Source organism: Protopterus annectens, chromosome 4.part0 (assembly GCF_019279795.1).
Source record: "Protopterus annectens isolate FY-2018-M chromosome 4.part0, PAN1.0, whole genome shotgun sequence".
NCBI classification, from domain to species: domain Eukaryota; kingdom Metazoa; phylum Chordata; order Ceratodontiformes; family Protopteridae; genus Protopterus; species Protopterus annectens.
The window spans coordinates 1,250,235,894-1,250,380,072 of record NC_056733.1 but is presented as its reverse complement, the minus strand read 5'-3'; the positions used below and the strand labels follow the sequence as shown (position 1 = coordinate 1,250,380,072).

At 43.0% G+C, this 144,179-nt stretch overlaps 1 protein-coding gene across 1 annotated transcript; it reads right to left on the bottom strand.

Annotated features, from left to right (window-relative positions):
* Positions 1–60,178: 60,178 nt before the first annotated feature.
* On the bottom strand, positions 60,179–102,581 carry LOC122800433 (sericin-2-like). Its single transcript, XM_044069878.1, has 4 exons — positions 102,564–102,581; positions 101,733–101,773; positions 81,109–81,734; positions 60,179–60,195 (listed from the first exon to the last, which is right to left on the bottom strand). Exons 1-4 carry the CDS (start codon positions 102,579–102,581, stop codon positions 60,179–60,181), a joined length of 702 nt encoding a protein of 233 aa, XP_043925813.1.
* Between the last annotated feature and the right edge of the window lie 41,598 nt (positions 102,582–144,179).

Here is a 144,179-nt window from a genome sequence, read left to right as displayed (position 1 = left end):
TCTGAGCTGGGAATTTCTGGTTAAAGGCTTATAGTGCATGCATATCTGAACTGTTTCTTACTGAAGTTGGTGCGCCTTGTTTGCTGTGGCATAGACTGGATTTGGGCCTGCTGGATCTAGCTTTGTTTGTGTAACTTGAGCACTAATCCAGACATTCTCTAAAGTATTCAATGGTATTTATTACTGCTTGGTTGTAACTTGATTAAAGTGTAGCTATCATTCAAGTCTTTTGGATTAAGCACTTGGGCTTCAGACCAGTTGTTTTACATTAGGAAGGTTTGTGGCAAGCACTGTGGTGGCAGGACAGGTAGCTTTCATCCTTCTAAGTTGGGAACTGCTGATTGAGAGCCCAGTGTCCAAGTGTATTAGTTCTGGTTTAGGCACTTGGGCTTCAGGCCAGTTATTTTACATTAAGAAGGTTCGTGGACTGCACTCTTGTGGGAGAAGAGGCTGGACTCTGCCCTTCTGAGCTGGGAATTTTCTGGTTAAAGGTTTATAGTGCCTGAATATTTGAACTGTATCTTACTGAAATTGGTTCACCTTGTTTGCTCTAGCATAGACTAAATCCAGGCCTACTGAATCTAGCTTTGTTTATATACTTGTTGTTTGTTTGCTTGTTATTTCCCTGGAAGCTAATTCACCTAATCGCAACTTCTCAGCGCTTCTGTGGATCACTAGTGATATCTGCATTGCTTACTGTACTTATTTCCTTGTTTCACTTGAAAGAAAGTTACTGTTTGTCGTTTTTGCATTTAGTTACTTGTATCACATTGCACTCAAGTTACCTGGCACTTGCTCACTAAAGCAATTATATAAGTCAGCACTAATAATTAAAAGCACTACACCCTCACTCCCCACTGGCCCTTGTTTTCAATTAAGGATTTCCCAATATTATTCTAGCATGTCCAAAGGTCAGTTGTCAATCTCCTCTCCGGTCCAGCTGGTGAATCTGGGAATCTTGAGGCAATGTTATAACTGCCTCATGTACACAGACAACCCTCTCCTCCTCCCACATAACACAAATACTTGAGAGATGCAGCTATTTAGCCAAACTGGAGGCTGAGCTCTCTCAACTCAGGACTGGCAAGACCAGACAGGAGGAGAAGGCAACTACACACACCACAAAACCAGCCTCACATAATGCTACCACTCCACTGAATCAAACACATAAACACACAAAGACATACTGGAGGCTCTGAGTAAAATTTACCTAAACAGCAGAGGCCTCCAAAGCAGACACCCAAACAACTGCTACCTCAAGACACCCCACAAGCAACACATAAACCACAAAAGCAGTGTGCAAAGCAGTCACAGCCCTTAAGGCCAAATACAACACCAAACATACTTGTCATAGGTGACTCCATAGTCAGACACACTGACGTCCCACTCACCAGGCTGAACAAGGAGAGGGTCACAGTAAGCTGCCTATCGGCTAGAATCCGCCACATAACACAAGCACTCGGGTCACTCCACAGCAAGTACAAATATGACACAGTCATTGTCCATGCTGGTGTGAACGACCTGAAACGTACCTCCCTGGACTGCATGAAAAGAGACATAGAGGAGCTCTCTGATTATGTAGCCCAGGCAGGTATGACCCTAACCCTGAGCAGTATCCTTCCTTCACCAAGAATGATGCCACAATATAGAGACAAGATGATCAGCTTTAACAATTGGCTTAATGTCTGGTGTCATTCAAAGGGGATCCAGTGTCTGTCTGCCTGGGATGACATGCTTGACAAGCCACGCTGCAAGGGACGGCTTGCACCTGTCACCCTGGGATTCGGATATTGGCTAAGGCTCTTGCCACCCCATAGTGCCTTTTTAGGCAAGGCTCAAATTCTAAACCTACCACCCTAGAAAACAAAAATGGGAAGAAATTGAGGGTAATGCTGCTCAATGCCAGAAGTCTAAATCTCAAAATGCACGCACTTGAGGCCCTTCTCAGTATGGAGAACATCGATGTCTGTGCTGTAACTGAAACCTGGTTCAAGGCTCCTGAGAGCACCCGGCACTATTAGGTTTTACCTCATATCATGCGTTCGGCCCCAAAACCGGACCACTCCACAAAAGGAGGGGTGTATCCATATTCATAAAGGATACTCACACCTCCAGGTTGGTGGCAGCATGAAGCTTCGAAACCATCCAGGTGCAACTAACAATAGGCAAAACTGCTCTACAAATTGTAGCATGCTACAGGCCACCCTCTCAAACTCAGGAACCCCACACAGCCTTCCTGAAGACACTGGAGGGTATAAATGTATCTCCAAACACCATCATATTGGGTGACTTCAACTACCCGAATATAGACTGGGAACATTACTCAAGCCCTAACTTTCTAGCCCAACGGTTCCTGGAGTTCATAAATTCAAATGCCATGGAACAGCTAGTCACTGTTCCCACGAGAGGAGAAAATATACTAGATCTCATTGTCACAAACATGGGGACAAAATGCTCCACACGAAGTATATCCCTCATTGGTGAGATCTGATCATAAACTAATCTCACTGGAAATCCACATCCGCCCCCACCCCAAACAAAAAGACCATAGTGAAGAACTTCTCTAAAGCAAACTTCACACTACTCAAGACTGGTGTGGTATCCTTCAAGGCCCCTGAGTCAGAGGAAACCACAACCCAAGCTCGGAAGCCCTTACAAATGCCTTCTATGAACACCTCCAGGACTGCATGGATCAGGCAATCCCAAATAAAACCAAGACTCTTTCCACAAAGGGCAAACGTCCAGTCTGGTGGACCCCAGCCATTAACAAACTTTACAATAAGAGGAGAAAGCTATTACATGATAGAACAAAATCCATAAAAGGGAAGTCACCCTGATCATTATTAGTAAAAAATACGAGCACTCATAAAATCAACTAAGGCCAATTTTGAGAGAAAAATTGCCATGGATTCAAGGACAATCATAAGGCCTTTTCAGCTATGTTAGGAACCTGGGTGGAAACTCACAGATATGCTCAGAATTAGTCCAAAATGATACAAAAATCACTGAACCCACAGACATTGCCAACATACTGGCAGACAGGTTCAGTGCAAACTCACCCCTCTCCCCTAAAGGAGAGATAACTATCCCAGCCGAGTGTAGCCTCCCGGACATCTCAAATGCAGGTGAAAGCTGCTCTCTCTAAAGCTAAAAACACAGCATCAATGGGACGGATGGTGTCCCGGCTGTGTGCTACCGAGCTAAATGAGGAATTAAACCCGCATAAGGCAGCTGTTTAATCTCAGCCTTACCACAGGATACGTGCCCAAGGAGTGGCGTCACGGCAACTGTGGTCCCACAAAGGTGGCCTCTCGGACCCTGGTAATTACCGCCCATAAGCTTAACAAGTCTAGTCTGCAAAGCTATGGAGAGGATCATAATGGAGCTCATAAACAAAGATATAGGGACTTGCAGACATTGGATCCGACCCAGTTTGGCTTTGTCAAGGGAAGATCATGCCTTTTGAACTTGGTCAACTTCTTGAAATAGTCACCAAGGCCATTGATGAGGAAAGGCAGTCCATACAGCCTACCTTGACCTTGCAAAGGCTTTCGACACAATACCCCACTTTCGGTATTGTAGAAAAACTTACCAGCTTAAATGTAAACCCATATGTCACAAGATGGGTTGCAAACTGGCTTAAGGACAGAACCCACAGGGTTAGAGTTGCTGGCTGTGTCAGACTCCAAGCCGGTCACAAGTGGTGTCCCACAGGCACGGTCCTTGGCCCCTATTGTTTGGCATCTACTTCTCAGAAGTACAGGCCAACATGGGAGGACTTTGGCTGACAAAGTTTGCAGATGACTGCAAACTGGCCATAGTGGAAAGTGCATCGGACACTGATATCCTTCAGAAGGGACTCACAGAAACAGATAGCTGGTGCCAGAGCCATGGCCTGAAGTTAACGCCAAAAATGTATAGTCATACCCTTGGGAAAAACAAGGTAACCCCAAGCTACCATATAGGTGGCAATCCACTAAGCACAGAAGAGGTTATCAGGGACCTGGGGACCCAGGTTGACAGTGGCCTTTCTTTTGACACTCACATTGCTAAAGTGGTTAGAAAGACCTTCTACATTGCCCACCTGATCATCATGAAGGGATTCACATCCAGATCTAGTGAGGTCATTGTTCCCTGTACTCTTCACTTATCAGACCAATGATGAGTACAATGCCCCATTAGGATGTATCTCACCCGACATCTGCAGCAATTGGAGAGACCCCAAAAGTTCCTCACCAAAAGGATAAAGGGACTCCAAAATCTGTCATATGCTGCCAGATTGAAGAAACTCCAGCTCTATTCAGTCGCATACCGTCTGCTCAGAGGTGACATGTGCCTGACATACAAGGCCATGTCCAACCCGGAATTAAAGGACATGCTCCACCTCAAAAAATCCAAATCCACCAAAACCACTAGAGCAAGCGACTTAAACCTTAGCGGATATAAATAGGACGTGCTGGAGGGATAGATTTATCACTCAGAGACTCCCTATGCTGTGGAATAAAATCCCGGTCCATGTGAGGCAGAGCACCTCGCTGACTCTGTTCAAGAGAAATCTAGACCTGTGGATGGGAGATCGTAGGTTTACCCCGGGAATCATCTCTGGGTCACTGCTGGACAGAGGCACAACAAACTAATGGGCACAGTATTTTTTCATATAAGGGGTGGCGTAAGCCACAATAATTTGGGCTAGGCTTATAAATGCCTTAGGGCAGATAGCCTAGTATAAACCTATGAACCTATGAACCTATAACTGCAAACCCGGTGGAATTACACAGCTGCAGTAAGGCATAACACAGGAAATACAGTTGGGAACTACAGTGGACACTCCCCATACAAAGTCAGACCACCGTGCGAATACCGGCGTACACAGCACTCAATCTGCCAGCAACAAAATGGGGATTACTCGCTGCCATGCTGCGGAACAAATGGGCGACCTGTGGAACACATACTAATGGCACACCAACAACGTCAACTAGGATATGTAAACTATGGTGTTCCCAACTTCCCACTTATAAAGAAAACATGCTTCAATGAATACATAGGGGATCTACATGTTCTGGTGGTGTTATGTTGACAATACAGTGACGGATATTTCCTACTGGGACGTCTGAGGTTTATTTAAAGCAGTTGCAAACCTGCATCTTTGGATGTACACCATTTGTTCTCAGTTCTAAAACACCTGGTTTATGTAGCACCACGTAATATGGGTAGTCAAACAGACATCCGCAATTGGGGAACATACAGCAGCAGTCAAAACCACTGGCCAGTTGGACACAGTCCAGCAACATCTAACTTTACATATGCACATTGGTGTCCATTGTAGGACCCAAAAATTTATCTTAACAGAATTCCATCCAGCCGTTACCGTCCACCAGATGACGCAATAGCCGTGAGTACGGCACAGCGAGACATATGCACCACCAGCGTGTTTAAGGTTGATGACAAGTGTCCATGAAATGCAGGACATATGAACAGAAATCCCCAGATCGACGTGTCCACAGATGTGCATCCACATCCCAGTCCCGCACACATGAAGGATGTCTAATGGGTACTGTCGAGGGTTGCAGCCATGGGAACCTGGGTATGCAGAAATGGGGCTCGGTGTTATTTGGCAGATAATCCGTTGTCCCGCCCCGTGGGAGGGATATGGGTGTAGCACATGACCTACTCCCCACTAATAATGCAAAGCATCCACCGGATAATGCTAAATGCAGGTGTGAAATGTGTACAGCTCATACCAGTGTCCAGTAGGCAATTCCCATGGATGGACAAGCCTACGACCAAGATGGCACCCATACCTGCAAGCCCGGTGGAATTACACAGCTGCAGTAAGGCATAACACAGGAAATACAGATGGGAACTACAGTAGACACTCCCCATAGAAATCCAGACCGCGTCGCGAATCCCGCCGTACACAGCAAGCAATCTGCTAGCAAGAATATGGGGATCAGTCGCTTCCATACCGCGGAACATATGGGCGACCTGTGGAACACATATTAATGGCACACCAACAACGTCAACTAGGAAGGTCATAGGATGGTTAAACTATGGCGTTCCCACTTATAAAGAACATCCTTCAATGAATTAGTAGGGTCTACATGTTTTGGTGGTGTTAGTTTTGACAATACAGAGGCGGATATCTCACATTGGGACTTCCGAGGTTCATTTAAACCAGTTGCTAACCTGCATCATCGGATTTACACCATTTGGGTTCAGTTCAGAATAAACTGGTTGTCGGAGCACTACATAATATGTGTAGTCAAACAGTCATCCGCGATTGGGTAACATACAGCAGCAGTTAAACCCACTGGCCAGATGGACACAGTCCAACAAGTTCTACACTTTACATATGCACATCAGTGTCCATTGTAGGACCCCAAAAATTAATCCGTATGCCACATCTACCAGCTGCGATCGAGAGACCTGAAAGGAGTGAATAGCCGTGACTACGGCACAGCTAGACATAATGCACCACCAGCGTGTTTAAGGTTGATGACAAGTGTCCATGAAATGCAGGACATATGAACAGACATTCCCAGATTGTCGAGACCATAGAAGTGTGTCCACATCCCAGTCCCGCACACATGAAGGACGTGTAATGGGTACCATCGAGGGTTGCAGCCATGGGATCCTGGGTATGCAGAAATGGGGCTCGGTGTTGTTTGGCAGATAAGCCGTTGTCCCGCCCCATGGGAGGGATGTGGGTATAGCACATGCCTTACCCCCCACCACTAATGCAAATCATCCACTGGAGAATGCTAAATGCAGCTGTGAAATGTGTACAGCCCTACACCGGTGTCCAGTAGGCAATTCCCATGGATGGACAAACGTACAACCAAGATGGCACCCATAACTGCAAACCCGGTGGAATTACACAGCTGCAGTAAGACATAACACAGGAAATACAGATGGGAACGACAGTAGACACTCCCCATACAAAGTCAGACCGCCGTGCGAATACCGGCGTACACAGCACTCAATCTGCCAGCAACAACATGGGGATTACTCGCTGCCATACTGCGGAACAAATGGGAGACCTGTGGAACACATACTAATGGCACACCAAAAGCGTCAACTAGGAAGGTCATAGGATGTTTAAACTATGGCGTTCCCACTTATAAAGAACATCCTTCAATGAATTAATAGGTTCTACATGTTCCGGCTGTGTTATATTGACAATACAGTGGTGGATATTTCATAATGGGACTTCTGAGGATTAGTTAAAGCAGTTGCTATCCTGCAGCATTAGATTAACACCATTTGGGTTAATTGTAGAAAGACATGGGTTTCGTAGCACTACATAATATGGGTAGTCAAACAGACATCCGCGATTGGGGAACATACAGCAGCAGTCAAAACCACTGGCCAGATGGACACAGTCCAACATGTTCTACACTTTACATATGCACATTGTTGTCCATTGTAGGACCCCAAAAATTTATCCCTATGCAATGTCAACCGGCTGTGATCGAGAGACCCAGAAGAGGTGACAGCCATGACTACGGCACAGCTAGATATATGCACCACCAGCGTGTTCAAGGTTGATGACAAGTGTCCATGAAATGCAGGCCATATGAACAGAAATCCCCAGATTGTCGAGTCCATAGAAGTGCGTCCACATCCCATTCCCGCACACATGAAGGATGTGCAATGAGTACCGTCGAGGGTTGCAGCCATGGGATCGTGGGTATGCATAAATGGGGCTCCGTGTTGATTGGCAGATGATCCGTTGTCCCGCCCTGTGGGAGGGATGTGGGTATAGCACATGCGTTACTCCGCACTAATAATGCAAATCATCCACCGGAGAATGCTAAATGCAGCTGTGAAATGTGTACAGCCCTATACCAGTGTCCAGTAGGCAATTCCCATGGATGGACAAACGTACGACCAAGATGGCACCCAGAACTGCAAACCTGGTGGAATTACACAGCTGCAGTAAGGCATAACACAGGGAATACAGATAGGGACTACAGTAGAGACTCCACATACAAGGTCAAGTGCCGTGTGAATACCGGTGTACACAGCACTCAATCTGCCAGCAGGAAAATGGGGATCACTCGCTTCCATACCGCGGTACAAATGGCCGACCTGCGGAACACATACTAATGGCACACCAACAACGTCCACTAGGAAGGTCATAGGATGTTTAAACTATGGCATTCCCACTTATGAAGAACAACCTTCAATGAATTAATAGGATCTACATGTTTTGGTTGTGTTATTTTGACAATACAGAGACGGGAATGTCCTAATGGGACATCTGCGGATTAGTTAAAGCAATTGTTAGCCTGCATCATTGGATTCACACCAGTTGGGTTCAGTGTAGAAAATCCCCGGTTTACGTAGCACTACATAATATGGGTAGTCAAACAGACATCCGTGATTGGGGAACATACAGCAGCGGTCAAACCCACTGGCCAGATGGACACAGTCCAACAAGCTCTACACTTATATATGCACATTGGTGTCCATTGTAGGACCCCAAAAATTATCCGTACGCAATGTCAACCGGCTGCGATCAAAAGACCCAGAAGAACTGACAGCCATGACTATGGCACAGCTAGATATATGCACCACCAGCGTGTTCAAGGTTGATGACAAGTGTCCATGAAATGCAGGACATATGAACAGAAATCCCCAGATTGCCGAGTCCATAGACGTGCGTCCACATCCCATTCCCGCACACATGAAGGATGTGCAATGGGTACCATCGAGGGTTGCAGCCATGGGATGGTGGGTATGCAGAAATGGGGTTCGGTGTTGATTGGCAGATAATCCGTTGTCCCGCCCCATGGGAGGGATGCGGGTATAGCACATGTGTTACTCCCCACTAATAATGCAAATCATCCACCGGAGAATGCTAAGTGCAGCTGTGAAATGTGTACAGCCCTATACCAGTGTCCAGTAGGCAATTCCCATGGACGGACAAACGTACGACCAAGATGGCACCCATAACTGCAAACCCGGTGTAATTCCACAGCTGCAGTAAGGCATAACACAGGAAATACAGATAGGGACCACAGTACACACCCCCCATACAAAGGCAGACCGGCGTGCGAATACCGGCGTACACAGCACTCAGTCTGTCAGCAAGAAAATGGGGATCACTCGCTTCCATACTGCGGAACAAATGGGCGACCTGCGGAACACATACTAATGGCACACCAACAACATCAACTAGGAAGGTTATAGGATGGTTAAGCTATGGCGTACCCACATATAAAGAACATCCTTCAATGAATTAATAGGATCTACATGTTATGGTGGTGTTATTCTGACAATACAGTGGCGGATATTTCCTACTGTGACTTCTGAGGATTATGTAAAGCAGTTGCTAACTTGCATCCTTGGATGCACACCATTTGGTTTCAGGTTAGAAAAACCTGGATGTCATAGCACTACATAATATGTGTAGTCAAACAGACATCCACGATCAGGGAACATACAGCAGCAGTCAAACCCACTGGCCAGATGGACACAGTCCAACAGTTTCTACACTTTACAAATGCACATCGGTGTCCATTGTAGGACCCAAAAATTTAACCCTATGCAATATAAACGTGATGGAGGGAGCGACGCTGAAGGCGTAACAGCCGTGACTATGGCACAGTTAGACATATGCACCACCAGCGTGTTTAAGGTTGATGACAGGTGTCCATGAAATGCAGGACATATGAGCAGAAATACCCATATGGCCGAGTCCATAGAAGTGCGTCCACATCCCAGTCCCGCACACATGAATAGTGTGTAATGGGTACCATCGAGGGCTGCAGCCATGGGATCGTGGGTATGCAGAAATGGGGCTCAGTGTTGTTTGGCAGATAATCCGTTGTCCCGCCCCGTGGGGGGGATGTGGGTATAGCACATGCCTTACCCCCCACCAATAATGCAAATCATCCACCGGAGAATGATAAATGCAGCTGTGAAATGGGTACAGCTGTGTACCAGTGTCCTGTAGGCAATTCCCATGGATGGATAAACGTATGACCAAGATGACACCCATAACTGCAAACCTGGTGGAATTACACAGCTGCAGTAAGGCATAACACAGGAAATGCAGATAGGGACTACAGTACACACTCCCCATACAAAGTCAGACCACCGTGCGTATACCGGCGTACACAGCACTCAATCTGCCAGCAAGAAAATGGGGATCACTCGCTACCATACTGCAGAACAAATGTGCGACCTGCGGAACACATACTAATGGCACACTAGCAACGTCAACTAGGAAGGTCATAGGATCTCTGAACTATGGCGTTCACGCTTATAAAGAACATCCTTCAATGAATTAATAGGATCTACATGTTTTGGTTGTGTTATTTTGACAATACAGTGGCGGAAATTCCCTAATGGGACATCTGAGGATTAGTTAAAGCATTTCCTAGCCTGCATCATTGGATTTACACCATCTGGGTTCAGTTTGGAATAACCTGGTTAATGTAGCACTACATAATATGGGTAGCAAGCAGACATCCGCGATTGGGGAACATACAGCAACAGTCAAACCCACTGGCCAGATGGACACAGTCCAACAAGTTCTACACTTTACATATGCACAGTGGTGTTCATAGTAGGACCCCAAAGATTCATCTGTACGCAATGTCAACCAGCTGCGATCGAGAGACCCAGAAGAACTGACAGCCGTGACTACGGTACAGCCAGACATATGCACCTCCAGCGTGTTCAAGGTTGATGACAACTGTCCATGAAATGCAGGACATATGAACAGAAATTCCCAGATTGTAGAGTCCATAGAGGTGCATCCACATCCCATTCACACACACATGACGGATGTGTAATGGGTACCGTCGAGGGTTGCAGCCATGGGATCCTGGATATGCAGAAACGGGGCTCGGTGTTGTTTGGCAGATAATACGTTGTCCCGCACCGTGGGAGGGATGTGGGAGTAGCACATGCCTTACTCCCCACTAATTGTGCAAAGCATCCACTGGATAATGCTAAATGCAGGTGTGAAATGTGTACTGCTCTATACCAGTGTCCAGTAGGCAATCGGCATGGATGGACAAGCGTAGGACCAAGATGTCACCCATAACTGCAAACCTGGTGGAATCACACAGCTGCAGTGAGGCATAACACAGGAAATACAGATAGGGACTACAGTAGACACTCCCCATACAAAGCCAGACCGCCCGTGCGAATACCGGCGTACACAGCACTCAATCTGCCAGCACCATAATGGGGATCACTCGCTTCCATACCGCGGAAGAAATGGGCGACCTGTGGAACACATACCAATGGCACAAAAACAACGTCAGCTAGGAAGGTCATAGGATGGTCAAACTATGGCGTTCACACTTATGGAGAACATCCTTCAGTGAATTAATAGGATTAATGTCAATTGACCATGGAATACACCTAATCAACATCAAAGAACCGCTGGCACCTTATGGCACACAATCCAAAACACACATAGGTAGATGAAACAGTCAACGTAGACATTGTCCACGACAGGTCACAAATGGTATACAAAGGTTACTTCATGGACATGTAAGCGCTTTCACCCGTAGGCTCCGTCAGACTTACACATGACATAGAAGCATCCAGGCTTTAAATATCCCCCCTTACACTTTCATTGGTTAATTTCTCAGCAAACAATGAACATGTAACCACAGCATAGAAAGCACAGACGCAATGTTAACTACACACACATATATTAACATCTCAGAAAACATCCTAGTAACACATGTATTATATGATATTGTACTATGCCTAATACTCATCAATCAAAGATCAAACAATATATATAGAAGATATGCATATCATATCAATGGAATACAGTGGTACACAACTGAAAGAGTGGACTAATGTGTGTTAACTGTATATCTGTACCTAAACTACATTCCTGTCTCGGGGGTTTAAGCCACCTGCTTCTCAAAAGAGGCTTCATCAGTGTTTCACCGGTCAGCCCTGGTGTGTGGTCAACCCTCCACCTAATAATCCGTCTAAATCCGCATTCTAAAGCATAGTTGATGAGGTCCCCCTTCTGGTATTATAACCTAGCTGTCGTAAAACACCGAATGTAGACGTATGCCGTGTGATGTGCTCATAGCCGGCTGTAGGCATACGCCAATCCTGCGGCTGCCCAGGGCGCCGCACTAGTAGGGCCACCTGTCTAGTAGGTGTGTCATGTAGGTATACCAGGATGGGGGCACCATGTGTTGTGGTGGTGTGTGCCATGGAGCCCTACAGCCTAGGGCAGCAGTCGATCTAAGGCCGCTGCCGTAGGAGGGGTAGTACGGTCTGCAGGTATGTGCAGAAGTGCACATGAAACAGCGGTCCACAAGGATTACCCATAGTGGTGACACCTGCACAGATGGCTATAGCGGGACACACACACGACCATGCTTACAGCACAGTTAGACATACACACACCATAAATAGTCAATTACACACAAGGTTTATGGCGTGTACGGGTACAGTGTCAGTACAGCACGGATAGCTGTCTGCCACGATATCCAGCAGATGTCTCTAGGGTGTTCTGGAATACGGACGGTGCATGGACAATGAGTGGATATGCATCGTACCACAGCTCTATGTGTCAGCCGTGCAAATATGCGATACATGGGACAGACAGCTGTCCATGCAAGAGCAGCAGTACGGGCATAACATAGGTACGTAGATATACAATGACAGAGATACAGAAGGACACATGTGGCAAGCCCGTGCGTGTAACGTACACAGCACCACCCCACCACACCATAGCAGGGTGCACGTGGAGAACACGCTACGGAGGTCGCCAAACACAGCAGGCACACAAGCAGTCCACGAGCTGCGTCTCACCATCCACAAACACAGGGATGGTGGCAGGATATGAGTGTTCTGCGGAAACCTCAAAGCCATACCCTATGAACCCATGCAGCTGGGAGCATGGACACACACACACATGTGGCAGGCATGGTGATTGACCACACCCCCACATACCCAACCGCACAACAGTATGACACAGGTATGGAACGCGCTACGTGGACCAGCGAACACACCACCGTCAGAGGCACATGTACAGGTGGGTGACAACATCCGTAAAGGAATGGCCACCGATAGCCAAGGTATGTGTTGCCAAGCGTCTAAAATAACATTTTACAGAAGCATTTACAGAACGCGCTACTGAGATTACTGAGCACAGTGCTGTCAGAGGCATGCTTCTAGGTGGGTGACATCACCCGTAAGGGAATAGCTGGCAATAGCCAAGGTATGTGTTGCAAAGCGTCTAAAAGCATGTTCATCTGCAGAGGTAGCTGGAAACACACACACACGCAGGGAAGGGCCGAGAGTCGAACCTACGCCTACCTACATGAACTCACTACAGCATGAAGCATTTACAGAACGAGCTACTGAGATTACTGAGCACAGTGCTGTCAGAGGCATACTTCTAGGTGGGTGACATCACCCGTAAGGGAATAGGTGGCAATAGCCAAGGTATGTGTTGCGAAGCATCTAAAAGCATGTTCATCTGCAGAGGCAGCTGGAAACACACACACACACACAGGGAAGGGCCGAGAGTCAAACCTACGCCTACCTACATGAACTCACTACAGCATGAAGCATTTACAGAACACGCTACTGAGATTACTGAGCACAGCACTGTCAGAGGCATACTTCTAGGTGAGTGACATCACCCATAAGGGAATAGCTGGCAATAGCCAAGGTATGTGTTGCGAAGGTCTAAAAGCATGTTCATCTGCAGAGGCAGCTGTAAACACACACACACACACACACACAGGGAAGGGCCGAGTCAGACCTACGCCTACCTACATGAACTCACTACAGCATGAAGCATTTACAGAACGCGCTACTGGGATTACTGAGCACAGCGCTGTCAGAGGCATACTTCTAGGCGGGTGACATCACCCGTAAGGGAATAGCTGGCAATAGCCAAGGTATGTGTTGCGAAGCGTCTCAAAGCATGTTCATCTGCAGAGGCAGCTGGAAACACACACACACACACACACACACACACACACACACACACACACACACACACACACACAGGGAAGGGCCGAGAGTCGAACCTACGCCTACCTACATGAACTCACTACAGCATGAAGCATTTACAGAATGCGCTACTGAGAGTACTGAGCACAGCGCTGTCAGAGGCATACTTCTAGGTGGGTGACATCACCCGTAAGGGAATAGCTGGCAATAGCCAAGGTATGTGTTGTGAAGCGTCTAAAAGCATGTTCATCTGCAGAGGCAGCTGGAAACACACACACACACACACACACACACACACACAGGGAAGGGCCGAGAGTCAAACCTACGCCTACCTACATGAACTCACTACAGCATGAAGCATTTACAGAACGCGCTACTGAGATTACTGAGCACAGCGCTGTCAGAGGCATACTTCTAGGCGGGTGACATCACCCGTAAGGGAATAGCTGGCAATAGCCAAGGTATGTGTTGCGAAGCATCTAAAAGCATGTTCATCTGCAGAGGCAGCTGGAAACACACACAGGGAAGGACAGAGAGTCGAACCTACACCTACCTACATGAACTCACTACAGCATGAAGCATTTACAGGACGCGCTACTGAGATTACTGAGCACAGCGCTGTCAGAGGCATACTTCTAGGCGGGTGACATCACCCATAAGGGAATAGCTGGCAAAAGCCAAGGTATGTGTTGCGAAGCATCTAAAAGCATGTTCATCTGCAGAGGCAGCTGGAAACACACACACACACACACACACACACACACACACACAGGGAAGGGCTGAGAGTCGAACCTATGCCTACCTACATGAACTCACTACAGCATGAAGCATTTACAGAACGTGCTACTGAGATTACTGAGCACAGCGCTGTCAGAGGCATACTTCTAGGCGGGTGACATCACCCGTAAGGGAATAGCTGGCAATAGCCAAGGTATGTGTTGCGAAGTGTCTAAAAGCATGTTCATCTGCAGAGGCAGCTGGAAACACACACACACACACACACACACACACAGGGAAGGGCCGAGAGTCGAACCTACGCCTACCTACATGAACTCACTACAGCATGAAGCATTTACAGAATGCGCTACTGAGATTACTGAGCACAGCGCTGTCAGAGGCATACTTCTAGGCGGGTGACATCACCCGTAAGGGAATAGCTGGCAATAGCCAAGGTATGTGTTGGCGTCTAAAAGCATGTACATCTGCAGAGGCAGCTGGAAACACACACACACACAGGGAAGGGCGAGTCGAGACCTACGCCTACCTACATGAACTCACTACAGCATGAAGCATTTACAGAACGAGCTACTGAGATTACTGAGCACAGCGCTGTCAGAGGCATACTTCTAGGTGGGTGACATCACCCGTAAGGGAATAGCTGGCAATAGCCAAGGTATGTGTTGTGAAGCGTCTAAAAGCATGTTCATCTGCAGAGGCAGCGGGAAACACACACACACACACACACACACACACACACACACACACACACACACACACACACACACGGAAGGGCCGAGAGTCGAACCTACGCCTACCTACATGAACTCACTACAGCATGAAGCATTTACAGAACGCGCTAACGAGATTACTGAGCACAGCACTGTCAGGAGGCATACCCCTAGGTGGGTGGTATCATCTGCAGAGGCAATGCGGCCGATAGGGAATGAAGACAGAGTGCGCAGTCACACAGCCTGTTACCATCCCAAGGTGGCCGTACAGTAAAACGGTAGTGCTGCGGTCAGGAATACCAACTAACTACGGAGCAGTACATCACAACATGAATACGGGATGCACCACATTACAGTATACCCTATGAGAGGGCATCCGGCGTGCAGGATGTAGGCAGCCAATGTGGCATGACAGCCACATATGAGTCACCTGGATGGTCACCATGGCTATGCAGGATGTCAATGGCCATGGCTACACGCCTAGTAGCAGACATCAGTGCCAACCATCATGTGTACTGGCCATGCCTCTCACACCTAGTGGTTGCGAAGGGGAGACAGACATGCTCACGGGGTATCAACGCAGTCGGCCGCGGTGTGCACTGTACTGTGTGTCCATCTACACAGCTGCTTACTGGGCATGCTCAGACACTTAGAATCGGCACAGTGCAGACAGGCATACACATGGGGCGACAGAATGGGAGGCAGAATGTGGACCGGCGTGTGTGTCCAGCCACACAACAGCAACCCGGCCATGCCACAGACGTGGCAGTTGTGGAGGGGAAACAGGCATGCACCCGGGGTATCAATGCAGACGGTAGCGGTGTGCACTGTACTGTGTGTCCATCTACACAGCTGCTTACTGGGCATGCTCAGACACTTAGAATCGGCACAGTGCAGACAGGCATACACATGGGCGATGGCATGGGAGGCAGAATGTGGACCCGGTGTGTCCAGCCACACAACAACCCGGCCATGCCACAGGCGTGGCAGTTGCGGAGGAAGCAGGCATGCACCGGGGTATCAATGCAGACGGGCGCGGTGTGCACTGTACTGTGTGTCCATCTACACAGCTGCTTACTAGGCATGCTCAGACACTTAGAATTGGCACAGTGCAGACTGGCATACACATGGGGCGACGGCATGGGAGGCAGAATGTGGACTGGCGTGTGTCCAGCCACACAACAGCAACCCGGCCATGCCACAGGCGTGGCAGTTGCAGGGAAACAGGCATGCACCCGGGTATCAATGCAGGCGGCGATGTGCACTGTACTGTGTGTCCATCTACACAGCTGCTTACTGGGCATGCTCAGACACTTAGAATCGGCACAGTGCAGACAGGCATACACATGGGGCGACGGCATGGGAGGCAGAATGTGGACCGGCGTGTGTGTCCACCCACACCACAGCGACCCGGCCATGCTCACACACGTAGTATGTGCTACGCACCGTCCGGCATGCAGACGGAGTGCACACACTGCAAGTCACGGCCAGGTAAACCCGTACACACGAGCAGGGTGGACACACATGCAGTCACACGTACACACACAGATGACAGCACAGGTGTCACGAGTGCAGGCTGAACATGTACACACCGTAGTGTACACTGTAGCTGCTATGCCAGCACCATGTCATCAGTGCAGCAGTATGCCTCACGGTCCAGAAACTGCATGTGACATATGTCCAGAAGACTATGTGGCGGTGTACGTCCGTTGTGCAGAGTACACATGTACTATCAATGATCCCACAGGTATGATGTAGTCCACCCGTACTGGTATACATGGACAGGCGTGCTCCACACATACCATGGGCCTGACACAGGTATGACACATGACTACAGCTGTACCACAGTGAAACAATGTCCGGATATGTGACATATGTGATTTCCTGGCTGTGTGCATGGACTGCACGCAGGACACATACGAAGCCTGTGATGTACCACATGCATGAGACAGGCGTACGCGGTAGTACACACACGAAGGGAAGGCAGATACATGTCTATGGTATGCACCCCCCTACAGGGTGTAGCAGTGTTCACAGGGACACATACCCTTGTACAGTTTGCCTGTGACAGCTGTGATACCAAACCACAGTCCATGTTCCATGTATGTTGACACACATGTCACAACGTAGCAATGCATACACACATGGCAACAGGGGATACATGTGACACGTGTACTGTGCACAGTGCAGCCGTGCAGGGGCGGTGTCTGGTGTCCGTAACACAGTTGCAACCCCCTCCCACATGCACACCCATCATGGGGGCTGTCATATGGTGGCATAGTAACAGCACGCATAGCAGTCTGTGTGTACACCATTTGTTTAAACACCTGTCCACATGCATGTGTGCAGGTGCTGGTCTACGTGTGTCACACACCATCCTACCCTGCCATGTGCATACAGTCTGCTATGTCGCCTTTACATGACAGCGCTGCCATGATGCATATCCATCAGCCATGCAGAATCGACCATATGTCACATTGCCACTGTAACCCCTACCACCTCCCACGTGCAGATATTGGCACAGCTGCCAGATACAGTGGTAGTACGCACGATGCACCACATACCACTGCACGCCTGCACAAATCCCATGTAGCGGGTGTGGCATTCCTAGCACCAACATGTGTGCAGGAATGTGTGCTCATGTATGCCACAGATCGGGGGGACTATGTGCCACGTGCCACACATCACTGTACACCATGGTGGAGATCTGTACCTACCTCAGTGTGGGGTGCATCGATGTGGATGGTGTAGTACATGCAACACGTCATCCCTCCGTGTAGACATGTGTGGCCACCACCATGTCAGTGTGTCAACGTGTGTATGTCTGCTGCCTGTTGAGAGGGTGTATGCAGATATCGTGTTGTGACTGGACACTGACCACACAGGGTGACCATCCCGTAGTGGTGCTGCATTGTACAGCCCTATCATTGCCATACCTGTGAGCCTTACTGGCCACTTGTGCAAGACCACTCCCTGTGACATGGCGGCGTTGGTGCATTGTCTTGTGAGGGTGCCGACCACACAGACAGGTGTCCCCATCTGCACACAATGGTGTGTGTGCCATAGAGGTGTATGCCCCGCGAATACGGGAATATTCCTGTACCGGTACAGCATCCGACTGTCGAACACTGTGCACCACAGCTGACAGGTGACACCTGCGGTCAGTAGCCAGCACACTGCGTACGACACCTGCAGAATATCACCATACCTGTACTGTGTCATGCCATGTATGTGATATCCCTGTCCACCGTAGTCTGTGGCACCGACCACAGGCGTCAGGTGCAGTATCTGTGTGGACATGTGCGTCATGTACCATGTAAGCAACGTTACAATGTATCCAGCTCCGTGCTCCGCAGGTTTATGTGTATGACCTCTGTTCTTGCAATCCCGACTGTCTGTTCTCTATATCACAAAAGCTCTGCACCTGCTCCCATAGTATTCCTACATAGATAAAGTACATGTATACTAAATGGAGTACTACACTGGCCTAGAGTCCCCTTGTGTGCCCACTTCCCTATAGGTGCCTTCTGAACTGGTTACACAGCAAATGCATTCACATTCTCTGGCATGTCGAAGGGTCAATTGCTAGCGACCTCTCCTGTTCAGATGGTGAATCTGGGCATCCTGGTCACTGTTACAGGTGCTTCATGGACACGGACAAGCTGCACCTCTCCCAATGAACATAATACATGTGACAGACGCAACTATATAGCCAGACAGGGGGCTGTGCTCTCTCAAACCATGACCGGCAAGACCACGCGGGAGGGGAAGGACACCATGCACACCACATACCCAGTGTCACATGTGACTATCGCAAATGCTAATCAAACACATGAACACACTAAGACATACCTGGAGGCACTGTAAGACATGTCACGAACCTAACGAGCACTCTGAAGCAGACACACAAGCTACTGCCTCCACAAGACATAGGACATGCAACACATAGCTGTCAACGTCTGTGTCCTAAACTGTCGAACCCCAAAGGCGACACACACACTGCCAGACACACCTGTAATGGGTGACGCCACTGCCAGACACACCGACGTCCCACCCACCACACTGAACAAGGGAATGATCACAGTATGCTGCCTGCCAGGCACTGGAATACGCCACATAACACACACACTCAGGTCACTCCGCAGCATGTACAGGTAAGACGCGGTCATTGCCCATGCTGGTGTCAACGACTGGTGTCATACCACCCTGGGATACAGTACAGGAGACATAGAGGCCACTCAGATTGTGTAGCCCAGGCCGGCATGTCCCTGACCCTGGGCAGTATCCCACCCTCATCAAGTATGATGCCACTATACTGGCTCAATGTGGTCACCCTTGATAATGTGCCTGGTTACCGGTGTCAGTCTGAGGGGATCCAGATTCCTCATACCTGGGATGACATGCTTGTCACACCACGCCCCTTCGCATGGTATGGCTGGCAGCTGTCGCCCCTGGTCTTCAAGTGTTTGGCGAAGGCACCTGCCACCCCCACAGTGCTCACTGCAGGCACGGCTGGAATGATAAACCTACCACCCTACACTACAAACCTGGAGAACACACAGGATAATACTGCTCACTGCCAGTGGTCTACGGCCAAGCTGCACACCCTCAAATGCCCTCCTCAGTATGGAGGACATCGATGTCAGTGCTATGACTGAAACATTGGTCAGGGTTGCTGAGAGCACACCAGCACTATCGGGTCATACCCCATATCACGCGTTCAGGACCATAACCCGGACCTAACACAGAAGGAGGAGGAGACACCATTTCCATGAAGGATACACACACCTGCATGTTGGCAGAGATGCATGTAGCAGCGGGGAATATCCAGGTGCAATTAACCATGGTTAGGACTGCCCTACAGTTTGTTGCATGCTACAGACCACCCTCCCAAACCCAGGATACCTGCACAGCCTTCCTGAAGACACTGGTGAGTGTGAATGCTCTCACAACACCGTCATATTGGGTGACATCAACCACCCATACATAGACCGGGAACATTACCCAGGACACAACACCCTACGCCAAAGGTCACAGGTGTTCATACACCTGACTGCTGTGGAACAACCATGCACCATACCCACAAGGGGGGGCATATACCAGTTCTGATCATCACACATGGGGACGATATGCTCCACACAGGATGTACATCCCTCGATGGTGATGTCAGACCGTATAGTGAATCCACTGGTGATCCGTGATCCTGCACCCAACACCGGCATGGGAGACCACAGTGACGACCTCTCCACAGCGAACCACACACGTCATACGACCGGTGTGGTACCCTACAAGGCCTCCATGCCAGTGGTAAACACAGGCCACACTGCTGAAACCCTTACAAATGCCTTCTATGAGCACCCCAGGGATGTCTGCACCAAGCGATCCTGATAACATCAGGACCTTGTCCACTGAAGGCAGGCACATGGTCTGGTGGACCCCACCATTGACAAACTGTACAACAAGGGTTGGAGCTAATACATGACAGAGCAATATCAGTACCAGGAAAGGCATCACAGATTAACACCGGCGTTAACATACGATCACACATACAATCATCCAAGGCCGCTTGTGGGAGTGGTACTGCAGAGGACACATAAGACAACCATAGGGCCTTCCTTAGCTGTGGTAGGGACATGGGTGGGAGCACACAGTCATGCCCGGAATTACTCCAGAATGGTACAATGATCACTGCACCCACAGACATTGTCAACAAACCAGCGGACATGTTCCATGCATGCATCTACCCTCCCCCCCCCAAGAGGGGACGTATCCATCCCACCAGAGTCTAACCTCCCAAACATCCCGTATGCCCAGGAGAGATCTGATATCTGTTAAGCGGTGAACACAGCACCAATTGGACCAGATGGTGTCCCTGGCTGTGTGCTACACAACCTCATTGAGGCCCTCGCCCCGCACATAAGGCCGCTGTGTCATCTTAGGCTTACTACGGGCTAGGTCCCCGCTGGATGGCATACGGCAACTGTGGTCCCACTACACCAGGGTAGTGCTCTTATGGACTGTAGACATCCCTGCCCTATCAGCTTGACAAGCCTTGTCTGCAAAGCTGTGGGGAGGTCCTATCTGGAGCCCATAAATACAGACAGTGGTGTACAGCCAATGCGGAACATACCCACATCGACTTAGTCAAGGGCAGATCCGCCTCCCAAACCTGCTCGACCTGTCTGGAGGGTCACTAAGGCCATTGATGGGGAGTGCGTCGGTTTGCACAGACTACCATGACCTGGCGGGGCGTTCAAACAACACTTTTTCCAAAGGTGGGGCCCCCCCCGGGGGGGATGGAAACTCCCCCCCAAGGGCTTTGGGGGGCTCCCCCCCGGGCAAGGTATGTGTTGCGAAGCATCTAAAGCATGTTCATCTGCGGAGGCACCTGGAAACACACACACACACACACACACACACACACACAGGGAAGGGCTGAGAGTCGAACCTATGCCTACCTACATGAACTCACTACAGCATGAAGCATTTACAGAACGTGCTACTGAGATTACTGAGCACAGCGCTGTCAGAGGCATACTTCTAGGCGGGTGACATCACCCGTAAGGGAATAGCTGGCAATAGCCAAGGTATGTGTTGCGAAGCGTCTAAAAGCATGTTCATCTGCAGAGGCAGCTGGAAACACACACACACACACACACACACACACACACACAGGGAAGGGCCGAGTCGAGACCTACGCCTACCTACATGAACTCACTACAGCATGAAGCATTTACAGAATGCGCTACCGGGATTACTGAGCACAGCGCTGTCAGAGGCATACTTCTAGGCGGGTGACATCACCCGTGAGAATAGCTGGCAATAGCAAAGGTATGTGTTGCGAAGCGTCTAAAGGCATGTTCATCTGCGGAGGCAGTTGGAAACACACACACACACACAGGGAAGGGCCGAGAGTCGAACCTATGCCTACCCACATGAACTCACTACAGCATGAAGCATTTACAGAACGCGCTACTGAGATTACTGAGCACAGCGCTGTCAGAGGCATACTTCTAGGTGGGTGACATCACCCGTAAGGGAATAGCTGGCAATAGCCAAGGTATGTGTTGCGGCGTCTAAAGCATGTTCATCTGCAGAGGCAGCGGAACACACACACACACACACACACACACACACACACACACACACACACACACACACACACACACACACACACACACACACACGGAAGGGCCGAGAGTCGAACCTACGCCTACCTACATGAACTCACTACAGCATGAAGCATTTACAGAGCAGCATACGAGATTACTGGAGCACAGCACTGTCAGGAGGCATACCCTAGGTGGGTGGTATCATCTGCAGAGGCAATGCGGCCGATAGGGAATGAAGACAGAGTCGCGCAGTCACACAGCCTGTTACCATCCCAAGGTGGCCGTACAGTAAAACGGTAGTGCTGCGGTCAGGAATACCAACTAACTACGGAGCAGTACATCACAACATGAATACGGGATGCACCACATTACAGTATACCCTATGAGAGGGCATCCGGCGTGCAGGATGTAGGCAGCCAATGTGGCATGACAGCCACATATGAGTCACCTGGATGGTCACCATGGCTATGCAGGATGTCAATGGCCATGGCTACACGCCTAGTAGCAGACATCAGTGCCAACCGTCATGTGTACTGGCCATGCCTCTCACACCTAGTGGTTGCGAAGGGGAGACAGACATGCTCACGGGGTATCAACGCAGTCGGCCGCGGTGTGCACTGTACTGTGTGTCCATCTACACAGCTGCTTACTGGGCATGCTCAGACACTTAGAATCGGCACAGTGCAGACAGGCATACACATGGGGCGACAGAATGGGAGGCAGAATGTGGACCGGCGTGTGTCCAGCCACACAACAGCAACCCGGCCATGCCACAGACGTGGCAGTTGTGGAGGGGAAACAGGCATGCACCCGGGGTATCAATGCAGACGGGCGCGGTGTGCACTGTACTGTGTGTCCATCTACACAGCTGCTTACTGGGCATGCTCAGACACTTAGAATCGGCACAGTGCAGACAGGCATACACATGGGGCGATGGCATGGGAGGCAGAATGTGGACCGTGTGTGTCCAGCCACACAACAGCAACCGGCCATGCCACAGGCGTGGCAGTTGCGGAGGAAGCAGGCATGCACCCGGGTATCAATGCAGGCGGAGCGGTGTGCACTGTACTGTGTGTCCATCTACACAGCTGCTTACTAGGCATGCTCAGACACTTAGAATTGGCACAGTGCAGACTGGCATACACATGGGGCGACGGCATGGGAGGCAGAATGTGGACGCGTGTGTGTCCAGCCACACAACAGCAACCCGGCCATGCCACAGGCGTGGCAGTTGCAGAGGGAAACAGGCATGCACCGGGGTATCAATGCAGGCGGGGCGATGTGCACTGTACTGTGTGTCCATCTACACAGCTGCTTACTGGGCATGCTCAGACACTTAGAATCGGCACAGTGCAGACAGGCATACACATGGGGCGGCGGCATGGGAGGCAGAATGTGGACCCGGTGTGTGTCCACCCACACCACAGCGACCGGCCATGCTCACACGTAGTATGTGCTTTCACGCCGTCCGGCATGCAGGCAGTGCACACACCGCAAGTCACGGCCAGGTAAACCCGTACACACGTGCAGGGTGGACACACATGCAGTCACACGTACACACACAGATGACAGCACAGGTGTCACGAGTGCAGGCTGAACATGTACACACCGTAGTGTACACTGTAGCTGCTATGCCAGCACCATGTCATCAGTGCAGCAGTATGCCTCACGGTCCAGAAACTGCATGTGACATATGTCCAGAAGACTATGTGGCGGTGTACGTCCGTTGTGCAGAGTACACATGTACTATCAATGATCCCACAGGTATGATGTAGTCCACCCGTACTGGTATACATGGACAGGCGTGCTCCACACATACCATGGGCCTGACACAGGTATGACACATGACTGCAGCTGTACCACAGTGAAACAATGTCCGGATATGTGACATATGTGATTTCCTGGCTGTGTGCATGGACTGCACGCAGGACACATACGAAGCTTGTGATGTACCACATGCATGAGACAGGCGTCTGTGGTAGTACACACGAAGGAAGGCAGATACATGTCTATGGTATGCACCCCCCTACAGGGTGTAGCAGTGTTCACAGGGACACATACCCTTGTACAGTTTGCCTGTGACAGCTGTGATACCAAACCACAGTCCATGTTCCATGTATGTTGACACACATGTCACAACGTAGCAATGCATACACACATGGCAACAGGGGATACATGTGACACGTGTACTGTGCACAGTGCAGCCGTGCAGGGGCGGTGTCTGGTGTCCGTAACACAGTTGCAACCCCCTCCCACATGCACACCCATCATGGGGGCTGTCATATGGTGGCATAGTAACAGCACGCATAGCAGTCTGTGTGTACACCATTTGTTTAAACACCTGTCCACATGCATGTGTGCAGGTGCTGGTCACACGTGTGTCACACACCATCCTACCCTGCCATGTGCATACAGTCTGCTATGTCGCCTTTACATGACAGCGCTGCCATGATGCATATCCATCAGCCATGCAGAATCGACCATATGTCACATTGCCACTGTAACCCCTACCACCTCCCACGTGCAGATATTGGCACAGCTGCCAGATACAGTGGTAGTGCGCGGGATGCACCACATACCACTGCACGCCTGCACAAATCCCATGTAGCGGGTGTGGCATTCCTAGCACCAACATGTGTGCAGGAATGTGTGCTCATGTATGCCACAGATCGGGGGGACTATGTGCCACGTGCCACACATCACTGTACACCATGGTGGAGATCTGTACCTACCTCAGTGTGGGGTGCATCGATGTGGATGGTGTAGTACATGCAACACGTCATCCCTCCGTGTAGACATGTGTGGCCACCACCATGTCAGTGTGTCAACGTGTGTATGTCTGCTGCCTGTTGAGAGGGTGTATGCAGATATCGTGTTGTGACTGGACACTGACCACACAGGGTGACCATCCCGTAGTGGTGCTGCATTGTACAGCCCTATCATTGCCATACCTGTGAGCCTTACTGGCCACTTGTGCAAGACCACCCCCTGTGACATGGCGCGTTGGTGCATTGTCTTGTGAGGGTGCCGACCACACAGACAGGTGTCCCCATCTGCACACAATGGTGTGTGTGCCATAGAGGTGTACGACCCACGAATACGGGAATATTCCTGTACCGGTACAGCATCCGACTGTCGAACACTGTGCACCACAGCTGACAGGTGACACCTGCGGTCAGTAGCCAGCACACTGCGTACGACACCTGCAGAATATCACCATACCTGTACTGTGTCATGCCATGTATGTGATATCCCTGTCCACCGTAGTCTGTGGCACCGACCACAGGCGTCAGGTGCAGTATCTGTGTGGACATGTGCGTCATGTACCGTGTAAGCAACGTTACAATGTATCCAGCTCCGTGCTCCGCAGGTTTATGTGTATGACCTCTGTTCTTGCAATCCCGACTGTCTGTTCTCTATATCACAAAAGCTCTGCACCTGCTCCCATAGTATTCCTACATAGATAAAGTACATGTATACTAAATGGAGTACTACACTGGCCTAGAGTCCCCTTGTGTGCCCACTTCCCTATAGGTGCCTTCTGAACTGGTTACACAGCAAATGCATTCACATTCTCTGGCATGTCGAAGGGTCAATTGCTAGCGACCTCTCCTGTTCAGATGGTGAATCTGGGCATCCTGGCCACTGTTACAGGTGCCTCATGGACACGGACAAGCTGCACCTCTCCCAATGAACATAATACATGTGACAGACGCAACTATATAGCCAGACAGGGGACTGTGCTCTCTCAAACCATGACCGGCAAGACCACGCGGGAGGGGAAGGACACCATGCACACCACATACCCAGTGTCACATGTGACTATCGCAAATGCTAATCAAATACATGAACACACTAAGACATACCTGGAGGCACTGTAAGACATGTCACGAACCTAACGAGCACTCTGAAGCAGACACACAAGCTACTGCCTCCACAAGACATAGGACATGCAACACATAGCTGTCAACGTCTGTGTCCTAAACTGTCAAACCCCAAAGGCGACACACACACTGCCAGACACACCTGTAATGGGTGACGCCACTGCCAGACACACCGACGTCCCACCCACCACACTGAACAAGGGAATGATCACAGTATGCTGCCTGCCAGGCACTGGAATACGCCACATAACACACACACTCAGGTCACTCCGCAGCATGTACAGGTAAGACGCGGTCATTGCCCATGCTGGTGTCAACGACTGGTGTCATACCACCCTGGGATACAGTACAGGAGACATAGAGGCCACTCAGATTGTGTAGCCCAGGCCGGCATGTCCCTGACCCTGGGCAGTATCCCACCCTCATCAAGTATGATGCCACTATACTGGCTCAATGTGGTCACCCTTGATAATGTGCCTGGTTACCTGTGTCAGTCTGAGAGGATCCAGATTCCTCATACCTGGGATGACATGCTTGTCACGCCCCTTCGCATGGTATGGCTGGCAGCTGTCGCCCCTGGTCTTCAAGTGTTTGGCGAAGGCACCTGCCACCCCCACAGTGCTCACTGCAGGCACGGCTGGAATGATAAACCTACCACCCTACACTACAAACCTGGAGAACACACAGGATAATACTGCTCACTGCCAGTGGTCTACGGCCAAGCTGCACACCCTCAAATGCCCTCCTCAGTATGGAGGACATCGATGTCAGTGCTATGACTGAAACATTGGTCAGGGTTGCTGAGAGCACCCCAGCACTATCGGGTCATACCCCATATCACACGTTCAGGACCATAACCCGGACCTAACACAGAAGGAGGAGGAGACACCATTTCCATGAAGGATACACACACCTGCATGTTGGCAGAGATGCATGTAGCAGCGGGGAATATCCAGGTGCAATTAACCATGGTTAGGACTGCCCTACAGTTTGTTGCATGCTACAGACCACCCTCCCAAACCCAGGATACCTGCACAGCCTTCCTGAAGACACTGGTGAGTGTGAATGCTCTCACAACACCGTCATATTGGGTGACATCAACCACCCATACATAGACCGGGAACATTACCCAGGACACAACACCCTACGCCAAAGGTCACAGGTGTTCATACACCTGACTGCTGTGGAACAACCATGCACCATACCCACAAGGGGGGGCATATACCAGTTCTGATCATCACACATGGGGACGATATGCTCCACACAGGATGTACATCCCTCGATGGTGATGTCAGACCGTATAGTGAATCCACTGGTGATCCGCATCCTGCACCCAACACCGGCATGGGAGACCACAGTGACGACCTCTCCACAGCGAACCACACACGTCATACGACCGGTGTGGTACCCTACAAGGCCTCCATGCCAGTGGTAAACACAGGCCACACTGCTGAAACCCTTACAAATGCCTTCTATGAGCACCCCCAGGGATGTCTGCACCAAGCGATCCTGATAACATCAGGACCTTGTCCACTGAAGGCAGGCACATGGTCTGGTGGACCCCACCATTGACAAACTGTACAACAAGGGTTGGAGCTAATACATGACAGAGCAATATCAGTACCAGGAAAGGCATCACAGATTAACACCGGCGTTAACATACGATCACACATACAATCATCCAAGGCCGCTTGTGGGAGTGGTACTGCAGAGGACACATAAGACAACCATAGGGCCTTCCTTAGCTGTAGTAGGGACATGGGTGGGAGCACACAGTCATGCCCGGAATTACTCCAGAATGGTACAATGATCACTGCACCCACAGACATTGTCAACAAACCAGCGGACATGTTCCATGCATGCATCTACCCTCCCCCCCCAAGAGGGGACGTATCCATCCCACCAGAGTCTAACCTCCCAAACATCCCGTATGCCCAGGAGAGATCTGATATCTGTTAAGCGGTGAACACAGCACCAATTGGACCAGATGGTGTCCCTGGCTGTGTGCTACACAACCTCATTGAGGCCCTCGCCCCACATAAGGCCGATGTGTCATCTTAGGCTTACTACGGGCTAGGTCCCCGCTGGATGGCATACGGCAACTGTGGTCCCACTACACCAGGGTAGTGCTCTTATGGACTGTAGACATCCCTGCCATATCAGCTTGACAAGCCTTGTCTGCAAAGCTGTGGGGAGGTCCTATCTGGAGCCCATAAATACAGACAGTGGTGTACAGCCAATACCAGAACATACCCACATCGACTTAGTCAAGGGCAGATCCCGCCTCCCAAACCTGCTCGACCTGTCTGGAGGGGTCACTAAGGCCATTGATGGGGGTACGTCGGTTTGCACAGACTACCATGACCTGGCGGGAGCGTTCAAACAACACTCCACATGGGCAGCATGGAAAGGCTCACTAGCGTACATGTGGAGACATATGTCACACGATGGTTTGCCAACTGGATGGAGGTCACACCACACAGGGTTTGTGTTTCTGGTGCCATGTCAGACTCCAAGCTGGTCTCGACTGGTGGCCCACAGGGCTCAGTCCTGGGCCCCCTCCTGTTCGGCATTCAACCTTCCAATGTGCATGCAAACATAGGGGGATTGTGGCAGACAAGGTATGCAGATGACTGCACACCGGCCACCATACTCAACACCCCATCAGACACGGACATCCACCTGGGGTCTCATAGAAATGGATAACTGGTGCCAGAGCCATGGCCTGATGCTACATGCCAGGGAAGGTGTAGACCTACCCAGTGGTAAAGACATGTTCACCCCGACTTACCATATAGGTAGTAATCCATTAAACATGGTGGACGTGATCAGGGACATGGGTACCACACCTGTCGGTAACCTCTGTCGACACTCACATTGCCAATGTGGTTGGGAAGACATTCCACTGTGGCCACCTGGTCAGGAAGGGATTCACATCCACATCAGGGGAGTTCATTGTACCCCTGTACTCTTCACACATCAGACCAATGATTGCATACAACGCCACATCTGGGATGTACCTATCCTGACACCTGCAGCACTCGGAAGGACCACAAACGTTCCACAACACAGGGATAAAGGTGCTGAGACATGTGTCACACGCTGCCCGACCGAGGGGACTCTGGCTGTATACCTTCTCAGCCTGTCTGCTCTGAGGTGATCTGTGCCTGTCATACACGGCCATGTCCTACCTGGGTGACATGGACATGTTCCACCTCCTAGGCTCCAAGCAAACACGTGCACCGATGCAACTGACAGACACCTCAACACGGACATAAATAGGACGTGCTGGGGGGACAGGGTCATCGCCCAGAGACCCCCTACAACATGGAAAGGATTCCCAGCCCATGTGAAGCAGAGCCACTGACTGACTTTGTCCAAGAGTAATCCTGACGTGTGGATGTGTGATCGTAGGTATGTGCCAGGCATCATCTCTGTGTCACTGCTGGACAGAGGGACAGTGAACCGATGGATGTAGTATCCTCATCCTACGGGGTCGTGACAGCCACACACACTCTGGCTAGGCTTACACATGCCGTAGGGCACATAGGCTGGTATGTACCTATGCGCCTATGTACCTATGTAGGGGTCCATGCAGGTTGCGGGTACCTGTGGTATGCTGATATTGCCAGATGTGCCTGTGGGTAACCCACAGCTACACATGGGGGACTGATAACAGTGCTCCCAGTAGGCATATGCAAGTACACCATATTTGGCATACAGGTTAACAGAACCAACATGGTGCTACACATGTAACTGCCACGCATAATGTGTACACAGATCAATGTATTCTGCGCCTGCACTACAAGGTATGTCTGCTGCATGATGTTGGTACACAACCCACGTCACATACGCACCTGTCACCTGTCATACACAACCACTGCAACATACACATCGCACACTATGCGGACACAGGTATCACATACACCTCTCACTATCTTGTCCACCCTGTGCATCAGAATATGTTTGCATAACCGTGCACCGATGGTGTGGAACACGGTGCTGCGGCAGAGGCTTCATCATATGCACAGGGTGATATGTGTGCCAGGGGCATAGGCTGTACCAATGGATGACATCATGTGTGTGTGTGTAAGGGCCGGTGCATATACTGGGCATGACTGTGCAGTATGCATGTGGATGTGGTGGAGCCCTACAGTTGTATCTGCTGTGTGTGGGTATGTGTGTACACAGTTCAGCCATCTGTGATGCCTACACGGGGTATACTTGGCAGCCCCAGACTGTACAGTGCAGGTTGTACGGCTCACTGTGTCCGCCTGCAGCCACGTGACCCGTGCCTGCCTGGGGTCACACGGGCACTACCGGGTGGAGGTATGGAGTGGCCACTCTCCGATGACACATGTCCGCTGGAACCGTGTCCACGCTAGGACCGGCCAGGGCCACGTCCACGTGGCCTGCTGTGTCCTGGTGTGGTTGGTGTAGCACCAGCTGCACTACTGCTGCTACCAGCACTGTGTGAGTGGGCATGAGAGGTGGCACGCACACGTCGACCTGCACTAGGTGGTGTTGCTGGCCTACGGCCACGTGTCCTACACCTCACCCCTACCAGGTGTTCCAGCACAGACAGCTCATGCTCGTGGATTGACATGCCTCGGTCGAGGATTCCAACCATCTCACCTAATCTCCTATCCAGAACATCGGCAAGCTGCTGTTGAGCATTCGCCAATGACTGGATGTTCTCATTTAAGGAATGGATTGCGGCCCTCTGCAGCCTCTGCCCTTCTTGGTTCTGCCATTCGGCACGTGCCTGTGCCACCATTATAGTCTGAAACATGCGTCTGGTGATACTAGCTGCAGCACCCTGTACGGCAGGTGCATGTCTACCAGAGCTCCTCCTACGAGCAGCACCAGCCACATGCCTGTGTGGCACATCACCAGTCATTACACTGGCAACATGGTGTGTACCCGCACCTTCTCTAGCCACCACACAGTCCTGCTCAGTGCCAACAGACGATGACTGTCCTTCCTCTATGGGCAACGGTGATGTGGTATGTGTCGGCATCTGAACCGTGTGCGGAGATGAAGGGGACATAGACGGGATGTTAACCAATGGCGCAGCTTCTGCCCGTGACGACCCTGCCTGTGCCTCATGCATATGGTCATCACCGCTAGTATCTGTGGGGACACTAGCATCAGATGGACCACAGGAGGGGAACGCACCTACAGCACCTGTGGATACAAAGACATACTGTAAGATACATTACACACACGCAGACACACACACACAGACACACACACAGACACACACACACACACACACACATGCGGAGACACACACGCTGACACACACACGCAGACACACACACATGCAGACACATCATGCATGTGATATTGCAGGTGGCATGCAGCATTCCCACACCACAGCTCAGTGAATGCAGGCCAGACATTAATAGTGGTAGTATGCATACTGCCCTGGGGTGCACACTACATCAAGCAGGTGTCATTTCAGTAGGCTTGCAGTACACACATTCATGGTAGTTTGCATGCATCACCGTGATACACCGTGTGGCCACAGGTGGGTTAACACTACACATGGCTGGAGTCACTTTGTCATGTACACCGCAAACATGTGCGATAACATCTGGACATGTGACAATGGTGTCCCACCACATGCACCACATCAAACTGGACGTCACAGTGCAGTGTTATGTGTACAGGCTACAGATAGAATGCATGTGTAACAAGGATGTCTGTGCAGGTGTGGTTGGTGTGAGCTGTGTACATAGCTGTACAGTGGGGAGTACGGGCACTGTGCCACTGCATGGCAGCAAGACACAGGTATGTTTCTGTGCGATGCGTAACATGGACGCATTGCATTGCCATGTCTGCAACACAGTCATGCTGTTCCACAGCACGTATATGGTAGACATTGGTGGCACCTCCAGTGGCTGCAGACAGGCATTTCGTTTGTCTGGTGTACCACATCAGATGTACAGGGGGTCCACTACAGCTATGATCGCACTATGTGTGGACAGGGTGCAAAGATGACTACCCACTGCAGATTTACTGTGTGGCAACATGCCTGTGGGTATCACCCATGGCCATGTTTGACTGGGTCATGGACAATTGTGTGTGATGATCATCATGTACACATCTCTGTGGTGGCCCATGTGACATACACCCATACTAGTCTGAGGTGTCACATTCCCGAAGGCTATGCAGACATTGTGGATGTCTGCTATGTCGTGCGTAGGTCATGTCATGGTGTGACAATGTTGCAGACAGAACACCACGTGCATGGAACATGTCATGTGCCATGTCACAACGTGTGCACAGAATGCAGGGGCATAGGTCACATTGGTAACACCTGTGTGCTGGCCAGATCACAGCTCACTATGTGGTACTGTGTGCTTACCACAAAGGCATTCCGATGCATACTACACATGCAGCCATTGTAGAACACCTTCACCATTGTATGCATAGCTGACTGCACATATCACACCGATGGGTTATGTGGTGTCATGCCAGTGTATACTAATGGTTGTATCTACTGTACATGGGTGGCGTGTGTGTCGGGTGGTGCAACCTGTATACCATGACCGGAGCAGACCCAGGTGTGCATGTCATACCTGGACACATGGGGAATATCTATACAGTGTAACATGCCTATTACTAGCAACAGTCTCACCTGCGACGGACCCATGTCTGTGCGACACGCCAGAGGTACCTGTATAGGGGCGACACAACAGTATACACATTATCCATTACTGCAGCCACAGTGAGCACTGTGCATGTCACATCATGTACCTGTATGGTAGCATGTGTTATGCACATGTCTGCAAACATAACGTAGCATACTGTAGTATGCAGCTTGTGTTGCCATATACCTGGCATGTGTTGATACATTATGTGGTGTACTATGACACCCACACCTACGTCAGTTATCATACACACATGCAAGACTGACTTACCAGGCAGTTCCAGGCTCGTTGGTTGGGAGACACCCACCTCCACGATGGCAGCGAGTGTTTCTGCATGTTGTTCCCTGGGTGCCCCCAGACTGGCCAGGAGCTCCTCCGTGTGTGTGAGTGGGGGCTGGGTTGGTGGCCCACCACCTGTCCCACCTTGTTGTCTGGCGATTGCGGCGGCACGCTGTTTCGCGTGCCAAATTAGGTCTGTGCAGTGTCGGCGGATCTGCTGGTAGGTGCGGTTGTTGCCACCCACGTTGTTCACCCTCCTGCGCATATCCTGCCACAAGTCATCCCATTGCTGTGCTTGTTGTGGCACATGGCTGAATAGTATATCGTAGTTGTCGTGGAGCAACAGGATAATCACGTCATCCTCCTGGCGGCTGAAGGCTGGCAGCCGGGAACGTGGCATTATCTGTAAGACATAATGATGGTGACAGGTCACATTTACACTGATGTACTGGCATACTGCTGGACATACATTGCTATGACATGTACAACATCTGCACAGTAATCTCTGCGATGCATCATGGCAGTGACACAGCTGACGTGTTGCCGTCACACCATTAAGCAGTGGGTTTCATATCATATCTGTGTGTCCACTCATCACACTGTACACACACCATGTTGATGGTAGCCTGCTGTGGACATGTGTACCTGCCTGCGCCTGTGTTCATATCAGTTGGCACGTGTCCCAATGTGACAACAGTTGTACTGTTCACCTGGATGCTGTGTATATGTCAGTAGGCATCACGTACGCGGCCATTATGAACGTCAGCGGTGGCACTGCACACATACACATGGACACCTGTACATGCATGTGTTGTGCCATGTACATCTACACAGCACTGTATGGGTTTTGGCCAACCTGCCACGGCTCACCTGTATTGCACATGTGATACACATGGGACAATGTGTAACCATGTGACATTTGCAGGAAAGGTCATGCATAGCATGTGCGCACGCATGTTATCCACACAAACACACAGCACCTGTGACACCACAGGGTGCATCAATGCCACATTACTGGTGTGGACGGTTGATAGTGCAAGTGCCACTTGTCCATCGCACCATGTAGGACTGTGATAGCATGTGCAGCCTTGCTGAGCAGGGCTGCATGGTATGGCAGGGTATGTCACATACATGGCACTGGGATGTGACCCACCTGGGGGGTACTGATATTGGCAGGGTGGCTGTCATTCCATATGTCATTGCTTATGTGTATATGGACATTACATATGTCTATCAACATGGTGTGGACACTGGCCTTCTGCAAGGTAGGCTGCACGCTGCTTGGTGGGGGTGTGTATGGTGCATGCAGGTATCGCACATCCATGCATACACATTACCCCTGACAGGTGCTATGTGCTGCGGTATTGTTCAACACAGTGCTGTATGTGCCCACACACTGCTATCCCATGCACATGGATGTTTGCCTGGCCTGACATGGGTACCACATATGTCTACATCCAGTGCCTGCTACCCCCCCATGTCAGCTGGTGAACCGCACAGCGCCATCCCTCCCACGGGGAGCATAGTGTTGGGCACAGCATGGGTATCCATGTATGGGGACAGGGATGTTCACATAGCAGGGGCACTGATGGTATCGTCGATCGGACCATACACGTATGACGCACACCTCACACACACAGCCTATTCCGTATGTTGTTCACAACACTGACACAGCTATACTGCTAGGCCGGGGACATTCCCAGACTTACATACACAGATGCGTGCACATCTGTCTGTGGCATGGGCTAAAATAATGGTGGGGTTCGACACATAACGTGTTTGAGTGTGGCTGGTGCAGACCTTCTGTGCACATGTCTACACAGCAAGCCTGTTCTACAGTAGGCAGCGGTGATGTGCTGTACACATGTCGATTCTGCACATTGTGTTGGTGTCTGTCTGTCCACGGGCCAGTGGAGGGACACACAAGGGTATTAGTGAACATATATGCATGCCACCCTGTACTGCTGTACTGCTAGCTTCTCGGGTGCTACTGTGTCATGGACATGCACACCTTATCCGAATGGGTGGTAGTGGGTTGCTACCCATACCCATCTCCTCTTGTGGGTTGCTATGATCCAACACCCTCTTTGTATTGTATGTTCAGGCTATGCACCTGTGTGGGGCATGTGGGCATGAAATGCACTACTGCGTACCTTTGCACCCATTGCAGACCATGTCACACAGGTACACTGGCAGCCATACACTTCACAGTTGATGACGGTACAACACGTGTTGTACACACATAACGCATATCCTGTGGGACATGGTCATATGTACAGGCATGTACAACGGTCACGTACCACTGCTACCCCTACATGACGGATATGCAGTACATGTGTCGGTACAGCAACTGTCACATGTAGTCGTGCAATGCCCCCCTACCTACATGGCGTGGTACTGCCTGTGGGGGATATGTGTCTGCATCCATGCTATGGCCATAGCTGACAGTTGTACATCGATATGTGCAACATACCTCCTTTGGTGTTCTCTTGGGTGCATGTCCAACATGGCTCCGCATTGTTTGTGTCTGTCACACAGTCATTGTTATACATGGTTTACATGCCAGCCATGGCATACTGTGTGTGATTCCATGTACTTCATTGGGATACCGGCATTATACATTATGACGGCGTATTCCAGCCATCACATAGCCCTCCTAGATGACACTGTTAGCCAGCCAGTAGGAGGTGTTCCGCCGTCTGCACATAGGTCACACAGTATGAGGGCGGCTGACACCCGTTCTGGGGACAGGGTTCTGACAGCTGTGGATGGGTGTGATGCCGTCGACAACCATGACTGCTTCCTGATGGTCACATCTGTATGGGTAACATTCACAACACACACCTACCTTCACGTAGCAACACATCATCCACAACAATGGACATTCCTGCCAGAACAATGTGTGCAGTATGTCTGTATGACCACTGCAGGCACCACTGGTGGCCCCCAGCATGGCAGCCAACAGCACCAGTGTATATCCCGTGGAACCATGGGTTACACCATTCACAACACACCTGTCTCAGATAACCCTGTTGTGGATCACAGTGCAGTTCCACACATCATGTTACACTAGGCATCATGCACTGATATGTTGCAGACGTGTGCAACGGCTGCGCAACTCAACATATGCGCACATGACACATCACCTGGTACAACATGTCTGTCATACCACATGTAATTGTGAATGCCCTGTGATGGCATTATACAGGCTACGTGTAGTGGGACATGTGATGGCTCACCGGTATATTCACCCTCTGGGTGTGTGTCTAGCCAAGTGTACAGTAGGCGGTGGTCTGAACACGGGGACACTGTACATTGACCTACTCTGTCACTGCAACTGTTGGCTATGCTCATACTGTACTTATACAGGCATGTGGTATCAGACCACTATGACAGTCCTGGTCGACCACACTGCTGTTGCACACATGACCTGCGGACATCTGCCTGGGGTGTGGAGCACACATGTACATCTTCACATGCTATACTGCCTCTGTGGTGGTGTCACATGACTGTCTACAGCAGGGCTGTCACAGGCAGGCATGGCATGCGGTCATGTGGGACAATGCTTGCGCCTTCCACTGTGCTGCACACAAGCAAGGCACACACACTAGAGCACGACTCACATTTATCTGCAGTGCCTGGGACCTGCCTCCATGCTCTGCACAGCACACCTGCAAGTACAGATTGTACATGGATCATACCTCACAAGCACATACCTGGACTGCAACACACACAGGTGAGGGGATCCCACATCACACAATGTTTTGCACACATACTGGATATTTGCCGAACACAATGCATCGTAGGTGCTCCATGTTCAGATACCCATGTTTGTGACCGCTACACACATTGTAATACGCAACAGAGCTTACACTGTACACCACAGGTTACATGCTGTCTGTGTTGTCATACTGTACATTGGGCCTCGGACAACTGCTACTGCCATGTGCTGACAGCAACCCACACTTCCCTAGAGTGGACACCCATGTACCCACACATGATTGGGCATGCACTCCACCTAGCTGGGTGACACATTACACAACACATACCATACCTACACTACCCTCAGCATGCACAATACCTCCATGTGTCTGGTGTGTTAAACCTGGGGTTATCTCCCCTTTGGTAGATGAACATATATGCTTCACGGCCCTGCTAGCCACACCCTGGACACACACCCATTGCAGCATAGATGGTACATGTGTTCTACAGCCGGTACTACTGCCGTGGGCTGACAGGGGTTGTTAATGGCATGGCACCCCGGCAGATGGACAGTCTACATGACTATGCTGACACATATCACAGTGCTCTTCCGTAGCATGTACGCAATGGTAGGGACCATGCTATTCCACACAGAGACATGGCGGTACTGGCCTTTTCACAGACGCCACGGTGGTGGTCATGTTCCATGCACATCTGCTGTATGGGCACATGTGCAGGCTGTTGCACGGTGGGTATATTCACATGTGTGGGGTGCATCACTTGACAGCCATGGTGAGTCATCGTGGTCCATCACATGCTCCAAGGCTAGCTACCTACACATGACTGCCGCACATTGCAGTGTGGGTCCTCAGGCAGTGTGGTGGTATGTCTGTGTTGTTTGGCTACATCCACATTCGATGTTGCGTACAACAGTCACCCAGGCATTGCTGACTGAGATAATGTTGGCAACATGTCAGGCAATGGTGTACCTACCAACAATACACACTCTCACTCACTACAGGGTTGCAATCCATACATGGACATCGTAATGTCCCTGTGGACACATACATGGTACTGCCATGCACACATTATGTCCTCAGACACTGTCCCGATGTCACCTTCCGAGCTCCCTAGCTGTTATGTCCCGCCGACCTGTTTGGTATGTGTCTCCACACCAGCCCACTGACTTCACTGCTAGCCTGTTGTCGGACATTGTGTACCTTGACCGTCACACTGCCGCATCTATCACACTACACATGGGTGGCACTGCATTGCACGTGTGGGACTGCATTCGCACACCCATGACTGGGCCATTCTGTATGGCACTGGGGCACATCCTCACAAACGTGCTTCACACACTCATTGATGACCTCCATGCCTTTACTGGCACCCTTGTTGGGCTTCTGTGTGCCACAGCATGCCACATACACATGCTGGCCACCTGTCATACCATTGCATGGGTGTTTGGTGTAGTACAGAGGGCAACAGATCAGCCATTGTCCTCAGATTGGCCTTCAGCACCATTCCACATTCTGGTATTGGCAATGTACACATCCACCGTCACATCATACCCTGTGTCTCAGGATGTTAGGCTGTATGACTCCTGGGCAGGACACACAGTGGTGCCAGCATATCATGCTACCTACTACATGTCAGGTACATGTGGCATTACACAGTCCTCAGTCATGGAGCCCTCATGTTCACTATTTGCTTACATACACAACATGCTGTCACAGAGTACTGTCCATGCCTAGATATCCCACATCTACATACCTGGCACCATTATAGCTCCACCAGTTCATACAGATAACAACTGTATGGGTGTCAGTGTGGCAGGTACATCATGTGGGTGTCATGGCATCAGGATGCATGACACATGGTGCATGCACATCACCTTTGCATGGCAACATTCATCCACTGAGTATCACATGGATACCATCCCCGTACATGCATATCAAATTGTACATGGTTGCTGTACACACACATGCCCCACATGGTGCTGTGGTTGCCATATTCCACTGTGGCATGGGTACACATCTGCAGGGCCACACCTATCTGTACTGTGTGTGTTGCTGGTACATAGGTAGCCATTGTACCTGTGGCATACACACATCTACACACGGGCAGGGTTACAATACCACATTCGTGGTGTACCTTCCACGATGGCTACGACTTTACATGGCACAGCATTATCATGCCATGATGTGTACCAGGCTCAGACAGTTTACATCTGCGGCTGACTGATGGGTAGCACATCTTTACACATCTGCATACCACATACACAGGGGTGTCTTCTGCTCTAACATGGACCATGTCCTCCGCATTACTGATGCATGTAGTACTCATACATGGCAATTGCAGTGGGCAGTGTGAACGCCCCAGTCATGGATATGTGCACACATGCCACATTGCATGGGCTGGGCTTCTGTGTTACTTACGCAGACACAACACACACCATGCTGAGGAACATAGGTCCTGTGCACATCCCACAAGGACACACAGTGGCACTGTTCATGTAATAGCTCCCTTGCTATTTGAGTGACACGTAGTCATGGTACCACCACAGCAGCAGTACTGTGTAGACATGCAGTTGACACCCACCTCTTCTGTTCACTGGACACTACCATGGGGTGGTGACACTACTGTGTCCACTGCACATGTGTTTACACATGGACCTGCCGGACTTCATTGTTGCCCACATTGCACCTGTTACAGATCGTTTATCCATGGTTACTTGGTGTTCCTCCCATTTCTGATGGCTATTATGCTACTACTCTGTCCCATATGTACAGGCCATATGTATCCTGTTATTGTGCATACCAATAGGCCATAACTCCATTATGCATGATATGCCTGTGATACTGTGTATGATGTCTGTCATATCCACCATGACAGCTTTACATTACACATAGTTGACATAGTATCCCCTACTGCAAGGCATACGTGCACGTCGTGTGCACATTACGTATGACATCGACGGTATATGCCCATACACATGTGTGCTGTGACAGTATACATACATGTCCTATCCCCTGCTATGGCACTTCCTTGTTGGACATCCACTGCCAGCATCGGCGTGTGGTGTGGCATTGTTCTGTGTTCTGCCCCCCTGTGGCAGCCCTTGTGTTATCCCAGCTGTGTACATGATGTCCCACTGCTGTGCACACGGTGTCCACAGTCATTGGTATGCTCAGCAGGATAGCACTACATAACCAACTTTCACCACTCTCTGCATGATGTACAAGTATCCTTACTTACAAACACCGTTCACATACAGTGCAGCTTCTTTATACACATCATGCGTTACACACCCGTACATATCGTGGGTTCTACATACCTTTATGTGTTTCCTTCCATTTTCGTTACGTGTCTTGCTATTGCGTTTTCTCACTATATCCGTTTGTAGGTTGTAGTTCGGTATGAGCATACGGTTTGAATATCCCGGGAGTCATCCTTATATCTGTCGTTACCTGCAACATGTGGGTTCATCACACCAATGGCTGTTCCTCAGTGTGTACTTGTGCGAATATCACCTGTGCATCTACTCCATTCATACATTACGCGTCGTAACTAGGGCATGGTTGCATTCCTCACCTGGGCGTTGGTTATTTGCCCTACCTTCATGGAGATGGTCTGTATTGTGTTATGTTATGTGTAACTGCGGCACTATGTGTGGCGTCAGGTACATTTCGCACTGGTGTTAGCTGTGAATTGTGTGTGTTGGGTATGGTATTCTGTTCAACATGTGGGTGTCCCTGTCCTGACGGCGTATGTTGATGGCGTCTTGCATTCGGATGTGTAACATAGCTGTTGTATTCCTTTAAACAACGGATGCAAGTATGCATCCGCTGTTGATAGTGTTTCCCACGCGAGATGTTGCGGTTATGCAGCTGTCATTGACTGCCTGTATGTTTGTGCTGCTATTACAGCTTGTATCCCTTTCATATGTGCGATGGGGAATATCAGAGGTTGTAGGTGACGGATACGGGTTGTGGGCCTTGCATCTCTACATACACGGTATGCTTGTCTGTGTGCTCAATCCCTGCCTGGGAAGTTGGCAGTTACTTGTCTGTTGTTCTGGGAGTGTAGGTAGTGTTGTTGTCATGTGGTGTTGGTATCGCCTGCGTGTGTGCTTCCTGCATGTATTCCTCCGTCACATCGGTGGTATATCTGCGGTTGTTTGTACGTGACGACTATCCATTGTCATTCTGTCCCGGATATTTACAGTCATTGTGGTCCTGTACTTTGGATGGCCTATTTGCTACTGGTTGCCACCTCTTCAGGTGGCAATTGCTTGTTTGACACTTGTAGAACAGACAGCGGTGTGTACGGGCCGATACGTGGCCACGATCAGTACCGGGGTAACATATGCATATTTCCGCGGTACATTGCTATTGCTGTGTGACTTTGCTGACGTATCGTTTTGCAATTAGCATATCGGTGTCATACATACGGTCAGGTTTCTACATACGTCCTTTCCATTTCATGTTGGCTATATTCCTGTGGTACATTCTTGGACATTTTCACTTTGCATCGTTATACGTCGCTACACGCCTAGCCAGGGAGGGGCTCTCAGTACTACTTTGGGAGTACTGGTGTACATACGCCTGTGGTTCCTATACTGTATGCCTACACATGTTGTTCCACTCTGCCTGTCACATGGCACCAACATACACATTTTACAGTGGCACACACATTACACTCGCACAGCGGAACACACAGCACGGTCACCACACACGTGCACATACTGCGGCAGTCACAGGGATGGTTGCACACAGTACCTGCGTGGCCCGCATCACCGGCGGCAGTGTCTACCTCCACCCTCATATCATCATAGTATTACCTGCACATGTACTGTTACTGTACTGTGGCCTGGCAATCATCCTGACTCTCGGTTATGCATTTCGATATGTTGAGCTTTCCATGGGTGGTGGTTTCCTGTTCTGTTAAACCTCCCGGATGCTCAGGTTGTAGTTCACTATGTTTACCATGTACAGATATCGAGTGTTACTTCTCTGTCACCTTGCATCCCTCTCATTCCCTGTCTTACCTGTTGTACTTTATATGTATATGTGTACATATATTTCTATGTGTGTGGTTATATCTATCTCCATATCTGTATATGCACATATGTCATGTCTATATGTATACACCTTGCAGCAAACATGGCAGCATACAGCAACGCCGTCTGCTGTAGGACCCACATACGGTTCAGGTGTTGGCATTCCATGCTCCGCTAACTGTTGGGTGTGCAGTGTTTGGGTGCTGCCTATGTTGGAGTCACACATGGAGCCACCCATACGGTACACTTTACGGGTGGCCATGTTTTTGTGCCGTCCATTTCACTGTGTGTGCAGGTAGGGAGGTGTCAGTCCATGGGGCCTACGCTGTCAGAGTATGTGCTATACGTTCCCTCTTTGCCAGGGCATAGGCATATTGGGTACGCCTCCATCTGCCTACTGGGGCTGGCACAGTGTGTTCATGGTCCTGAACCCTCTGTGCCTGTACTGGCCTTGGCAGTTGTGGTGGGCTTTGTGGCCCTTCACCATTATGTCTCTGCAGCAGCTGCTTCCGCAGGATCATATTATGTAGCATGGCACATACTATGAATATGTAGGCACATGTGCCTGGAGAGTACTGCAGGGCTCCACCGGATGTATCCAAGCACCGGAACCGTGCTTTCAGCATCCCAAACACACGCTCTATGATTATTCGGGTTTGTGCGTGTGCCTCATTATGGCGTTCTTGCATGTGTGTGTGTGCATTTCTGATGGGAGTCATCATCCACGGCTCCAGTGCATAGCCAGCATCCCCCACAAGGTGGCCTTGTGTGATGTCCCCCCTGGCGAATACCTGATACAACTGTGAGGCATGCCAGATATGGGAGTCGTGGTAGCTTCCAGGGCTGCCAGCACACACATCCATGATAATGCCCTGCGCATTGCACATGACCTGGCAATTGATGGAGGGGAATCCCTTGCGGTTTATGTAGCGTCTACCCTGCTCCCCAGGTGGTGACTTGATTTGTATGTGCGTACAGTCTATCGCACCCAGTACCTCCGGGTATTGTGCCACACGGTGGAAGTGGCGCATATTGCTAGCCAACTCCTCCTGAGATCTGGGGAAGTATATATGCTCATTGGCATGTGGTAACATGGCATCCAGAAACTGGTGTAGTACCCTGGATGCTGATGCATGTGAGATACCCATTATATCCCCAGTTGGCCTTTGAAAGGTACCTGTAGCCAGTATTCGCAAGCTTACACATACCTTTGTGTCCACTGGGATGGGCTCACCTCTGTTGTTTCTTGTTCTCAGGCATGGCCGGCACAGCACCACTATTTGCTGTAGAGTGTCCCTATTCCCCCTATAATGCTCTACTATCTCCAGGTCTTGTAGCCCCTGGTAGGTTACCCTTGGTCTGAACACTCTCCTTCTCCTCTGAGGCCTATGGTAGTTGTCGGCACCCTCCTCCACAACTCCGTCTGTCTCTAACACATGCTGATGGATCACGGCCACGGCGGCACCCAACATGTACATTTTAAAAGTTCCCCGTGTGTTTACACCTAGAGCGCGGCATTTGGGAATACACGGCTGTGTGTTGTGTGCATTCACACTTTATACTGTTGTGCTGTACACCCGGTGATGTCATAGGGTGTGTCTGTGTGGCCGTATCTGTGGATTATCTTCCGTGTTTTACCCTTGGCACTGCAGCGCTGTTGCCTTTGGTGTTGCATTACTCTTGCCTGCATTGTATTAGCTTTCGACCTTACCTTACTGTTTCTGCACGTTAGCCTACTATTTCCTGGCTTGCATCCTGCAGAGCCCTGTCATGTGTAGTTTCTGGGACATGGCATATCGTGCGTTTTGTCTGCCACCGCCGTTATGCTGCCTGTCTACTTGGCTCTGCTGTATCGGTTCTTCACTCTTTGCAATCTGCTACCTACCCTACTTTCTTTGCATTCATATGCCTCCCCTATCCCGTTTTGTAGGTTTCTGCATGCAGAGTTGTCAGCTGCCGCCAATTGGCCTTCGTGGGTTGATTGGTGTTGATTGCTCATTACTACTCCAATTTCACTGCTTCCGCATTTCCTCATATTCTCAGCATCCCCTTCCTGTATCCGTTATTGTTGACGGGGCGGGCGTCACATGACTGGGTTAAGAGAACGTAGTCATCCTCGTGCATATGCATCTCTGCATGCATTGTGTGCTCTCAGCTCAACTATTTCCCTACACGCCGGTCCTGCTGCTGTGATGTGCGATGTACAGCCCATGTTTGCTGGGCTCCAATGTACTTCCTCCTATAGTGGCACACCCCTCTGAGGTTGACATGTATTCCCTCTGAGCCACTCCTCGGTGTTTTACCGCTGCGCCGTTTGGTCCAGCCTTACGCCAGCGGGGGTTTTGCGATTCAGTATCATCTGCCTCATTTGCATGGCATTGACTACTAATTCATAGTTACCACACCGAACACTGCCGCGACTCCTTGGCAACCCTTGCACCGTGGATGTGGCTTTCCATGCATACCATGGTGTATTGTGTCTTTGAAGCTGATGTGTATTACACTGCTCTTTTATGACGTTGTCATATTATTTCATTGTTTAGCACCTTCCGCGGACATGTCCTGGGGTTCTGCTGTGGTTTCTGCGGACATACCATTTATGTAATTATTTACATTTTGTGCATGTTTTCTTTTGACATTCTCGGTGTCTTTCACCATTGGCATGTAGCAACAGTATGATACCTGACGTTGACAGCCTTCCGTTACTCCTATGTCATGTTTGAGTATATGTAAACCGTTTTTTTTGGTTTACATTGCCGTGCCCTTATGCTACGCCTGCGCCACTTCGTGGATCGCTATATGCCTTCATTTGCATGGTGCAACACCGCACATGGGGTGTTTAACATACCTACGCCAGAGGCGGCGCAACTCAGACGCACGCCGGTAGTGCACGTGGAATTGGATCGTACCTGAATCGCTTGGCGGCCATATCTGGCATTGTAGCACCTACGCTATGCGTGCGCCTGGCGCAAGGTTCATGAATCCCGGGGTATATCTATACCTCACTTACAATCCATTATGTAGATGCCATTTTATTTGCTTTAGTTTTAACTGGTTTTCATGGACATGCTTCACTACTATATCCAACTACTTTATTGTTATTCTGGCATGTTTTATATTTCTAAGTACATAATATTTCTCTTTTAAGCTCATGTTGAAACAGGTTTTTAAGAACTTATGCTATATACTTCCATCTTTTCAGTCAAATCTTTCATCTGCCTGCGAATTAATGTTCTTGTTTTATGTATGTCTATTGCTTTTTTATAGTGTCCAGTCCTTTTCTATCAATGACATTTTCTCACATAGTCAATGCATGTGCCAAATATATCTCTTATTAATGATTCATGCAGCTTTTTAAATTTACAGTCCCTAACTTTATGGCTAAGTCCAGTCATATAAGCGTCAGTAGTGTTATGCAGCCCTGATTTTTTCTATGAAAATAAATGCAAAATATCTCACATAGGACAGATATTTTATTTGTTTTATTTTACAGTACTCTGTAAACTTACAGTATGTTTTACTACAGATAAATCCCCTGACAAGCCAAATGCCTTTTAATATTGTCCTCTCCTGCTATATGTAAAAAAGTAGCCACTACTTTCTTAAGTACCTTAAGATTTTTATATATTTCATTCCAAGAATTCCTGTATTCTGCTAGGTCACACTGACATTCTAGTTTACCAGGGGGTTCATAAATATTGGTGTTTTCAATTTGTGGTCATTTCATTGGTGTTACATTTACTTTAAAGCATAATAAAGAATGAGAAATATGACTAGTAGAGGCATCTTTTATTTATTTATTTATTTATTTATTTTATTTTACATTTGGTAACCGAGAAAGTCCAAGTGGGCACAAGTCCTTTTTCAGCAGAGGCCTAGGGAGAAAAGTTCCATGGACAAAAAACAATATAAATCACATACAGGCAGTCCCCGGGTTACAGACATCTGACATGCGGACAACTCATAGATACGAACAGGGTGCCGCAATGTTGGAAATAAAGTAAAAAAAATAAAATAAAATTATTAATGCTGCCCAAATCTGTGTGTGTGTGTGTGTGTGTGTGTGTGTGTGTGTGTGTGTGTGTGTGTGTGTGTGTGTGTGTGAGAGAGAGATCAGGAGAGTGAGAACGATGTGTGAGTGAATGCAGGTATGAATGAGGAAGTGACTGTGTGTATGAGAGATTGGAAGAGTGACAGAGATGTGTGAGTGAATGCAGGTATGAATGAGGAAGAGACTGTATGTATGACAGAGAGAGTGGAGAGTGAGGGAGTGTTCCTCTGGCAACAGTTAACAGGTGGGTGGTTGCATAAAGGGAGGGGGTTAGTTATGGATTAGGTAAAATAGGGTTAACAGTGTGTGTGTGTGTGTGTGTGTGTGTGTGTGTGTGTGTGTGTGTGTGTGTGTGTGTGATACCTCTAAAACTCTTAGTGTAGGAAATCTGGACAAAGGCTGACAAAATGGGGGACAAATGCCCAAAAATAAGGACAATATTTATAAATATTGCTCTTACAAACTTTGAATGTTGATAGAATAACAGGTTTTGCATTAGCATGAATTTTCTGAAGGGTATGAATTCTGAAACTCAAATGTCTGTCATTATTTTCTAACTTCAGTCTTTAACATACCTCTCAGTGCAAGAAATCTGGACAAAGACTGACAAAATGGGGGAACAAATGCCTAAAAATAGGGTCAATATTTTAAATATTACTCTTATAAGGTTAGATGGTTGCTAGAGTAACAGGATTTGTTTTAACACACATTTTCTAAAGGATTTGAAGTCTGAAACTCAACTATATGTCATTATTTAGTGACTTCAATCCTCAGATCATCCCAGTAATTTGTCAGAAAAACACAGATTTTTATGAAGAACAGACTAAAATATGAGCCAAAAATCTGGACATTCTGCAAAAATCTGTACAGTTGAAAGGCATTTGCAACTACCTTTGCTAAAAAAACAAAATTTTATTTAAAATGGATCAAAAATATGAGGCAAAAATCTGGACATTCTGCAAAAAGCTGTAGAGTTGAGAGGTATGGTTTGTGTGTGTGTGTGTGTGTGTGTGTGTGTGTGTGTGTGTGTGTGTGTGTGTGTGTGTGTGTGTGTAAAAGTCCTCAAACACTGCATTTAATAACAAAATGTCTTAAACCAGCTTTGCTTTACAGTATACAGTATTATATTTAGGATTTTTTTGTTTGGAAGTGTTTCTAAAGTGGTTTTATATGCAAAGAAAAGTAAAATAAATACTAGACTGAGGCAAATGTTTGACTAAGTGACATTTAATAAGAACCATATGTACGTTTTTAACTTGCATACAAATTTGACTTGAGGACAGACTAAAAAACGGATTTCATCCTTAACCCGAGGACCGCCTATAATATAAATCAATATAAATCACATATGAATGAATGGAAATATAATTTGATTAAGTTACATATAGATTGTATACAGATACATCAAATATTAGAGAACAAAAAATATGCACATACAGATCAATCAGCAGAGTACATATAGTTACGAAACAGTTCTGAGATGTCATGTGACAGAGAATCAAATACAGATAAATCCACATAATACATATAATTAAGAAATTATTCTGAAACATTCAGTGTCAGGGAGTCAAATAAAGACTTCTATATGCATGTTTAGTAAGACCTGGTTTACTAGAGTATTGAGGGTGAAAGGCTAGCCGGGACTGTTACAGGAGCAGAGCTAAGAATTAGTTAGGTGAGTTTTTAGAGATTTTTTAAACTGCACTAAGGGGGAATTGGCTGTTATGCAGGTGGGCAGTGTTTCCATACTTTGGGCATGAAATTAGAGAAGAGGGATTCACTGGCTGTATTGTTGGCTTTTGTTGAGTCTAGAAGGAATTTATTAGTGGAGCAGAGAGTTATATTACTGGATTAAGGATGTAATAGATTTTGAATTGCAGGTTTTTTCTCTGGCTGGTACAGAAGTTTGTGGGTTAGCATACAATGGTTGTAGAGTAGATGCTGAGGGAGTTACAATCAGTTGAGTTGTTTTAGGGCAGTATAGTGATGTGACCTGCAAGGAGAATCAGAGGCAAACCTGGCTGTTTTGTTATAGCAGGAGTCTAGTTTAGCTAAATCAATCTTTCTAAGGTTAGTAAGAATAGGGGAAGCATAGAGAAGTGCTGAGATGAGATGAGTGCATGCAATAATGGACTTTGTGTGTTTTGTATGAAACTTCTTATTTCTATATAAAACCCCAAGTTTTTTGTGCACTTAACCCATCTTGTTAATGTGGTGCCAATAAACCTGAAATATACTTTCTATGAACTATAAAATAAGGAGGCTGAAATGAAGAGACTTTTACCTTCAGTCATATTCAGAAAAACACACTCATATTCAGAAGGTATACTATGCCAGTGCATTAAGGCAACTAGAGCTGTTCACATATAAGTGCAGCTTTGGAGGAATATATAGAGACCATTTATGTGACCAAGTGATATCCATGAATAAACATATTCAGATTAAGGAATAATGCGATGGTAATGAGAAATGATGCAAAACTTCTTATGCTGATGAGGCCTCTTCCCACCTGTTTGTGACTCAAAGTCATAGTATGACACATTTCTGAGCCTACTGCAGAGCCATTATAAAAGGCAGAATAATGTATTTTCTATTTACTTTGCAATTGGCAAAGATGCTTTCTCTTGCTGTTTGCATTGCTATTTTATGGTGTGAGCTGCTTGCCTTAGCTGAGCCAAAACCTCCTGCACCTGGTGGTGCTCACTGGCCAAGAAAGCATTGATATGGATAGAGAATTACTCATTATAATTTTGATAAATAGGAAATTCTTGCTAGGTTTAGAGTGGACAGAGATATTTTAAGGATTGTAGTGAAAATGTGTGGTCAACAGACTGGAACCCTAGTGGATGTGTGACATTCCTGTCCCTGTGGCTACTAAGATATGTATAGTTATGCATATTCCTGACAAAGGGACATTTCAGAGACAAACTGATGACACAGTGGGTGTTTCTCAGTCTTCTGCTCTGAGGATACTTTGGCAGTTCCTCAATATATTCTTGGCATGTGTGGATCAGTACATCTATTTCTTGGTGTCATCTGAGGACTGCACTTAGACTATGCAAGCCTTTTAAGGGGTGGCATGACACTTGAACTGCTTGGTGCACTAGATTGCACCCCCATAATTCCATTAGGTTCCCATCAGGTCCACAAGGGAGTTTAACTAGAACAGGATTGGATGCTATTCCTTCAACTGTGCTTGTGGGTGCATCACCATTGTGTTGGTCCAGAATCCTGGCAGTGCCCATAATTTCCATATATGGCAATCTGGCTCACTCTACCACCTCTCCCTGCGTGGTAGGATGCTCCGTGATCACCTTGTTGTTAAATGGAAATTTTACTTTTAATTATCTAGTTGAGTACTCTTAGTAAAATATATTCCTTATTACTAAACCAATCTTCCTTTGTTTTGCCTCCCCCATTTCCATTTTTCTTCTGTTTTTCAGGCAGTGCAGGATATCTGCTGGAGCCATGGCTTTTGAATCCTGTGAGAAATCTGATGGGGCTGTGAAATTTTAATACAGCCCTGTCCAGACTTGTATTGTCAGTGAGAGAGTTTCTGGCACATTAAAAGCCCATTTCAAATGTTGAATAAGTGTGGAGGTGCCCTTCAGTGTGGCCCAACTACTGCATGCAGGATGTTTACCATGTGTTGAATTCTGCACAACATGATCTGCATTAGTCTGGTGGGGAAGTGACCCATGATGTTAGTGCATCTCCCATTGCAGGCCCTAGCTGGCAACAGGAGTAAGTGACCCCGTGTGTCAGGCTTGTGAATAGTGTATGGCTGCATAAGTTAAGAGGCAGTACCTAGTCAAGAATTATGGACCATGACATTTTAGTCAGTGTTTCATTTTTTATAAAAAACACATGAGTATAACAGGTTTATGCAGTGCTATGTGTGAGTTATCCTGTGTGATGCATGGTCTGTTATCACTGTTCATCAGACATTCCTTTTTATCTTTGTATATATATATATATATATATATATATATATATATATATATATAATATATATATATATATATATATATATATATATATATATATATATATATATATATGTATATATAGTTTTTCAGTCGAGTTACTGCCTGACTGTTCACTGACATCTGTTAAGGAATATTTACATGTTTTATTGTTTTTTCACAATGTATTTTGCATAGATATCTAGTTGAGTAGGGACATTCTAAATCTGCTGAAATGGTAACTTATTCAAATGTGTTACTTCGGTAGCTTGCAGTCTGGATTTAACAAAAATGTATCTATTGCAATCTCTAAGCATGGATTTCCTATGAGTTTATACCTTGCACTGGAATGGAAAATGTATGACATGTTTTTTTTATTATCTGATGCTTCTCCAGTTTTACCTATGACATATTTGAAATATTTACTGTTCTTCATTAAGGTACTGCACATCATATAAAGTTATTATGTCATACAAATCAACTTGTGACCTGAGAAAGAGCAATCATCATTTGTGCAGTGCTGAGGGAGAAGCGGCTACAGTGTAAGTGTTGATGGCAAGATACTCATGTAGTCTATTTTTTCAAGTGTCTCATCTTTTTGATAGTGTATATTATTTGTTTTAAGGTTTGTGCAATTGTCAGTTCTACCATTACTCAACTGACACTCTTGATATTTGATGCACCCTAAATGTTTTTTTAAATATTGCAATTTGCATGTTATGCCCTCTGCCCTTATTTCCAGATTATTATCTTTTATTGCAAGAGCTACCATTATTGAAATTAAATAAATGCACACAGAAAGACTCTTAATACTTGGTTACATTGTAGACAGATGTATTCTGCAGTTATATTTTTAATTGCCTTTGAAGTTAAACACTGGCATCAGTGTACTGAAAGGCATAGTAATGACATGCAACTTTTCATATTTCAAGTACCTGAAATGTGTAGCCTGAGTCCTAGTAAGTTGAGGTCAAATGTGTGATGCATAATGTCTCCTAAAGATAGGATAGGTGAAGGTGCATGTCCATATGAGCTAGATGGTAACTTGCTGGGATGAAGTGACCTATCTGAATGCAAGTAATTCTACAGACACTGATCTAACAGTATTTTAGGACTGGGACCTCAAATGAGAGCTTCTGCTTCATATAGGTGAAAACAGTACCTGCATTAATTCTGTTGTGTTTGTTCCCCCTCTACTATTTCCATTCCAAAACTGATAAGCACTTGAACTGTGGCAAGCTATTCCCCCATGTGTCCGGATAGTACCCCATCCACTTCTCTGTCCAACACTGACTCCTGTTTGAATCTGGTAATTCCTCACTAGTGTACAAATGAACTTGGCAATGGATACTTGGTGTGTCATCACACTGACTCCTGTTTGTATCTGGTAATTCCTCACTAGTGTACAAATGAACTTGGCCATGGATACTTGGTGTGTCATCACACTGACTCCTGTTTGAATCTGGTAATTCTTCACTAGTGTACAAATGAACTTGACCACGGATACTTGGTGTGTCATTATACTACACATCAGAGTGATTATGGCATTATCTCTTCTGTCTACTATTTCCATGTAGTGCTAGAAAACCTCACATACAACCTGGAGGACACTAACCATGTATAACAGACTCTTTGTGGTAGTGCACTGAGCCTTAACAATGTCACGGGACATTTACTGCTGGGCAGCTTATACTTTACATGTTTCTTGAGGTAACTGTAACATATGCCTGTGCCTTAAACCTCTTTGTAAATGTGTCACAGAGGTCTGAGCTTCTGCGATAATCTTGGAGGTCTGGAGCAAGGTGCATGGGTTTTCTCCAGGTACAACCTGTAGTACAATGTTATCATGTGCTGGACTTTGTGATCCAGTGTTACTCCCTGGAGTATAATGTTTTGGGGTGTGATACTGCCATTAAACTTGGCAACTGTGTGTCACTTTCCTCATTCTGCCTTAAAAAATATAAATCTGTTATTGTCATCATCTGCTATTCTGCTGCTGATATCGTCTGAATTAAATGGTGCGGGGGTTCTACTGCTGACCTTGTAAAGAATTAATTAATTATAGTGTTAGTCGGATACTGGAGTACACTACTGCATACTGGGTGAGGAGGTGTGAAAGACCCTTACTATGCTGATTCTTTTCAATGTCATTATGTGCGGAAGTTGGTTCTCCAATTCATGATAAATTTCATTTGTTACATACTTATTTTACAAGAGCAGTCATTTCTTTATGTAAGTATGTTATGGAGATCAAACTAATCTTCCTGAGCTGATGTCCATTGATGCTGCAGATATTGGTAATAGACAGTGTCCTCACATCCTCCGATAATGCCAGTACCATCCTCATCCCCCCAAAGGAGGGGAGTCATTTGTCATCAGGTGTTAAAGGAATAAGTGTTTGAGATCTCCCTCAGTTGTGCTATTGGCAATTGCATTCTGCCTTGCTTTTGCTGTGGGACGTCCTACCATATCACTGTCCCTCTTCTTGCACTATGTTACTATCCAGTTCCGTTTGCTAACAACACTTATATTCATACAAAAAGCTTGCTTTAGTATTTGAGCATTTATATCCATAACCACTTGGTTCCAGGACTTTGCCCTCTCAACTTGCTTGGGCTCCCCTTTTCCAAAACAAGCATTTGCAATAGGAACTAAGAGGTGCCACAAAGATTCTGTTCTCTTCATGGCTAAAACTACACATTTTCACTGTGTGGATACCTACTATTGCATAATTCAGTTACCTAAAACAACATGCAACTGAAGTGTTGAAGCCAGAAGTGTTATTAGAAGTCAAACCTATAGGGTATCTAGACTGAGTGTCAGAGAGTCTGACTTCAATATGCAGACAGACTTACTGAAAGATGCATTATTTATGAGAGGATATAAACAGGGTGAGATCTCTGAGAATATTGATAAGGTAGTTAGGTTGAGGGATACTAGAGCCAGACCATATTTTGGAGAGAAATATGACAAGAAATCTGAGAATGAGGTTGATAAAAATAACAAGTTGAAAATATGTTTTTTTTACTCTAGTGACATAAAATGTTATAAGGAGATTATAGAGAAACATTGGGCTGTGTTAACAACAGATAATGAAATTGCAGATGTAGTGGATGCTAGACCTTCATTTGTATACAAGAACATGTGTTCCCTTAAAAGATGGTTGTGTTACCCTAAACAAGAATAGTGCATTGTACATGGTGGGTGTACTGAAACATGTGGACATTGTCAGGCTTGTAAGTATATAGATAGCAGTGAAATTTTTTTATCACCCTGATCAAAATAAAGTATATAAGTTTGATATCCAGGCCACGTGCAGCACCCTCCAGGTTGTTTATTTAGCTCACTAATGATTTGTAAAAAATGTTACATTGGTAAAACAGACAGAGCATTAAAGGACAGGATTAGAGAGCATTACTATCATATAGGCAAGAATGATACAGTGAGTGCTCTTTCCAAGCATGTCACTGAAACTGATATAATGCACTATTTTAAATTCATAGTAATTGGATGAGTTATAGAGAGCAATAGAAAGGGTGACATTAGGAATCAGACAGAACAGTTGGAGGCAAAGTGGATAGTAAGAATGAGAGGGGATTCTGGGCATGGCCTGAATGACAGGGTACCATTGAGACCTAAACTTAAGGCTAGGGCCTTAAGGAGAAAATGAATTGGTTAAAGACAGTATCACTACAGTATTTTTTATATATTATGATTTAAATGCATTTAACCCAGCCACTGGGGATGCACAAGCCAGTGCATTTCTTTGTGCCGGTCCCAAGCCTGGATAAATAGGGAGGGTTGCATCAGGAAGGGCATCTGGTGTAAAACCTCTGCCAAATGACTTATGCGGAGAACATTTCATATTTCCATACCGGATTGGTCGAAGCCCGGGTTAATAATGACCGCCACCAGTACTGTTAGCCAACAGGGTGCTGGTGGAAATTGGGCTACTGGTGGCCAAAGGAGAAGTGGAGTGGGAAGGCATGCCCAAAGGCAGGAAGAGAGGAGGAAGGTTAGGAGTGTAGTAGTGAGGGTAGGGACTTTGAATGTTGACAGTATGACTAGTATAGGGTGAGAGCTAGCTGATATGATGGGGAGAATGAAGGTTGATATATTGTGCGTGCAAGAGACCAGGTGGAAGGGGAGAAAGGCCAGGTGTATAGGAGGTGGGTTTAAATTGTTCTATCATGGTGTGGATGGCAGGAGAAATGGGGTAAGGGTTATCCTAAAGGAACAGTATGCCAAGAGTGTTTTGGAGGTGAAGAGAGTGTCTGATAGAGTGATGTTTATGAAGCTTGAAATTGATGGTGTAATGATGAATGTTGTTAGTGCATATGCTCCACAAGTTGGGTGTGCGATGGATGAGAAAGAAAATTTTTGGAGTGAGCTGGATGAAGTGGTGGTGAGTGTACCCAAGGGTGAGAGACTAGTGATTGGAGTGGACTTCAATGGGCATGTTGGTGAAGTGAACAAGGGGATGAGGAAGTGATGGATAGGTATGGTGTTAAGGAGAGGAATGCAGAAGGTCAGATGATAGTGGATTTTGTGAAAAGGATGGACATGGCTGTGGTGAATACGTATTTTAAGAAGAGGGAGGAGCATAGGGTGACGTACAAGAGTGGAGGAAGATGTACACAGTGGATTATTTCCTATGTAGGAGGGCCAGTCTGAAGGAGATTGGAGACTGTAAAGTGGTGACAGGGGAAAATGTAGTTAAGCAGCATAGAATGGTGGTCTGTAGGATGACGCTGGTGATCAAGAAGAGGTGAAGGAGTGTGAAAGCAGTGCCAAGGATTAAATGGTGGAAGTTAAAAAAGGGTGAGTGTGAGGTGGAGTTCAGGGAAGAGTTAAGGCAGGCACTGGGAGGCAGTGAAGAGTTACCAAATAGCTGGGTAACTACAGCAGAGCTAGTAAGGGAGACTGTTAGAAAGGTGCTTGGTGTAACATCTGGACAGAGGAAGGAGGACAAGAAGACCTGGTGGTGGAATGAGGAAGTACAGGAGAGTATACAGAGGAAGAGGCTGGCGAAGAAGAAGAAGTGGGATTGTCAAAGAGATGAAGAAAGTAGACATGAGTATAAGGAGATGAGGCGCATGGCAAAGAGAGAGGTGGTGAAGGCTAAGGATAAGGCATATGGAGAGTTGTATGAGAGACTGGACACTAAAGAGGGAGAAAAGGACCTGTACCAATTGGCTAGACAGAGGGACAGAGCTGGGAAAGATGTGCAGCAGGTAAGGGTGATAAAGGACAGTGAGGGGAAATGTACTTACAAGTGAGGAGAGTATGTTGAGTAGATGGAAAGAGTACTTTGAAGGGCTGATGAATGAAGAGAATGAGAGAGAAGGTTGGATGATGTGGGGATAGTGAATCAGGAAGTGAAACAGATTAGCAAGGAGGAAGTAAGGACAGCTATGAAGAGGATGAAGAATGGAAAGTCTGTTGGCCCAGATGACATACCAGTGGAAGCATGGAGGTGCTTAGGAGAAATGGCAGTGGAATTTTTAACCAGATTGTTTAATGAAATTTTGGAAAGTCAGAGGATGCCTGAGGAGTGGAGAAAAAGTGTTTTGGTACCTAACTTTAAGAATAAGTGTGATGTGTAGAGCTGTGGTAACTACAGAGGAATAAAATTGATCAGTCACAGCTTGAAGTTATGGGAAAGAGTAGTGGAAGCTAGGTTAAGAAGGGAGGTGATGATTAATGATCAGCAGTATGGTTTCATGCCAGGAAAGAGCAATACAGATGCAATGTTTGCTCTGAGAGTGTTGTTGGAGAAATACAGAGAAGGTCAGAAGGAGTTGCATTGTATCTTTGTGGACTTAGAAAAAACACATGACAGGGTGCCTAGAGAGGAGTTGTTGTATTGTATGAGGAAGTCAGGAGTGGCAGAGAAGTATGTAAGAGTGGTACAGGATATGTACGAGGGTAGTGTGACATTGGTGAGGACTGCGGTGGGAGTGACAGATACGTTTAAGGTGGAGGTGGGATTACATCAAGGATCAGCTCTGAGCCCTTTTTTATTTGCAGTGGTGATGGACAGGTTGACAGATGAGATCAGACAGGAGGCCCCGTGGACTATGATGTTTGCAGATTACATTGTGATATGTAGTGAGAGTAGGGACCAGGTTGAGGAGACCCTGGAGAGGTGGAGATATGCTCTAGAGAGGAGAGGAATGAAGGTCAGCACGGCTAAAACAGAATATATGTGTGTGTAAATGAGAAGGAGGGTAGAGGAATGGTGAGGATGCAGGGAGTAGAGTTGGTAAAGGTGGATGAGTTTAAGTACTTGGGATCAACAGTTCAGAGTAATGGTGAGTGTGGAAGAGAGGTGAAGAAGAGAGTATAGGCAGGATTGAATGGGTGGAGAAGAGTGTCAGGAGTGATTTGTGACAGACGGGTACCAATAAGAGTGAAAGGGAAGGCCTACAAGACAGTAGTGAGACCAGCTATGTTGTATGGGTTGGAGACGGTAGCATTGACAAAAAGGCATGAGTCAGAGCTGGATGTGGCAGAGTTAAAGATGTTAAGATTTGCACTGGGTGTGACTAGGATGGACAGGATTAGGAATCAGTATATTAGAGGGTCAGCTCAGGTTGGACAGTTTGGAGACAAAGCAAGAGAGGCAAGATTGCGTTGGTTTGGACATATGCTGAGGAGGGATGCTGGGTATATTGGGAAAAGGATACTAAGGATGGAACTGCCAGGTAAGAGGAAAAGAGGAAGGCCTAAGATATGGTTATTGATGTGGTGAGAGAGGACATGTGGGTGGTTGGTGTGAAAGAGCAAGATGCAGATGACAGGAAGAAATGGAAGCAGATGATCCGCTGTGGCGAACCCTAATGGGAACAGCCGAAAGAGGAAGATGATGATGATGATGTAAATGCATTTGTTCACAGCAATTTATGAAATGACAGCTATTTTATAATATTTAGATAGTTACCTTGAAATTAATTACATATTCTTAATTAAACTAATTATATTTTGTAAGTGTTTTTAGCAATTTATTCATTTAATGTGTTTTACCTTTAAATGTGTTTTGCATGTGACCTTGTTTTAAAGTATTTAAGGAGGGGTTATGAAAAGTTGTATTACATCTGATGAAGTAGTGATGCTACGAAAGCTCTTATGTCTTGGTTTTATTTGTGCATTAAAGACAGATTTATCTACTAGCCCTGCTGTCGTCACTGGGTCCATTTGCTGTTTATTTGTTTTATTTTATTTATGACTATCTGTGACTTTGAATACCTTTAAACAAGCAAAAGGACAAGTTTCTACAGTAAATGAGGTTTGATATTAATTCCATGAACCACAGCACAAGTTCAAACCAAGAAACACTTGTGGATTTTAAAAACATTAATAAAGCATACAAACGTGCAGAGCATACAACTTTCCGGTACAACCCTTTTTCAGTCCAAAAACATATGTGTTCTAACAGCTGTTTTATATCAAAAGACATTGATCACATGACATCCATAGCCAATAAAATCTGAACAAATTAAAACACTTTCATCATGTAGCAATTATATAACTTCCTAAAAACTTACAAATTACCTATGCAACATTTATAAGTATATATACACATGTAAATGTATATACACAAAATAAATGTAAACAATACCTTCATGTCTTTAATTGCATTTGCTTCTTAACTAGTACTGGCTTAATACTAACTGCTGTGTTTAGTCCTGGGTGACAATCAGCCTGGAGTCTTATTATCCATGCATACTCTCTCAATTCCAATAAATTATTTAAGTCACCCATTCTTATAAATTCTGTCAATCACTCTGAACACAAAGCTATGTTTATAGCCATCTTTAACTATATGCTTGGCTAATGCATTTGAAGTTATTTCTGCAAATCTCGGAGCAATGTTCTATTATACGATCTTTTAGTTTTTTACTACATTTACCTACATAGAATGCAGGACATTTCATACATGTCACCAGATAGACAATATTCCTTGTATTACGTGTAGTAAATAAATCAAACTTATATTTTTTCCCTGAGCTAGGATCTACAAAAACTGTGCTGTTTGAATAAATATATCTGCAGCTCACACAGTTAAAACATGGAAATGTTCCCTGTTTTTGCTTATTATTCTTTCTTTATTTACTTGTCACCTAACATGCTTATAACAAAGTCTTAATGAACTTCTTTAGTTCAGGCATACTTTCTAATATTCCTCGGTTTCTCTTTATTATTTCTTTCACTCCATGAGTTATTGAATTAAAAGTAGTAATATATCTCACATAACCTATTCTATTATTAACCATTTGTGATGATATTTGTTTGGGTTTAAAATAAAGTTTTGCTCTCATAACTCTCAGAGTCATTATGTCAGACCTAGTTTGTTCAAGAAGGGTATTATCATAGTCTCTTAGTTTAAAATCATTTGCAAGCTCTCTCATCTGTGTCAGGCATCTATTTTTATTGGTGTTCGATCTGCTTACCCTAAGCATCTGACTTTTTACTATGCCTTTAAATATATGAGCAGCATGAATACTTTGCTGATGCGTATACCTATTAGCCTGTTTTTCTATAAATTGTTGTTTCTATGCCTTCTGGACTTTTCATAATTACCACATCCAGAATGTTGTATGTTTTATTAAAGTTTTTACAAACTACGACTGTTTCTTGGTTTGCACTTGTGCTGTGGGTCGTGGAATTGATATCAGACCTTGTTTACTGCAGGAACTTGTCCTTTTGCATGTTTGGACTGTTGTTCTTGTTTTAGACTGCCTGCAGGCGCTTTGTGTAGCTTATATAATGACACAGAAAGCTACAGAGTCAAGGACAGTGATGAATAGAAACTATGGTCTAAGTGATTTGTTGATAATTCAAAATAATCTGCTGTTACACTCTATGCAATTACCTGCCACTAACACTGAGGATCAGGGAGCCACTGCTTGGATGGTCTCTAAATTTGAAGAGCAAGTTTGTGTGTTGGAAGGTGAGGTACAAAATTTTAAAAAGCTCCAATGGTAGCGGCTAAGCTTTTTGGCTTATTTGGAGCTTGGTGATATACCTAGAAAACTTAGAATATTAAAGATGCCTTCCTATGCAAATAACTATCCAGAGCTTCTAAAACGTGGCAAGAATTAAATTTCAAATTAAGTGCGGATTATATGTTACTCTTGAACCGATTTTTTTATGGGAATTGAAGCTACTCTGTAAAATGAGATAACTAGTTTGGAAAATGATATCTCATCAATGCCTAATTTTAAAGACTGTGTGCATGTTTATAATAGCATGCTGGAGAGAGTAGCTTCATTAGATTGTAAACTAGAACTTACTAAAAAGTGTAAGCTTCAATTAGACTTAAATGCTTTTAAATGAGGTAACATGTTTTCTTGGCCAAGGGAGCAGCAAAAATTTAAACATAAAGCACATTTGACTCGTGGTTCAATGTATGCCCTTGATGAATTTCATGATCTTGCTTCTTTAAATGATAAATCTGCAGTCTTAGAATCTGGCACTGAAGTGAAACTGCTGAATGAACTGTGCATGGCCAGTAGGGCAATGGATGCAAATAATACACAGCAAGCAGCTTCACAAGCAGTTTTGTAAACTTTAAACAATGATAGGGTGCAGCAAAATAATTTTTTTTTCACTCAGCCAGCTCCAGTTATTTTAACCCTGCTGGAGAGGGTGGAAACAAACAAAATGAATGCATCAAGAGGTGGAACAAGAAAAAGAGAAAGGGGAAAAGAAGAAGAAAAAAAATAAATGGAGGCCCACAAACATACAGCAGGTCAACCACGTAGAGACTTTAAATGAAAATAATATGGACATTGTGAATTTATCTGATTTGATTTTAACAAATGATGAATGTTCAATATTAAAGAAGGGACTTCAGTTTGCTTTAACTGATCTTAAACATTTTACTCGTAGTTTAAATTTGAAGTTGACTTTTAAGAACAGTAATTGTAGTGACGTCACAAAACTTAAAAAGTCAAGTACAGTTTTTCCAAATAGTTTCCTGTAGTGATGGCATTTGAGAATGTGTGTGAGCAACAACTACATGCATTTTATGTGAAAATGATAAAAATAAATGTTATAATTTAACTTTCTCTGAACAAAAAGCATTGGAAAGTTTACAGTCAAATGATAATATTGCTATTAAACAAGCTAATAAAGGTTGGGCAGTAGTAATAATGAATAAATTAGAATATGAACAAGCTATGAAAGATTTCTTAGCTGATACTCAAACCTTTATAGAAATTAATGCATATGGTGTGAAGAGAATCATTTCTCAAGTTAACATGCTGATATATGAGCTGCAGTTGTCTGAAGACATTGATATAGAGTTATTTAACTTTTTGACTGTTCCTTGCCCACTTACACCAATTATATATGGTCTCCCAAAAAATACAAAAAAGTGTATTACATCCACCTATGAGACCTATAGTCTCTGGGAGAGGCTGGGTGACAGAGCCAATATCTTTATATCTGCAGCATGTGTTAGAGAAATATCTTGTTAGTGTGAAAAATTATATTAAAGATATGGCAGACTTTTTAATACAGTTATATGAATGGTATGAGTGTAACACTGTGACCACCTTTATGTTAGTTACCATGGATATACATTCACTTTACACTGTAATTCAAAATGAAAGGGGTGGAGCTAGGAACTAAACCTTATATTTAAGGGGTAAAATAAAACATTTCAGAGCTTTACTGGAAAGGCTTACCCAGACTCTGCTACAGTTTGCTGTGAGGGAAAGGTTAGCTTGCTTTTTATTTGCTGTATTCTGTATTACGTTATTGCCGTTTTCTATTTTGTATACTGTGGTTTGTTTTCTTTACACTGTGTTTTACTTGTATTCTGCTTTAACTGCATATTAAAACTTGAAAAGAGACCACAGCTCTGTCTCTTGTGAGTCAGACAGAATTTTTTCCCACCCGGTTACTGTTGTGTTCTTAAACACAACTGTCTTTCTAGTTGCCTGCCCCTTATGTTAATTTGACGATATATCTTATTTCCTCTCTGCTTTTACTGGCTGGTGTGAGTAAGCACAACATTATCATTTTGTGAAATCCCTCCACTTCAACTATTTAACTTTATTGGCCATCTTACTGTATTCCATAGTACCAGAATAAAAAAGGCCCCACCCCTTTCAATATATCTTAATGTTTTAAAAATAATGATTCTCCACTAAAACTTAACTTTTTAGACAGGTAAAACTTAAGTTACCTACTTTCACATCTAACTCCTCTAGTGCACACTGCAGTGTTTAAGATAAACCATTTTTTTCATCTTACCTTTAAGCATCTATTGCAAGACCAGCAGTTATTGAGGAGCCCACATTCTGCCTCTCAGTAGTCATCTTGGGATTAGTGCTTCTGTTTTCTCCTGGTGAGAGAAGGAGTGCAGTTACATTATTTCCTGGAGACTGCTGATCACCAGAAAGCTTAATAATTGCTTTATAGGTGATAGCTTGGAATCTGTGCTTATATTCTGATCCTGATGAGAGTAGGAACAGAGTGCATTGATTCCAGACTCTTTCTAGTTGGAGAGTGAGTGTCTGTACTTAACGTACCTGATTGGTCTGGTTGCTATTCAAGGCATCTACCAGAAAAGGGCTACAAGCCTGCAGACCCTTGCATCATCTGGGACAAGACTGTGAATCACCAAACAGGCCGTGGCCTGCTTCTCTTTTTGGGATTGATGTTAACATTTTGCTTCTGGTGAGAGAAGAAGCAAAGGAGTATTGTATCCCAACAGAGTGAAGCTGTGCTGAGACCAGCATTAGTAGTAGCCAGGTAGTAGCCATTCATGCGACTCCCCTCTTTTCATCATTCTTGACAAGCTAATTCATTATTTTTCAGTAAGTACTGTTTGATTTCTTTCTAACTTCAGAATATCTGCCTAAATACTTCATACTTAAATTTTCAGGGTCTACATATTAGTTTCCCTTCAAGTGTTTGGCAGTGCTCTGTACAGACTCAGACATGTTGAGTGACATTTTTCCTGTAAAAGGAATATATAAGGAAACAGCTCCAGAACTTAGTAATAATGACCACCCCTCCTGGCATGTCTAAAGGTCAGTTGTCTGTGCTTTCTCCTATTAACCTGTGGAGCTTGGGCATTCTAAGGCAGTGTAGCAACTGCCTCATGTACACAGACAACCCTCTCCTCTGACTGCCCAACACTCAGACTTGTGAGAAATGCACTTAATATATCCAAATTAGAAGCCATGCACTCTCAAGCCAAGACAGGAATAGCTGGTCAAGAGGAGAAGGGCAGCAAATGCACCACACCACATGCAACACATAGCCCTCCAGAACACCCACCATTACAGCTCTCACATAAAAGCACAAACCACACACCCATCTTTCTGGAGGCTCTCAATAGAAATCTACCCAAATAGCAGACACATTCAAGGCAGAAATGCACTCGACCACCACAACACAGCACAAACCACAAGGCACATAACTCATCTACACAGTGTGCCCCTCAACCTAAGCCCCTAAGGCAAAACAGCTAGCCCAATACACTAATTATAGGTGACTTGATAATGAGGCACACTGATGTCCCCCTCTCTAGGTTGAATAAGGAGACGGTAACAGTCAGCTGTCTATCAGATGCCAGAATCCGACACATAGCACATGCACTCAGGTCACTCCACAACAAGTACAAGTATAACTTGGTCACTGTCCATGTGGGTGTGAATGACCTGAGATGCACCTCCCTGAACTACATGAAAAGAGACATGGAGTAGCTCTGGGATTATGTGGTCATGGCAGGTATGACCGTAGCCCTGAGCAGCATCCTACCATACCGCAGTACAAGCAGAAAAGGATTGACTTTAACAATTGGCTAAGTTTCTGGTGTCATTTTAAGGGGATCCAGTATCTGTCTGCTTGGGATGACATGATTGACAGACCTCGATGCTTTGCCAGAGATGGCCTGCATCTGTCACCCCTGCGTTTCCAGATACTGGCAAAGGCTCTTGCCACCCCTATAGTGCCTTTTTAGGAGATGTTCCAAAGAGAAAATTACTACTGTAACAGTTATAAATAAATGCAATATGAGGGTCATGCTGCTCAATGCTAGAGGTCTAAATCTCAAGATTCACTTGCTCAAAGCACTCCTCAAAATAGAGAACATCGACATTTGTGCTGTAATGGAGACCTGGTTTAAAGCAGCAGAAAGTCCCCTGTGCTACCAGGCTATAATGCACGCCACATCTTTCGGCCCCAGAATATGGACTGAAGCTCCAAAGGTGGTGTCTCCATATTCATAAAGGATATGCACACCTCCAGACTAGTAACCCAGCATAATGCATCTGAGATACTTCAGGTACAACTAACATTGGGTAAGATGACGATTCAGGTTGTAGTCTGCTATAGGTCCCCAAACATGTCCTGAGACTCTCACTCCACATTCCTAAGCACCCTGGAAACTATTACAGTCCAACCCAACACTCTCATACTAGGTGACTTCAACTACTCCTCCATCAACTGGGAAAACTACTCATGCACCAATACACTGGCCCAACGCTTCCTGGAATTCATCAGTTCCAATGCCCTGGACCAGCTCATTCTTACCCCCACTAGAGGAAGCAACATCCTTGATGTGGTTATTACTAACATGGGCAACCGTTGCTCAACAACAATAGTCAATTCCTTCCTGGTTATATCCGATCACAAACTAATCAACATGGAAATCCACATCTCACCCCCCCCCCCCCACAAAGGTAACCACCATGAAAATCTTCTCCAAAGCTGACATTGGGCTCCTAAAAACAGAGGTGGCTAACTTTGTGGCACCCATGTCAATGGAAAATAGATGCATGACTGCTGAATCATACACCAATACACTGTACAAACACGTACATAAATGCATGGAACTAGCCATACACAAAAGAATCAAGACACTCTCCTCCAAAAAAAGGAAACCAATCTGGTGGTCCCCTGCCATTAATAAACTCTACAACTGAAGGAAGATACTGTTGCAGAAAAAGGTGAAGTCCCAAGATTGGAAAAACTTCCTTATTAGCCTCAACAAAAAGCTGAGATCCCTCATCAAAACCTCTAAAGCCAGCAATGAAAGCAGAATTGCAGCAGATGCTAAAAACAACTCCATAGCCTTCTATAGTTATATCAGAAATCTCCATGGCAATACCCGGGTTTGCTCTGAGTTACTGCACAATGATATCTCCTATACTGAGCCAACAGATATTGACAACATACTGGCTGACAGATTTAGTTCAGTGCCAACTTTACCCCCCACCAAAGCACCAATCACAATACCAGAGTAATGCCAGGCACCCAGCATTACTGCAGCACAGGTTAAACTTGCATTGTCCAAGTCCAAGAATACAGCTTCCATGGGACCCGACAATATCCCTGGATGTGTTCTACATGAACTACAAAATGAACTGGCACCACATCTGTGTGCCCTGTTCAATCAGAGCCTCACCTCCAGCTTTGTCCCTACCGAATGGCAGACTACTATACTCATCCCTCTCCATAAATGGGGAGTGAATACAGACCTTGGGAATTATTGCCCCATTAGCCTGACAAGGCTAATATATAAGGCTATGGAGCACATCATTATGGACCTAATTAACAAGGATACAGGAAATCTACAAACTCTAGATCCCACGCAATTTGGTTTTGTGAAAGGTAGATCATGCCTGCTCAACTTGGTTGACTTTTTTGAGTTAGTCACCAGAGCTATGGATGAGGGGAGGGCAGTTCATACAGCCTACCTTTAGCTGGCCAAGGTCTTTGATACCATTCCCCACTTAGGAGTTATTGATAAACTCACTAAACTAGGCATCAACCCCTATATCACTAGGTGGGTTGCAAATTGGCTCACAGATAGAATCCACAGTGTGAAAGTAGCGGACTCCAAGTCAGACTGCAGACCAGTCACGAGTGGAGTCCCACAGGGATCAGTCCTAAGTCCTCTTTTGTTTGGCATCTACTTCTCATAAGTACAGGCAAATATGCACAGACTCTGGCTGACCAAGTTCGCAGATGACTGCAAGCTGGCAGCCATTATTAACTCCTCAAGTGATGTAAACATCCTATAGAAAGGCCTCACTGAGACCAATGACTAGTGTCAAAACCATGGCATTCAGCTTAATGCCAAAAAATGCATCATCATTACCTTTGGGAAAATCTTAGATCCCACTAATTACCACATTGATGGGAGTCCACTGAACATTGATGTCATTATAAGAGATCTGGGGACACTGGTGACAGCAACCTCTCCTTCAGCCATGACATTGCCACTGTGGGCAGAAGGTCCTTCTATGTGGCACATCTCATTACCAAGGGTTTTGCATCCAGGAAGAAAAAGATCATCATCTCTCTCTACTCTTCCCTCATTAGGCCAATCATCAAGTATGCCCCATTTGGCATGTACCTTACTAGACACATGCAACAGCTGGAAAGGCCACAAAAGTACCTCACAAAGAGGATTCTAGGCCTTAAACACATGGCATATATGGACAGACTCAAAAAAATCCAGCTATTCTCTGTCTCATATCATCTTCTAAGATGCGATCTCTGCTTGAGTTACAAAGCCAGGTCTGATCCAGCTCTGTTAGAAATGCTACATCTAAAGAAATTCCAATCCCTCTGCAGCACATGCTCTAGAGATCTCAACCTCATTACCAAAATCAACAGAACATGCTGGAGGGACAGCTTCATAACCCAGAGACTGCCCATCCTCTGGAATAGACTTCCCATACATGTCAAGCAGAGCACCTCACTGGCCCAATTCATGAAATATGTTGATGAGTGGATGGGAAATAGAAAGTTCACTCTGGGGATCACTCTAGTGGATCTACTTGATAGAGGCACTAGGAACTAATGTTGGGCAGCACGATGCCAGGGCACTTCTATGGGCTAGGCTTATAAAGACTGCAGGGCCATTAGTCTAGTACACACCCATGAACCTGTGAACCTATGAATATGGTGCTGAATCAGTATGTGACTTTTTTAAGAAATAGAACTGATGTGTGTTCTAGCGAGATACAGAACATATGTCAGTTTTTGGACATAATATTAAGTAGCAACATATTTGTATTTGATGATCAAATATACCTGCAGCGTACTGGTGTTGCTATGGGAACACCAACTGCAAATTCATATGTTATATAGTACTAAGTCAGTGGGAGGAGAAATATGTTTTAGATGAAAAATCAAATTTAAGAAGTAAGGTTTTATTTTTTTAAATGTTTTGTGGATGATTTTTTTTTTTTGGTTTGGGGAGGTAATCAAAGTGAATTAGAAGTGTGTGTTAGTTATTTGAGTGATATGACCAATTTTCTGAAATTTAAGTGAAAATTTTCAGACAGAGAAATACATTTTCTAGATATGAAAATTATGAAAAGTCCAGAAGTTATAGAAACAACAATTTATAGAAAAATAGTACAGGCTAATAGGTATATGCATCAGCAAAGTATGCATGCACTTCATATATTTAAAGGTATAGTAAAGAGTCAGATGCTTAGGGTCAGTAGACTGAATATCAATGAAAATAGATGTCTAATGCACGAGAGAGCTTGCAAATGATATTAAACTAAGAGGCTATGATAATACCCTTCTTGAACAAACTATGTCTGATATAATGACTCTGAGAAATGACAGCAAAACCTTATTTTAAACCCCAGCAGATATCATCACAAATGGTTAATAATATAATAGGTAATAGGAGATATATTATTACTTTTAATACAAGAACTCATGGAGTAAAAGAAATAATAAAGAGAAACTGGGGAATATTAGAATGTATGCCTGAACTAAAGAAGTTCATTATGAATGAACTTAAGTTTGCATATACAAATTGTATTAATCTTAAAAGAAGACTTTGCTATAAGGATGTTAGGTCACAAGTAAATAAAGAAAGAATACTAAGGAAAAAAACAGCGAACATTTCCAAGTTTTAACTGTGTGAGCTGCAAATATATTTCTTCAAACAGCACAGATTTTGTAGATCCTAGCTCAGGGGAAAGAATATAAGTTTGATTTATTTGCTACATGTAATACAGTGAATATTGTCTATCTGGTGACATGTATAAAATGTCCTGCATTCTATGTAGGTAAATGTAGTAAAAAACTAAAAGATCGTATAATAGAACATTGCTCTAAGATTTGTAGAAATACTTTATCAAATGCATTAACCAAGCATATAGTTAAAAAATGGCCATGAACTTAGCTTTGTGTTCAGAGTGATTGATGGAATTTATAATAATGTAAGAAGGGGTGACTTAAATAATTTATTGGAATTGAGAGAGTATGCATCGATAATAAGACTTCGGGTGGATAGCCACCCAGGACTAAACACAGCAGTTAGTATTAAGCCAGTATTGGTTAAGAAGCAAATGTAATTAAAGAAATGAAGATATTGTTTACACTTTTTTTGTGTACATACATCTACATGTGTATATATACTTACAGATGCTGCATAGGTAATTTATATGTTTTTAGGAAGTTATATAATTGTTACATGATGAAAGAGTTTTATTTTTTAATTTGTTCAGATTTTATTGGCTATGAATGTCATGTGATCCCTGTTTTGATATAAAACAGCTGTTAGAACACATATATATATATATATATTTTCACTGAAAAGGGTTTGTACCCAAAAGCTGTATGCTCTGCACGTTTGTACGTTTTATTAACATTTTTACAAGCTACGAGCGTTTCTTGGTTTGAACTTGTACTTTGAATAGCTTTGTTAGTTTAAACTTTGATCTTTCCCAGAATATTTGCCGCCTAACTCGGCTGATCACAACTAACTATTATGTCATTAAAGTTAACCAGATATAATCAGACTTTTTTATGCATTTTGTATGCAAATTAAGCTGAGTTCTAGTTACCTCTATGAATTTCTGTAGAACATGTGTGTGTATGTTAACAGATTCAAGTAACATGACCTTGGGTAGCTGTGTATGAGCTGCTTTAAGCGATCCTGAACCAAGGTAGACTTTGGGACATGTGAACATAATATATCTCAAATTTTTGTATGAATAGAAAAAAAAATGAAGTCAACAACATTTTGGTTGCACAATCCTGAAGCCTTATCTGTATACTCTTATCTTGGATATTCTGACTAAGCTTGTCATCTCATACCACTTAGCCATCTTGATTAAAACAAATTGACACTAACTATAAATATTATTTATAAACTGAAGTGAAACAAAATTAACGGATGCAATACTTAAGTAGGCATGCTTTTTAAAATGACAAGTGCATGACCATAATGCCAGCTGTGCAAACAATGATAAAGACATTACTGTGCAAAAACAAGAAATAATATAAACAAATAAAGTAATAATTCAATAACTATATCACCATGCAGTTTGGTAAACCAAATTTGCCAATAGTAGAAGTTACAAGTCTAATTTCCTACATGGGAGTTGGGTTTGGTTATGGTGATGCCACACTCCAGAGGGTGTGTTTCTCACCCTCTGAACCACAGCCTGCTAGTTACATTCTTCACTTTGGTACTGGCATTTGTAATGATGGCAGCAGCCATGGAGGCATGATTCTGAGATATGAGCTGGTCAGATAAGGAAACAAAAATCATGGTTTACTTCTTGCGTATGTTGTACAAGGATGAAATTGAAAAAGTAGCACCCATTACTGAAAAGAAAAAGGTTGACATCTAGCATGAGTTGGTTGAGCACCTGTCTTCACTGACATAGATCACCTGCAGGCTAGGCTAATAAGGCTAAAGTTCTATAGTAAGCATTTTAACATTTTATTTTTAAATTTTACAAAAACATAGGTTTAAAATATGCTAAATAAACATTCCATAAATGCAGCTAAATACAGAAGAAATATATAAGTGCAAATATGCATCTATATGAAATCAAAAGTTATAAGTAAGCATAAACATATCTGTAAACAGAAATACGTCTGTATACAAGTATGGTATGTTTATGTCCTGACATGATTGGGTGTATACATATAAATGTATATGTATGAGTAAAAGAATATATGTCAGTATATGTAAGCATACATGTATATATATATATATATATATATATATATATATATATATATATATATATATATATATATATATATCATATCATATTTGTTGTCACATAATTTTATATACTGTAGGTATTAGCATGTTAGTTATATGAATTATATGCAGCCAGCTTTAAAAATGTGTTGTTTAGGCCATAAAGTACTTACTAATATGATAATTGTGTAAGACAATTATTTTTTCCAAAATAGTAACTGCATATACAAAATGGCCAACTTTAGTTAGCCACCCCTGCCTAAGTAGACAGTGGAGTGAGGGTGGGGATGTAAAGTAGCAAATGATTAACCAGCACAGAGGTTATTGAGAAATGCACTGTTCAATTTCTTACTTTCAGAATTTAAAAGTATGGTGTTTACAGCAGCTCTGTGTGGTATGACTTAGACATGCTGCTCAGGTATTCAAGGCATAGTGCAAAGTAGTAACTTCAATGGAAAGTACCCATCCCCCAAGCAAGCAAGCTGTGCACAGATAACAACATCTAACAAATTGAAAGAAGTCATGATATCCATCTACCTCAACTTGCAGGAAACTTGGATTCAGTCCCAATATGTTATAAAATTTTGCACTTTGCTTCTTAATAAATATAAGAATATAAGGGAGAGAAGTTCAAACTAAATGTATATAGACATTCTGTCCTTTACTGATTAAAACATGTAAGCACATAAACACATGCATACAGTACAAATATAAATTCTGTGCTTTGTCGATTAATACATATAAGCATATAACAGAGATTTGAACACACATCTAGGATGGGAAAGCAACCATGCCACATTTTATGTATTCTTTATATATTCTTTATGTAGCTGAAGAGGAGATTGCCTAGAATTACTCCATAGGTTCATAAGTTCATAGGAGTTTACTACGCTACTGGCTTTAGGGTCCTTATAAGCCTAGCCATGTTATACCATTGTTCCCTTATTGACCAAGTTGTATGGTCTATATTTGCAGAGAGAGTTTATGATCAGCACTGACTGCCCTTATTCAAGAGGGACATAGGTGACAACCCTTGAGGTAAATTTGCAGTCTTCCATCCAGTTGTCTAAGTTATGCTTAAACAGCCTCATTGAGGAGCTCTGTTTTATGTGAACTGGGAGTTTGTTCCAGAGGCATGACAAATCTCTGGAAGACATATCTGTCTCTTCAACATGTCCTGTTAATGTCATAGACTAGGTTAAGATCGCGAGTGACTGAATGTTGTCCCATTTGACTTGCGAATGTCCAGCATTTCCATTAGGGCAGGGTCTGAGACTGGTCTGTAGGCCAGGCACAAGTCGCTTTTCAGCAACCTAGAAGATACAGAGTAGAGTGACAGGGCTTTCAGTCTGTCCATGTAGGTCATGTGCTGAAGATCCTGAATTTTCATGGTGAGAAACCTCTGAGGTCTCTCCAGCTGCTGTAGATGTCTGATGAGGTACATACAGAAGGGAGCACTGTATCTATTAAAATGCCCTAGGGCAGATAGCCTAGTATGAACCTATGAACCTATTAGTGGTCCGATTAGAGATGACTACAGGAGAGTTATAACCTCCTTAGCTCTGGATGTGATGACCTTACTTACGAGATATCCAGTGTAGAAAGTCTTCCTTACCACTGTGGACACATGGTGATCAAAGATCAGGTTGCTCTCAACTTGTTCTCCAAAATCTCTCACCACAGGGTTTTAGCTAAGGGGGGTACTGTTAATATTGTAATTTGCAGGGACTTGCCCTTTGCTGAAAGGGATGATAATGCATTTTTTTGTGTTTAGTTTAAGTCTGTGGCTTTGGCACCAATCATTTCTCTATGTAAGCCCTTTTTGTAGTATGTCAGCATCATTGGGGGACTCAATGATTGCACCCAGTTTTCAGTCATCAGTGTACTTGGTAAGCCACAGGCCATCTATTTTCACCTGGACTTCTGAGAACTAGATTCAAAACAGTAAGGGGCCCAACACAGATCCTTGTGGTATGCCACTGGTAACTGGTCTCCTGGTAGAGGTGCAATCCACAGCTTTGACTGTATGCATTCTGTTGCTGAGCCAGTTGGCTGCCCATTTAGTGACATATGGGTTAATTCCCAGCTGGGAGAGTTTTTCAATGATGACTGAGTGGGGGATTGTGTCATACGCCTTGGCTAAATCAAAATAGGCTATATGCACTGTTTTGCCTTCATCAAGGGTTTTGGTGACATTCTCAAAGATGTCCACCATGTTTAATAGGAATGATCTACCCTTAATGAAGCCAAATTGAGTCAGGTCAAGAGTTTGAAGGTCACCTATGTCTTTGTTGATAAGGTTCATGATGATTCTCTCCACTGCTTTGCAGATAAGGCTGGTTAGGCTTATGGGTCTACAGTTCCCAGGGTTGGTTGACGGACACCCTTTGTGTAAGGGAATTACTGTTGCTGTTTTCCACTCTGTTGGGACAAAGCCAGTACTAAGACTGTGATTCAAGAGAGTGCCAAGTAGTTCTGCTAGGTCCTGCTTTAGGCCATTTAGTGGGCATCCTGGGATGTTATCTGGTCCCAAAGATGCTGTGCTATTGGCCATGGAAAGTGTGGTTATAACCTGCTCTTTGGAAATACCAGGTAGAGGACTGGTGACAGGTATGTTTTGTGGTATGTCAGATGGGGACGGAGGGGGTTGCACCAAATCTATCTGCTAGCAGGTTGGAGATGTCCTCAGGGTCAGTATGAGTGGTACCATCTACTACTATTTTGGCACAAAGCTGGGCCTTCCCTTTCAGATTTCTGACGTAGCTAAAAATGCCTTGTCATTAACCTTAGCTAGGGATGCTAATGTAACTTTGTAATTGGCTTTAGAAGACTTTACAAGACATCTAATTTGCTTGCTGAAGCTGTGGATAGTGTCCTTCCCCTACTGAGTCAGTTCCCTCTTGCTCTCAGACATTAGTTTTTTCCTCTTGTTGTATAACCTATTTATGCTTGATGTCCACCAGGATGGCTTGTTTTTTTTTTGAGGACCTTGTTTTGATCCACTCAGGTACAACTGAGTCTATACATTTGTATAGGTGTTTATACAGGGCATTTGTGTACACCTCTTTATAGGAGTCATTGTTGACAGTGGTAACAGGAGATCTGAAACTATTTATTCAATCACTTAGAATGCTATAGTTTGCTTTGGAGAAATTTATGAACCTTTTTGCTGTTTGGGGAGTCAGGTATGATTGCTAGTTTGAACGAGACTGATTTATGATCAGACCTTACCATGGAGGGCAACACACAAGGGGTAGTGTAGAGTCCCCCCATGTTGATGAGTACTAAGTCTAGGGGATCTGAGGCACTTGTAGGGGTGCAGAATATCTGTTCCAGAACATTTGTATTAACAAAGTCCAGGAACCTTAGGGCAAGTGTGTTTGAGCTAATATATGACTCTCAGTCAATGGAAGGATAGTTAAAATCACCCATGACCAAGGTGTTTGGCTGTATAGTGAGTGACTCATGTAGGTCCGGGTAAACAGAGTGGTTCTTATGGTTCATGGTTGGGGACCTATAAGTAACAGTGGTATCGAAGGGAGTTTTACCTACAGTTATTTAGACTTGGAGTAGCTCTACAGAGTCATACTGTTTGACCAGTCTTGAGGTGTATTTGTCTTTAATGAAGATGAATAATACACCTCCGCCTTTAGTTCTTTCATGCTCATTTTGAAGTCTAAATGTGTGGACGGCATTGTAGCCTTGCATGACAGGGGTGCTCTCTGTGGCCTTGAACCATGTCTCTGTGACTGCACAGACATCGTCATTTTCCAAGGTAATGAGTGCTTCTAGTGAGTGCAGTTTCTGATTTAGACTCTTAGTGAGTCCAAAGAGCAAAGATGCCTAAAATGATTAACAGAGGTTGCTCGTGTGTATGCAAATAAGTATCATTTCCCAAAAAATAAAATGTGTCAAATAAAGAACTGATTTATTTATTTATTTTGTAAGTATCAATCCAGAAGTAATTTATACACAAATGTAATAGAAGAATGTGCTTCCAGTACACAAATACAGCACAATCCATGTCAACCAGATATTTCAAATGTGTCACTATTTCATATGTTGCACAAGCTTATCTGTTTATTGTCATTAGACTGCAAATATAAAAAAACATCACCATTTCACATCCTTCTTCTGACTGTCCACAGATTACCAGCATTATTTCATAGAATATATTTTATGAATAAAGATTTAATAAAATAAGAATGACTATTAATAAAGTATGTACTAATTTACTAAATTATGAGTCAATTTATTGTCTCAGTTTCTTGTTTGTCTCTCTACCTCCCCCTTTAATTTTTTTTTATTTTAATTATACATTAATTTTTCTTTTTTTTTAATTTCTCTCCAGTTTGTGTTCATTTCTCCATAGGTCCAGAGGTCCTACAAGCAGCCCAACTGTGTTCCTCCCAGGTCAAGGAACATTCAGTCTCTGCCCATCCATGGATGTCCTCACAGAGTCAGGGTGGTGTCACTGGTCCTATAGGCACCCTGACATGATGCAACCTGGCAAGCCATGCCACCTGTATGATTCAGGACATGATTGAGGATGTGATGGAGCAGGTAGTGGGCAGACAGTTTTGACCAGTCCAGGATGCGCTTCGGTGGATGCAAGATTTGCTGCCCCAGTCAGCACTGATCACCACAATACCACACACTTCCACTTCCTTAACACTGGAGTCCACCACTGCACCATCAGGCAGTGGAAACATTTAAGGTCCTGTGGACTGTGGTGAGGAAGTCCTCTTCCCCTTCTTCTTTCCTAATCCTCACTCCTACACTCTAAGCTGCATCCTACACAAACTACTCTCTCATATAAAAAAATTGAAAAACAGGAGTTGTCTATTCCCCACCAAAAACACAGAACCCCTCCTCTCCCACTTGCTCCAGCACAACTCCTTGTGTGTGTGTATTTGTTATGTTTCCCCATTTTCCATCTTTTCTTTCTTCCCCACTCAAATCTTTTAAAGAACCAGTCAGGGTGACATAAGGACACCTCCATAGAAAATATATAAAACCCCTTTATATGTTTTAAGAGTCAATATAAATAGCTGTGTTGTGTGTCTTTTTTTTCTTAAATATGCGTCAATACTTCTAATGTGCTTGCACATAGCTACATTCATCCATAAAACCTGAATGCTTCATAAATTATATGAGTATTTATGTTTCCACATAGTATTTCACATATACTTAAAGATTAACTTCACCAACTTTACACATTTCCTGAAAATGGGCATTTCTTTTGTAGAAGCTTTCTCATTCTTGTAGTCATTGCAAATGACCTGTGATTAACATGTTAGCATAGAGACATATCTGCGCTCTTCACAAATAATTACAAAAGTGTGAATTTTATGACTGTGAATACCACCTTATGTCTTTTGCCAGCCTTGGCTTTCTTAAGGAGATATACTACTAATTAATATGTATAATCACTAAATGATCTCTATGTCAGAGGTTATCATGATTATTTTCAATGAAATATTTGATCAGATTTGAACTGAGGTTTCACTTTTGATTGGCTTCTTCTTTTGCTGACTTGTTTTGTGTCATGAGGTTGGATGTTTCTGTGTGTTGGTGATTGGCTTTTATGGTGGTTGTGTGACTATGATGTTCTTATATATAAGCTAGGAAGTGTAGGGGTTGATGCCCCCATGTTAATGCAGAAGTTGTGGTGTTTCACTTCACCTGTGAGAGATGGTGCTGGGAAATTATTTATTTTTGTTTTTCTTTTCTGTTTTATTTATACTGACTACAAATGGAAGGGTTTTATGCTTTGTGATGACTGATGGTTGTAAGATTCACTTAATTCTGATATAATTATGTCAGGAGCATATATAAAAAAGGCTGTTACATTTCTAAATAGTATGCATTTTGTTTTTGCGGATAACACATAGGCATGAGCAGGACAGACTGGCTTGAATAGATTTAAAGCAATGCTGAAACACTTGACTATACAGCTGAAACAGTAATATCTAAACAGAGTAACAAAGCATCATCAGTGTACCAAGTTGATTTTGAAGCACCACAATATTTTCATGTTTTTCTCAAATGTAGAAGTAGAAGTTGGTCAAGCAAAGACCCTCTGGAACACTCAGAAACACGTATTCCATTCTAGGCATCCCAGCTGCAGTATGGTTTTTGATTGCGGCTATTCAAAGCAGTCTGCAGTGTCATTTATATATATTCTCCCTCTTCCTGACTGTGGTCCCTCATTAGTATACTGTTACATAACAGAGCCTACCAAGCAACTCGGTATGGTCAGGAAGCTTCCTTTCTCATAGCAGTCTGTGTGCACTGTGGCATAATTTAATATGACCCCCGTGCCCCCTCCACACTATGATCTCAGTCTATGCACAGTATCATATAAGGACCATGCTCCCTCCACTGCCATGTCCCTATGCCTAGCACAGTGTCATGTAGAATACCCCCTTACAGATACCCTTTACAGACACAGCAAAGTGCCAGAAAAATGGTGCTGTCCCTCCCTGTCCAAGTCCTGTCTCAAACATTGCATGAAATAATGAAGGTTCAGGCATTATCCTAACTTACTGATTTGCACATGGTATAGATGTGAATAAGAGTGCATTTCTTGAAGAAAGCTGTTTATGGAACTCATTATATTCTTACTACGGTGGGGCAGCGGGATGCTATATAGCAAAGATACTGTTGTGCAGTGCTGTGAGTTATAATAATTCTTTGGCATTGCTGATATCAAGGGGTGGTGGCTGTCCTTTTAGATCATCAGTGACAAGATAATGTCCATCACCACAACTTTCCAACCTGCCCTGGTCACAGTGAGCACTCTTCTTTAGTAATCACTTTTGCAGTCATCACCTGCATTACTTGTATACTAGGACCTGTTGCTACCCTTGCCATCTATCAATTTCTGTTACTGTTGGGGGGGTCTCAGCAGGGGGTATTTAATCACCTCTTACACTGGAGACCTCCTGAATAACTTGACAGTGATGGCGTGCAGATCTGTCCAACATTATAGTGCTATGCAGAGATATGAGGTCCCTGGGTCTCTTCTAGCCATGTTAGTTATTATACATTGCACAGACTTGCTTGTGTTGTGTGAAAGGGGTTCATAAATACTAGTCTGTTTATTATTTCTTTTAAACTAAATATCAGTCATAAGTTAATGGTTTAATTAAAATATTCATTATTAATTAGATGGGTAGAATGCATTATCATCACATTTAATTGAACTACATTTGGTGATACCTTTCCCATTTTGCTCTGCAATGTTTTCTAAATGTCCCACCTATAAAGTTGTTCTATTTATAAAGGTAATGTCAGCCACTTTCTTGACATGTCCCTTATTGGAAACTTTTATATTATTCATTGGCTAAATATGTATTAATAATGCATTTTAATGTTGAGTTATCTCAATTCCTGGATTCTTGCAAAATGTTTTTGCATGTGCTTACATTCATGGAAAACAGCATGGTGCCCATTACGTGCCAAGGATAAATAAACTAGAAAAGGAAAGAAAAAGAAACTTGGTGCTTGAAAACACATGAAAATACTGTCATATGCTGTTAGTTGTCAGAAAACAGATAACGTTTTTATAATGAACAACAAATCTAAGATGGGGTATTTATTGGGCATCTAAGAATGGTGCACTAGAGAGTACTGTCCCTTTAATGAGCAGTGTAAATTTGTTTGGCCTTAGGATTCTGTGAGTTATTATGTCTCCATGGCATGGCATGTGCCTTTATCCATGTAATATGTGGCTTTTATAACAAATAAGACAGTTTTAATCCAGAAGTAATTCCTGTGAGAACAACTTATTTAACTTGGTGACTTAACTGCTTTATACTGCAGTTTTTCAAGGGATGTAAGCCATGACTGTGAAGTTTTAATTATGCCTTCATGCTGTTAAAGTTTCAGTTTTGGCAGCTGAAACTGCAAATTGGAAGGATTATAGGTTACATGTAATTCTTTAAAGTAAACGAGAAAGAGAGGGGGAGGTCAATGGAAGATATTAAAATTTGCAGACAACATTTTTTAGAAACATTATTTTATTATGTAGAAAACAATAAGATACAAACAACACATGAAAAACACAAACACACACACATGTATGTGTGTGAGTATGTGTGTGTGTGTGTGTGTGTGTGTGTGTGTGTGTGTGTGTGTGTGTGTGTGTATATATATATATATGATTTCATTTATATAATATATATATATATATATATATATATATATATATGTTTGTAGATATATAAACATCTATCAGTTTACCTGTCTGCAAACACACACACACACACACACACACACACACACACACACACACACACACACACACACACACACACACACACACACACACACACACACACACACATTTCTCAGAACTGCTCCCTGACACAATAAGTGGAAAAGATAACTTTAACTAGAAAAGGAACTGTAATTACATCAAACATATCAGATTAACTTTAAAAGTGTTACCATCACATGTCAAAGAACTTAAATGTTTTAATTCCCACACAGAGGACCTCATTTACCAGAGGAGATGACCAGACAGTCTAGCCTGATATGGAGTTCCCACTGTAGGTTTGAGGACCAAGCGTATGCTATTCAGAAATGTGAAATAGAGGGAAATATATATATATATATATATATATATATATATATATATATATATATATATATATATATATATATAAAATAAGTCGGAAATTGCTGTATTTCAGAGAATTTCCTCCTTTATTGGATCAATGCAGTTAGAATATATCTAACGTTGGGTATGGGAGGTACAGAGGAGCTTGTCCCCCCTCCAAAAATGGTTTTAATGGGTAACAATAAGTTTCTTGCTTCATTGTTATTATAGAAGACTTGCAATTTATCAAAGTTCCATTAGTCACAGCATGGGGTATAGTTGTGGGATTCATGAACTACTGCTTATTGCACTAGGCTCGTGTGCAAGATGAGCAATGATGATTGAGTGGTTTGCAATTCAATAAACAGCAGTACACATCTTGGCTAGCTTCTAAACAAGGGTTAGCAGAGAAATATGTGAATGAATATACCAATAGCTGAGCTACATGCTAATGAAGCAAAAATTCATGGTGGAGTGATACAAAAATATATAACATGAGCGCAAACATCTTACACCTGCTTTAGCTCAGAATTCCAAAACATGCTGGATTAGAGCCACAGGAGAATAAAAAATGTTAGGGGGTTCCACAGCCATTATAAATCTGTATCTGCAGCTGGCTCTCATTCAAGGTGCTACTGCTGCCAGATCTTGGTCTAAAAGGTGTAGGATGTTCAGATTACATTTGATCGAACATCATAGACTACATGAAATAGAAATAATAGATGGTTGCAGGGCAGTAAGTGTTGCTATAGATCAAATAGTTGACATCTACCATCCTCACCTGAGGCTCCAAGGGAATTAAGGAAAACCCATCTCAGTGGAAATGAAGGTATGTGTAGCTTTATGTATTCTAGCTACAGGGACTTTTCAATGGTACAGAAGGGACACAGTGAGGACTTCACTAGCATCTGCTTCAAGAATATGTCTCTAGTTTATCAGTGCAATGCTGCAACATGTGAGGAAGCATATTTAGTTTCCAAGTATCTCAGAAGACAGAGCTACAACCATGAAAAATGTCTACGCAATAGCACATTATCCTGACGTACTGCAGGCCATAGACTGCACCCACATTGAAATCAAAGCCCCACTTGTTGAACTGGAAAGAAGGTACATTAACAGAAAAAGTTATCAACCCATCAACTGTCAGGTGGTCTGTAATGTACAAGGTATCATCTATGTATATTCAGTGCACCCTGGCAGTTTCCATGTCTCCCACAATTGGCATACCTGAGACCTGTACATAAGGTTTTCAAGGGAGGTCCTTCCACAAGGACATCCAGTTGGGGATCCACAATATGCACTAGAGCCTTGGCTCATGACTCTCATGAGAAACTCCCAGAACCAGTCTGTACATGATTAAAACACTGTGCATACACAAACCAGAAATATCATAGAGTATGTATTTGGGCTGCTCAAGTCTAGGTTACGCTGTCTAGATACATTTGGAGGTGCCCAACAGTATGATCCTATCGTCAATGCCAAAATACTGACTCTCTCTGTCATCTTACATAGCATTATGCTCAAAAAGCAGTTGCAGCAGTGTGCCCTAGGACAGAGACTGCAGTTTCTACCACCATAGGCAGGGCCAGCAGACACAGATGAGGGGTTAAATGAGGGACCTACAGCTAGGGATAATCATGAAGAATATGCAGAATTGTCACTGGCTAAGAGGCAGCAAATAGTACACATACTACCACTTAGAAAATAAGAGCTAAGCACATGAAAAACAGTAATATAGATGCATACATGCATACTGGCCTTTTACTACCCAAGTGAGGACTTGCTACTATAAGCATCATACATAAGCAACCCCAGGCTATAACATTCCCAGCAGGAGAAACAAAGGTGAGGGATGAAGCTGTATTGAACAGATAAAATGCTTATCTATGTGTATGTACTGTACTTCAGTAAGACCCAGTTATGATCATCTATACAGGAATGCCAACACTGCTGTCTATAACTGACAGATGCAGCAAATACAAAACAAACCAACTACAGAGCTTTAAATGGGACATGGAGATGTTTCCTGCATGTGTATTATGTTTCCACCTTGTACATCAAGCATAATCAGCTCTATATCACACAAACCCATAACAGGTAGGGCAATGTCACCATTATTGGCACAGGTACATGATCAAGCATATCTACACATCCTTATGACTACAAATGGAAGGAGAATTTGTTAAGACACAAATGACAAGTTGCAGTCCAACAGTAGAAAAAAAGTAAAACGTTATTTCCTTGAAACATGGCATGCTCATTATTGTGTATTAGACAGAAGCAGCCCAAAACAGATACCCCAAAAGGGGTCAGGACAATATCAGCATTATCTGCACAAGGAGCTGAGCAAGCTATACTATACTACTCCTACTGCTGTTGCTACTAATAGTACTACTATTTATACTACTACTGCTACTGCTACTACTGATATTACTACTTTTACTACTGCTGCCACTGCAACCGCTACTGCTACTACTAATAATAATGCTATTACTGTTACTGCTACTGCTACAACTACTGCTACTACTATTATTGTTATTACTGCTACTACTAATAATAATGCTATTACTGCTACTGCTACAACTACTGCTACTACTATTATTGTTATTACTACTAATAATAATGCTATTACTGCTACTGCTACAACTACTGCTATTACTATTATTGTTATTACTGCTACTACTAATAATAATGCTATTACTGCTACTGCTACAACTACTGTTACTACTATTATTGTTATTACTGCTACTACTAATAATAATGCTATTACTGCTACTGTTACAACTACTGTTACTACTATTATTGTTATTACTGCTACTACTAATAATAATACTATTACTGCTACTGCTACAACTACTGCTACTACTATTATTGTTATTACTGCTACTACTAATAATAATGCTATTACTGCTACTGCTACAACTACTGCTACTACTATTATTGTTATTACTACTACTAATAATGCTATTACTGCTACTGCTACAACTACTGCTACTACTATTATTGTTATTACTGCTACTACTAATAATAATGCTATTACTGCTACTGCTACAACTACTGCTACTACTATTATTGTTATTATTGATGCTACTAATAATAATGCTATTACTGCTAATGCTACAACTACTGCTTCTACTATTATTGTTATTACTGCTACTACTAATAATAATGCTATTACTGCTACTGCTACAATTACTGTTACTACTATTATTGTTATTACTGCTACTACTAATAATAATGCTATTACTGCTACTGCTACAATTACTGCTACTACTATTATTGTTATTACTGCTACTACTAATAATAATACTATTACTGCTACTGCTACAACTACTGCTACTACTATTATTGTTATTACTGCTACTACTAATAATAATGATATTACTGCTACTGCTACAACTACTGCTACTACTATTATTGTTATTACTGATGCTACTAATAATAATGCTATTACTGCTAATGCTGCAACTACTGCGTCTACTATTATTGTTATTACTGCTACTACTAATAATAATGCTATTACTGCTACTGCTACAATTACTGCCACTACTATTATTGTTATTACTGCTACTACTAATAATAATGCTATTACTGCTACTGCTACAACTACTGCTACTACTATTATTGTTATTACTGCTACTACTAATAATAATGCTATTACTGCTAATGCTACAACTACTGCTACTACTATTATTGTTATTACTACTACTAATAACAATGCTATTACTGCTACTGCTACAATTACTGCTACTACTATTATTGTTATTATTGCTACTAATAATTATAATGCTATTACTGCTACTGCTACAATTACTGCTACTACTATTATTGTTATTACTGCTACTACTGCTTCTACTACTATTACTAATGCTATAGCTTCTACTACTGCTAATACTATTACTACTACTAATGCTATTGCTGCTATGACTACTGCTACCATTATTGCCACTACTACTGCGACTCCTACTGCTACTACTACTAATATTACTACTACTAATGCTATTACTGCTACTGTTGAAATTAAGTAGACTCAAAATTATTATGTATCAAAACATGCAATTGACTAAACAAGCATTAGCTGGCCACTCTGTGTCCAGTCAGTATAGTTTACCTCTTATTTGCTTTTTACAAACTGTTTCGCTATGTTAAATGGGTTTAACATAGTGAGACAGTTTTAAAAAAGCAGTGGAGCCATTGCTTTTTTAATGCTGTCTCGCTATGTTAAATGAGTTTAACATAGCGAGACAGTTTGTAAAAAACAACGGAGATCTTGCTTTCTCCGTTGCTTTTACAAACTGTTTTGCTATGTTAAAGGGTTTAACATAGCAAGACAGCTTTAAAAAAAGCAACGGCTCCGTTGCTTTTTTTTAAAGCTGTCTCACTATGTTAAACCCATTTAACATAGCGAAACAGTTTGTAAAAAGCAACAGAGATCTTGCTTTCTCCATTGCTTTTGCCCACAGCTCTGATGTACTGCGTAGGCATACGCATGCGGAGTACATCAGAACTGCCACAGAATACCAGACAGCTGTGAAAGGGCAGCAAGGAGGCATTATACAATGCCATTATTTAAGAAAATTAAATTTTTTTTCTTAAATAATGTCATTGTATAATAGCAATAACCCATGCCTCGGTATGGGTAATGCTGGATTTACCCACGGTTGGCATTGTTTGGTCACTCGGGCTTCGCCCTCGTGACCAAACCACACCAGCCGTGGGTAAATCCAGCATTACCCACACCCAGGCATGGGTTATTGCTATAATGTTCACTGGGCTTCAGACTATACTTGTTTTAATAATCCTCTTTGTTAGCCAGCTTGGCTCACTGGACACACAGTCTGTTTTCAGGGGTGACCTGGAAGCAATGTCTGGTTAAGTGACTTGCTCAAGGTCACACAGCAGGCAAATGAGGGTTGAGGGAATCAAACCCTGTATCATACAGGTACATACGCAGTTTGTGCATATCTTAATGAATAGCTCCTGCAGTAGTCAATGTTTCTATAAAAATAGATGTTTGTAGGTTGAAATCCAAGTAGCAGGAATTAGTCTGTATTAAATAATAATTAGTAATCCACAATCCATTACTTAGTATAAATATTACCTCAGTTCTCATAGACATTTCATGACTTGTAATGCATAATCTGGCTCTGCTATGGTCACATGATTTTGCATAATGTGTATAATATTGACAAGATTAACCTTTACTAAAATAATGAATGTGACAAATCTAAATATTTATATGGGAATATGCATTGACTCTGATATCTAATAATTACATGAAATTTATGATAGTTTCTCTATCCCGCATACCTTCTTTCTATGGTGCATTTATAATATTTGGAATATCATTTGTGCTATAAAATGACCACCAGCATGGAGAACTACTTCAGTCACAGTGTCTTGGACTGTCATTCCTCCACAGGTGGCTGTGGTGAAGCCACCAATCACAGTAAAGGCAGCAATCACTTCTGGGAAACAACCTCTCATAGTTGCTTCCACATCTAAATCAGGTAGCTCTGCCCTTAGAGTTGGTGCATTGGTACCCATGGGATGCAGCGGCAGTGGAGGTGGTGATTATGTCACCTGACAGGGGCTGACAGTGCTGGTGGAGGAGTTCATAGAGACAGATCTTGGTGCTTGCATTAGCTGTATGAAAAGTATCCTGCAGTGAATTTTAAAATTGCCGCACCAATTGGCACTGCGCAATGTATAAGGGACAGAATACAGTGGTGAAAGCTCTGATGGTGAGGATTAGATTTTCAATGTATTCATGCTGGATGGAGATGTGCTTCCAAAGTCCCATACATTTCCCCAGTCATAGTGTCCCCTAATTTTGTGTGTCCATCACCATCCCTTTTTTGTCTTGCATGTCCTTTATGTCTGTACCTCTTGCCTAACCTGCACTACATGTCTACCCCCCTTATTACTACCTTCCCCTCAATAAATGAAAAGAGCTCCAGTCCCACAAAAGCATTCTGCTCCTTACACAATTCTCCATTTTACATATATGTACATGAAACACTTGATTTGCTCCAGTTGGCCACACAACATTATTAAGTTGTTTTCACACACCTTTATGTTGTGACTATCCAAATTTTTTAAAATTATTTGAATTAATACAGTGTTATTTTGTGAAAAAAATGGAGAGCTATGTTGCTCTCCTAACACCATCATGAACATTAATTAACTACCACAGTGTCTTACCCTCTGCTTGCACCCCATTTTCACCACTGTCCTATGAGCCCCATTTCACAACTTTAATATGGTCAAAAAATAGATTCACACAACACACGCATGGATAACAATGGCCCATTAACCACATTTTCTATTTTTGTCTCATTATTTGCACATCTTTTAGCATTGTGCAGCACAGCTATCCATAGTTACATAACAGTAACTGCTGTTTCCCATCCTATGGCAAAAGCTGATGAGTTTCTGCCTCTGACCACATTGCTACTTTGCTTAGCCCCACTAAGTGACAGAAAGCAGTATTGATAGCCCTATGAGGATGCAGTTATAATGATATGTATAACAAAGAGTAAATTATACCATATGGAATGTTTCAATTATCAGTACTTGTGAAGTATGATGCACATGGGTCTATATTACCTTATTGAATGATAAAAAGAGCAAACACTTTTTCATCGAACCAAAAAGGTTGAAACCACTAAAGAGTGAAGACACGGGACAGCTATTTTTTTTACCAGGGAAAAAATGCTGCTCCACAAAAAAAAACAAACAAAAAAAAAAAATAACAACAAAAAAATTCAAACACAAAATGAAGTGGTGGGCATCACCCCCCACACCATCCAATGTGAGAGGCTGTACCCCCACACACCCCCTACTTAACTATATCAACTCCGAGATTGCACCATAGTGGAGGAAATGACAAAGTCCCGAAGACAACCCACCAATTTTTTTTCCTGGGAAGAAAATCCATGGTTCGTGCCTTCACTGTTTAGGTGTTTCAACCTTTTGGGTTCGATAAAATGGCATTCGCTCTTTCCATCGTTCGATAAGGTAATATAGACCCGATGCACACATAGCTCATTGCTTCATACTTTCCTCATAGTTTCTTCAATTGTTTGTGGAATGATAGCTGAAAGACGACTTCCTCTGTGGTGTGCTCAGATAATGCTTAGGTCTAGTGAATGTAGAGTAAGATTGGCAGATATTCAAATCTAGCATGATGTATGGCATTATGTAAACTTTTCTTTGCAATAACATCTTACCTAGTGAAGTAGTGTATGCATATGTCACTCTCCCTTCACTATCCTGCTTATTCCTTAATTAGTGTACTCATATCCTACCCCTGCTTGCTCCCTATTTTCAACACTTGACTGATCACAGCATGACAGACGTTTTAAGAATGACAAGCAGAAGCTTTGCACAACACAGATATGACCAGCAATTGCCCATAAATCAGAATGCCTACTTCTGTCCTCTGCATTTGCATGATGCTTGCCATCAAGCAATAATGCTAAGTGATAGTAACTGTCACTTCACATCTTAAGACAAAATCTGATGAGATTTTGTTCTTCTACTCCATTCATAAGATGCCTCTTGCTCTACTGTGCTTGGCTTTGCTGTGTGACAGAAGGCAATATTGGTAGCACTATGAGGAATGAGCCATTTTCTAGACATACACATACACACGCATAAATAAATAAAAAAATATATATATATATATATATATATATATATATATATATATATATATATAGTGCCTTTTTTAGGCAAGGCTCAAAAGTCAAACCCACCCGCATAGACAGCACAAGGAACAAGAAACTAAGGGTAATGCTGCTAAACGCCAGAAGTCTTAACCTCAAGATGCACGCACTCGAAGCTCTCCTCAGTATGCAGAATATCGATATCTGTGCAGTGACAGAAACCTGGCTCAAGGCTCCAGAGAGCACCTCAGCACTACCAGGCTATACCTAATATCATGCTTTTTGGCCCCAAAACCCGGACCGAACCACAAAAGGAGGGGGGGTTCATATTTATCAAGGATATCCACACCTCCAGGTTAGTGGCATTGCACTACAGACCACCCTCTCAGAGTCAGGAATCCCAGTCAGCTTTCCTGAAAACATTGGAGAACATGAAGATCTCTCTGAACACCATTATATTGGGTGACTTCAACTACCCAAACATTGACTGGGAGCACTACTCAAGCCCCAGCACCTTAGCCCAAAGGTTCCTGGAAATTATAAACTCAAATGCTATGGAACAACTAGTCACCACAGTAAAAAACTTCTCAAAAGCAAACTTTTCACTTCTCAAAACTGAAGTGGAATCCTTCAAGGCCCCAGGGCCAGTGGAAACTATGGCCCAAACTGCAGAATCCTATATAAACACATTCTACGGACATCTCCAGGAATGCATGGATCATGCTATCCCAAACAAAACCAAGACCCAATCATCCAAAGGCAGGAGTCCAGTCTGGTGGACCCCTGCCATAAATAAACTGTACAACAGAAGGAGGAAGCTACTACATGATAGAGCAAAATCCCTAATAGGAAGGCATCTCTGATCAGTACTAGCAAAAAATTACGATCCCTCATAAAATCCTCCAAGGCCAGCTTCGAGAGAAAAATTGCACAGGACACCAAAGACAATCATAAGGCTTTTTTCAGTTATGTTAGAAACCTGGGATGCAACTCCCAGACTTGTTCTGAGTTGATTCTAAACAACAAAAAATACACTGAACCCACAGACATCACCAATATCCTGGCAGACAGGTTCAGTGCAAACTTCTCCACTCCCTCCCCCCAAAAGAGCAAGTATCTATCCCAGCAGAGGGCTGCCTCCCAAACATCTCTGATGCTCAGGTGAAGGCTGCCCTCTCCAAAGCAAAAAACACTGCTTCCATGGGACCAGATGGCGTCCCAGGTTGCATCCTACATGAACTCCAAGAGGAACTAATCCCTCAAATAAAACAGCTATAAAATCTCAGCCTCACTACAGGATATGTGCCCACAGAATGGCGTACAGCAACAGTGGTCCCACTCCACAAAGGTGGAGCCTCTACGGACCCTGGAAACTATCACCCCATAAGCCTGACTAGCTTAGTCTGCAAGGCTATGGAGAGGATCATCATGGATCTCATAAACAAAGACATTGGGGACCTACAGACACTAGATCCTACCCAGTTCAGCTTTGTCAAGGGCAGATCCTGCCTTTTGAACCTGGTTGTCTTCTTCGAAACAGTCACCAAAGCCATAGATGAAGGGAAGGTAGTCCGCACAGCCTATCTGGACCTTGCAAAGGCATTTGACAAAATACCCCACTTGGGCATCATAGATAAGCTATCCAGCTTAAATATAAACCCCTATGTCACAAGATGGGTTGCAAACTGGCTCAAAGACAGAACCCACAGAGTGAGAGTTGCTGGAGCCATGTCAGACTCGAAACCAGTCACAAGTGGCATCCCACAGGGTTCTGTCCTGGGACCACTCTTGTTTGGTATATACTTTTCCGAGGTACAGGCAAACGTGGGAGGACTATGGCTCACCAAGTTCGCAGACGACTGCAAACTGGGCGCCATAATCAACTCTCCAGCTGATACAAACATCCTTCAAAAAGGTCTCACAGAGACAGATAACTGGTGCCAGCGCCACGGTTTAAAACTAAATGCCAAAAAATGTATAGTCATACCCTTTGGCAAAAACAATGTGCCCACAAATTACCACATAGGCGGAAACCCATTAAGTACAGAGAAAGTTATTAAGGACCTGGGGACCCAAGTTGATAGCAATCTCTCCTTTGAAAACCACATTGCCAAAGTGGTTAGAAAGACCTTCTACATAGCCCACCTCATCATGAAGGGTTTCACATCTAAATCAAGAGAGGTAATCGTGCCCCTTTATTCATCCCTCATCAGGCCCATCATAGAATACAATGCCTCTTTTGGGATGTACCTTACCTGACACCTGCAGCAATTAGAAAGACCCCAAAAGTATCTCACCAAGAGGATCAAGGGTCTCAAACAGATGCCATATGCTGCTCGGTTAAAAAAACTCCAGCTCTACTCAGTTGCATACCGCCTACTTCGAGGCGATCTATGCCTGACATACAAAGCTATGTCAAATCCAGAATTAATGGACATGCTCCACCTCAGTAAATCTAAATCCCTTAGAGCCACATGCTCGAGGGACTTGAACCTCAGCACAGAAATAAATAGAACTTGCTGGAGGGACAGGTTCATAACCCAGAGGCTCCCTTCGCTCTGGAATAGAATTCCAGTTCATGTGAGGCAGAGCACCTCACTGAATCTCTTCAAGAAGAAACTCGATAGGTGGATGGGGGATCGTAGGTTTGTCCCAGGGATTACTCCCATGTCACTATTAGACAGAGGCACAGTAAACTAAACCTTAAAAAGGGCACAGTATACTCAAATCAAGGGGTGGCGTAAGCCATACAGAATCGGGCTAGGCTTAAAATTGCCTCAGGGCAGATAGCCTAGTATGAACCTATGCACCTATATATATATATATATATATATATATATATATATATACAGGATTTAATTTACAACATAATGGTATGTTTCAGTTATAATTACTTTTAAGACTGATGTACATACAGTCCCTTGCTTTAGAATTTTCTCATTATTTCTTCAGTTGTGTGATGTATGCTAGATGAAACTGGAATTCCTCTGTGGTGTGCCCATATAATGTTCAGATCTAGAACAGCCTCATAGGCTCAGTGTCTGCTATTCTAAAAGTGTATTAGTTCTGCCTTAAGCACTTGGGCTTCAGTCCATTTATTCTACATTAAGAAGGTTTGAGGTCTGCACTCTTGTGGGAGGATAGGCTGGATTCTACCCTTCTGAGCTAGGAATATCTGGTCACAGGCTTATTGTGCCTGCTTATTTGAACTGTTTCTTTCTGAAATTGGTGTGCCTTGTTGCTGTAGCATAGGCCAGATTCAGGCCTGCTGAATCTAGCTTTGTTTGTATAACTTGAGCACTGATCCACGCCATCGTTTTTTGGAGAAGGTTCCCCTGCACCCTAGTAGCAGGAGTGTGTAGTTAGAACTTGTCTGATTGAAGACTCCTGGAACAGGGCTCAGTTTTCAGCTTTTTTCTGGTTAATTGGGTAACTTGTTTAAATCTGTATGTTCATTATATATATATATATATATATATATATATACATATATATATATATATATATATATATATATATATATATATATATATATATATATATATATATATATATATATATATATATATACATATATATATATATATATATATATATATATATAAAATTGTACTTTATTCATCTGCTTTTACTGTATTTGTGTTTCTTCCTACTTTATTACTAGGGGCATTGACTATGACTCTGATCAGAGATATAACAATAAGTATCCTTTTCTGTGTATTTAAAGTGTTTTTTTTTATTGTATCTGCTTTATTTTCTGGGGGAAAAAAAAAAAAATATATATATATATATATATATTCTTTTTCCCCACCTTTCTAAGCTAGTATAGTCCAGTTTTCAGGTTAGTGCTGAATTCAGGGCTGTGTTACAAATCTCTGTGTTTGCCCATACCTTACATGGTTAGAAGGAAGTTTCTCTGTTCATCTGTGAGAGATGGGAGCTTTGAGCAGCTTATCTGTCCCTGGAGGAGTGGTTTCAGCCCAGAAATTAGTAGTTTATTGGCCATTTTTAGCTAATTTCTCTCTTTCATTTCCCTGCTATAAATACCACATTTGCCCAGTTTTGTGCCCTGAGCAGCGCCAGTTAGCTAGGGTATAACTATTCCCAGCTCCACAAAGTCTCCTCTTCAATTTTTCCCTGGAACTAGACAAACTTTCAACTTAAGCACTCAAGCCATTAGTTTCTCAGCCCGGCACTTGCTCAAAACTCATAGCTAGCACTAGATCCTTATATACTGTACAGAAGGACAAGGCTCTCTATTCGACCTTACCAGCCATTCAGTAAAATAGTTCACTGTACCTATCCAGGCATGTCCAAAGGGCAGTTTCAGGTCTACTCTCCAGTCCAACTGGTGAATCTGGGCATTCTGAGGCAATGTTACAACTGCTACATGTACACAGACAACTCTCTCCTCCTACCACCAAACACTAATACATGTGATAGATGCAATTATACAGCCAAACTGGAGGCTAAACTCTCTCAACCCAAGACCGGATCAGACAGTCAAGAGGAGAAGGGAACTACTTGCATCACACCACCAGTCTCACATAAACCCATTAAACCAGCACTGGAAAAAAACACACATAAATACACAAAAATATACTCGGAGGCTCTAAATAAAAATCTGCAAAAGCAACAGAGACCTCCAAAGCAGACATCCAAGCAATCTCCACCCCCCAACACAAACCATGAAACACATACTTCACAAAACCAGTGTGCCATGCAATCACAGCCCTTAAGGCAAAATAACATACCCAACATACTAGTAATAGGTGACTCTATAGTCAGGCACACTGATGTCCCACTCACTAGGCTGAATAAGGAGAAGGTTACTGTTAGCTGCCTGTCAGGTGCCAGGATCAGCCACATAACACAAGCACTCAGGTCACTCCAGAACAAGTACATATACGACTCTGTCATTGTCCATGTTGGTGTGAATGACCTGACCTGTACCTCCCTGAACTACATGAAAAGAGGCATGGAAGAGCTCTCTGATCACGTAACCCAGGCCGGTATGACCCTGACCCTGAGTAGAATCCTGCCCTCACCAAGAATGATACCACGGTATAAAGAAAAAATGATCAATTTCAACAATTGATGAAGTTTCTGGTGTCATTCAAAGGGGATCCAGTGTCTGTCCTTCTGGGATGACATGCTCGACAAGCCAAGCCACTTCACTAGAGATGGCTTGTACCTGTCACCCATAGGCTTTTGAATACTGGCCAAGGCTTTTGCCACCCCCATAGTGCCATTTTTAGGCAAGGCTCAAAAGACAAAACCACTGCCGTAAATAGCACAAGTAACAAAAAGCTGAGGGCAATGCTACTCAATGCCAGAAGTCTAAACCTCAAAATGCACGCATTCGAGACACTCCTCAGTATGGAGAAAATCAATATATGTGCAGTAACAGAAACCTGGTTTAAGGCTCCAGAGAGCACCCCAGCAGAACCAGGCTATAACTCATACCATAAATTTTGTCCACAGAACCTGGACCGAAATACAAAAGGTGGGGGCATATCCATATTTTATTTATTTATTTTTTATTTTACATTTGTTGACCGGGCTAGTCTAACTGGATATATGTCCATTTTCAGTAGAGGCCCGAGGAGAAAAGCTCCGAGACAATAACAAGGACAGAAACAAAGAAACATTTATACAAATAGTACAAATAATATTTTTTTTGATTTTTTAACAGCCAAAAAAGAAAAAGTTCTAGTTCAGTTTCAGTAAGCAAAAAAAAATAATACAAAAAGTCATAATGGGGAGATACAAAAAAAAAAAAAGAGAGCAAGAAGTATTTAAACTTGCCATATAAAGAAGGTAGAGGAGTTTCAGTAAAAGAAATCAAGTTTGAGAGTTAGAGTTAGAAAGAGGAGAAAATAAGTATCAGTCAGGCTGAGAGCAGGGGCAAAGCCATTTGGTTTTCATGAAGTTTTTCAGCTGATTCTTGGAAAGGTTGGTGGAAGTAAGGGATGTGATCTCAGTTGGAAGTTTGTATTCATCAAGGATACCACAACCTCCAGGTTAGTGACACAGCACGGTGCTTCAGAGATCATCCACGTGCAAGTAACAATGGTCAAAACTGCAATTCGAATTGAAGCTTGATACAGATCACCCACCATGTCCCAGGACCCCCATTCCGCATTTCTGGAAACACTGAGAAACATAAAGGTCCTACCAAACACCCTAATATTGGGTGATTTCAATTACCCAAACATTAACTGGGAGAACTACTGAAGTACTAACTCCCTTGCCCAACATTTCCTAGAATTTATAAACTCAAACGCCCTGGATCAACTTGTCAAAACTCCTACCAGAGGTGGCAACATATTGGACCTGGTCATCACCAACATGGGCAACCAGTGTTCCACTCTGGAGGTCAACTCCTCGCTGGTTAGATCTGACCATAAACAAATCACTTTGGATATCCACATTCTGCTACCACCCCCGGACAAGGAAACCACTGTGAAAAACTTTTCAAAAGCAAACTTCACGTTACTTAAGACCAAGGTGGAAAGTTTCAAAGCCTCCATGCTAAAGGATAATGCTGTCCAGCCTGCAAAATCGTTTACAAATGCATTCTATGGGCACCTACAAGAATGCATGGATCATGCTATCCCAAGCAAAACCAAGACTCACTCCTCCAAGAAAAGGAAACCAGTCTGGTGGACTCCTGCCATAAACAAGCTATACAATAGAAGAAGGAAACTAGTACAGAAAAGACTAAAATCCCAAGAAGGGAAGACATCCCTGATCAGTATCAGCAAGAAACTACGATCCCTCATAAAATCATCCAAGGTGAGCTTCGAAAGAAAAATTGCCAAGGACTCCAAAGATAACCACAAGGCATTCTTTAGCTATGTCAAGAATCTAAGTGGCAATGCTCAGATCTGCTCGAAGTTAGTGCAGAATGGCTTAAAATACACTGAACCGACCAATATCGCCAACATCCTGGCAGACAGGTTCAGCACAAACTTCACCCACCTCTCACCCCCCAAAAGACCCATAACCATAATCAGAAAAATGTAGAGCCCATGAAATCACAGACACTCAGGTTAAAACAGCTCTCTCCAAAGCCAAAAACACAGCATCAATGGGAACGGACGATGTCTCAGGCTGTGTCCTACATGAGCTCAAAATGAACTACCCCTCACCTAAACACACTGTTCAAACTCATTCTCTCCACAGAGTGGTGCACAGCAATGGTTATTCCACTTCACAAAGGTGGAGTCACAACAGACCCCAGGAACTATCACCCTATAAGCCTGACTAGCTTGATCTGCAAGGCTATGGAGCACATCATCATGGAACTCATTAACAGAGACATTGGGAACCTCCAAACACTGGACCCTACCCAATTTGGCTTTGTTAGGGTAGATCATGCCTCCTAAACCTGGTGGACATCTTTGAGACAGTTACCAAGGCTATAGATGAGGGAAAGATGGTACACACAGTCTACCTAGACCTCACAAAGGCATTCAACACCATTCCCCATTCTAGTATTATAGACAAGCTCACCAGCCTGAACATAAACCCCTACATCACAAGATGGGTTGCTAACTGGCTCATGGACAGAACCCGCATGGTGACAGTTGAGGGAGCTAGGTCCAACTGTAAACCAGTTGCAAGTGGCATTCACCAGGGCTCAGTCCAAGGACCCCTCCTGTTCAGCATATACTTATCAGAGGTACAGGCAAGTACAGGAGGACTATGGCTGACCAAGTTCGCAGATGACTGCAAACTAGGGGCTATAATTGACTCTCCAGCTGACACAGACATCCTTCAAAAGGGTCTCACTGAGACAGATATCTGTTGTCAAAATCATGGCCTCAAACTAAATGCCAAAACGTGCATAGTCATCCCCTTTGGAAAAAACAAAGTACCCACAAACTACCACACAGGTGGTAGTCCCCTAAATACGGAAGACGTAATAAGGGATCTGGGGACCCAAGTAGATAGTAATCTCTCCTTTGATAATCACATTGCCAAAGTGGTTAGAAAATCCTTCTACATGGCCCATCTAATCACAAAAGGGTTCTCATCCAGATCAAAAGAGGTCATTATGCCACTCTACTCATCAGACCCATCATAGAGTACAATGCCCCATTTGGGATGTACCTTACAAGACACCTGCAACAGCTGGAAAGACCACAGAAGTACCTCACCAAGAGGATCATTGGCCTCAAACAGATGCTCTATGCAGTTTTACTGAAGAAACTCCAGCTGTACTCGGTTGCATACCGCCTACTCAGAGGTGATCTCTGCCTGACAAACAAGGCCATGTCCAACCCATAATTGATGGACATGCTCCACCTAAAGAAAACCTTGTACGCTCGAGCCACAGGCCCTAGGGATCTAAACCTCACCACAACAATAAATAGGACATGCTGTAGGGATAGATTCCTGATCAATAAACTTCCCATGCTTTGGAACAAGATTCCAATTTAAATTAGGCAGAGCTCCTCACTAACACTTCTCAATAGAATTCTTGACGAGTGGATGGGAAACAGAAAGTTTACCCCGGGGATCACTTCAGTGGCTCTGCTGGACAGAGGCACAGGGAACTAATCTAAGGGGGCGGCAAAAGCCAACACATTCTGGCTAGGCTTATAAATGCCTTCAGGCAGATAGCCTAGTACCTACCTATGAACCTATGCTGGGTAAGACTGGCAGGCTTTCAAATCCAGCATTATGTAAACATTATGTAAACTTGTTTTCCTGTATAATTTTACTTGGTGAAGTACTGGATACTCACGTTATTCCCCCACCAATGTTTTGCATACCCCTTAATTACTGTACTAGTATCCAACCCCTGCTTGCTCCCTATTTTCACATTTTACTATACACTGCATGACAGAAGCTTTATGATGACAAATAAATGATGAACACATTACACATGTGGGCAGAAATACTTCAGAAACAGACATATCAATGTGCTTGTACTCTGCCCTTGCACATCCTTTAGCATCAAGCAGCAAAGACTTCCCATTATAAGTTAAAAACTCAAAGATAATTATGGATGCACTAATACATTGCAATCTACCACACATATAAGCCTGGCAGCACTGCACTTCAGTAAGCGATTTTGTCTGACTGAAAGTGATGTTGGTGGCTTCTAATACTTGTGTTTGGGTTATTGGCTTATTGTACTTTAGATATGAGACGTTCATTGTAATGCAGTCTATTTACCTCATAACTGAAATGACTGTGGGACTGACATACACATTATCCTTCAAAATATGTTCCAATGAAGTGGTACAAATACAAGCATACTTGCAGAGTAGGATTACTGAGCACAGGATATATGTTTTGCATGTATTGCTTTGGCTTGTAGTAACCTTGATCAGTCTACACATCACAAGGACTTGACAATGATCCACAAAAGAACACAATACTTCATACAATGATCTTGAGATAAACAGTCAGGAATGTATGGTGGGCACTCCACTGGTTAACATTTTTTGACTATTACCCATCATATAATTACTCAATGCACCTTAATGTGACACACACACACACACACACACACACACACACACACACACACACACACACACACACACATATATATATATATATATATATATATATATATATATACACACATATCATTCATGATGTAGCAATTAATGTCAAGTATGTGATGCATGATTCATTGCTATAGTGCATTTTGAGCTGTGATAAACACAATGATGTTTTATCTGTCAGACCATAGTTCCCCTTCCCAAACATGTGTCATGTAAGCTACAACTATGGGCTGTATGACACGTGCAATAAGATCTCTCCTGTGGTGTGAGTGGCTAATATATGGTTGTCTATTCTATTTAAATCCTGCTATTACTATCTAGCATGAGTGTGTCTGACTATGCTGACTGATTGGACTGGCTTAATCCAATAAATCTGATGTGTACACTTGCACTTAGGGGAAACATTTGCACAGGGAGTGGGATCCCCAAACCCTATTAGGCCCATCACATACTTTACAACCCAGTGAAGATCTCATCTCTTAAGATGTGTGCAGTTTCACATTTACAGTAAAATTTCTCTTGAGATGTTGGAATAATACACCATTTTCTCACTTGTAAAGCTAGATAAGCAGTTGTTCAAATCCAACAATGACAATTAGAATTACTTTGTATAACTATAGTGATAGGTAAAGCTGTCTTATCCAGCACATCAGGTGTGTACAGTTCCACTCAGATGAAACATTTACACAGAGTGAGATTCCCACAACCCTTATAGCCCAACATGTGCCTTGCAACACAATGATGAGGTCATACCTTCAAATATATGCTTTGTGACACTTGTAGCAAGATGGCTCCTGTGGCATGAGCAGCTACTGTACAGTTCTCTAGCTTCTGGGCTTAGATGAGCAGTTGTTGAAACCCAGCAATGATTAACTAGTATGAATGGGTCTGGCTATTGTAACAGGTAAGGCTGGCTTATCCAACAGATCTGGTGTGTACACTTCTTCTCAGAGAAGTCATTTTCATGAGCAAAGGGCTCTCTCAACTCCTTAAGACCCAACATATACCCTGTAACACAATGATGTGGTTACCATTTACATATGTGCTTTGTGACACTTATAGCAAGCCTTTTTTTGTGATGTGACCAGCTACTATATGGTTCTGTAGCTTGTGGACTTAGGCAGGTGTTCAAATCTAGCAGTGACTAACCAGTATAAGCATGTCTGACTATAGTGATAGGTAGGTATGGCTTATCCAGCAGGTCTGGTGTACACACCTGTACTTAGGGGAACATGTACACATGTCCCCAAGCAATTTAGGTCCAATGTGTCCCCTGCAATACAATAATGAAACCATCCCTTCAAATGTGTACTCTGTGACACTTGTAATAAGCCTTCTCCTGTGATGTGAGCAACCAGTACAACTTTTTCTAGATTATGGCCATAAATGGGCAAACATTTGACTCTGGTAATGAGTAAGTAAGTACTAGATGTGAGTAAGACAGTAGTAACAGACAGGAGTGGTTTACTCATCAGATAGTGATAATGGAAAACTGACACCTGTGTTAGCACGTACGTAGCTGAAGGATTCTGACCACTCAAACTACATTTTAATGGAGCCATAAACATTCAAACACTTAAGTCATCTCTTCAGGTGTGTTATTTCTGACACCCATACTATGACTTCTTCTGTGGCATAAGCAGTTACTATATGTCTCTCTATAGTGTGGACTTAGGTAGGGGTTCAAATTAGACAATGACTAAATACTGTGCTTGTATAACAGATAATTGAAAATAGGTAACAATAGTTTAATCAACAGATGTGATGTGGATAATTAAACTTAGGGATAACACTTACATGGTTACAGGATCTGATCATTCAAACACATTTTAGGTGAGCCATATGGCTTCAAACACAACTCTGAAGTTATCCCTTCAAATGTGGGCCTTGTACCAACTATGTTGATGGTTTCTTCCATGGCATCATTGGTTGATATGCACCTCTTTAGAGTGTAGATCTATACAGGCCAGAATTTTATTTTGCCTATGAATAAGTACTGTATGTGTGTAAGACAATAATGACAGACAGGACTGGCATATCCAACACATGGTGAGGTGGCTAACTGCCTCTCATGTGAACACTAACTTAGTTAAGTGATTTTGTGCCTTCAAATTACATTTAGGAGAGGCATTACCGTTCCAGTACAATGATGATGGAATCATTTCAATTTCATGATTCCAACATATATTGAAGTGTGACATGCTATACTATGGTAAGAAAGTTTTATGGATCCTGTTGACTGACAGTTTGCCATGGTTTTTGGATGGGAAGGTTCTGCTCATCCAGTAATTGCTGTATTTTCTGTGAACATGTCCAGTATAATGATGTATGCATTACACTTTCTGTTGTGCAATGGTTAACACAAAGCATCAGAAGTTATCAATAGTGGGGCACAATTAACAGTGTTTGTCATTTTGTAGCAAGAAAAAAAAAAACTGCTGATTACCATGTTATGGAGAAAGCAGCTAATGCATCAACGATGCCAACATTGTTATAAGCCAGTGTACATCTGTTTTATGTAAACTCTAGGAGTTTCCACAGTTCACCTACTACCTGATGGTACTGTTGCACCTGTCTGTGAGGTACATTGTGTGCTGTCATGCAAGTATCACAATGGAGATGCTGTACAATGCTCAGCTCAGCAGACTTTTTTTTGTATTTACAAGACAACACTGACATGCCTTTATTCATTTAGATATTTATCTTTTGTTGACTGAGTTAGTCCCACTAGGCTATTAGTTTCTCTTCAGGGGAGACCTTAAGTTTTATTTACACTGCTAGGGAAAATTTGGCCAGGTCATCAGGGAACTTCTTCTACTCATCATTGTTGTGAGTGGGACCCATTTTGCAGGAGAATGCAAATATCAAAACCAGAGAATGTATATAGGAGTTTGAGGAGATGTTTTAAAAAAAATCTGTTTGATGGAGATGAGTCAGCAAATGATGGATGTATATTTACAACGACCCCCCCCCCCACTAAATGCTGGTGCAGAGTGACCCAGAAAAATGAAGGAGATGCTTCTTAGAAGGAGGGAAGGGGGTCATTATGGAGAAAATAATAAAGGAGGATGCAAAGACAATCCTGAAGAACAGTGGTGAGATGGAAAAGAAAATGTGCAGAGAAAGTTGAAGAAGGCCAAAGTGGAGTAGTAGAAAAGAAGGCAGAAGAAAATGAAAAACAGAAGTACGTGGTAAGGAGTCACATTAAAGAACACAAGGAAATATGAAAGTGTAGGACAATTTAATAGCTACTTTGGGTGTAAAAGCACAGAAGGTAAGAACATTTATTCTTATTAACAGACATTTTGCAACGTTATACTTGAGACTGTTTTTTTTTCAATGGAGAATTTTTTTGGAGAATACGAAAAAAAAAACAAAGACTGTAACCCATGGAATCTTTATGTGATAAAAGGATTTAAATGAGAAACAAAAAGAAAATTCATGTGGAATTTTGAACAGAGGTAGATTCTGAAAGGACATTTGAAAACTTTATGTAAAGAAGCACTGGGCATTGCAGAAGTCTGTGATGAAATGGGTTTATGGGCTGGTGGCTGGGATTGTAATATTTTGTTAAAAATAGAAAGAGAAAAATGATACATATACCAAGCATGATAAGTGTGGAGGAGAATATACGTGTTGTAAAATACTGGGGACAAACCAGAACATGATTTGTTGTGGAAAAGAAAGACATTTAATAAGTAACTGTGAGAAAAGGAATGTTATGTTTGTGGTGAAATGGTATATGAAGCAAAAATATGGATTGAAATGTTATAAATATAACAAAACTGGACATTTATGGATGAATTGCAAAAATGAAAATAACAGTAAGGAAAAAAGAAAAAGAGACGATAATAAGGAAAGAGAAGATTTTAGAAGAAGTAGAAATAGAAGGAAAAATAGATGAGAAAAAATAAAAAAGATGTCATAATAGAAGATTCAAAAATAAGTGTTGAAGAAGAAAAATTGAGAGGAAGTAAAAAAAAAGAATTCTAATAGCTGTGGTGGTCAGATATTTGTTTTTTTTTTATTTTGGATACTTTTAATAATCCAACCTTTGTCTCCGAGGACTACTGCTTGTTTTAAAGACTGGACATTCTGTGGACATCTGTACCGTTGACAGGTATTACTGCATTACATATCAACATATCAACTAAGCCCATACCTCACAACCTCTTTCAGACAAAAAATGTGGATCAAGCAATAAATTACAGGGGTACAAAGGTGCACAGATAACAGATTTTTACATATTCTTCTTCAAACATAGAAAAGTGATACAATAACAAGCTTTGCATTAGCACAGATGTTCTGAAAGGTATGAAGTATGACATACAAATGTAATTTTCTGACTGCAGTCCTCAATGCTTTGTCTATGATTTGCCAGACAAACACAATTTTTGAGAAATAAACCAAAATTATGAGGCAACAATTAGAACATTCTGCAAAAGCCATACAGCTGAGCAGTATTATGAAACAATTTTTAACTTTTAATGCTACAATAACAGTACTGTTGTGATGCAAACATACCACATGCTGCTTGCATCCATGCCAATCTACTTTCATGGACTCTAACATTAAAATCATAATCTGGCTCAGCTGTGAAAAACAAATAGAACAGAATACCATTATGAATACCAAGCCTGATTATATGGAGCTTTAAACTATTATAAGTAATGTCTGAAAGTCATATCTACACATCTGTGGGGTGCCAACAGTCTGACATTCCTTGATCCAATGGTTGAATGTATCCCTCCTCCTCATCCTGAGGTCTTGGTAGTGGTTCCTATGCTGTTTACTAGTGCAGAGGATACTGGTAGCACTGGTCAAAGCCTAGATCAGACTATTCCATGCCTCTGTCTTTGATTGTGAGCCATGATAGTGCCTCTGTAGGAGTCCTAAGTCACATAAATGTTATATAAGCTACACTAGGTCAACTGCTAGAAGAGAAAGTGACCATAATGTGAAGTGGAACAACATTAAAAATGAATAGAATATGCTATATTTGAACCCTGGACCATATGGATGTTAGTTCTGCACTGACAGCTATTGCCACAGGAACGTTGGGAAACCCCTTCTCTATGTGCAACTTCATTGTTAAATATTGCAATGTCACAACAGTAAAACAAAGACTATACACCTTGTACTCAAACCCAGGACCATCTAGACTTCAGCCTAAGACTTAACACACCTGCTGCCAAAGTAAGTTACATAGCATCCCTAAGCTAGTATTCATTGTTAAGTTCTCACTGCTAACCGCAGCACAATGGCTCTTAACAGGTTTGCGTGATGCACAATTACATTAATACAAAAAACACCCAGTTTCTATTTTTGGCTGTCTAGGTCCTGTCTGCTATCTTGGTGGTCCAGTTATCCAGTTTATGCAATGGCACTCTACATGCAAAACTGATTAGCATAGCCATACCTGTTTGTGCTAAGAGGTGAATCGCACAAACAATGCCACCCCCCATCACTCACTAAAGTAAGACAGAAAGAGATAAAAAGGGGGAATACAGTTTGTTACTACACAGGAGGTATGTCTGCAGAGGCCTGGATTTCAAATCTCACTCCAGTGCACCTTCAGAAAACAGGATGAGTGTCTTATCCCTGTTTGCCACACAAACAGCTTGGCAGCAAACAACTTTAAGTTATTCATCACACAACAATCTTACACAATGTATTTTAACTGGTATCAAGCCACCAGCTGCTATTTATACATGTATTACTTATATGAAATAGATTTGGATGTACTGAACTTAGTGATCACACAACCTGTTAGGACTATTGCTTGAAATTATACCAATCTGTGTTGCCTGGCCATTCAGCAGTTATCTGACCAGTATTTGGAGATATGCAGTATATAAGCCAGTCTACCTCTACCTCATTTACCTTACATTTTGTGTGTTTATCAACTGAGAATAGTATGCTATGCTGTTGTCAACAAATGAAGGCCAGGTTGAATTGCACAAAAATGCATACACTGCTCTTTTGGTGGTGGGAGCAAAGGTGAACTTTTGTTATGGCACATGCAGGGGTACACTGTTTTTTCAAGGGGGTGGGCCAAGCTAAGGTCATGTTATGGTACAACTTCTCTATTTAAAGATATTCTATTACAAGCATATGATGCTAAACTGTATTGATCACCAGTACTTTGGAGAGTTATGAATGTGCAAATCTTGCATGGCTGAAAACTACTACTTTCTAATGGACATGTAGAAGTGAAATAACTCTCTGCTGTCACGTTACTTGATTTTTGGTACACATTTCCCACCTTTTACCTGCCTACTATACCATGAGATGAAATACAAGTACATGCCATAATAGTATTGTGCATTACAGCAAGTGTTAAGGATGGTTTGCTATCACATAGCTGACACTCACAAAAAAGAAGCACATGAAATGTCGACTAAAAGGTGAACACATAATGTTGACAAGGTCAAAATGTCACAAACACACTTCCGTTTGTGAATTCCACCTTGCTTGACATTAGTAGAATGCAGTCCTACACTGCACAAGATGTTACATGATGATTTTGCTGGGGGGCAAACCCCCCTGCATCTCCCACACCCCCTGCAAAATATATATTCCAACTCTGAGATCGCACTACAGTGGGAAAAAGGGTAAATTTCCTGATCCCCAAAGTACCATGATCTCTAATTAAATAGCCAGCTTCAACTTTGTGAATGCACTGAACATTTGCTGAAACTGAACTCGCACTAGGGAAGGATTGGCAACATGGGTCGGCCAACAATCATTCGACAACCTGTGGTCAACAAAACTTCCCTCGGCATATTAAATGTAAACCATTCAGGACTTACCTTGTAAATGTTGTGTCTGTACTCCACACTTTTTGAAATCCCTAGGAAAAAACAACATGAAGTCTACATGAATGCTTTATATTTGTTGACTAGCTTCACAAGATTGGTTGGTTAACATGCAGTTCAACTGCTTATGCAGTAATTAGCATCTATAGAGCACAGACTAAGACTGGATGCCATCAATTAATAATGTACTCCATTATAAAAAAGGCAAATGTGCATCTAGCCAAAGTGATGTTGAGGAGAGTTAGTACATTGTTTAACTCAGTAAGGTAACCATATTGCTTTACAGTATATCTTTACAGAGGGGTATTGCACTCCAACAGGTATATTCTCATTTTGTTACCTACATAATGCATATGCTGGAATGTAGTTAAGAATAAATATGAAGTGATGGCTTTCACACTTTAATCTGTTTGCATTACTTAGAAGTGTAATGATGGCATGGCCTTGGTTGTCAAGCCATTTCACAGGTACACATCATTGAGAATACCTGAAAAGGGAATGCTGTGTTATAAATATGTGCATGTTACAAGGTCAGGTCCTTTGATAGCACTTTTACCATTTCAAAGATGTTTTGTTTGCACAATGGGCCCTTAGCCTGTGATTTGGTTCAGGGGGTAAACAACGATGAGTTAGTGCTAGGCCACTAACTACACTGGACTGTTATGTTGGGTGGGTGAGCATATTTTACTTACTGCTATGGTACAAACAAGGATATGTTTCTCTTGTTACTCTCCTTGTTTTTGCATCCTCCCTCTTGTTATTTTTTGAAATATGCAGACACTTTCACGTTTATCCAGGGAGGAAGTACTGACAGCCTTCCTTTACTGCTTTATCTGTAAACATTTAATTTGCAATTATGTGATACTCATATATTATCATTCATTTGTCTCATAGGACACAATATGTCTGCTCATTGTAGGCCCTGATTTACAGGTGCAGAGAGTAATCTGATAATTGATGCCTTGAGGCAATATGCTGCTGTGCTGCTGTCTAGGGGGCAGGGCAAAATGGCTGAGAGTGCAGCCCTCTGAGATGAATTAGTGGTCAACATTAACACCATTGGGCATCACAGTCATACATATGAGTAGGTGTGTCACAGAGCCACAGACATGATAACTGCTGCGTGTAGGTGTGCAGCTGCTGTGGCATGTGATCATCAAGTCACAGGTGGAGGGCGTGCTACAGAGCTCCCCTCTCCTGCCACAGAGGAGTTCCTGGTGAACATTGCCACCCAGGACAACTCCCAGCAATCTTTGGTACAGTATGCTCTGGATGTGGGCACAACTCCTACATTCCAAGGGGAGCTTCCAGGTATGTTTTGTTTGATGATAATAAGAATACTGTGGCATAGTGCACTAACTTCAATAATGTACATGTCTGTGTCAGTTGTTTGCTGGGGGGGGTGGATTTAGGATGGCTAAAGTTATAAGCTCAATTTGTAGTTGTCAGCCCCATTCTTGTTGACATTTGAGGTACTGCAAATATAGAGGTGTAAATGTATTACCCCCTGTTTTACTGTTAAATGTGATGATGTTGCCATTGCCTCTTGCTTTACTTATTTTAGGACCATCAGGAATACAGAGATGCAGGCCTCCTGCAGATGGTAAGTAGATAAATTTCAAGATATCTCATAATGTATCCTCTCAGGTCTGTTGTATGTATTGCTGCACTGTCTGTAATAGTGACAGCAGTGTACTTTTTTTATCATATATTGCAGTTTAGCAGTGCAGGTATTAATGCATTCCTGTGTTTCTCCCTTTTTGTCACAGGTGAGCGTGACAGTGGGAGTGTGGGCACTCTGACACCTGATGTAAGTGTCCCAACAGACACTAATGATGGTGGCCAAACTGAGGCACAGTTGGGGGGTGCAGAAATTGAATTTGCCACAGAGGTTGACATCCAGTGACCTCCTTCATTTTCTCTGGACACAGCCAGTAGGCCTAAGCCTACCCAGTCTACTGAGGCCAGAGATATTGTGCAGGTTGAAGTCAAGTACATTGACCGGGGAGGGTGGCTACTGTAGATTCAGTGCTTGCTAAATCTGTCCATAGCCAAAGTGTTGGGAAAGTGTCATGCAGGAGGGTTGATAGGAGTGCTTGGAGGAGGCCTGCTGTCCTTCCTTCACCTAGTACAGGTGTCTCTTCCTGCATCAGTCAAAGAATGTTGAGGGCAGTCATGGAAGCACAGGCACATTCTGAAAGGTGCTGCAGAGAAATGTTCAGGGTTCTAGATATGGCACAGTCTGACATCCGTGACTGCCTCCACCATGTAGCCAATTCAATGGATTGGTTGAATTACATAGAACATGGAGTATCTGTGATGGAACGAGGGGTTTATATCATGGACAATGCAGAGTATGTGATGAGAGGTCTGCTGGGAGGGGGAACGTCATCCATGTGGGCGTAGGTTAGACACACCATCTGATTCTAGCCAACATAGCCATGCCTGATCATGCCTCCATAGTGACAGTACTTCTCCTGCTCCATCAGGGAGTGTGCTGTACACACCCAGATGTGACAGGCCATGCAGTCATGGTCCTGGACATTCCTGTGAAGGGAGCACATCCAGCAGACAACTGTCACATTCAGGTAGTAGCACTGCATCTGACATTGGGTGTAGAGGTGCCAGTGTATCTCCTGGCTGAGCCAGGTCTCATGGTTGGGGATGACAATGATGAACTGATAACTCTACAATGCACCTGTTCAACATACCAAGATGTAGAGCTAAGACTGAGCTTGACTGTGTTCATTCACACTGTTACATATCACTTTCACATGCAGGACCCCTACAGACACACACACAACAGTTCTAGGGTTCACCCTACCTGCTTCCCCATTTTTACTCATACACACTCAACAACCTTTGCTGTCAGTCTTGAGCTCCTGCCCCCTCCCTCTACAACTCCCTTTAGAAGTGATGAAAACTGTACCATATCCCTGATTTCTCACTTTTGGTGTCAGGGAAAATAAAGTTTTGTGTCTGATGCATAGCGTGCTTAGCTACATTATTGCATAGTTTATCTACATTTGTGTCATTTAAATGATAATTGTACCTGTGAATATTATTTGCCTTGCCAAGTTGTACAGTGGATAGCATCATCATTTTAATACATTCTAGTGTATTCTCCTGTAAGGGTTGTGAAGTCAACAACTGTGATGTGTCTCATTACTTTCTAACTGTTCTCTTTAATGATTATCCAGTACAAACATATGGTGCACATCATAAGTCAGACCATCACATTCAGATCTCTGGATTGTATGACAGCACTGTTGTATAATCTCATCAGAACTGTACAGTATCATGCTCTCTTTTGCATGTAGCTCAGCAGAAACAGGATCTGCAGGACACCCCACAGGGCTTTCTCATTATGCTAACACAGAGCCTACAAACCATGCCATGATGTATGTATTAAAACACGTCACTATAGTCTGTCTGCCTGACATCCAGGCCACCGTCTGATCATGTCCTGGTGAGATACCTGCATATTCAATACTCTGATATAGCCATTGATATTAGCATTGTCTGTTGAACATATGGGAATTACAGTGTCCCACCTGCTGGTTTAAAAAGTAACAGCTCACTCAAACACACAAAGTTGACTGCTGTGAGAATAGAACCCTACTTCTCTAAGTACCCAGACTACAAAACACTGAATGCAACACACGCTCCACAGCATAAGTCTGATTTGTAACATTTTCAGACAACCCTTTTAGAGCTAATGCACACACACACACACACACACACACACACACACACACACACACACACACACACACACACACACACACACACACACACACAGAGTTGACTGTAGTGAGATTAGAACCCCTACCTATCTACATAGTTAGGCTACAGAACACAGAATGTAATGCACACACAGTGGCACAGGTCTGACGTATATAGAAGTGCAGGTGAACTTATAGTAGATGACATCAACAGGCCCTGTGAGAGACAACAGGTTGGGAGGCCGGTATGGAAATAATGTGCAGGGATGAGCAGCTATCAAAAAAAGTGGCCGGCCATGCCATTGGAGAGGTAATTGTAGGATTCCACTTATACTTTGCTGCCTAGAGTCACACACACCCAGTTGACTGCAGTGATTCTCTATTTCCGTAGGCAAGATACAGAACACAATACTTAATGCATGGACGGTAACACAAGTCTGATGTATAAAGGAGTGCAGGTGAACTTCTAGTAGAATGAATGTGTAGGGATGAGTAGCTATCAAAAAAATGGCCAGCTATGCCACTGGAGAAGTAACTGTAGGATAGCACATCATTTCTGCTGACTAGAGACACACACACACACACACACACACACACAGTCGACTGAAGTGAGGACAGAACCCCCTACCTATTGAGGTGCACAGACTATAGAACACAGTACTTAATAGACATGCCACAGAAGAAGTCTGAATTCTATAGGATTACAGATGAATTATACTGGATGACATCAGCAGGCCATATGAAGGACAACAGCTTTGGAGGCCTGCATAGGCTCATAGATTCATAGTGTCATATGAGGCCTACCTAACAGCACTAGGCTGCTTAGAAGCCTAGCTGTACAAAAACACAAGCACCCTTATTGAGCATATTTGGATGTTTAAGTTCAGCAGAGCAAGATTGTGACACCACCAACTGGCACTGTCCATGAGGGAACACAATAACATTCTAAATTACATTTTGTTGTATGGCTGATATATGTGTGGAAAAAATAAACCGATACCCTGGGGTTGTAATGCTTGTGGGTGCATGGCCAACACATGGGCTGAAATCAGACAGCATCATATATACATTTCCATAGCACATTGGACCATGCCTCATAACCTTCTATAGCAAGAAATCTGAACAAAGCCATACATATTGGGTTGAAAAAGGACCAAACATAGAGACATGTTTTACATACTGCTCTTAAAAATGTAAACAGTTGATAGAATAACATGTTAGGCATTAATGTGAATTTTCTGAAAGGTACAAAATTTGAAATTCAAATTCAAATGTCTGTCATTGTTTTCTGGCTTCAGTACTCAAGTATTTTCAAATTATTTGCCAGAAAATGAACTTTTTTATGAGGAGCAGGGCAAAAATGTGATGCAAAAATCATAACATTCTACAAAAATATGAGCAGTAGACTTGCACTATGGTTAACTAAGTGTACATATATCCAGGATACAGCTGTTTGTGCATAGATAGAAAGTGCACAGATGTGAGCCACATTGCTAATGTGTGACAGTTAGTGGTATCTAAGTGCCATCTGTATGCCATGCTGAGTTTTTGTGATAGCTGAAAGCATTTATTGAATGTATCCGGTTTCTGTGTTTGCCTGTATGCTTCCTAGGTGGTCCAGTTTTAGCAATGCCATGCTTTGCACAAGCCACTTGAGAACAGCCAAACCTGCAGTTACTTATATTTACACTATGTGGTGGATCTTGAAAACAATGGAATAAAAAAAGAAAAGTAGGAAAACAAATAAAAAGGGGAGACATATGTGAACTGACCAAGTGCAAGGTATGACATGCACACTACAAAATTATACTACACATCAGATATTTCTACATAGTTCAGAACTTGAACTTTCACACCACTGCAGCTAAGTTACTGTTATGGCACAAGCAAGGCTACACTGTTCTTGGGGGGAGCTCATGTACAATTATCTCACAAACAAGCATAGCCTGTTCTTTTGTGAATAAGGAAAGTTGTTACTGTTATGGCACAAACAAGGATAGGATGATCTTGTTACTCTCCTTGTTCTGCATCCTGCCTGTTGTTTGATCTTGGGATGGGTTGTTAAGTCAGAAACTGCAATGTGTATCATTATTGTATAACTTCTCTCTTTACAGATTTTCTAGTACAAAGGTATGGTGCAAACAAGCCCATGTAGTGAGCATCAGTATACTTCAGAGGAAGGAATGTGTGAATGTTTGAAATCTGAGACCTACTACTTACAAATGGACACATATGAGTAAACTAGAGGTCTCTGCTGTCACATGTTAACGTATTTTTTGCACAAATCCACAGCACTGTTTACTTAATTACTGTTCCAACCTACCAAATACAAGGATATGCCACAACATTATTCAAAAATAATACTTTTGGTTCAGGACTTACCTTGGAAATGCAGCAGTGGATAAATTTTGAGTTTATGGCTGACTCTATCTGATGCAAGCAGTACACAGCCAGTACATGGGGAGGTACAGGTTCTAGGTGTTGCCTGGCATCAATTTTACTATATGTTCAAATAGGAGAAAGGTATAAGGCACCTAGGTAGTCAGTGAATGTATTAAGCATTGTCATTTAGACAAAGCAAGGGCATACTAAGCACACCTACATCAGCTTGCAGGCACAGCAGCATGTGGTTCCCCCTCCGAGCTCTCTTCTGACTGTGGCTGTGGTTACCTAGATATTGGTTGTGGGATGTGTGTCCCTTCCCCTAGCTGATTCTGCTGCAGCTATTTCTGCAAGATCAGACTGTATAGCATAGCACATAATGTGAAGACTTGTGCACATGTCTCTTGATTATACTGTAGGGCTGCACCAGATGTATCTAAGCACAGGAACTGTGACTGAAACAGCCTGAACACACCCTCTATGATGTTTCTGGTTTGAGCGTGTGCCTCATTATGGCATTCTTCCATGGGTGTATGTGCATGTCTAATGGGTGTCATCATCCACTGTTCCAGTGCATAGCTAACATCTCCCAGTAAATGACCCTGTGGGATGTCCCCCTAGCAAACATCTGATAGAGCTGTGATGTGTGCCAGATATGGGAGTCATCATAACTGCCAGGTTTGCTAGCACACACATTCAAAATTATTCCCTGGGCATTGCATATAACTTGGCAGTCAATGGAGTGGTATCCCTTGTGGTTCATGTAGATGCTACTCTGCTCAGGTGGTAGCTTCATGTGTACATGAATGAGATCTATGGTTCACAGTACTTCAGGGTAGTGCACTACCTGATAGAAATGTTGCATATTGCTGGCCCTCTCCTCAGAACTACAGGGAAAACATATTTGTTCACTGGAATGTATGAATGTATGAGCATAGCATCTAAGAATTAGTGGAGGATCCTGGATGCTGATGCCTGTGACACAGCCATCATGCTCCCAACTGGTCTTTGAAAATTAACAGTAGCTAATATTCTAAGGGCTACACATACTTCAGTTTCCACTGGGATGGGTTCCCCTCAATTGGTTCTGGCTCTAAGTTGAGGGTGGTAGAGCTCACACAGTTGTTGTAATGTGTCCCTGTTCACCCTGTAGCTCTCTACAATTTCCAGCTCATGCAGCACCTGGAAAGGTACCCTAGGCCTGAACAGTCTTCTCCTTCTCAGCCTAGGCCTATTGTCATCAGCACCAGCAGCATTGACTTCAGCCTATAGCACATACGTATGCTGCAAAACTGCTGAAGCCCCTAATATTGTGTTAAAATTTCCTTTAGTGTACTCCAATGGTATTGAAATATTTAGGAAAAACAAGAATGGAGGTTACATGGATGCTTTATAGCATGTTGAATAGTTGCACCATGTTGGGTTAGTTCATGAAAATGGAGTTTACCTGCTTATTCTCTAATTAGCATCTATTACACACACCTGTTGCATGCTAATCAGTATGCTAGGTGCACCTCTGCATACCTCCGTGCAGCTATGCATAAATAAAGTACGCATGCTAAAATTGTAATTAGTTTCTTCCATTCCAGTGATATCATGCAAACATTGAGTATAAAAAGGAAAGGTTACCCACCCTGTACTCAAACCCAGAGCCCTCTGCATGCTAGCCCTACACATACATGTGGTGCCACAGGACTTTTTGCATGACAAGCACAATGAAAGCTGCCATTCAAGACTCCATTTTCTGTGGGTCAGCTGCATGTACCATCTCGCAAATGAGGACATAAAAAATGTACAAAGATTATTTGAAATGCACAGAGAAGATGCACTTCACAACCAAATTCCAAGGATGACACATGACCTGTGATTTGCGCACAGCTTACATGAACTTTCACCCTCTACAGACCTACCTGTACAACTTTGAAAGTGTAACCTGACACACACCCTGATGTCATCACTCATTGTTGACATCCATTGAAAACAAAAACACAGTGGAAGTGCCTACATGAAGTGAACATCCCTACAAGGTTACTCTTTTTCAAGATTCAGCAATTCCAGTGAGTTTTTACCTAATTAGTATCTTCACCATGCTGACAGCCTGGAATCTGCACAGTCAGTAAGTGTGTCAGAGGAGAAACTGCACAGGAGCATAATGTTGTAAACACAAGGGAGCCTATTCCTTTGCCCATATATCTGCTACATACTACATACCGTATGCTTACAGTACAATATAACACTGTTTCAGGATGTTTAAACACTTTATCAGCCTGCATTACATACAATTATATTTTCTTTTTAGGGTGGGGTTGCAAAGGTGCATTTATGTCATGGCACTTAAAATGTATTTTTTATTTTGTACTCTGATATTCTAGCATCCACCTGTTTAATTAGGTCATAATATGTGTGGTGTTACATGTTGAGGTCAGTTCTGTACAAATTTTAAGAGCTTTTACTTGCTCTTATTTCTGTGTTGACTCCTTTCTGTGGCTGTATTTGAAAAGTTTCCGAATACACAGGCAACAGGAACACACTCTACACATTTTGCTTACAGCTTGCTAGATCACTTCACCATGTTGGTTAGCTTCATTAGCATAATATTCAGCTACTTACGCTGACATTTGCATGCCATCAATGTTTCCCTATTTGTGAATGAGTGCGTGCCTCTACATGGAGTTTAATCGATCTAAAACTTCTCACAGCCATGTACACATCACACCGTGATGTGCACATGGTAAAAATTATCATGTAAGCTTTCATGAATCCCCCCATGGTATAGATATAATTATATTAGAAGACACAGATTTTTAACAAATGAAATACTACAAACAGGGAAACTATAATGAGGAAAGATAATCTGAAATTTGGGATATGAGAGCTGTTCTGGAATAACCATATTCTGTAGAAATACAGTAAAAATATTAGATGTAACTTTAACAAAAATGGGAGGATTAACCATTGTAGATTTAAAATGGAAAGAACAAGTATATAGAATTATAGCATTGCACACTTAATACCAATTGTAAAGAAAGGCAAATCTTATGTCGTTAGATTTTAGATTATATAGTGCTAAATATGAACATTTTAATAACAGGCAATTTTAATTGTGATTTAAGAGGCAAGTGTAAAAAAAGGAAAGAAAAGTGTTAGAAGTTATAAGATGTGGTAAGTTACAGCACTGGTACAAAAACTGATGGACTTACAAAAGTGGTATGTATACCACTAAACTAGATTATTTTATAGCATCAGAAGGTTTGGTATAGGAGAAGGGGAAGTAGTTGAAACAGGATTTTCCAATCATCTTGCTAGATATAAAGGAAAACATGGGATATATAAAAATAGACAAAGGAATAAAAAGAAAAAAAAAGAGAAAGCATGGAATGCAGAAAGAAAAAGATTAGTAATACAGCTATAGAAAGCGCATTTTACTATGTGGATTACATTTAAAGAGAAATATTAAAAATGTTTTTACAGTGACAATATGATGTGAGAGAAGTAGAGAAAGAAACATATGAAAGAACATGCAATGATGCATTAGAAGTTAATGACAAAAAGTACTTTGACAAAGAAAAAATTATATGGAAGAAATCAAGAAAAAATACAGAAACTGTTATATAAGCAAATATATATATTTTTACAAGGAAATGAGGACTGAGTTACTTAAGCATATTACTAAAGGATGATGGTACTGCAATAAGATAAAAGTATAAAAGAAAAAACAACTGTGCAGTACAATATGTAAAATAAATGTTTAAAGAAAAAGATAAGTTAGTGAAAAACATGGAAATGAAAATAGTTAACAGAAAGAGAGAATACAGATTTGAAAGATGATTTCTTTAAATTAGTTAGATAAAGTATTAGCACTAGTAGATAGATACAGCTAAAAGACCGGATAGAACAGGGTATAAAATATATAAAAATGTAAGAGATTGGCAAATATATATATGTGTGTGTGTGTACACACACACACACACACACACACACACACACACACACACACACACATATACACACACACACACACACATGGTTTTTTTCAAAGATTTTGAATGAATGGTTAAATTAAGGTTTTATGTATAAAAATATATACTGGAAATATGGAGGAAGAAAGCTGGAAGACAATTAAAATAGGGACTGATATAATTGATTAATAATGATTATAAGATCTTTATGAAAATAATTCAGAAGAGATTTGACACTAAATGGAACATATTATGGAAGATAGCATATGCAGTATAAAGAGAAAGGGATGCCAAAAATGATTAACGATAGAGAAATCATTGATGATATTATGAATAGAAAAAAGAAGTGAAAATCATGATATAAGACCTTAATAAGGCATTTGATGCAAATGGACATTAAATCATAGGGGTAATATTGAAATAATACAATATACGTGAGAAAATTAGGAAATTATGCATGTCAGCCTATAGTAGTAATAAAGTAAAAATACTTGTAAATTCTGGTTAAGCCAATATGTAGTTATAAAGAGTCGTGTAAGACAGGGATGTCCAGTGACTTGTCTTCTCTTTACACTAGTTATAAATGTAATAGTAATGTGAAATAAATTGCAATATGAAGGAGATGGGGTATATATGACACCTAAAGGGTTAAGCATTCTAGTTCTGTTAACATATGCAGATGACGTTATAATAATTGCAAAAAAAAAAAAAAACAAAACAAAATTTGGATAAAAGAAGTAATAATTAGCACAAATTAATGTCTAGAAGTGATAGGGATGGCTTTAAATAAAGAGAAAAGTAAAGCTTTAGGTGATGTAGTGAAGTTCGGGGTTATATATTTTACAATGAATGAATTTTTGTATTAGGTATACAATTTGGGACTAATGACATAAGTAGAATGTAATGGAAAAAAATACAATAGAAGAGATAAAACAAGCCTGTCTTGTCTGGAGAACATATAAATTATCATTCAGAAAAAGTCTTATTTTATAAATTCAGTACTGATGGGAAAATAGCATACTTAGCAAGTGTATTTATGTTGCCAACATTAGTTGAACAATAATTATTGCAGATAATTTTTTTTATTTATATGGGATTCTTTGAGTATATTTATCTCACTCTCACCAGTGAATGGAGCTGTGGGCAACAGCACAGACTCTACATGGTGCCCTATAAGGGGAAAAGTTGTATAGACCAACTGCTTTGAGCATCTAGTGTGGTGCAGAGTTTCCTCAAGATAAGAGAACATGGATCACATACTGTTTGCCATGGAAGGGCTAGGCACTCAATGGTGTAAAATATGGCTGTAAGTGATTTTCTCATGCTGAGTAATGTGACACATGAGTGTGGGTATGTGCAGGTGATAAGTGGCTTGAGGACCTGATGTACTCTGACCTATACCAGGGACCCATGCTAATGGTGGGAAGCATGTATATGCCCCTTTTGAACAGTGTGTGCCTGCCATAAAGCCCAGCAGTCCTGGGTCAATAAGCTACTGGCTGGCCAGTATCCAGTTGCCCAGCCTGGGTTATCTGGGATACCTCTGTTGAGTGAAAGCTGGACATAAAACCAATCAACCTGCCAAACAACAAGTAAGACTTGCTGCATTCAATGTAGGTAAAATGGACCTTGCAAGTGGATGACATGATAGTATGGAGGAGGATGAACATCATATGCATACAAGAAACAAGGTGGAAAGGCAGTGCAGCAAAGCAGATCCAGAGTCTACTACTCAGGAGAAGGGCAGGCTAAAAATGGCATGGGAATTGTGGTGAGTGAGAGGCTTCAGAAAGCAGTGGGGGGTAGGTGTTATCAAAACTAGTGACATATTCATGTCAATCAGACAAAAGCCTAATGATAGAACAGTATTCATAATCTCAGCCTATATCCCACATCAGGGTTATGACAGTGAAGAGAAGAGTGAACTCAGACAGTAGTTGCAGAACCTACTAGATAAAGCAGGACAACATGAATTGGTGTTGATAATGAGTGACTTCAATGTACATATCAGTGCAGACAGAACAGCATATGAGGACTGCCTGGATCTGCATGGATGGGATGACAGAAATAAAGCAGAGGCCATTCTAGATTTCTGTCTGGCAAATGGCTTGATAGTAACCAACACATGGTTCAGAAAGAGAGATAGTCGCAAGATCACATACAAGAGTGCCCAACATGCAACTCAGGTAGACTTCATCCTAATAAGGAAAGAACACTGGGGTAGAATCACTGATTGCAAAGTTATTCTCAGTGAAACAATTAACTCACAGCATAAGCCACAATCAGCTGCAAGCAGTCATCAGAGAAGACTCTAAGCTCAACAGAGACCAGACTGAAGACCTGGAAGTTGACTGGAGAAAAAGCACATTTCAAGGAATTACTCAGGGATCTGGCATCCAAAGAAGAGAATAGAAGAAAATAAGTAGAATTAAAGAAACATGTCAGTGCCTCAAAACGGCATGTGTGCGTGTGTGAAGACTACAAACCAGATACATGGCAGAGACAGGTATGGAAATATGGTATGTAAGAAAAGCTGGTGGTGGAATGCAGAAGCTGAGAAAGTCATCAAAAGAAATGAGTGCAGGAAAATGTGGGCCATAGAAAAGATGGACTGGGCTAGGAAGGAATACTAGTTGGCTAACAAAGACACTAAGAAAGGAGTTGCAGTAGCAAAGATTAGGACATCAGAGGCACTCCACCAGCTGGAAATTGACTCAGTATGTGGCACAAAGAAACTTTATCAGGTTGCAGGGCAAAGACAGAAAGATAAAGAAGATAGAAACCCTTCATGATGGATGCCAGCAGCAACCTGCTCACCAGTCCATAGGACATCAAAGGTAGATGAAAGGAGTAATTTCAGCAGTGTTTGAATGAAAGAAACCCCACAGAAGCTATACTAGCCCAGACACAGCCTATGATGAGAGAAGAAGAGAAGCCTACCCTAGAAGAAGCAAAAACAGCACTAGGGAAAATGAAGTCAGGGAAAGCAGCAGACTCAGATGAGTCCACAGCAGATATGATAAAGATGTTGAGTGAGATAGGGGGAGAAATGGCTCCTGAGGGTATTCATAGCAGTGTGGAGAGAAAGATGTATCCCAAATGACTGGAGAATAAGAAGATCAGTGTGCAAGAACAAAGTGGCATCCACAACTGTGGGCAGTACAGGGGTATCAAACACCTGTCACATTCTATGAAACTTCTGTAGAGGGTGATTGATAAATAGATATGCAGAGTAGTAGAAAGTAAGAAGGGAGATGAGCAGTTCAGATTCAGATCAGGATGGAGCTCAAATGACCCAGTGTTTGCAGTGAGACAGATAGTTAAGAAGAAGGTAGAAATGAGGAAATAGTCTAATTGGACATTCCCAGAGTTGGAAGAAGTATATGACAAGGTCCCAAAAAAGCTGACTTGGGCAGTACTGCTGTGGTTAAAAGTCCCAGAAAGATTGGTAGAATTAGTGCAGGCTATGTAGAAAGATCCAATGTCTCAATTATGAATAATGTTCAGTCTCAAACTGGGGATCCCAGTGAGAATAGGTGTGCATCAATGTTTAGCTCTGAGTCCAGTGCTGTTCATGCTGGTGATGGATTACATTAGCAAACAAGTCAAAGGGGAAAGAGTGCCAAAGAAACTGAAAAGTAAGGTGTACAAAACAGTAGTGTGAGCAGTACTACTGTATGGTACAGAAACCTGGACAGTAAAGGCAGAGCCAATAAGGAAGCTAGAGGTGATGGAAATTAAATTCTTGGGAGAAGTGGTAGGATGCACACTGTGGGACAGACAAAGAAATGAGGGTATAAGAGCAGAAGCCAAATTAGCTCCAATTGCAGAAAAGATCAAAGAGAATGGCTTATGGTGGTTCAGCCACATGTGCAGAAAAGCAGAAGACAATCTGGTGAAGAAGATTTGGGACAGACAGAAAGAAGGTAAGAGGAAACAGGGGCATCCAGCAAAGAGTTGGATGGATTATATGAGAGGAGATCAATGACAGTCAGGCAGGAGTGTGGCACTGAATTGAGAGAGAGAGAGAGAGAGATGGTGACAGATAACATCACCCCAACCCCATTTCGAAAATGGAAAAAGGGAGTTGATGATGATGATGATGATGATGATGATGATGAATGGGTTCTAGATTAAATCCAGTAAAAAGTTTTGCACGTAAATAAAGAGAAAGGAGGTTTAGGGTTAATTAACCGAGTGGTATATGCTGCTTCATTGCATGTATACAAAGTGTTAATTAAAGTGGATAAATGAAAAAGATGAGCGATTAGTCGTGCAGTTGTATAAATGTTAGTAGGATACATTTTGGGGTATGGTAAAAAAGAGTAAAGGTAAAAAAGAGTGTATTAATGAAGAAATAAAATGTTACCAAGAAAACATACTTTTGTGGAAAATAAAATCTGATGATATAGAAGAAAAATATGCCCCACGGATTCATGAAAGCTTGCATGGAGTGCAAGAAGAGTATAGGAGCTCACGCCGGCAATATGTCTGCCGTGCGATCCAGGAACAGCCGGCAGGGGCGTGCACGAGAGCTGCTAAAGCTACTCTTGCACGGACAACATCATGTTACGCAAATTACCTCATTTGCTGGTGAAAGCCATGCAAATGAGGTAAATTTGCGATCCAAGAAACACTAACCAGTCTGTGGAAGATTAATGTTAGCTGCAAAAATGTACTCCGTTGTTAACGGAGTACATTTCTACAAATAGCTAAATGGAGCTACGACAGCTCCAAATAAAGGATGCATACAGTTGAGGAAGCATGCCAATGGCCAAATACAAGGCCATTGGCATTCTAATATGTTTAAAAATATTAAAATTTAACTTTTTTCCCCCATCTCTGATGTTTAAGCGTAGCGCACAGCATAAGCGTCTTGGCTTATAAAAACAAGAAAATAATTATAAAAAGCCAAAAATAGGCATTTTCATTAAAAAGCTTATTCTGCCATGCAGGAGAATGGCAGGCTGAAGACAACATGGCCACTGACTAGTGGTTACTAAGGGGGGGAAGTTCAGTGTGAGAGATGTAACCATGCATTACTAGGCAATCCTATGCAAATGAGGATAAGGATAGTTAATCCCAATTTTCCCCAGCATGTGAGGCATGTCCCAAGAGTGTAAGAGTAGGAGTAGGTGAGTAGAAGAGTAGAATATCGGTAACATCATGAAGGTGTGTGCCAGACAGGCTGTAAGCTAATTGGAGCACAGTGGCTTGTGTTTGCCCTGAGTTGCTCAGGATTGCAAGAGGCGTGCCTACAGTTGTCCTATTTGAAAACCTCAAACCAAAGGTGCACACTGTTAAAAGATAGGAAACTACTTACAAACATGCACACAGCATGTGCGCTCGTGTGCATGCGTGTGCACGTGTTTGCGCTTGTTTGCACGGTACTGCCCTGGACGGAAACAGAAAGGCAAAAGGAAGGAGAAGAAGTACTAGGAAGTTAACCAAGGAGAACTAGCAGAGCTGCCAGGTGAAATATATCAGAATCAGCCAATTACACAGGCAGCAGAGTAGCCCAGCCCAGCCCAGCACTTTAAACTCTGCAAACACCATTCCCCCCTGTTTTTCTCAAGAACTCTGCAACACTGCAGTATACAAAGAGGGAAAGCTTAAAAAGCTTAAGTCAGACAAAATGTTAGGGGCTGCTATTGCTATCATAAACCAACATGTGCAAGGTGCTGAGGGTGGTGATGTTGTGAATGCTGCTGAGCAACCCACAGTGAGGAGATGTAGAAGAGGGTACAGACCCAGGGTAACCTACCAGAGGCTACATGAGCTGGAGATAGTGGAGCGCTATAGGGTGGACAGAGATCTCCTACAGCAAATTGTTGAGCTGTGCTGGCCACACCTTACACACAGAACCAACAGAGGGGAACCCATCCCAGTGGATACCAAAGTATGTGTTGGCCTAAGAATACTAGCTACAGGTACCTTCCAAAGGCCAACTGGTGATATGATGGGGATTTCACAGGCATCAGCATCTAGGGTACTGCACCGGTTCCTGGATGTCATGTCAGCACATGTTGGTGACCATGTATATTTCCCCAGTTCCTGTGAGGCATTGACCAGCAATATGTGTCTTTTCCACCAAATAGCAGAATGCTCTGTGGTAGTGGGTGCAATAGACTGCATGCACATACGCATCAAAGCACCATCTGGGGAGTGGAATAAGGTCTACATCAACCACAAGGGCTTCCCCTCCATCAACTGCCAGTTCATGTGTGATTCCCAGGGCATAATAATGAATGTGTGTGCTGGATGCCCTGGAAGCTATCACGATTCACACATTTGGCATCTGACCCAGCTGTACCACTTATTTGCCAATGGGTACATTCCCTACTGTCACCTAGCAGGGGATGCTGGATATGCACTGGAGCCATGGCTGATGACACACATCAGAAATGCACAGTCACCTGAACAAGAACTCCATAATGAGGCACACACACAAACAAGAAACATAACTGAGCATGTGTTTGGGATGCTCAAGTCATGGTTCCGGTGCCTGGACACATCTGGTGGAGCCTTGCTGTACTCACCAACTATATGTGCCCAAATTGTTATGGTAATTGCCATGCTACACAATATGATTCTGTGGAAACAGCTGCAGCAGGAACAGCATGGGGCAGGGACAAACAGCCCCCCACCATTGCCAAAGCCTGCACAGGCACAGCATGACTCAGAGGAGGAACAACCTGAGCCTGCCCCAGTAGGCGGAAGGAGGCATGCCTAGCATGCCCTGGCCTTGGCAAAGAGGCAACGCATAGCACATACACTGACTCAGTAGGAACCCTGGAAATGACACCTCTCTCTGACTCCCACATATAGTAAAAGGGGTGCCTAACTTGACATTACCTGTTTTCAAACGTATAGGGAGTGTACTATGTGCATCCAACATAGGCAGCCCTGCAGCACCACCTGAGGCATGAGTGCCCTATTTTAAGCAATATAAAGCACTGCTAAGCACATTTTACTAGTATTGAGCATATTTAAATACAATTGCGTGTAGCTGTGCACCACGCTAACCAGCGCAACGTCGGGCAACGTTGGTCAATGTTGGGCAATCTTTGGCAAAGTCGGGCAAAGTCGGGCAAAGTTGAGCAAAGTCGGTTAAACACACTCACACCTGCTTTACTGTTCCTTAACCAGTCAGGTCTACCCAGCAGGAAAATGAAAAGCAGTGACAGGGCTCAAACTCAGGACACTGTGCACTATAGTCACAGTTCTGAACCACTAAGCCCTGACAGCATTTCACTGGCACAGACACAACTTAAGTCACTCACACATACCAGTTGGGGGGGGGTCACATACCTAACAGTCACAGCCAGCAGGACAATTGTAGACAAATGCAAACACAAACAAATGCTGTATCATGCCCTCTGAAGAGGCATATGGGTAACCTCCCCCAAGGCCTATGCAGACAGATAACAGCAGGCCAGGTAGTGTAATGTGGGTTGGGTAGGCTATGAAGTCACAAACTAATATGCATGTAATTGGAAGCTAAGGTCTGTAGTACAGTGGTATGCCTCAAGCCAATATGATAGGCAACAGTACAGACTGAAATGGAGTACCTGACATAGCAGTGCAGGCCTAGCAAATGTGTATAAGTGTCAGGTGTACCCCTCATCCTATGTACACCCACAGTAACAAACAGGTGTGCCCCCTGGAAGAAATGTACAAATAATAGCTGTCCCCCCTGTATGTAGAAATGTTGATAAGTCTATGCAAATTGACTCATGGAAGCCCTGCAGGCACAGCATGCTTCCTGTCGATGTACAACAGAAAGGTGAGCCCTGAAGTAAAAACCAACTTGAAGTTTCACACACATATAGTATATATGCCCATAGTGGGCATGCTCATACACTTGAACAAATTTAGCAAATTTCAGTCAGCAACATACTGAAAGGTCATACTGGGCATGCTCACACACTTAGGCCATGTCTGAGTACAACAGTGGGCCACACATATCTGGCAGTTGCAGTTGCAGTTCTTACTCCAGACACAAGTCACTATTCACCAATCCTGCCTTGGGCACAAAGTGATATGAAAACATACCCATATAATATATTGGACCCCTGTCATAATCAAATTATGTAATACAAGTACTTAAGTTGTTCAAAGAAAGTTAAAATACAAAGATCAATAAATCTCCGATCAGTATCATCAAGAAACAATGAGCACTCCTAACATTATCCAAGCCAAGCTCTGCCAAAAATATGGCCAAAGATTCCATAGAGAACCATGAAGCTTTCTTTAGCTATGTCATAAATATCAATGCAAACTCATATATGTTCTGAGTTAGTGCAAAGTGTAAATGAATACATGTACACAACTGTCATTGCCAACATCTTGTCAGACAGGTTCATACATATTTACCCCCCTCTCACTGACAAAAGGGCCCATTTCCATACCTGGAGATTGTGAAAACCCTGAAATCACATATACAATGGTTAAATAGCTCTATCCAAACCTAAAAACACGGCATCTATGGGATAACTTGGTGTCCCTGGCTGTGTCATATGTGAACTCCAAAACAAACAGACCCTGCACCTGAACAGGCTGTTGAGACTCACCCTCTGTACAGGATATGAAACTGTTGAATGGGTTACAGCAACGTTTGGCACACTCCCCAAGTGTTAGTGCACAACAGACCATGGGAACTATTGTCTTATAAGCCTAATAAGCCTGATCTGCAAGGCCATGGATTCCATCATTATGGAACTCATAAACAGAGCTATTGGGTGCCTACAAACACCCAACCCTACCCACTTTGGTTTGGTCAGGGGCAGATCATGTTCCCTAAACCTGCTAGACAGTTTGCAAGGCAGTTACCCAGGACATACATCAATGAAATGAGCTCCACACGACCTACATAGACCTTGTAAAGCCCTTTTCCAACATCCCACACACATGTCTTATCCACAAAATCAACAACCTGTGCATAAACATGTATGGAAACTGATGGATTGCCAACTGGGGCATGGATAGATCCCACAAGGTAAGAATTGTGGTCTCCCTCTTAGACTGTAAGCTGGTAACCACTGCTGTCCCCCATGGCTCAGTCCTGGGATCCCTCCTGTCTGGTGTATACTATTCAGAAGTACAGTCAAACACACGAAGGCTATGGTTATCAAAGTTTGTGGATGAATGCAAAAAGGTTGTCATAATCAATGTTTGGGACAACAGAGACATCCTTAAAAAGGGTTTCAGTCAGACAGATGTGGTGTCAAACTTATGGCCTCGAGCTACAGTCATACAAATACCACATAGGCGCCAACACCCTAAATATGGAGGTAATAATAAGGGATCTATGGACACATGTGGATAGTCATCTCTACTTTCAGAAACACATTCACAAAGTGGTTAGAAAATCATGCTATGTGTTCCCACAAATTGCCAAAGTCTTTGCATATAGGTCAAAGGAGGTTCCCTCTACTCATCAGTCATCAGACCCATCAGAGAGTACCACGACAAACTTGCGATGAATCTGAAGAGGCACCTTCAGCAGCTGGAAAGACCACTGAAGTACCTCAACAAGAGGATTACTGGCCTCAAACAGTTGCCCCATGCAACAAGACTGAAGTAACTCAGTCTGTACTCTGTTGCATACCGTCTACTCAGGCGATCTCTGCCCAACAGACAGGTCCATGTCCAATGCAGAACTGATGTACATACTCTATCTGAAGTAAACCCAAGCTCACTGTGCCACATGCTCTAGGGATATAATCATCACAACAATAAATACAACATGTTGGAGGGATACATTACTAACTCAGACTTTCCTTGCTTTGGAACAGGTTCCCAACCTACATTAAGCTGAGTCCCTCACTGACACTCTTCCAGAGGAGCCTTGATGTGTGTATGTGAAACTGAACTATCACAACATGGATCACTTCATCAGCTCTACTACACAGAGGCATAGGGAACTAACCCCAGGTGTGGTGATAGCTGCACACTCTGGCCATACTAATATATGCCTTCAGGCAGATAGCCTATTACATACCTATGTACCTGTATATGTAGGGGGGACACAGTATAATAAGCCAAAGATGGATGGGCAGAGAAGTGTGTAAGAGGGTGACCATGACAAGGAGCCATCCAGGACTGTCCCACCCAGCACACATCTCAATGGCACAAAAGACATGAGGTGCACATCTCACCCACTGTACATAATAGCCACCAGTATCTGTAAGCATCACAGTGTATGTGGTGCATGTGCCTGCTGTACAACATCACTGCACAATGAAGTACACATCTACTATCTGTAGACATGTACCTGTCACATAGGTTCATAGGTATGTAGTAGACTATCTTCATGAAGGCATATATTAGCCTAGGCAAGTTGTGCAGCTTTTACCACCCCATTGGTTAGTCTCCTAAGCCCTAGTTCTAATAGTTAGTACCCTAAACCCCTTTCTAGTGGGGCTGCTGATGTGATCCCTGGCGTGAATTGTCTGTTTCCCGTCCACTCATCAAGGTTCCTATTGAAGAGTGTCAGTGAGGGGCTCTGTCTGATGCACATTGGGACTCTGTTCCACAGTAAGGCAAGTCTCTGGGATGGTACTCTATCCCACCAGCATGTTGTATTCATTGTTGTGATGAGGTTCATATCCCTGGAGTGTGTAGTGCGACTTAATTTTGTTTTCCTTAGATGGAGCATGTTCAATAGTTATGTGTTGGACATGGCTCTGTATGTCATGCAGAGTTTGCCTCTGAGTAGGCGGTATGCAACAGAGAACAGATTTAGTTTTTCCAGTTGTGTTGCATAACACAACTTTTTGTGGCCAATAATCCTCTTGGTGAGTTACCTCTGTGGTCTCTCCAGCTGCTGGATGTGCCTAGTCGAGTACATCCAAAATGGTGCATTGTACTCAATGATGGGTCTGATGACTTAAGAGTAGAGGGCCACCACTACCTCTTTTGATCCTGATGCAAACCCTTTGTTGATTAGGTGGGCCACATAGGATTTCCTAATCACTTTGGCAACATGGTCGTCAAAGGAAAGATGACTATCTACTTGTGTCCCCAGATCCCTTATTACCTTGTTAGTTTTCAGGGGGTAACACCTATGTGGTAGTTTGTGGGTACTTTGTTTTCCTCAAATGGGATTACTATGCATTCTTTCACATTGAGCTTGAGGCCATGATTCTGACACCACACATCTGTCTCGCAGAGTCCCTTCTGGAGAATATTTGTGTCATCCGGGGAATCTATTATGGCAAACACTTTACAGTTCCCAGCAAACTTAGTCAACCGCAACCCTCCTGTGTTGGCATGTACGTCTGAGAAGTATATACCAAACAGGAGGGGCCCAAGGACTGAACCCTGGGGGACACCAGTTGTTACTGGTTTAGAGTCTGACATGTAGCCAGCAACTCTTAATTTGTGGGATCTATCTGTGAGCCAGTTTGCAATCCATCTTGTGATGTATGGATTTATGCCCAGGTTGGTGAGTTCATCTATGATACCTGACTGGGGAATGGTGTCAAAGGCCTTAGTGAGGTATAGGTAGGCTGTGTGGAGCTCCTTTCATTCATCTGTAGCCTGGGTAACTGTCTCAAAGAAATCCACTCAGTTCAGGAGGCATGATCTGCATTTGACAAAGCCAAACAGGGTGTGCTCAACTGTGTGAGGGTTCCCAATGTCTTTATTGTTGACTTCCATTATGATTGGCTCCATTGCCTTGCAGATGAGACTTGTCAGGCTCATAGAGCAGAAATGACAAGGGTCACTTGTGGCCCCGCCCCTGTGGAGTGGGAAGAATGTTGCTGTGCAACATTCTATGGGTACATATCCTATAGAGAGGATGTAGACAGAGGTGTAGGTATCCTTGATGAATATGGATACATCCCCGCCCTATGTGCTATGATCCAAGTTCGGATGCTGGAAGGTATGGAATGTGTAGTATCCTGGTAGTGCTGGTGTGCTCTCTGGAGCCTTGAGCTAGGTTTCTGTTACTGCACAGATATCAATATTCTCCATACTGAGAAGTGTCTGGAGTGTGTGCATATGGAGGCTGAGACTTCTGGCAATGAGTAGCATTTATCTCACTTGGTTGGTTATGGGGTTTGGTTTGTCCTGAGTGACCGGTGTTCCACACCTGAAGTCAACACCTCATTGGTTCTATCCGACCATAAGTTAATTACCCTAGATATCCACATTCTGCCCCTACCCCCCATTAAGGAAACCATGGTAAAATATTTCCCCAAAGCCAACTTCATGCTTCTTAAGACAGAAGTGGTGAACTTCATAACACCCATGCAGATGGACAATACAGTTACAACTACTGAATCCTACACAATTGCACTTTATAAGCACTTACATGAGTGCATGGATTGTGCTATCCCAAACAGAACCAAGATGCTGTCCTCCAAAAAAAGGAAGCCAATCTGCTAGCCCCCTGCCATAAACAAACTGTACAACAGAAGGAAGAAACTGCTGCAAAAGAGAGTATAATCCGATGAGTGTAGGAGCTCCCTGGTCAGCCTCAGTAAGAAGCTGCGATCCTTGATAAAATCCTCCAAAACTAGTTACGAAAACAAAATCGCCACTGATTCTAAAGACAACCACAAAGCATTCTATAGCTATGTCAAGAATCTCAATGGCAACACTCCGATCTGCTATGAGTTACAGCACAATGGCACTAAATATACAGAGCCAAATGATATTGCCAACATCCTGGCAGATAGGTTCAGTGCTAACTTTACCCCCCTCTCACCCATTTAAGAGCCCATCTCTATACGGGAAGAATGCAAAGTTCCTGTAATCACGGCTGCACAGGTAAAAACCACACTATCCAAAGCCAAGAACACAGCATCCATGGGAACAGACAACATCCCAGGCTGCGTTCTACATGAGCTACAGAATGAACTGGCACCCCACCTAAGTACCATGTTCAATCATAGCCTCACCTTAGGCTTTGTACCTGCTGAATGGTGCACAGCGATGGTTATCCCACTCCACAAGGGGGGAGCCACTATGGACCCCGGGAACTACCTTGCCATTAGCCTGATGAGCCTGGTCTGCAAGGCCATGGAACGTATAATCATGGAACTTATAAACAAAGACATTGGCAATCTCCAAACTCTGTACACCACTCAGTTTGGGCTTGTAAAAGGCAGATCATGTCTCCTAAACCTGATAGACTTCTTTGAAGCAGTCACCAAAGCCGTAGACAAGGGTAAGGTGGTTCACACAGCTTATCTAGATCTTGCCGAGGCTTTCAACACCATCCCCCACTCTGGAATTATAGATAAACTCACTAAACTAGGTATAAATCCCTATGTCACAAGATGGGTTGCCAACTAGCTCACTGACAGAACCCACACTGCGAAAGTAGCAGACTCCAAATCCGACTTCAGACCAGTGACAAGTGGAGTACCACAGGGTTCAGTCCTGGGTCCTCTCCTGTTTGGTATCTACTTCTCTGAAGTACAGGTTAACACAGAAGGTCTTTGGCTAATGAAGTTCGCAGATTACTGCAAACTAGGAGCCATAATTGAAACTTCTAATGATGTGGACATCATACAAAAGGGCCTCGCTGAGACAGATGCCTGGTGTCAAAGCCATAGCCTCAAGCTCAATGCCAAAAAGTGCATTGTCTTCCCCTTTGGTAAAAACTCTGTATCCATGAACTACAATATAAGTGGTAGTATACTTAACACCAAAAGTGTGATAAGAGACCTTGGGACACAGGTGGACAGTAGTGTCTCCTTTGATAATCACATCGCCTCAGTAGTCAGGAAATCCTTTGACGTGGCACACCTCATCACAAAAGGTTTCTCATCCCGAAAAAAAGAGGTCATTGTTCCCCTCTACTCATCACTCATTAGACCCATTATAGAGTACAACGCCCCTTTTGGTATGTACCTCACAAGACATCTACAACAACCGGAAAGGCCACAGAAATACCTCACAAAGAGGATTACCGACCTCAAACAGATGTCCTGCACAGACCGTCTTAAAAAACTCCAGCTTTACTCCATCACATATCGCCTACTCAGATGTGATCTTTGCCTAACATAGAAAGCTATGTCATACCCAGAGCTGTTGGACATGCTCCACTTAAAGAAATCCCAATCCCTCCGAGCTACATGCTCTAGGGACCTAAACCTTGTCACCACAATAAACATAACATGCCAGAGAGATAGATTCCTGTCCCAGAGACTTCCCATACTCTGGAATAAACTACAACAAAGTTCCTCCTTAGCACTCTTCAAGAAAAATCTTGATGATTGGATGGGAAATAGGAAATTCACCCCGGGGATCACCTCTGTGGCTCTGCTCGACAGTGGCACAGGAAAATAATTTTCTTGGGCGGCAAAAGTCAGGGTACCTTTTTAGGCTGGACTTGTACAGTTCCCAGGGCTGATAGCCTAGTATCTACCTATGAACCTATGAACCTTAAGGCAATATGGGGACAGCAAGAGCCTTGGCCAGTATTCAGAAGCATAGGGGTGACAGGGGCAATCCATATCTAGTGAAGCAACGAGGTATGTCTATCATGTCATCCCAGGCAGACAGAGACTGGATACCCTTTGAATGACACCAGAAGCTCAGTCAATTGTTGAAGTTTATCATCTTTCTGTTATATTGCAGTATCATGTAGGTGAAGGTAAGATGCTACTCAAGGTCAGGATCATACCAGCCTGGGCTACATGATCATACAGCTACTATATATCTCTTGTCATGATGTCCTGGGAGATATGTCTCAAATCATTCACACTGACATGTACAAAGACCACGTCATATATGTACCTGTTCTGGAGTGATCTAAGTGCTTTTGTTATGTGGTGGATCATAGCACCTGACAGACAACTGACAGTAACCATCCCCTTGTCCAGCCTAGTGAGTGGAACATCTGTGTGCCTGACTATGGAGTCACCTATTACTAGTGTGCTGGGTATGTTGTTTTGCCTTAGGGCCTGTTGTGAGGCACACTGCTTTGGTGTATTATGTGTTTTCTGGTGTGTGCTTGGAGGTGTATGTTGCTTGCTTGTCTGTTTAGGAGGACACTCTCTCTTTTTCCGATTAATATTTGTATTCTCCGAGTATGGTAATGTGTATTTATGTGTGTGTTTTGCTGGTGCTTATATTGTAGGTCTATGTGAGGCTGTTGGTGTTGTGCTTGTATGACCCTACTCCTCTTGACTGTATTGTCCAGTATTGGGTTGAGAGATCTTAGCCACCGGTTTGACCCTGTGTGTGCCAGCATGTGCTGCATCAACCCATATATGATATGGTCATGGCCTATGCATACAATACACTCACAATACACCTAGTATGATAAGCCTGCTGAGGTTAGCAAATGTGAAAAAAACCTTTGGGCAAACTGTCAGCGAGTAATGTCTGTATTGCACCCTGTAACTCCATATTGCTTGCTGAAGTGTAAAGAAGTACTTAGTTTGGATTAAGAACCCCGCATTTGCCAACTGTGTATGTGTGCGTCTGTCTTTCCCTAGGGAGAGAGCAACCTTTTTGGAGACTACTCACACCTCTTAAAAGTGATATACTCATCTTTGTCAAGTCTGATGATGTCACCATCCTACAAATACACCTGTGGGAAAAGGAAGCCCCAGTAATGTGAATAGTGTGTCATGTAAATCTGTAGTATCATAATGTAGTTAGGTAGGGGTTTGAATCCTGCACTTGCCAATTGTGTGTTTGCTTCCCTGAGGAAGGTGCAACCTTTTTGGAGACTACTCACACCCCTTAAAAGTGATATACTCATCTTTATCAAGTCTGATGATGTCACCATCCTACAAATATACCTGTAGTAGGGTGAAATCCCAGTAATATGTATAGAGTGTTGTGTAAATGAATACTGCTGTAGTATCATAATGCAGTTAGGGAGGAGTTTGAATCCCGCACTTGCTAACTGTGTGTGAGAGTATGTGACACCGTTGGTCAATGTTAAGTGGGTTTTGATTTTTCTAGTGTATGACATATCACAATGACAACTGTATGTGCATAACACATGTAAGGGGCAAAGCCATATACATACATGTGACCTCAAATATTTCATAGGTGGGTACTCTGCTTTCTCCATGAAAGCATCTGTTATCTTTGCCAGAGCATGCTAACACTTTTCAGACCAGAGGTCACTTCTGTATGCTTGTGACAAGCTTAGCCACTGCAGTGATCCCTGGGCTATGTCTTCTGTTTCACATCCTCTCATCACGGTTTCTATTGAAGAGTGTGAGTGAGGGTTTATGCTTGAGGTATATTTGAATCCTGTTCCAAAGCAAGCAAAGTCTGGCAAAGATGACTAATCATTATAGGTGTGCAACAACCTCTGTGGATATGCATGCAAACCCTTTATTGCTTATGTGCTCCACAGAGGGATTTCCAAAACCCTTTGCTAATGTGATTATCAAAGGAGAGATGACTAAACACGACTCTATGTATGCATTAGTACCTGTTCCACATTTTGGGGACTACTACCTATGTGGTACTCTGGGGATACTTTGTTTTCTAAAAGTGGATAACTATGCTTTCTTTGGCTTATAGCTTTACAGCATGATTTTGACACCAGGTATCTGTCTCTATGATTGCCTTTTGGAGGATGGGTGTGTCATCTGGAGAATAAAGTATAGCCCACAGTATGCATTTTCATCAAACATGAGCAGACATATCCCTACTGTGTTTGCTTGTACCTAAGAAAGCTATATGCCAAACAGGAGTGGTCCCAGGACTGAGTGCAGGTGAATACCACTTGTTACTGGCATAGAATTGTACATGGAGGCTGCAAGTGTTACTGTGTGTCCTACATCTGTGGGTCAGTTGTCAATCCATCATCTAACAATCGTTTATGGTCAGTCTGTTGAGGTTATGTATAATACCAGAATGTGGGATGGGTATGAATTGCTGGTGAGCTATCGCTTGGCTGTGTGGACCTCCCCTCCCTCACCTATAGCCCTGTTAACTGGCTTGAAGTCTACTAGGTGTAGGAGCCATGTTCTGGCCTTTAGAGAACCTAAGTGGGCATGGTGCAGTGTTTGCAGGTACATAATGTCTCTGTTAATGAGTTCTATAATGCTGTGCTCCATAGCCTTCCAGATAACATTTGTCTGGCTTATAGGGTGAGAGTTTCCAGGATCTGTTGTAGTACTACCCTTAATCAATTTATGTTAACACTTGCACTGGGTGTGACAAGGGTAGACAGGATTAGGAATAAATATATTAGAGGGTCAGCCCAGGTTTGAAGGTTAGTAGACCAAGCCAGATAGTCAGGATTACATTGGTTTGTACATGTGCTGAGGAGGGATGCAGAGTATATTGTGAAATATATGCTAAGGATGAAGCCGCCAGGTAACAGGAAAAGAGGAATGCCTAAGATGAGGTTTATGGCTGTGGTGAGAGAGCACATGCAGATGGATGGTGTGACAGTGCACGATGCAGAGGGCAGGAAGAAATGGAAACAGATGATCTACTGTGGTGACCCCTAATGGGAGCATCCTAAAGGAGAAGAAGAAGAAGTTGTAGCTCAACCCTTGTGGACTGTGAACACCATTACCGTGCGTCATTCCACAAGTATGTAACCTGTATAGAGGCTGCATCTGAACAGAGTGTTTAGGTGAGTGGTGACTTCATATGTCAGCCTGTGTATGACACAGCCAGGGACACTGTCCAGTACCATTGCCACTGTGGTTTGGACTTAGGTAAAGAGATGTTTTAAACAGAGTGTCTGTAAATCATCAGGTTTTACATACTTCAGGTCTGGAAATGTGTCCCTTGTGTAATGACAGGGTAGTGAAATCTGCTTTCAAACTGTATGACAAGAAATTGGTAATGTCAGTCAGATAAGTGTACTTTGTGACCATTTACATTAACTGTGACCCAATTTGAGATTTCCCCTGTAGATTATAAACAACACTAAAGAAAGCTTTAGTGTTGTCTTTGGAATCTTTGCCAATTTGTATTTTGAAGCTTGCCTTGTATGATTAATGAGGGCTTGTATTTTCCTAATGATACTGACCAGAGAGGTTATCCCTTCTTGGTATGTAACTCTTTTTTGGTACAACTTCACACCTTCTATTATATATTTAGTTTATGGCAGGGGTCCATGAGACTAATGCATTTTTACTGTATAAGTGAGAATTTCTTGTGTTTGTGATAGCACGGTCCATGCATCCCTGTAGGTGAACAGTGTGCATTACTAAAGGATTATGCAGCTGGGACAATTTTAACCTTAGTAATGCAAACCAGTGACAGATAGCAACAACAGCATCACCCACAGCACAGTGTCAACCTGTGTCATACACACATGCGTACTCAAATTCCAAAATGTGTGTAGTACAATGCATACTGGCCACCAATAGAAACTATGGAGTGTTAACACTGGCCAATACAGGGCATGTCACCCTGTCCATGTATCCAATATGCATGTACATGCAGACAGTGCACCTCCACTATGTTCACAAATGGACACCTGCAAACCTGTGCTGCACACACCCCACACTTACTGTCCACTGTATAATGCATGCTGACACAACTACACACATCAGCCAAGTGGCACATGGGCAAACAAAACACAATTGGAATAAACACTGGTGAAAACAATACAACATTGCTAATTACAGCTTTAATGCATCATGCCTGCTCAGCTACATCTTCAAGGATATCATTAAACTTTACTGCTGACAACATGCTACACATACAACCATTGCTATATTTATTAAAATCACTCTGTGCATCAGCACCATGTTAGCCTGTTCCTGCATCAATGTTACAGATGACAGGAGGTGGCACAAGTTTCATCATATGCACAGGGTGTGTTGTTGGTTTGCCAGAGGCCTACACTGAGCCATACAATCGACATGTGTGTCTGAGTGTGTCTGTGAGGGCCATGAGTACTGTTATGGGCCAATGTTGATGTCATGTGTGCGGGTATGTGTTTGCCCTAGGTTTCTGGTTTATGTGTGTGTGTCTGCATGCACACAGTTCCACCATGTGGCTGCTATATACCGGGATTTGTGAGACAGCTACAGACTGTACCTGGCAGGCTTTACAGATCGACTCTGGCCATGGCTACGGAACCTGTGCCTGGCAGGGGTGCTACAGACAGTATCAGGTACTAATCCAGATTGGGTACTATCTGAAGAGGTTGACAAATGTCCACTGGATCCAGGTCCCTGCTGGGACTGGCCAGAGCCACGTGCACATGGTCTGCTAGGACGGTCTATGGACAGCCTCCTCCAACATTGCTGGGGCTGGTACTGGCACTACAGGAGCGGCTGTGACTTGCTGGATGTCCACGGTGACCTCCAGCTGGTGATGTTGCTGGCATACATCCACATCTACGTTTCAACCATCCCGCACTGTCCTGACACATGGACATGACATTGTGGAGGACATCCAATGTCTCACCCCAACGTCTATCAATGACCTCAGTGTAGTTACGTATGGCACCAGCTAGGTTATGGATACTATCATTTACAGAGGTGTAATGAGTCCTCTGTGCCCTTATCCCCTGTCTGGTGTACCGCTCCATTTGTGTCTGTGCCTCCATGACAGCCTAGAACATGCATGTGGTAGAAAGAGGTGTGGCACATCTGCCAGGAGCATGATGACCAGCAGTGCTGTGACGAGAACCCCTGAGCATCTGCCTACGTGGTACCAATCCAGACATCTGGCTATGGCTGCTACATCCTAATACATGTGCCATAGATACCACACTGTCTGAGCCAGTGCCAGCCCTACACTGTCCCTCAGCTAAGGGCAATGGTGATGATGGATGTACAGGCAGTATGACTGTGTGTGCATGGATGGGGTGGAGACTTGTGTACTGTCAATTGGTGGCCCAGCAAAAGACCCTGACAAACCTGCCTGTGCCTCAACACACCCATCCTCATGATCACTGCCTGTCTCAGTGACATCAGGTTCCCTGCTGTACTGAAGAGTTTGAGGGGGTTAAACAACCAGTATGTATTTACCCAATCTGACAAGGGAGGAAACTGGGTTATTTTTCCCAGGGAGAAATACAACTCTATAGTTTTAGGGTTGTTAGTGGAAAATAATACATACACATGCTTGACCTCAAACCCTATAAAGGAATTCAATCTAATGTTGCTAGGACTATTGGAAGAGGTGAGCGCCTGAGGTTTTTTACATCAATGGATGTTAGGAAGTTACATATTAAAAATCCTAAAAATGCCAGGTTTTTCATTATTCCAAAATTGCGCAAGGATTTGTGGAACCCACCAGGTCATCCTATTGTATCTGGTAGGGGCACCTATTTACAAAATATAGGGATCTTTTTGGATTCAGTGTTAAAAGGTTATCTATCTAGGGTTCCTGCTCATGTGAAAAACACCAGGGAGGTTAGTTTGGATGTAGGGGGAACTGGTTGGGAACACGATTTTTATTGGGCTAGTGTAGATGTTAAATCATTGTACACCAGCATCAATAAAGTATGGGGGCTTGAAGCTGTTGGCAAAATGTTGGGGGCAGGACCACGGACTTGCTACGTTATTAGTCTTTTGGAATTTTGTTTAACACACAATTGTTTTGAGTTTGAGTGCAAATATTTCTTACAAAAAGAGGGCACAGCAATGGGGGCCCCGTATGCTCCCTCTTACGCAATTTTATTTATGGCCCATTTTGAAAATTTATTTATTTATCCAAAGAACTTTTTCCAGAATAAAGTTGTTAAATACAAAAGATTTATCGACGACCTCTTGTTTTTATGCAGGGGGGACCCATGTGATTTTGAGGAATTTATTCTGGAAGTAAAAGATAATCCATGTGGCCTGGATTTTACTTATAATATAGGCAGGCACATGATTCAGTTTTTGGATATAGAATTTTATGTAGGATCTGATAATAAAGTGCAATATAAGCCTTTTCATAAGGTTACAGCAGCTAATAATTTTTTGCATGCATCTAGCATGCATAGTGTTCATCTAAAAAATTCCCTACCATTAGGAGAGTTCAAGTGAATTGAAATGGATAGGATGAGCATTGAATTTAATAAAACTGAGACAAAACTTAATGCAAGAGGTTATTCCAATAGTATAATAAAGGAATCTAGAGAACATGTTGAACATGAATTAGGAATGAGAGGATCAAATAGAAAAAGGCTTGCACATAAATCAACTTATTTGGAGGAAATTAGGGATCAGTTATTGCGTATTAGAGGGGATGCACATGAGGATAGTATATTTTTGTTAATAAATTTTCAGATTTTTCTAGTATTCTAAGGAAAGTAGTGTTGTCACTGTGGCCTATCGTTGTTGGAGATGATAAGGTAGGAAAACTGTTTCCTAACACAGTAACATTTTCCTATGGTAGATTTTAAAACTTGAAGGAAATATTAAACACTAGAAGCAAGGTAACAAGGAACAGAAAGGTAGGGACTTACCAGTGTGGGAGATGTAAGGTATGTGCTAGAGTCAGAAATTTAGATGAAACAAGAATTAATAACGTGAGATATAATGCTTTGGAATTCTTCAATTGTAATTCTTCTGGAGTGGTTTATATCATAGGGTGCAATTGTGCAACCCAGAAATGGTATATTGGACAAACTAGAAGGAGAGTCAAGCTTAGAATTCTCGAGCATTTGGGAGACATCAGAAATAGGAGGTTTGAAAGTCCGGTGGCCAGTCATTTTTGTGAACAGCATGGGGGATCTTCTGATGGGCTAGTTTTTTGTGTTTTAGGTAAACCAAATGATGTGGGTGATAACAATTCAGGTTTCCACAATAGGTTGTTGGAAATGGAATCTAGATTTATTATAAATTATAATACTCTTTTTCCAAATGGGATGAATTTAGAAATATAAAATTACAAAATCATAAAATTACAAGATCATAAAATTATAAATTTTGTATAACAATAGTATTTTATTTATGAAACATTCTATTTAAGAAATGGTTTATTTAGGATATGTTTAATAGTGTATGCTGTTTAAAAAAAGTTTTTACGGAAAGCATTTGTGGCTTTAAGAAGTTAAATATTTAATTGTTTTATTGAAACAAATTATTCATGCAAATGTTTTGGGATGATTTATAAGTGACTGTATTCTGTATCAGATTTATTCCATGAGAAGGCGAAGGCCGAGGTACCAGAATTGATTAAACAAATTCACTTATCACAGTCTGGCTGTTACTTTGTTCAGCAACGTTGGTGTTTTGGAATATATTTTATTTTTTCGAGTGTTTAACTCCCTGCTGTACTGAACCAGCCCCACCTTGCCACATGTGAGAGGAAAACAGGAAACACACTTTAAGACCTGAACATGACTTCAGACCACATGCACACATGCATACATGCACACATGTACACACACAAAACTACACTCCTCCCGAAAGCAGACACACACAACACCAGCAATCACAGAACATACACAATAGCAGGTGATGGCGGAGCACAGTATCACAAGCAAAACAGTCATATCACACCTGTCAGCATGCAGGGCATGTGTTGCTCAACAGCATGCAGTGCAAGTGTAGTCAATCCTTGTTACTAACAGTATACATGGCTTTGATGCATGTGTTTTGTTATTCAGTGATGGCCCACCCCCTGGAACACAATGCATACATGGACACAACATTACTGTGCAGGTATTCATAACCCTGTGATGTACTGTACACCATAACTCACAGGTGTTCATACCATTGCTGGATGTGTATCTGTGTCAGATAGGTATCCAATGCTGATTACAGCCTCTGTGTCTTTAGCAAATAATTGTGGACACGTGTTAATTGTGGACACATTTTTAGCACATGCATAATGAGTATTCACACAACATCATCAGTGGTGCATGGATAACTGATAGAATACCATTTGGCCACATACACAATGTACAGTACATATGGTGAGTGTAGATCATATTGTGGACATGCCAGTCTCATCCATGACGTGGCATGCTAAAACACAACTGCATATTTAAACACTACACATACCCAATATGTGTCATATGACCTAGCCACTCAATAACATCACAAGACATATATGTGTCAGTTGTGCAAATGGTGATCGGTATGCATACTGTTTAGAGGTGCATATGTGTGCACACACGCATCATTATGGTGTGTAGCAATGACAGCTATGTGTAGTACTGTGGTTACAATAACTGAATGGGGTATAGTACCATAAGCCATCATCATGAGGCATCAGGTGATCACTCAAGGCTACAAATGTTTCACAAACCAGCACAAATCATGCTGTGTCTGAACTGTACTACCTTGGCTAAATTCACCATTTCACAACCAGTTGTTACTTGATTTTGTAAAGAGGACAATAAGGAGAATTCCCTGCCAAGAATATGTAGTGTGTTGCAGAGTGTTTAAATGCCCCAGGATAGGCCTCTACCCATCAGGTATATTCTGTGTAATGTGTGGATGATATTTTGGATACTGGAATGTGTCATTACAGAGGGTTTGGGAATCCTTTATTTGTAGCATGTTAAAATGCTATGTGTATGACACAGATGTGTATGTTATGTGCATGTTGAGTATCAACTGTGTCTATCCAATGGTCACTACAGTCTAGCCACATTTGTTTGAGATGATCTGGGTATTGCATGTGCTTGAGGCTGCTAATCACATTAGTGAGATGTGCGTGCTCTTACACCAAACATGCACAGCATGCATTATGGGTAGGTGCGTTACATGTGTACATGGCCTACATCTTAACTATGACATGCACTTTTTATTTCCAATAATAAATGTAGAACACTCACCAGCATCTGTCCACTGCCTTGACATCAACCCAGAGGTACATACATAGAGATGAGACAGTTTGTCAGTGGCTACAACTGTGGCATTGCTACTGTGTGTTTGCAATTTTACAGTACAACAACAGTTTACATTCACAGGGCTACAACTTATGTTCCAAATGATCAGTATTGCACAACAACAGGCTCCACATATTTGAATGACACACTCCGCATCTCACATATGCATGATCTACCAATACAGATAACAGTAGTCTACAGATATGCCATGCTACCTGCATGCTCCATGTGTGCTTGCTGGGTGGCTCCAACCTCCATCATGGTGTATGTCTGCTGCTGTTGTTGTTGGGCAGATGCCACCAGGTTCATGAGCAGCTCCTCCACTCTGGTGAGGGGGGGATGTATGCTAACACCACCCCCTGTTGCAAGCTGTTCCATACGCACATCAGCGGCATGCTGATGGACATGTCGGAGAAGATCACTGCAGTGGTGGCGTATGTGCTCATATGTGCATTTATGCAGGCCTACCTCATTGACCCTGCAGACAATATCTTGCCACATTGCAGTATGCTCCTGCTGGTCCTGGCTGATTCGTGAAAATAGCACACGGTAGTGCTGAATCATGATGCTAGTGATGATATCATCTTCAGCCCTACTGTAACTTGGGTTCCTGTGGTGGGTCATGATCTCTGGAAGACATAAATACAAAAATATGTCTGAGCAAGTCATATGGCACATTTAACATTATACAGTACAGATATCACTGAACTGCTATATATATATATATATATATATATATATATATATATATATATATATATATATATATATATATATATATATATATATATATATATATATATATATATATATACATAATATAATATGTTGTACCTGAGCACAGATTACAATAATTACTCACACACATACATCTACATGTTGGAGTACATTTTCTGTAGTGCTGTATGGTTGCACTGGATGTTATGTTTGTGAATACATAAATGATATGTATATCTGAGATGGCTTATTGGCAAATCACGTATGCTGTGATGTGAATGGTTGTGGGTTTTTTCATAGTAAATGCTTTTTATTTTGTTACTAGCCAAAACAAAGGTCAGGGGCTACAGATGGAATAAGGCACATTTCAGCATTTGCAAGTGGGTTTTCAAAAGGGTGAGCACAGCTTATGGAAGTTTAGCAACCTATAACCTAACCAAGAGTGAAACACTGTAACTGCCACTTATCACTACTCACCCCACAACTGCTTGAAAGTGCCTTGATCACTCTCTATCCAATGAACCATGTTCTGTGCAGCAACAAAATAAAATCAATATATAAGACTATACAAGAGTACCTGGCACACTGTATGCAACACGATGCACCACCTAGCCACAGCAAATATACATCAAGCTGATGTGTAAAGAAATATATCATCCATCACAATCAGTGTAAGGTCCAGTAAATTTATTAATATTATACCACACAACTTGTTAATGCCAAACCCGTTGCCAAAATATGTGCACAATTGTTGATATAGGTCACATACTGCTGTAGTGCACTATGAATGTTGCTAGATACACAGTTATATGTATTACCACAAATATGTGAAAGGACATGTTACAGACATAGCCACACACACATCAGACATAATTACAGGGCGCAAAGGTATGACAACCCAGATAAGCTTTCAGTGTGTACTATACAGTACTGTGTGTCAGTACTTACACAACCTTAATCTTGAGAAATGTAATCTGTGATGAATACAGGGACCACACAAAACAGTAGATGCAAGCAATGTGGACATACACCATACTTTGCTGTACAGGCCCAGAGCTTCAATTAGTACTACAGTACACACAGGATTTGCATTCAACATCGGTACCGATCAATAATCATAGATGTAGTGCTTTAGCCTCCAATGACACACCCTAGTTAAAACCAAGGAACTTAATCACACTGTATGCAATAGCACTTGTTCTGCCTAGCAACAGAATACACAGCTTTTGCTAATATCAAAGCAGACCCAGAATACCATAACATAAATAGTTTCCCAGTAAGCTATCCCACAGATACATATCTTTGATGTATTCACAAACATATTGACCATCACAGTCAGTCAACAGTACAGAGAATCTATTAATCTATTGCAACAAGTAGATCTAGGTGTGTATGAGTATATATAAATATATATATATATATATATATATATATATATATATATATGTATATATATATATATATATATATGTATATATATATATATATATATATATATATATATATATATACATATATGTGTGTGTGTGTATATATGTATGTATATATATATATATATATATATATATATATATATATATATATATATATATATATATATATATATATATATATATATATATATATAAATATATATATATATATATATATATATATATATATATGTATATATACATATACACATCCATTTGTCTATATATATATATATATATATATATATATATATATATATATATATATATATATATATCTATATAGAGTCACATATACATTTCACCTTTCATAGCGAGAATATCAATTATACAAAGGATGTACGGTGTACAGTAATGTAATAACATCGCACAGTCTTGGGATAAATACATTGAAGGTATTCACAGCCCAGGTAGCTTTAGCAGGCCTTACTGGCTTCAACATTGCAAACTGAACGAACCACCCAAAGTGTTTAACCACCACATGTCATATACCAGCACTGTATGCTGTCTTGTTCATCACACACTAAAACCTACATACTAACCTTCACCAACATATATATCTCCCCCCTTTGCAAACAGTTGCAATATGTCCCCTGCTCTATGCACATATACAGATGTGAACATATATGACACATATATATATTTCTCTGTATGTATGTGGCATACACACACAAGGTCCACACTGTTGTAAGTCCCTGGACCTCACAGCTGAACTGTTGGGCCTTGCTGCAGCACAAACAGGTGTCACATATGAACACAGACTAACATTAGGGGGGTATATATGGTAACAGATGCTAGATAAGCATACTAGACTGCTACAGCAGTTGCCAATGCTACGCTACACTTTAATATGACTATCATGCATGTGTTGTTCTGTCACGCCCATGTTTATATAATGTCAGTGCTAATCCCCCCAACAGCCATTGGCCACACTACTGCACAGAACACAGATAACATGGATCAGATCTTTGACATTTAATGCTGAGCTACACATTTTACAGGTATGTCCCACTGCCCACAGGTACACACAGTATTGTCCAAAGTAGTAGTTAAGTAGAACATCTGTGCAGAAAGAAGTAATGCTGCCACATATGAATGTTTCACATTATGTAGACTATTTTTCAATAACATCTACTACTTGCCAGTAAATACATATGTGTCACATACCTTTCCTTTGTATAATTTTGTAATATTTATTGTCCCATTTCTCTGTCTCTCTCTCTCTCTCTCTGTCTCTCTCTCTCTGTCAGTCTCTGCAATAGAGTGAATGAGTTTGTTGGCAGAGATTGCAGCCTACTTTTGTAGGAATTGCACATGAGCATGTGATGGCCTCTGCACCAATTAATGGCCACCATTTTCTAATTGCATTCAGCCTGCTGTGTAGTTATTGAAGTAATCACTGTCATAGCAACCCAGTACTATAAATTGCTGACTCATGTAGGCGTGGCCCTTTCAGCTTTCCAAGATGGAGGTCATCCTTGTTTGGTGTGGACATCATTGTTTAAGACAGAAGGTTGGTATAGTTCTTATATCAGAAGCCAGAGGTGTAGCCAGAGATTTACATTTTGAACTCAGATCTAATGTTGCTGCTTCCAGTACCCACTTGTCAGTGTAGAAATGTACTCACCACTCAAAATGCTACCCCAAGATACATAGAAAGATGTACTTTCTTTTCAACTGTTATAGCTAACTGCCATACAAAGCTAGTTATAGAGATGTATTCCTTTGGCACAATAATTGTTTGTGAACTGCTATACTGTGAATATTCATTTACACAGTTCTAAACAGATTGTGTTTTTTAGTGTTGACATTAGCATGAGTTGCTCAGAAAAACTGGACACATTTCAGTACTGTGAGTATGCTTACCTACATCCTTGGTAGACCCTGCACACACAGGTATATTCTACATTTGGGTAGGGTTGCAGAAGTACAGAGAGCGTAAGTAGTATTGTGTGGATTTTATCTTGCTGGACTTACAGGGTTGCTGTGTACATGTTAGTTTATCAAGGCATGTAGTCTGTCTGCGTAACTCCCAACTGTGGACCTATCCAGATGATAGCCAGAGAATAGCCTGTTATTTTTTGTCTGTGCACCACACAGGTCTTTTCAGCAATAGAGCAATGGCATTCTTAAAGTTGGTTGCTACCAGTACATGGCTACATCCATTTGTATTTCAGTGTTTTATTCCTACATAAGGGTATTTTTCCAAAACTCCTTCCAAAGCTATTTGTACAGTGTGTAACAGCAGAAAGGCTAATATGCCTCTGTGTCTCTGCCTCTGCCAGACCTCTCAACCAATCAGGTACATATTTGAACAGAATCAGGGAATAGTTAAGAAAAAGTCAGGGACAATCAGGGACACCTTTAAAATATTAGTGCCATTAAGTTGAAACATTGAGAGAATCAAAGAATATGAATTAATACACCTTTTCTGAAGTAAAATAAGTGTCTAACTCTTAATTATTGTCATTATTCATTAAGTGTAATTCACCACCTTTCTGCCCAAAGTCAGTAGTTTTAGTTGGGATTCAGAGGGACAGAGCTAAAATTTGGGTCAAAATCAGGGACTTTCCTGAAAATTGGGACATTTGAGAGGTATGGCCTCTGCCCTAAACAGACATGCAAGTGTTTGTCCTGCTGTGATACTGTGTGGGGTTGTAAGGTGATGGTGTAACATTATTTCCTGCTAGAATGGCTGCTTCTCTTATCACAGTCATGTAATGTAATCCCACAACAACTGTTGGTCAACATCCACAGAACAAGTTGTGTGGTATGGTATTCCAAATTTTCATTTAAATTCACTCATTCTGATGCATGATATAATTATTTAAACACCAACTTGATGTATATCTACCATGGCTTAGTGGTACTTCATGTTGTGTAGTGTGTGCAAGGTCTGAGGTTCGAGACTTACAGAGGTGTTTTATTTTGTTCCTGAGCAGAACAAGGGCCCTCACATACAGAGTGACTAAGGCACTTTTAAGCGGTTGTAAGTGGGTTTGCGTGGGTTTGCGCAATGCTGCGCATTGCTTAGCCAAGTGCAAACAAGCGCAGACCTGCACAAACCCGCTAAGTGCTGCTTAATAGTGATTACTCTTGCTCACCCCCATGCTAATTTCTTTGAAAGAAAAGAAAAATGGGGAGGTAGGAAAGTGGTGAAAAAAGGACACAGAGAGGGAAAGACAGTTTGGAAAATAGCTCAGGATGTGCAGGACAGGTATAGGGAAGATCCATAGTTGTCCATTTCTTCACCAGTAACAGCTGTACATATGCAATAAATTTGGAGGTAGATATGAACCCTTCAACCCCTGAGAGAGGGGTGAGGGCAACAAAGTATGTTGTAATGCCAATTAAATAACATTTCATGTGTCTAGTGGACATATGTGCAAAATGGGCAGCTATGTATGGGGTGTAATTTTTTTTTGGGAGCAGATTGCCCTTTTTTTCAGGTGAGAGTGGAATGTGGGGTAGGGAAGTAGGTATATTTGGGGATGTAGGTTGGGGAGGTAAACAGACAAGACAAACAAGATGTATACGGGGTGGTATATGTCACATGTGGTGGGTGAACACCTTTGACGGGGAGGGATGTTTGGAAATTGCAAGCCTATGAGCCCCCACATGGAAGCAGTGGGACTAAGGTCCCCACCTATTTGCAGCCACCACTGCACCTTCATGGCCCAGAAGGTGGCTGTGCTGGAGGCTGTGTAGGACGGGCAGGCTGACCCATGAGTTGCACCACTCGGGCCTCAAGCTGGCGTAGAGGTTCTGCAACAGACTGTTCAATCTCTCTATGCACCACAGCCCGGACCTATGAAGGGTGATAGGTGCCTCTCTGCCCACGCTTGCGTGGGGAGGGCTGAGCCCCATCCCCTGCAGCACTTCCACCCAAAGGTGGCACAGGGCCAATGGAGGAGGAGGTCTGAGGCTGGGCACCGGATCTGCTGGTGCCAGGTGCCATGGCCAGATGATGTGGGACAGGTGGGTCCGCTGAGACCGGCCTTCCCATACAAACTATGTTTTGGAGAGTTTAATAAAGATATGGGTTAGTAACAGTCAACAGCATTGCCAATTAGTTATAACAGCATGCAGAAGTATTCCCATTAACCCAACACACCAGATTTTCAACAGTTGAAAAGCAAGCATGACACATGCATATATAGAACAATAGTGGACATTACAACAGTATGCAGGTTTAATTGATGGCAACAGGCCACTAATATTGTAGTATTTGAACAGGGCACATGCATAGAAATAAATGCAAATATTTATAAACCAATAGGACATATGTCCCAACAAATATTTTGAGATTAGACATACCGATTGAGGTATGGAATTGCATTTTTTATGCACATACAGTAGGGTGGAAAAACATAGCTCAGTTAACAACTTATATATCCTTCTAGCTTTCACTACATTCCTATTAACTGCAGCTATATGTCCCTTACATGTATTATTACACTACCCAATGTCCTTATATTGTGCAATTGGATTTTGCTAGATCGTTATATACATGAGCTGTATCTTACATACAAACTGTCCAAGATGCAGATGTTACTGCAACATATTTTGAGAGTTGCTCACACACACTACTGCTAAGATGGTACACTGACAGCTCTACTTTCATATAATTATCTAGATATGTTCAGGTGAAAGTATCAGTTCTATGTTAACAGCTCCCTACATTTCTGGCAGCACACTGACATTTCTGGGGAACACACTACCAAGCTTCTCATGTGCCAGATTATCCTGTACATGCTGGGCATGAACTAACAGTTGAGGGCTGTACATATGCATACAAGCTACTGGCACTCCCTTCATCCACGTTATATGGGCCTACCCAAGTGTGGGTTGACACTGCTTAATACAACACTACTATTTGTAGAATGCAACAGTACAACATATCAAAGAAAATGACACAGACGCACTCCATGAATCATACATTTACTGAAGGATTATTACAACTTTATTTATTGGGTTAAAAGACTTTTTGAAGGCTATCTCATTTATTTTATATAACAGTACATGTAGAATAATTACTAACCTGCCTCATGACACAGCCTTTGCAGCCTATCTTCATGGGCTTGCAGGTTCATAGCCCGGTCACCTGCAGCTGTGAAGTAAATGCAGTGATATTGAGACATACCTATCCATAGTATACACAAGCATAGCAAATCTTAACAACTTAATACAATGGCTACTTACTCAGTACTGGGGCATTAGGCATCATACAGGATTCCTGGATCCACCAGTCCAGTTCATCCCCCTATGCCGCTTCAGGTCAGAATAATGGTGCCTGACCTGCTGACCAGTCCGAGGAACACCAGTGACACTGGTGAGGTCATGGGCAAGACTGTTCCAGGCCTCCGTTTTATATTGGGTACCCTGGTACTGGCCCCACAGGAGTCTTTCCACATTTCCAGTATTCCTGCCTTTGGAGCTTAAATATGCCTAATTTCCCGCACTTATTTGTGATTGGCCAGTTTTGGAAAAGCTCATCTGTGGGCACGCCTGCTTAGCTGATGTTGGCAATGTTTAAAATTCCTTTGATAGATATGTGTCTGTTGAAAGTGCATGTTTGTGAAATGCTGTCATGGCTTAGTGGTTAAATACTGTAACTATAGTGCACAGTATCCTGAGTTCGAGCCCTGTCACTGCTTTTTATTTTCCTGCTGGGCAGACCTGACTGGTTAAGGAACAGTAAAGCAGGTGTGAGAGTGTTTAACCGACTTTGCTCAACTTTGCCCAACTTTGCCCAACTTTGCCCAACTTTGCCCAACGTTGCGCTTAGTGCAGTGTGCAGCTATGCACAATTGTATTTAAATATGCTCAATACTGGTAAAATGTGCTTAGCAGTATTTTATATTGCTTAAAATAGGGTACTCATGCCCCAGAATGCATAAACATTTCACCTTCATATATATATATATATATATATATATATATATATATATATATATATATATATATATTCGTTCACTACTACATATATATATTCGTTCACTACTACATTTACATAAAAATGTCAGGAAATATTTTTGTATACAGATTTCTCACAAAAAATGATACGTGCAGTAGTGGGAATTGACCTGGGAATGCCTCCGCTTTGTGCAAAGGCTCTAACCACTACACTATTGCTATGTTGCTTAATCTGCATATATTTTTCTTATTATCCTCTTCTGGTGTCTAAGCTGCTAACTGTAGCTAAGCAATGGGTAAACCTGCGCAAACCCGTGCAACTACGTGCAGCTATATCAGAAGAAAAAATAATTCTTTTTATTTTTTATTTTGTAAGTTGTTTAACATATGGGGGAGTGTAGTGTTACATTGTACATATGTGAGCGAACTCGCTCATGTAACTGGAAGTTGCGCCATTTCTTCATTGCAGGGGTGTGTATTTCTGGACTGCTCAGCAGTCTGACACACCCCCTAGACTCGTCCACGCTCCATGT

Excerpts from the sequence above, each read along its gene's own strand:
- LOC122800433 (XM_044069878.1), bottom strand. Across the intron at positions 81,735-101,732 it reads ACAGACACAACATTTACAAG|TAGCAGTAATAGCATTAGTA; the intron begins GTAAGTCCTGAA and ends TAATTTCAACAG.